Below are 127,528 nucleotides of genomic sequence, written 5' to 3' on the forward strand. Positions count from 1 at the left end.
CTGACCACTGGGGATGCGGTCAGTCCTTCTTTCGTCCTGTCCCTTGCTCCCTTGCCCCTCTGCTTCTGACTTAGCAATTTGTCACACTAATTAGCTGCTGTTGCTGCTGCGGTTGTCCGCTAGATGGCGTGGCGTCGGCCCTTGTCAAAATATTACGCATACGACACGTTAGCCAGAATCCTGTTTGGGATGTCAACCAAGGCAATTATTCGGTCCACAAGTCAATCAAACGATTGGCAAAATATTTGATATTTGACAGTTGGAATCCTAGTTCATCACTAGTTACTAGGCATCTTCGAGTCGCCAGAGACTCTCCTTCCACCAGTTTTGGCTCCACTTTAGCCGCAATAATTTTACACAAAATATTTCCGCAACATATCGTCGATGGCAGGTCCTTTCCTATTCCTTGCCAGCCCGAGGAAGTCTGGGGAGCTGTCCTCGGGCAATCTGCTTCAGCTTTTACTGCTACTGCATTTCACTTGACTTCACGTCCTCATCCAGCTGCAACTTATCATTTTATAAGCGTTTGTTTTTCTTCTTGCTTCTGTTTTTGTTTTCTGCTCGAAATGTTTTTGCTTGGCCCGAGTGTTTTTTTTGTGTGCGCAGTATAACAAAATATTTTGTTGCATTTTGTTTGCTCACCCCGCTCCGCACCGCACCAAGTCCGAGACTCCTGCTCGCTGCCAAGGAGCACTTGAGGCGACAGATACTTTAAAGTGTTCCCAACTATCTCAAGACGCATTCGTTTCTCCAAGAGCCAGCACACACAGAATGGAATTAATGCAAAATTATGTGCCACGTATACTAATTTTTATACCACACCAAGGGGTGTGCCATTCCAGTCCAACTGGCCTGGCCCTTTCTGGCCTACGATTTACGAGCACTTGCACTTGGTCGCAATCCTTTCATAACATTTGGCGACCGTTTTATTGCCCTGTTTGGGGCGACAAAAAAAAACCCCAAATGCCGCGTGGCGCATTAAAATGTTGCCAAGCCTCCGCCCACGGAAGCCACTAGCCAAAAATAGGCAGGGTGTTTTGACCAAATTTGGGGAAAAGTGTATAATTATTGCATTAATAAAATGCAAAATGGAGGTCTATATTTTTGTAATAATATTATCTCCATGGGTAAGCAGGTGCGGAATAATTCAGAGCCAGAATATCCAATTAAATAGTATATTTTTTCACATATTTTTTCTAGTGCAGCTGTTGTTATTCAAGCTGAAATTTATATTAGGCCAACAAAGTCGTCCTGCGAAAAAGGGCGGGCTGCGGTGGTGATAGGGGCGGACTGCCTTTGGCGATGGCGCCTGCTCTCAAGTGCTCATAAATTCACGAAAATTTCACAGCCGCCGACGGACGAACAAAATAAAAAGCGACGACAAGGGTCGAAGGTGGGGGTAGCGTCAGCTGTTGCAGTCCCTGGGCAGTCTATTGGCCCTCCGTGCCACCCATCTCCACCACCCACACCCTAGCCACCGGCCCCTCCTTTTCAAAACCAGACACACTCGACTTTGGTTTGGCAACATAAATTGTTAAAGAATTGCCACTTTACAGTCGTAAGGAGCACATAAGCCGGACAAATAAAAACCCTTTCCATCGCCAGACCCTTGAGGTTGCTCCGTCCATTGCCAGCCAGAGGTTCCGCTGGCCTGAAGCGCCGGAGCGGAGCAATCAGTCGCAGGCAGACCCCGGATTGGATGTCATAAAAATGGATGCCAAAAGTGAGCAATGGGGGAGTGCGGCACTTAAAGCGGCGGGAGCAGTGCTCCGTCATCATTACGGCATCCAATTTGTACTCAATAAAAGCGGCAACTCAACCATTATGATGAGAACGATGGAATGTCCTGGCAGTGAGTCCTGGCAATTGTTTTCCGTCAAACTAACATGTAGCGGGTCCAGCAAATCCATCGAAGGACGCTGCAATTTTCAAAACCCAAGGGATTCGCCAGGATCCTTCCTCTGCGATGGCGGTCATGTCCGTCCTGGACTGTCCAGTTCGGAGGTCCTGTGCATGTGAAGTGCCGTGATTTATAAGCGCTTTGCCAGCGATAGCAGAAGTGGGCGGTTGGGTCACGCCCACAGCCAAACAATGGCAAAAAGGATGCAGCACACATGCAAATTCCACTGGCCGCTGTCCCAATACCGAGCCCCTCTGGCATCGCCTCGTCGTGTGTCCCTCCCTGTCCCTGTCCTCCAGTCCTGTCCGCCATCTTCTTTCAATTTTCTTTGTACGGTTTTGTGGTCGCTTGGCTTTCCGGCAAATTTTTATCTCAAGTTCGGGGGGCCGTTGACAATAAAAATGGCAATAGGACATGGCGAGGCCATCGCAACCGCACGAATGCCAGGCCTCAGCGTCCACTCCGCTCCTGGCCCATATCATTAATTTTGCACAAAAGGACAAAATGTTCTTTGCCAAGTGCAGAGGAGTCGTAGGAGCGAGCCGGAGATCTGGTCGGACCAGAAAATAAATAAGGCAAGCTGCCGGACTTTGTTGTGCATTGGAAGCTCTGCGGTTGGGATTGTTCTTCTCCTGCACTGCGCGAGAAATTCGAACATTTCCAGTATTTTTAGTGGGCTTGGGCTTAAAACGTAATTTCTCAAGCTTAACTTATCTTTCTTTGTAATTGAAACTAATAGTAAATGTCAGAAAATACAACATGTTTTTAATTACAGTGTATTCGGACTTGGAGATGAGGTTGAATTGAGGTCAACCTAAAAACGGAGGCTGCAACACGTTCGACATTTTGCCGGTCCCATGCTGCGTTGGGTTTTGCCAAATTGAAATTGTTTGGCAAAAACAACAAACCAAAAAACAACAGTCAAAAAGGCTATTGATTCAGTTTTAAAGCAAATAATATACGTAGACTGTACATACAGATTACTAATAAATATACAGAACATTTAGAAAATTAAAACTTCATTATACCTTTATTAGGAAGATTTTGTGTTTAGTTGAAGCATTGCCAGTTTAGTTGAAACCTAGATATTATTTTAGGCAAATACAGTATTGTTTTCACATTTAAGGCAAATATATAGTATTTTTATAAACTTTTTGAATTGAAAACTTTTTTAACGGCCTTGAAAGCTCTTCTGCAGAGTTGCCACCTGGTTGATAAAAAGTCGACATAACGGGAAGAAAGTTTCGACTAGAAGGCTGCCACCTTGTCGGAATTACATCGTCAGGTTGTGGCGAGCACTGAATTCGAATTCAAATTGAATAAAAAACGAGAACATAAAATATATATTTTTTCTAGCATTGAACTTGTAGGAGCCACAAAAGTATTCGACATGTCCATGTTCCGCGATAAATCTTCGGTCACCAAGCACCGAACCTCGAGACCTTCGCGTCGCTCGAGCAAAAGAATATATTGCTGCATCGCAAAAGAGTGTACGATTTCAGAACGGACGGAGTCTTGAGTTTTCTAACTTTCCATCCCTATAGACTACAGTGAATTCTCCAACATGGTGGACACGCTGCACATCACACCTCGGATGATGATTCACAAAAAGTGCTTCAAAGTCAACAACACCTACGGGCTCACCCTCAACATCAGAAACAGTGGATTGGTAAGGATTCTGATTTCTGATTGGAGTTAAAAAATAGTAAATTGCCTTAAGTTCCCCCGGCTTCTCAAACTAACCACTGACAGTCCCGAAGATACGTCCATCAGCATTCCGGAAATGGAGATGCATCGTTACCTGGAAACCGACGAGGTGCTGGAGGTAAAGGTTTGGATTAGGAGCAACACCAAGCGGGACATCAACCGGCGGCGGCACATCCTTATCGAGTCGTTCCACCCAAACATTATCTTCCAAGTGCCCATTATCGGTATCCGCGCTGAACAGCCTTGAAGCCTTTGAAACTTATGCTTCTTTTTTTTGCAGTGTTGGACAAGCTGAAGGATCCTTCGGTCTGCGACTCTATAACCTTCCCCAGCTGTGTGCCCGGAAACAAAACCCACTTCGAACTGATCGTCTACAATCCCACCAAAGATCGCATCCGAGTGCGGTATAGAAAGTAAGTAATTACTTTCCAGGAGGGATTCCAGGATGAACTAAAGATAGAAATCATTCAATACTTTGTTCAGCACTAACCGAGGTCTGGAGATCAGCAGCAACAACAAGGACGTTCTACCGGCAGAGGACTACGTGAAACTGTTGCTGGTAATCGAGCCGAAGAAGCTGCAAGTCTACAAGGGCTTCTTCAACATCAAATTCGGAGTGAGTAGGTATCAAGATGCAGATATTCACCCTGTACGGATTAACCAACAATGTCTTTTAGTGCCGCCCAAACCTGTGATGTTCCAGTTCACGCCAAAATCGATGGGCGTATACCTGAGCCTGGGCAAGCTGGAGTTCGGGCAGGCGAGGTTTTCGAGGGAGGAGATGCGTAATGTCATCGTATGCAACGAAACTCCGCACGAGGTGTACATCAGTGGGGAGTTCTATAAGGATCCCAAGTTGGAGCCAGTCGTGACAGTCGAGTCCTCGAGCAGTGGCGGGGAGGAAGATTCGGGCGGATTATCGAACAAGATCATTGACGACGCCATCAGCATGCACAGCGTGCTCCTCTACGACTTCGAGGAGGACAACAATATCCAGCAGGTGCTCTATCACCCTGGAGCGTCGAAACACTTTGATTATATCGTGCCCAACAGGATCTCGGGTCTGACATCCGGCGAAATCAAGCTCATCTTCCGGCCCCTCTACGATCCACACGATCCATTTCCAGAGGACATGGAGCCACCATACTTCCAGCGGACGCGGATCAACTTTTGTGTAACCGACGCGGAGGACTGCTACGAAAGCCACTTTGTCGTGATGTCCGGCGAAATCGGTGGCATCGAAGTGGAGACACATCCGAAGGTGATCGACTTCCGGAAGGTGTATCTCGGCGAGGAGCATTGCGCCCAAATCAAGATCCTTAACGTGGACGGTAAGTGACACATTTTAAGGAAGTATAACATTCGCCCTTTTCAGCTGTGCCCGCACGGGTGGTATACAAGGACTGCCTGGAGCCTGATCTGGCCGGAATAAGGGTCATGCCCGTGGAGGGCTATCTCCTAGAGCCGTGCACCCGCGGCATCTTCCATTTGTCGTTCTATTCGCTTTTTCCAAACCGATTCTCGATGACGTTGCGCTTTAAGGTGGAGAACGGAGCTCACTACAAGATAGTTTTGAAGTAATCGATAAGGATACCATTGAATCATCAGTCCCACACTCACCAGCCACTTTTCTCTCGCCACAGGGGCACTGGGCAGCAGGTGCAGCTTCGCACCTTCCCGCAGCTGGTGGAGTTCGGCAGTATCCCGGTGGCCGTACCCCAGAAGCGATACATGCTCCTGATGAATCCTCTGGCGGTACCCATCACGCTACAGGTGAAGCCCACTGACGACGGGGAGGAGACGCCGCTGGTGCTCAACATCCGCGATTCCACTGAGATGCTGCCCATCACTATCCGCGATCCCATCCGTCACCTGCAGAGTGTCCACGAGGAACTCCAACGACGCGAAAACGAACCTTACGAGAAGATCACCCTCACGGAACATCTGCCAGACTCTATGTCCGTGAAATCCTTTCAGACGAGCGACTCCATCTACAGCTTGGATTTTGAGGAAGAGGTGATGGGTAAGATCTCATCTACTTTCATATTGATCTTAATTTTAAACACGACTGTTCCTAGAGCCCATTCCCCAGATGGCTGCCCAGTTGCTGACCCACTTGAAAAAGCAAAAGATCTTTGACAAGTCGGAGACTGACCGCCGCGTCATCCAGGAGGCACTAATGGGTCTCATGAACACCAAGTACTTTTCCGTATTCACCAAGCACAATAACTACATTTTCATGGACTGGAACGCGATTCCGAGTGACCCGCGAGAGATATACTGCGATAACGAGATCATCTACCTGCGACCCAACACAGGACGCAGCATCACCATCCTGCTGATTCCGAACAAGGTCGGCTACCACCACCGCTCGCTCTCCGTTCGCATCTGTCCCGCCCTTCCGCCGCCTGGCAATGTGGATTCTAGTGAAGATTATCCCGTGGAAAAGACACTCGTCAAGACAGAGTTCCTTTGCTCCAAACTCTGGTTCGAATACAACTGTTTTTCCCCCGAGATCCTGTGGAACAACACGGTGGACCTTTCGTCACGGACCATCTATGCCGGAGAGGACTACGCCTTTGACATTCTTTTTACCAACCGTTCCATTGTCGGTGGGTTCATCCACTTCGATGTCATTGTAAGTATGTCTTTTTATTATAAACCGCCAGTCTGGTAGAGATATTCCAATCTTAAATCCATGTGCTTATATACCTCCGACTCCGATCAGCCCACTGACATGAGCTTCCGCGACGGCACCTGGAAATTCTACATTGACGCCCAGTCAGAGGTCACGGCCAAGTGCGCGGTCACGTTTCGCTCCCTGGGCACAGCCCGCCTCTCGGGCCTAGTCAAGATCGTGGGGGCATCGCACCCGTACCCCTTCCACCTTTTCGCCAACGTGCTGCCGACGGAGATCCGGATCACGCCGATGTACGTGCACCGCCGGCTCACTGTCTACGAGGAGAACGAGGTGCACTTCTACATCGACAACTACACGCCCACCCATACAAAGCTGAGCATGAGGCTGGTGAGTTGGGCGGCCAAATTCTGACCAAATGATCACCAATTGATTGATGGCTTCTAATTGCAAAACCCATAGAAAGATACATCGTTCCAGTATCTGACCCTGAGAGGAGGGGCGCTGGCACCCACGGGCCAGAGTATGTACACAACGCTGAAGTCTCTGTTCCCCGACCCGGATCTCTACCAAAACACCTTGTACGTCGACCTGCAGTTCGAACACGTCATGATGCTGCCTATAACCTTCCTGGTGGAGGGGGTTCCCCTGTACTTCGAGCCCAACATCCGCGAGGGCTTCGATTTCGGCCAGCTGTACACGGACACTCGGACGCAGTTCCAGGACGGCACTTACAACCATCGTTTTCCGGTGCGGGTGATCAACAAGGGCCTCCGTGCCTACCGCGTGATCATTATCCGGCTGAGCAGTATCGGTCCGGAAACCTCCCACTGTGCCCTGCACGCTCTCACGGCGCGCTTCGACGTGGACCCCAAGAACCTGTACCTACATCCCAATGGCGAGGAAAAACTGGACCTCCTAGCCAGCTCGTACGTTGAGGGGCGCTGCACCGGTGACTTCCTGCTGCAGGTCATCGACCAAAAATACCCACAGCGCAAGCACATCATTCGGATCAGGGTTACGGCCAAGTTCGTCGAAGCCCAGCTCAATTGGAGTCCTAGACAGGTGGGTTTCTAGAGAACGTTTGCAAGGATAACACTAAGTAACCACCTAATTCCAGCTCAACTTCAAATACAAGCATTGCGAGCCGTTGAGGGACCGATCCTACGTTGAAACCCCCCTTCTGATTAATCCGTGTTCCGTGACCATCGACCAGGTTGTTCTTCAGGTGACCGGCCCTTTCAGGATCAAGGAACTGTACGAGGACAGCTTCGAAAAGGAGATTACTATAAAGATGAACGGCAACGAGCGAAAGGAGATCTTCGTAGTCCTCAATCGGGGAGCAATGAGGCAGCTCTTCTGCCGTCAAGTCGAGGGCAGGATCAATGTGTACGCGGTGGGGAAACAGCTTCGACCCCTGTCCTTACGGGTGGCTGTCCTGGTGCCAGATGTGGTCATCCTCCAGCCGGAAATAGTACTTTTCGATAGAGGATCTCCGTACGACAGCAACGTGCATCTCGTCAATCAAGGCTGCCTGCCAGCAGAGTTCAAATGGAAGAGGCTGGAAACCAGCGAGGTCTTCATTGGAGACAAGGACGATCCGGGTGGCATCGTGGCCGATCTTCTTTCGGAGATTCTTCGCATGCTGGAGTACAACTTCAGCTGCTCCGAAGAGTCGAATATGACGAAGAGGTATCAGGAATGCCGCTGCCAGTTCCGCCGCGAAGTGGAAAACGGCGATATGATCCTGGAAATTCTGGACGAGATTGTCAACGATCTTGAGCTGAGACATCGACCTCTTCTCTATCCCGTCGACAAAGAGGTGGAGGAGGACCCAGACCAGAGCTCCTCAAGTATGGTGCGTGAAACCATCAACGACATTCTGGCTAGGTTGCACATCGATTCCAGTGACAAGTGGTCGGAGCCGTCCACCGAGTACTGCTTCGCCAGTCGCTTCATCTACTTCCACGAGAAGTCTGGGACGGTGGAGGTGCCGGATGCCCAAACAACTGACCTGGCATGCAAGCTCCACCTGCCCCACATTCGGCGAAACTTCGAGATGCGTGCCGTCTTTGAGCTGTCGGTGATTGGGGGACGGAGTCAACGATTATCCGTGGCCCTGGTGAATCTGGGACAGAAGGTCAAGTTCTACAAAGACAACACTTACATGGGCATAAAGGTGACAACATTTATCCCACTCTTAATTTTATGAAGATCACTAATAAGATCCTTCATATAGCCCTGGTATGAGACCTTCGATGCGGTGGTCCGAGTCACCAACATTACCAAGTACCCGCTCCAGTTGGTAGTCGTAGAAGTGAAGCCTCCGCCCGCCAAGCCGTTCGCAGCCACCAAAGAGGAAAAGGAAGCGCTCCAAGAGAAGCGCCTGGTGGAGGGCTTTTGCAAGCTCATAACCAGCGACCTGATGAACTTGGACCCCCTCGGAACTGATCAGATCCGGGTGAAGGGCATCCTTGGCTTCAGCGAGAGCTTCCGGCACTCGTACGGGGCGGTGATCAACAACAGCGACTCCAACTACTTCTGGCTGAAGGGGCAGGGGGTGATGCCTATTCTAGACATGACATCGGCGCTCCCTGTCGTTCCCTTGGATGCCTACGAAGTGCAGGAGGAGTACAGACTGCTGCAGCGCATCTACCACTACGAGATTTTCCGCACCATCACCGAGTTGGATGAGGAGCCAAAGTTCATCGGGGAGGAGGAGGACCAGCAGGAGGAGCTCGGTAACTCTGTATCTGAAGACTTCTCTCTGCTCTCCTCCAGTGACGAGGACATGCCCTCCGAGCGGCAGGCCCAGCACGACCTCCAGCTCTTCCGCATGGTTCGCACCTACGTGATGGTGAACAACAACCAGGAACTGCCCCACGCCACGGTCCTGCGGCAGTTGATCCTCGCCGAGCGGTATATGCTGCGTCTGCGCCTCAAGCCCGAGCTATACAGCCTCCACCAGCAGGTGTACCAGAGCTACCAGAAGGTTCACAAAGTTCCGGGCTTCAAGCAGCCAGCGATGGTCAAGCACTTCACCGTGCAGCCCATTCCCTGCGAGCAGCAGAGCTACGTCCTGGAACTGGGTCCGCTCATGTGGAACACCCTGCGAAAGTTCGAGATCAAGCTCCACTTCTTTGGTCCCGGAAAACTGATAGCCGCCGCTCGGACAGCCGTGAGGATTCCAGGACTGTACGTCGACTTTAACGTAGTCGAAGCACAGCAGTGAGTACAATTTTTTACAGGAAACGCTTCCAATATTTATTTTTAAGATTTATGGAGAAGAATTTATAAGATTTGTTTATAAGATCTAGTATAAACTTTTTACTTAAATAACCTTGACAAAAATGATCCTTAAATTTAAAATTTTTATGAAAAACTCATAAAATAAACAAATTTAACTCTTCATAAATTTAAAATAATTTCATAATTGTAACAATTTTTCTAATTATAAACAAAATTCCTTAATTTTAACAGCTTGGACAAGAAGTTTTCGTTTTGGGCGGAGCAGTGCAAGGCCCTGGAGTACTTTAAACAAAAGTATCGCAACATGTTCGAGCGTCTGATGGACGCCGAGGATCCGAAACTGAAGCATTCGCACTCCTTTGACCTGGACAGCTTGGTGATGCACCAACGGGACCTGACGCCGAAGGACCGACGCCTCATCGAGGAGTACTACAACAGCCTGAATCCCTCCGTGTATCCGGACCACAAGCACCACTTCACCCTGGCCAAAGTCTACTCTGGCTGCCTGTCGAACTACTCGGGGGTGGATGTGACCTTGGTGGGATTCTTCAAGCCTGAGGAGCGTTTCTACGCGAAGAATCAGTTGGTGGAGGACTACATTTACATCGATGTAAGCATCCTAGTCCAAGTGGGAGTTCCTGCAAAAATAACTAACTCTTTATGCTCCACAGCTCCATATGGGTCCGACTCTGCCCATCCTAATGAGAGGCGTCCTCGTGTCCTAGACAAATCTGTATCTTTTATGCATTTATTGGGGGTGGTGGGGGAGCTTGGGGTGTTGGGTTTCACTTATGTGCAGTAATAAAGCGTTTTCTTCCTCGGGAGAGGGGAGCCATCAGCAGTACATGTTCAGCTGGCGGAAGAAGTAGTGGAAGATGAGTAGCACCAGGAAAGAACTGGTCACGGGGAGGCCTGCCGCCTTGATCCACCCCCAGATGTTGAAGTCGTCCGGATAGAACTCGAAGGGTTCGATGGGCATCTCGCCGCAGTTGGAAATCACAACCGGTTCCAGTGGGAAGTCATCCGTATCCGTCTTTACCTATAAGAGAGGAAAAGGTTATTAAATATTAAAATAAAATAAAAAAATTTAATAAAACATTATGTACATCCTCGATGGCATAAATGGTATCCATTCCCTCCAGCACTTTGCCAAAGACCGTGTGCTTCCCGTCTAGCCACTTGGCACCTACGGTTGTCACGTAGAACTGGCAGCCATTTGTGTTGGGCCCCCGGTTAGCCATCCCCAGGTACCCCGGCCTGTTGTGCTCCACCGCCAGGCCCTTGTCCTCGTCCGGAAAATAGTCCCCGTAGATGCTGATAGACCCGGTTCCGTCGCCGTTGAGAATATCACCGCCCTGGACGAGGAAGCGGTCGACAATGCGGTGGAAGCGGGCGCCCACGTAGCTAGTTCCATTGATGCCGCGCAGGCAGATGTGCCGGAAGTTGGCCACCGTCTTGGGGGCCAGTTTTCCGAAGAGCCCGAAGGTGATCCTGCCCACCGGCTTCTTGTTGTGTTTCACGTCCATGTAGATCTTCGACGTTACGGTGAAACTCAGCCCACTGGCGGCGGCCAGCAGGCAGGAGGAGATCAGCAGGGTGAGCAACTTCATGGTATCCGGACTCGGCGCGCTGATGAAATACACGAAACTAAATGCGCGACGCCGTGGAAATCGAATTCTGGGTCGCGGTTCCGAAAGGGAAGCCCTGCAAGTACTGGGCTAAGAGCAAGTACCTATGATGGCATACCATGGGGGCGGATGGCATTGATTTCTATGCTCTTCCATTGGATAGATATTTCGGTTTTCTTTAGCAATTGGTAACACGCGTATGGTAATTAATTTGCAGTAGAAAATAGTTTATTATATAATTAATAACATAAACTAAACTAAATCTTTTTAAAATCTTTATTTACAATAATGACATATTTCCTAACTTGGTAGGCTTCGCTTTTGTCGGGTCTTTTCGGGAATACTTGAATGCCTCATATATGTATGAATATGTAAATTGTTCACAATATCCAAAATAATATTCAATAAGTGAGCGACCCACTAAAGGACTCCTCGAACATAAATACATATATGGCCTCATACATATATGCACCAGTTCTTTGTTAAATATTTTGTAGTTTTGAATAGATACTTTTCAAATTATAGCAGATTTGTGTAATGTTTGGTTTTTAATGTTTCGCTTAAGTCTATGAATACAAAACAAATGCAATAAACCGTCGAGTTCATTTTCAAAATATAAACAACAAAAAATTGGTATGGCATTTAAGTTTCGGTCTCTCCAAGCTCACATAGTAAAATTCATTTTATGAATAACCAATAATAGCGAATAGTGAATGGACCCTTTATAAGTACACAGCAAAGCAATCTTGTCCTGAATATAGAGTCTAAATTATAGTAACCTTAGACTAAGCAACTTAACAACTCAGTGGAAAAAGCCCGAATCTACACACTTATCCGATACATATATACATTCATACGAACTAACGCGGCTAACAGCTAGCAACAGTCTTGTGGCGGGATCTGGACTCCTGTACCCAGGACGGGAATCGCAGCTCCTAGGCATTTTGGGGGTTTGAGCGATCGTCTGAGATCTATACAGTTGAATCTTCCGCAGAAGATTCGGCCGAATTCTACATGCGCTTCTTCTGCGGATGCACGTACTTGCAGTTCTTGCCCATGTTGCAGTGGCCGCGCATGAACTGCTTGCAGACGCCCGTGTTGCCACCGCCTCCTCGGTTGGGGCCAGATCCCGCTGAGCGCCAGTTTCCCCCCGAGTTCTCCTGAAAATTGTTTCCTCCGCTGCGCCAGTTTCCTCCGCCGCCGTTGTTCTTGTTTCGGTTGTTATTGATATTATTCCTGGGACCCCCACCGTTCATCATGGGTCCCGGTCCCGGCCCCGGTCCAGGACCATTAGGTCCCATTGGGCCATTGGGTCCGTTCATCATCATTGGCGGGAATCCTTGGTTGAAGCCAGGTGGCCCGCCTCCAAACGGCGGCACGGGACTGCCGAACTGGTTGCCCATGAAATTCTGTGGCGGCATGTTCATATTATTCATATTGTTCATGTTCATGTTGTTCATATTATTCATATTCATGTTCATGTTCATGTTGTTCATGTCCATTCCCGGACCGGGCCCGTTCATCATTGGCGGGCCAGATGGCCCTCCAGGCCCCATTGGATTCTGCCAGATCTGGGGTGGTCCGTTGGGCACCTGGTTGGGCATCATGTTGGGAGCCGGAATGCCCGTCGGCGCAGGCCGATGGATCATGAAGGGGTCAAAGGGATTGGTCATTTGATTGGGCACCGCACCCATGCCGGGCATCATGTTTATGTTATCATTAAACGCCATGCTGGGTCCGGGATTGTTTACTGGATTCTCAGTACTGGGAGCATATCCCTTGGGCTCCGGCCATGGCAACAAGCTGTAGTCATTGACGGCATCGGGGTTTCCGGTGAGGTCGTCCATAGGAATCACAGGAATGTCATGGGCGAAATGCGGTTCCAGCTCCGCCTCTGCGGGGCTATCGGGAATCATATCAGAAGAAAAGTATAGGGCCCGCAGCGTTGTGGCCTCTCGCTCCGCCTGCACCTGCCGCTGCTTGGAGAGATTTCCGTTGGGGTGATCCGGAACGTTGGCCACCTCGATGAGCGGTCGCCACTCCATCTGGGGCTGCATGGAGTCGTCGAATCCGCGCCGCGCAATAGTCAGTGCATCGCGCTCGCTGAACCGCTCCATGTTCTTCATTTCGAGGAAGCTCTGCTTGGTCACGTTTACACGCTCCGAGCGGTCCACTTCAAAGTAGCGAACCTGTGTCAGTTTGTCTTCTGGCTGCCAAGTGAGCTTCTTCTTGGGGCCCTTGCGCCGGTGCAGCATGAGCACTCCAGGCGGGCCATCGGGTCCGCAGCCTGGACCGGGTTTCCGTGGCTCCTCGGGAGTCTCTTCGACCGCCGCTGTGGCACTGTCAGCCTCTGCAGACTCTCCTCCAGCCGCTGCTTTTTCCTTCTGCACCTTCTGCTCGATGTCCTCCTTCACCCGCTTCAGGGGAATATCATCGTCGTCGGCATCCGTGTCCTTGCTGGGGGATCCTGGGAGGTCGTCATTCTCCTTGGCACTGTCATCGGACTTCTCCTCGCCCTTGGACTCGTCCAACGTGTCCTGGTAGAATTTGAGCGGTGCCAGTGGCGCATCCTTGTCTGTGGGCGAAGTTGCAGTCGTTCTCTTGCGCTTCACCACCTTCTTGGGTTCGATCGAAGCGGCAAGGGCGTCCGAGAAGAGATTGGTTTCCACCAGGGTTTGTACTGGAAGAGAAAAATTAACAATTAGTACACAGTACAAAAAAAGGATAGTAGGAAAGGATGTAGTTACTGGATTCAATTTTTATGACCCATTTGGTGGTTTTTGCTTTTAGTGAGAGTCCCTGCGAGAACTTCAAAGGTCGAACTGATAAAATATTTTACCCCACCCTATGCTCCTCGCTTAACCAGGCAATTAGGTTAAGTGGTGTTTACAATAACCCCAACTAAATGTGTACAAACCTATTATACCCCTTGACTACCTATAATACCTCTTTATTAAAATTTGTTTGAATTTGGAATCTTTTATTCTTTTAGAACGTGGAACTGTCCACAACCAGAGTTAACTCGTAGTATTTTTAAAACATTTTTATAAGTAATACTCTATTAGTAATAACAACTAACTAAGCCCAACATTGGAAGTGAAATTAAAACATATTTTTCAAAGCGTAAAAAGAGTGTAAGAAAAAAATGGTTTTGTAATTTAAATCATACAGTTTTTTGTTGCTACTCAATTTTAAAGAAATCTTTCTTTAATAAAAATAAGCGACGTAAAGCCACAGCCACTAGTAAAGCAACGATCTACTAACGATGACCTGGCACTTCGGCGCGCATGACGCATCGTCTGTGCCCTTGTACGCAGGCTACATCCTTATCTAACGAAGCGATAATAGACCCTCTGGCCGGACACCCCGCTATGTCGCGCTGCAGCGATCCGGGCCGGGCAATGCGATCAATCGATCGAGCATCTGGGATTCCTGCCCATCGGGTCATGGTCAGTCTGATACACCGCCCGCTCAGGCAGTGAGCGGCTAACCAAACTTCCAGAACCGCCAGCTCAATTTAAGATGTGTGTTTTGTTTCTTTACGCTCAATGCATTTTTTATTCAATAGAAAAATCGTATTTTTCTAGAGGAAATCGTATTTATTCAAAATGTGCAATGGGCTGCTGGCCAAGTTGTATCTACATACCTTATAGCTAGGCTAAGTAAGCAATTAAAGTTCAGGGTTCGAGTTGGTAGTTGGATACTTAACACCATCGGCAGCCAGCGATTGCCGGCTTTCGTTTTCGGTTTCGCTTTCAGTCTCTCGGCCAGCATCAGCGCATGCGCAGTGCCGGCGCTCCGGGGGCACAATGACGAACGTCGACGTCCGGTATGCAACATCTTGGATGAGATTATCACGCCCACGCACTGGTAATTTACAATTAAATCAATTGATCCCATGACCAGGGTTGGCCACTCGGGATCGGTGCCAATTTATATACAAAAATTTCTACGCAAGCATACAAACGACCCCCACACGATTCATTAAATTTTAGCCCGCCCGAAGCAAAGTAAACACCTTCAGTCTCGAAACGAGTGCGAAAAGATTAACAAATAATACATAACGTGACTTTCAGTCAATTCAACAAAAGCAAAAACCACCAGTCCTGGGCTGTGGAACGAAAAGAAAGAAAAGTATTAGTAGGGATTCTGACAACGGGATGCTTACTCTTTTTGGGCGCTATCAGCTTGGCGGCGCCGGGCCGCTCCACATGACCGGCCACGTTGTTGATGTCGATCTTCGGCTTCTTCTCCGTGGGCGAGTCCCTCGGCGGTGGCGATGGTCGTTTCACGGCTGGCACCACCACCAAAGCCGAAGGCGTGGGAGCTGCCGAAGTGGGCTTTTTCAGACCCTTTCTGGACGGAGGAGGCGGCGCCTCTTCTGTCAAGCCATGCGATCGGAACTTAGACTGGTAGGTCTTAACCGAAGCATTCTTCTCCGTATCTCTCCGGATCTCAATGGAAATGGAGGCCTTTCTTGACATGATAGGTATGGATCTGGGCTTTTGAGCTTCGCTTTCTTTTGTCGAAGAAGCTGGAGCCGCCGCTGGTGGCGGCATCAGCTTATTGTCCTTGTCTTTTTCCTGCTTCGAGGATGACGATAAAGAACTTGAGGACGACTTATCCTTGCGGTCTTTGGAGCTGGAGCTCGACATAGACGAAGAGGAGGAGGACGACGACGAGGATGAAGAGGACTTGGAGGATTTGTGCCTATTTGAGGAGGAACTGCTGCGCTCCTTGTCCTTGCTCGAACTGGAGCTCGAACCGGAGCGAGACTTGTCCTTGTCTCTGTACTTATCGCTGGAACTGCGATGGGATGAGGAGGATGAAGAGGAAGAGCTCTTAGAGGAGCTCTTCGAAGAGGAAGAGGACGACGACGATGACGAAGAAGACTTATGGCTAGAAGAGGAAGACCTGTGGCTGGAGGAGCTCTCCTTCTTTTTATCTTTCCCGCGCTCCTTCTCGGACCGTTTACTCTTGTCGCTCTTGTTCTTCTTATTATCAACCTCTTCCCCAGACTTGGCATCCGCCGCTGAACTACTATCATCTAAATTGGAATTCGACTTCTTCCCCAGGCCAGCACCAGTCTTTGGACTCTGTGCTGCGTCTGATGCATCATAGCTGTCCGTCTTTCCATCCCTCTCGCTGCTGGCGTTAGAATCCTCATCCGGTTTGTCCAGAGATGACCATTTGATGGTTATGCTGTTCGATTTGCTGCTGTTTTGCCCCGAAGTGATGGTGTAGGTGACCGGGGCTCCCGTACTGTCTGTGCTGTCGGAGGAGGACGCCGAGTCGGGAAGGGAGACTGCACTACTGGAGGTGTCCGGAACAGAAGCTGCGCCAGGAGCCGAAGCCATTGCAGATGTGGTTTGGGGCTGAGCCATCGTTAGGGACCCTCCGGTGGCATTCTCCGTAACGATCTTTAGCCACTGCTCGACCAGCCGCTTGGCCAAAATGCGTACACCTGGAACGTGGGTCGAAAATCACATAATTAGTAATCCTCAGTGTCAAAATTGCGGACAAATTTAAGCTGGAAAATAAGGAAAAATATGATGGAACTTACCTTCATTGCCACCATCCTTGCATAGGCCTTTGACCAAAATAGGAGCAGAGTTGATCTTCAGGCGATGCACATCCACCGGGGAAAGGAGCAGCAGCTCCAGAATCTCTTGCACCAGAGGCCAGTTCATCGCTCTGATGGCGTCGTTGAGCCAAGTGTAAACGAGGGACCACCCGCCCACGGCCATGAAATCGCCCAGCAATTCGGTCTTTGTCGACTTCAAAATCTGTACGTAAACGCATTTGGAAACCAACTTTTTTGAATACTTCGCCATCAATCTGAAAAATGGAAATCGTAATTAGTTTCTGACGCCAGGGGGCGCTTTCACCTCCAACCGGAAACTTACCCCGATATCCGTTTGACTTCCTGAGAACTTAAAATTCCGCCATTGTTGTCCAACAGCACCCTAAGGCACCTTAAAAGCTGTAATGGTACTATTCGCGGCTGTTGGGGAAGGAAAAACACAAATTAAAAAAAACTAGTTACAGATTTTTTTACGCTGAAAACTCACCATTTTCCTTTATCGTTTCTTGCCACAAAAATATCTGGCAACGCTTCTCACTCCCACACGCGTCGTTTTCACCATGCACGTGCGTACATGTGTGTGTGTGCGTTACAAGTAGATACCAAACATCCACCGATTACGTAATTCCAATGAAATCAGCCTTGAAAGCCTTGTGAAATTCCTAAAACAGCAAAAATCACCAAACTAAGTACTATTTCAACTAGTGTAAGCAGTATTTAGACCCTACAATATACTTCAGATGCCAACTATACTGTTGCAATGCCAATTACAGCGAGAAAATGCTAAACGCAACGCTCCAGAAGTAGATAACAACTTTATTGTGAAATATCTGGCTAAAAACGTGTTTTGGTCGCGCAGCGAACTATTTTTTCAGACACTAGAAATGCGGAATGCGGACGTGTGATCGAAAAATCGATAGGCGAATCTTCAATGTGCGGCAGCCCTGTGCAGCAGCTCTAGCCACTCTCCACAAAATATTCAATATTCGATCGCAGAAGAAATCTTATTTAAATACATTTATCCGTACGTTTTCAATTCACAAATGCGACTCTCAGCTCTGCTTTGGGCCAACTTGACATTTGACATCTGGCCCAAATCAAACCTACTTTGTTTCTCTTTTTCGTTTACACCCAAGCGAGTTGGCAGCTCCGTGCCACGAACACAAAGAGAAGTGCGTATGATGACGCCATCTTCTTTTCACATTTTTGTCACTGCGTAATTGCGAAATGTACCCAAAAAGAAATCTATAAAACTAGTTTTTTTCTTAGTAAAAACGGTATTTCTACCCTTTGCCACTTTCAACTGCTTTCTTTTTCAGCAAGCACCTCCGCAAGTAACTTTCTGCTAATTTCGAAAACGTCCACGCCCCAAAAAGCGAGACTGAAGACTTTCTTCTTTGTTGTTTCTTTGACACTGCAGTCCAGTATTTATTTATTTGCCTACCAAATGATTCGGGAGAAATTGTTCTTGAATCGGCCTTACTTTTGTTTTCTTGCGACGTTTTCCTTTTTCCGAGAAAATTCCTGCCGTACTCGTACTACGTCTGTACATGTATCAAAAAAATCTCAGACAAAGTCCCGATAGAAGTACATTTACAGGGAACAATTTTTTTGTTATCGATGTTTTGGACTTGTATTTTACAGCACTAAAATTAAAATACATTTATGCAACACTAAAATTTAAAAAAAAAATTTGTTAACACTGAGTATTTCTTAAAACGTGCAAAACAATTCAACCTGTAGAGATATCAGAGTAGGCTTATCAATCGTAAATCTCAAAGGACACGTTAAATATGAGCGACAGCGAGACGGAGGAAACCAAGATCAGCACGGAGCCGGTGGAAAATGCGTGGGCCATGAAAATCCCTTCCTTTAAGCCGGAGGACAACCCGCACGGCATGGTGGAGGAGAGCTCGTTCGCCACACTCTTTCCCAAGTACCGTGAGAGGTACCTGAAGGAAGTTTGGCCTTTGGTGGAGCAGTGCGTGGCCGAGCACCATCTTAAGGCAGAGCTGGACTTGGTGGAGGGCAGCATGGTGGTGAAGACTAGCCGCAAGACATGGGACCCCTACATTATAATCAAGGCCCGCGACATGATCAAGTTGATGGCCAGGAGTGTTCCCTTTGAACAGGCGAAACGGGTGCTTCAGGACGACATTGGATGTGACATTATTAAAATAGGCAACCTGGTGCACAAGAAGGAGAAGTTCGTGAAGCGGCGCCAGCGTTTAATCGGACCCAACGGAGCCACTTTGAAGTCCATTGAACTTCTCACAGACTGCTATGTCCTGGTCCAGGGAAATACAGTTGCGGCCCTGGGGCCCTACAAGGGCCTTCAGCAGGTAAGGGACATCGTGGTGGAGACCATGAACAACGTACACCCCATCTACAACATCAAGGCGCTCATGATCAAGCGAGAGCTGATGAAGGACCCGCGCTTAGCCAACGAAGACTGGTCACGATTCCTGCCAAAGTTCAAGAACAAGAACATCAGCAAACGCAAGCAACCGAAGGTCAAGAAGGCCAAGAAGGAGTACACACCGTTCCCGCCAGCACAACCCGAAAGCAAGGTGGGCAAGCAACTGGCCTCAGGAGAGTACTTCCTCAACAAAGAGCAGAAGCAGGCCAAGCGCCAGCAGGAGCGTAGCGCCAAGCAGGCGGACGCTGCCAAGAGGCAGGATGAGCGCCGCAACAAAGACTTTGTTCCGCCGACTGAAGAGGCTTCTTCAAGCAGAAAGCGTTCATCGGCAGAAAACGCATCCTCCAAAGTTGACGTGAAGGCGTTGAAGGCGAAACTTCTGAAGGCAAACAAAAAAAAGGTTTAAAGTTATCGAGGTAGTCTTTAAATAGTTACATTTAATTTTACTAGATCCTATAAGTAACGAAACTTTTTTAATTATTTTACGCAAACGTATAAAGATAAATAAAAAAGACCAGAAATAATTCCTGCAGTTATAAAATGCTTTTATTTTAATCAAAGGACTAAAAGATTTTCACGTCGTTTATTTCCATTTCAAAAATAAGTTTTCGTGTAATCAGGTGTTCTCTTCAATGCCATATTTAAGTTTCTTTGAAACTTTTTCAATAGCTTTCAACAAAAGGCTTCATAATCTGGCATTGATCACGTTATCCTACGATTGGCTTTTGATTTTTCGTTGTGGTATTGATTCAGCAGATTCTCTTAGTTGTTCAGGGGATGGAGCGCGGGAGTGGGAATTTCGGTGGCACTTTGGGCGTCGTCCTTACTGCCGGTCTGCGATAAATGCTTCACTATATCTACCCAGTCCCAGCCGCGGGCTCTGTCGCCCTTGTGATCACTTCGCTCCCACTGTCTGCGCTTCTGGGCCTTGGTCAGCTGCTCCTTTTTGGGCTCCTTTTTCCTGGCATCTGCATCAGCGTCCGCATCAGAGATTTTCAGAGCCCCCACTCCTTCATCTACGACTGCAACCGTGGGTGCGGATTCGGGCTGGGCGGCGGTTAGTTGTTCTAGGTTATCTTTGAGACACTCGAAAAGGGTGTAGGTCATGCCGCACCCTAGCCACTGCTCTGCCTCCGTGCTCAGTGCTGCCTGAATTCCTTCCTTGACAGCCGGGAGCCTAAGGAATACAGCAAGCGCGATTAAGACAACTCAGCAGACATTTTCCGGCTTTTCACTTACAGACTTCTATTGTAAAATGTGTTCATGTTAATAGTAGGGGCTTCATCCGGGTATTTCTCGCCCCACTTAAGCTCCACGAGAAAAGACTTGTAGTCATCCTCCTCTCCATACTTGAATAATTAAAATAAGTAAAATTGTTAGGCTGATTCCGGTCTTAATTTCATCCATGTGGCTCACTTTGTACTGAAATGTGGTTGCGTCAATCTCCTTGAATTGCGGGTCGCCTTCATAAATAGACTGCAACGCCTCGCGCTCGTCGGTCTGTTGCTCTAGCGGTGTGGACATGTTGACTTGTGTTATTTCTTATTAATATTTACGCATTTTTTTCGTAAATTAAATCAAAAATCTAAAGTGGAAAAGCATTAATTTGAGAAATATAAACAGATTGCTGTTAAAAACATCATATCGATGTTTAGTATTGATATCGATCGAAATATCGATGTATCGTCAAGGTACTACCGTCACGGTAATACTGTGCAGTATTTTCTTGACGATACCGTTTGTTCTGAGAACAACAAACCAGAACGCAAACAATAACAACATAAAAACACATAAAAGATGCTATTGCGCGGGTGAATCATCGCTAAATAAGCAACAATCACATCCTAAAGTTGAACTCGGCGGGGGCAGCTCCAGGGGCACGCAATCGACCCCGGAAACATGTCATCGGATCCAATTGCTGCGGAATGTGCGCACCTTGTGGCGCTTAAACAGTTCTTGGCTGCTACGGCGGAAAAGGCGGCCGCCGTAAGCGAAGAGGCTACAAGTCGCAATTGTGTAACCCGTACGAATAATGACACCTACAAAGTCTCCAGTGATGAACGCCACGCCGAATTGGTTTCGTCCATTTGGCAGCAATTGGTGCTGCGTGGGTGTCCGGAAGTGTTCCGGGTAAAGCTGCTTCACAAATCTGTGCTTCAGGTGGAGCATGATCTATGCTACGCCAAGGAATGCGAGGTCTCTGGAGAGGGTCCGCTCCACTATGATCTTCTCAGGCTACAAAAGTTTGCTGCAAGCGAGTTGGAAAAGTTTCTCATCAAGTTGACCGACAACTCGGAGATGGAGCACCTGAAGGATTATGCCGACGAGGGCACTATTTGTCGGACGGCCTCAGAGTGTGTGGGCCACGTGGAGGTGGCTCCTTGTCACACGTCAGCCGCTGTGAAGAACAAGCCCCGGAAAATGGAGGATCGCCACGTTTGCCTGGAGAGATTTGGAGCAATATTTGGTCTAGAAGACAGGGATGCTCGGTTCTTTGGTGTATTCGATGGCCATTCCGGCTCCCTCTCGGCTAGCTATGCGACCAGTCAGCTTCCCCAGCTGTTGGCGGATCAGCTTAAAGCAAATCCCGAATCCTCTACCTCCCCCTCCAGTGACTTATATCGCGATGCCTTCGAGTCGGCCTTTCTGCTGGCAGATGATCGCTTCTCGCAGAAGAAAATCACCAGCGGCACCACCAGTGTTTGTGCCCTAATCACAAAGGCTCAACTCTGCATAGCCTGGGTTGGGGACTCCAAGGCCCTCTTGGTGGGCAAGCGAACGCAACTGCAGGTGGTGAAACCGCACAAGCCAGAACATCCGGATGAGAGAAGGCGAATAGAAGCGGCGGGCGGCACAGTTCTCCACGCCCAGGGCCAGTGGAGGGTGAACGGCATCCTGAACGTGGCTCGCTCCATTGGCGATTACAGTTTGGAAGCAGTGATTGCGGAGCCCGATTTTGTCGATGTGCAGCTGAATGAGGCTCATGATTTCCTGGTCCTCGGCACCGACGGCCTATGGGACCATGTGTCGGAGTCCTTTGTCATTGACACCGTTTACGAGTCCCTGGCCGATCCCACAACGAAGCTGGACGACATTCCGAAGCTACTGATTGAGGCCGCCAAGGAGAATGACTCGCAGGACAATATCACGGCGGTGGTGGTGCTACTGAAGCCGCGAATACAAATCGGCAATGATTAGGATGCGGAGAGAAGCCTTAATAGACTGCAGCTGGAGCTACGGAAATCCAAACATCGAAATTTCTCAATTGTTACCCGCGCTGGGTGGGTACGGGAAATCAAATCTTAATATTTTCTTTATTCGGACACGTTTTTGGTTTATTATTTTGTTAAAACGTAAATAACTCAAAGCGTTCGACATTCTCACGTGCCTAGCGTGGTCCTTGGACCGGGGATTGTCCGGCCAGGCCACTTGTTTGGTTGCTCTTGAACAAGCTCAATCAAAATAAGTTAAGAGAAGATCCAAGTTTTTGAGGCAGCTGTTGTTAACCGACACAAAATTATCACACAAAACGCACACAAATGTTTATATATAATATTTTAAATTAGCATTAGCCTGGAAGCACATTTATATTTATACAAGTTCACGTTGTTCACGGCCTCCAGTGCTTCCCGCTGTACGATAAAAAGCAAAGCCAAGTACACATAGACATAGCCACGTACATATATACACCTGCAACGATATTCAAGGATCCCACGCAGATTAAGTACCTTTTTATACATTGAAAGTTAGGAAACCATGCATTTTATCGAGCAAGCCAATCACCTTTTTAATGATACGCACCAAAATTGTTTAAGAAAATTATTTAATATAGTAAAAATAAAATGTCACACAAAGGCCTATGTTTAACTTGGAGGAGGATGTCCGTTCTGAGGTGTCGGTGGTGGACCGAACGGGGGCGGCGGCGGGTACATGTGGTGGGGTGGGGGATGAGGATGGGGCTGCCCAGACATGGGCATCATTGGCGGAACAGCATAGGGCATTCCGTAGCCGTAGTTGGGCACTGGAAAATGCATGCCTGGGTGGGGTGGCATATTGAAATTGGTCGGCGGCTGGTGGTAGTTGTGGTAATAGTTGGAATGCCAGCTGCCAGGATTGTAGCTGGGGTGGTAGTTGTACTGCTGATCCCTTTGCTGATTCGGGTTCTGGTTATTCTGGGGCATCGAGTTCCTCTGGTTCTGCCGGAAGCTCTCTCGCTGGCCGCGGCGCCCGCGCTGGCGGGGTGGTGGAGCTGCCACGGAAGCTTCTGTGGCGGTGGTGGCAACCGACGTAACCGTATCGACAGAGTCTGTGGAATTCGTACGATCTCGTTGTCTACGCTTCCGTTGCTCGTGTTTGGCTTCGCGTTGGGCCTCATCATCCGAGTAATCGATATAGCGCTCAGGCGGCTCCACATCATGCTCCCAGGACGCATCTGATCCTCGAATTTTCATCAGCTTTGACAAAATCACAAACTGGGTGTGCTCCGTTTTTGGGGCGCAGTACACCACATCGCCAATGTTTATGCCTTTGTCTTTAATCTGCTGGTTGCTGTTGAAACGGACGCAGTACAACGGATCCGCCACCTGGCCGAGCACATCGAAAACCTCACCCAGAACCTTTCGGCCCTTTTCCAAAAACAGTACCGTGTCCAGATCAAACAACAAGGAATTCGGAATGACGGAAACCAAAACCAGTTGGTCGACAATTGAATGAACTTTTCCCAGCTCGACGCACTCATCTTCGGGCACCGTGATCTCTAGCTGATGTATAGGGGGAAGATCATCGAGCAGCATTTCTCCTCGAACTTTAGGCGGCTGTCGGCGTTTGGGGCGGTCTCCGGAAGCGCCATCCTCATCGAAATCGTCGTCATCCTCGTCACACTCCTCCGTGTTGATTCTTTTGTCGATTTTCTTTCGAAGAACGGTCAGGTATTCCCCTTCTGAATCAGAATCGGAGTCACTGCTGCTGCTGCTGGCTGAAGCATCACTACTGGAGCTCACATCCACCACCGGTCGTCGGTAGGTGGTGGTGTCCGTAACAGGGACTTCAATCACTTCGTTGTCACTGTCCGGATTTCGATGTACTTCTTCCACATCCGAGTCCTCGGCGCCCGAACCATACGCTGCAAGCAGACCGAGTCCAGAGGTGGTTTTTGCCGCAGAGTCTTGCGGAGCAGAAGGTCCTGGTGGTACTTTGGGTATTGCACCCTCCTGAGATTGACAATCCATTTCGTGAGAGGAATCCTGTTGCTGAGAGAAGTTTGAGGGTGTTACTACAGCTGGGGCTGGTTCACAATCCATCTTGGCCGTGTCCTGGTCCTCTACCAAGTCATTTCCAGGTCCTGTTGCGCTTGGTACTACGCCTTTGGCCGCCTCGTTCTCTGCCTCTGCCTGGGTTGGCGCAGATTTTTCAACAGGAGCTGCGACTGCAATTGTAGTTTCTGCAATGGACAGTATTTAAGTACTTTGATAACAAAAGACTTTTCGTAGAGCTTACCTGAGTTGTTTATGGGCGTTGTTTCCTCCTTATCTGCTGGGGTTTCAATCGAATCACTTTGTTTTGCTGCCTCGATTGGTGATTCCATGATTTTGGGCTCTGAACTAGAGGAGGGAGTTTCTACAGCCGTTGGCTGTTCAGTTTCCATTTTTAATAATAAATATCCACAGATTTATGGATAGATTTTTTAACAGAAACCTGCCGAAACCAAAAACACGTTGAATACGCGCACGTGTTGGCTTCTTCTTCCAGAAACAAACATTCTCAATAAATTCCTACCTTCCTTCCCTGTGAATGGCCCAAACATGATGAGATTTGAAAACTAATTTTAGAGTAAAAATTTTTAATTTCTTTAAAATTCTCATTTTTTGTTTATTAATCTTCTTCATTAAAATCATTTTCTTTGTGAGCGCACAAGTTAAATATGTATTATATTGATTGAAAAGCAATATTATAAGCTTAATGGACGCCAACTTATTCCGTATTTATGTAAATATTCGAAGCTAATAATTAACTTAGTATTGCACGTTCAGCATAAAAAAAGCATTAAATGTTTGTACATTTTGTTTTCGAGAAGCGGGTTTCTGTAGTTCGTTGTGCGGTTTCTGGCGTGGATTATTGAAAAACGTATAGCAAGTTCTCGAAATATCGAAATACGTACGTACAATAAGTCCTTACAAAATAGATTCATGCATTCTTTTTCGATTTCCACACTAGTGAGCACTAGTAGCGTCTAGCGATTAAAATAATATCATTTGGTAAATTCATGGTTAAAAGCCGGAGATAAAATATCCTATCAAATATGGGGGTTACAAACGTTACTTTGTGCTAAGGCAGAGTTAGTTGGAAGATGTTCACGTGCGAACGAGTTTCACAAAGCTAAATCTAATTAAATATCAATAGCACTTAGTCAATATCAATTTTTCATTTCCGCTCTTTGCAATGTGAGATATGTGATAATGATAATGAAGTCCGTATGAATCCGAAATCAACATTTCAGGTCAAAGCAAGCAACTCAGATCAAAGTCGGGAGAAGCCACCAAACTAAATCTTCTTACATCTTCCAGTCCAAACGGAACTCGTCCACCAGCAGCAAATGATGATGGATGATCCAACCTGAGAATGAATAAATTATCCTTATATCCTCCTATAGTATTGTATATTCCTTACCTTCTTTCTGTGCCAGTGCCATGAATTCCTGCCACTTGCTCTGAATGTCCCAGTAATTATCCTTGATCTGACTCCTGTCCTGCAGATAGGACACTGCGAAGAAGTACGCCTTGAGCACGTCCAGGGGCCGCGTGTCAAAGTGCAGATAGACCCCCAGGCATTTCTTGCCCTCCGCTATGATAAAGTGCTCGTGGGGATCGAAGGACGACACAATGTTGTCGATGACGCTGCTGCTCTTGTACTCGTCGATCAGATTTTTCACGCTTAGGCCCAGCTTTATGTTCAGCGACACAGACACCGTCTGTCCAATTGTGACCCGCTCCATGGCGTTAACCTAGAATAGGCTATTTATTCAAGATGTCAAAGAATATATTTTATTCAAAATTCACCTGCTGGGGACTAAGCATCCTCGACGATCGGAAGAACTCCTCCAAGGCAATTAGATAGCGCGATTCGTTGAAGGTCCGCAGACAAACAGCTCGCACTGCCTTGAGATTTGAGTAGAGATGCAGGCTGACCACGACATAGAAGATGGTATAGAGCACTGCTTGGCTTTTGATGAGCGATAGCAGATACAGGCCCACGAACGAGGCCACCAGGTTGACACACGTCTCCTGCGAGCTATCCTTGGAGGCCACGTCCGCCAGGTTTCCCCTCACTGCATGGTGTTGCGTCAGGGCCGCTCTTGTGGCTCCTCCTGCCACACCGACAATCGCCTTAAGCAGCGTAGATCCGCATAGGATTTGGGTACTCAAATGGGGGTACTTGGGAAGCACATAGATTTCGATGCCCATGGCTAGGTCATTCAGAAAATCTGCTCTCAGGCGCCACTTTTTCGAGTCCACGTCCAGCTGGGAGCCCTGCCACCAGGCAAAGAATATTCGCCCTACATGTCCGCTCCCTTCCTTCAAAATCCAGGTGACCGTGGCTGAGTAGGCATTAATGTTCTCACTGCCCACTCCAATCCCTTTCAGAATGGCATGGGTGCACAAGGTGCCGCAGATCGTGCTGCAGAAGGCCTGAGCCGTGTCCCAGATCTGGTAGGCGGCATAGTCATCGCTCACGCTATCCGGGTACCCTTTAGGGAGGAAGATCTTTTGAAGAACGCGAAATAGCAGGAATTTCTCCTGGATGACCAACTTTTCGCCACGTAGCGGAACTCTCACAATGTTGGTCTGATCTGTAAAGTAAACGAATGAGGTAAATTTTTAAATCCCATAAATTTGTACCCTGCTGCAAAGGCACTGTATTATTTAATCGATTTGCTCACCTGCTGGTGTCACATAAAGGATTTCCTCACCCTTGGTGCCGTATTGTTCACGAAAATGGATTTTCATCTTGTCAGAGCCTTGTTTATTGCTTTTTCGACGTCGGCGGGTCTAGCGTTTTCCCTCCAAGTTTTTCAGGAGAGCAGAGCACCCAGCTCCAAGCACCACCCACCTGGCCACCCACAAATGTGGCTATTTTCGTCCGACGTCGGGCTGTCTGATTCAGTCGATAGGTGAGAGCCCATGCAAATCCATGAAATATCCAATCCAATCCGATCCGTTCCAGAACCAAAACTTCAAACAATCAATTAACGCGGCAATGCGAAGCAAAATCTAGGACATTATACAAATAAGATTGTGGGGCTATTTTAATTAAAAACTGGTAACTAATCGTTGCTAAACAAACAGCTTATCAAACAAGCCTTGAGAAGCATTGGAGACGGTTCCCTGGGCTGAGCTGCGTTCTGGTTTGGGGGTGTTTCAGCTATCGAAAGCAACCGATTACTACAGAGGCATAGAAACAGGGGTTTGCAATGGAAAATTGATAATAATTTTTCTTTATTTCTCCTTTAGCGCAATAAATATTAATTAAATAAGAGTGAGTTCTACCTATAAAAAATATAATTAATTTATAATTTTCAAATCTCCGCCCCTGGAGCTTATCACCCCACGAGCCTTATCAATCAGCTGATGCGTTGCCGCTTCGCGCTGAATGGCCTCTTAACCAACTGTATTTCCAGGCCTCCGCCCAACGGTCACACTGAGAGAGCCAAAATAATAAAAGGGGGCCGAGAGAAAGGTTTGCCAGCAATATCAGCTCGATAATCAAACCACAACAAACAACAAAGCAAAACAAGCTCTATAAACTATTTTAAGTGACAAGGGACGTCCCAGTAATACAATTTCCAAGGGACTGTGAAGTGTGATACAATTGTCTAAATTTAACGTGCGAGAAAAAACTGAGTAAACTTTTGGCAGCCGATTGAACAACAAAAAATATATAGTACATAGTAACAGGCGATGTCATTGGAGGATCTCAAGAGCAAGTTGCGCCGTCATCCGAAGATTTTGGGCGGAATTGGCCTGCTGACTGCGTAAGTAATCAGACCACCTTTTCACTGATTTGGTCAAAACAAATCCACCCCCCAACTGGAGCACCTGCCACAGGTCCCACACAGCGAAAAAAGAACTCGAAAATTCCGTCATTTGACACACTTACAGCCATTACATGGGCTACCAAGGTTTTGGGGGCTCGTCCCCACACGTTTTACTATTTTTATTTTATGGCGCCACACTGCCCTCTATACATCGTACGATCGCGATATAGTATAATTATAGAGAAAACTAAAAACAAAAACATCAGATCTTGTTTTCCGCATTCCTTGTGGTCTAACAGGCGTTGTCACACCTGTGACGTCATTTGTTTACATCAAGCCTATGAATCAGAGTGTAAGTGCACCTAAGGGAAAGTAATTTAAAATTAAGCAAACATCTTATTGAAAAATAATCCAATTAAAAATAAAGGTTTTCTTATCAAAAATTCAAAAGAGTATCAAACACGTCACTTCATAAGGTCAACTCCTTTGTGGCCTCTTGAAAACACGATCAAAACAAAACGTACGATTTTGTAAAAGTGAGATAGCAAGCGTAGTGGAGTTGTTTTTGTTTTTGCGGATTGCTTACTCTTCCGCTTCTTCTCATTCAGCAAAGCAAAACAAGTGCGTTCACAGCTGTTCAAGGCCCCCACCACTCTCACACCCACACAGATACGCAGATACACAATACATAGTTGCGAATAGTGGCGCCATAGTGCGCAGTTTTTAATTCCTTCGGGCCCCCCGCGAATTTCGAATAGTTCTCTCCTTATCGGAGGTGATTTAATTCTTGTTTTTCTGGTTTATATGGCTTGTTGTTGTTTGTTGGGGAATATTGGCGCGTGTGTGGATCTCTTGGGGCTGACGTGCCCTCTTTTTAAATAAACTATTTGTTTTTGTTGTTGTTTTTGTTTTTGTTTACCTCACGTTTATCTCAATAACAAAATACTTGGCAGCTATAGTTGTTGTTTCTCATTAAGGTCAATTAATAAGGGGAAAAGTAAAAATAATAGGGCAATAGGTAATCCTCTTGCAAGAGAAGATCTTTAATATTAATTAAACTTCAAAATTCATTCAACTTCATTGCAGTGCTGGATTCTTACTTTACGAGGCGCCTCAGGTCCGCCGCTTCCTTGCTCAGTATGTGGACAAGAAGTCTCCGGAGCCGGACAAGCGCCGCGCCGAGTACATCTACATCAAGTACCACATCTACCGGGAGTCCATGCGCAAGCTGAAGCAGAAGCAGGAGGACGACAAGAAGTGGATCAGCGTGATCATCAATCCGATCGGAAAGTGGTGGAAAGCAGCCAAGCACTCGGTGGCGTGGCGGCTGCTCAACATCGCCCAAAACGGCAGTCAACCGGAGCGCCTCAAGGCAGTTCAACAGCTTATCTGCATGGACCACCTCAAGGACTGGGACTTTCGGCACCTGGCGCAGATCTGCGACGCCCGCACGGCTATTTCGTTGGCGCGCTGCGGAGCGGACACCCGCTGGTTCATGCCTGTCCACCGACGCGGATGCATCAAGAATCCAAAACTGCTCCTCTCCGAGCTGCACGTGATGCTGGCCCGACTTCGTCCCATGTCCTGTGTAGACCATTTCTTCAGTAAATACTTCCCCGAACAGGATCCCATTGTAAGAAAATATTATAATTAACCGAAATGAGAAAATCCCTAACGTGCATACATTTTCCAATTAGGAGGACATACACGAATACTTGAGCCAGGAACAGACTATCGTCCTTTCTACAGCTGACACAGACCTTCTTAAGGAAATCATCTCATTCCTACATCACATTAGCAAGGATCCCCAGGTTTCCGCCAATATCATTAAAGACGGTGGCCTTGTACACCTTATGGAACTGCGAAAGATTTTCAGCGATGACAACGAGACTCTATCCACCTTGTGCAAGGTGCTGGCCAATATGTCCGTAGTGCCCGATGCTGTGGAGCATTTCTTCTCATCCGGGTGGGTTGGTGCCTTGGCCGAATGGCAGCAATGCCCAGATCTTCGCCTGCAAGTGATCTCAGCGAAGACGATGGCTAACTTGGACCATGACGATCCAAACCAGTGCACATATCCGCCAAATGTTTATCCGTTGCATCCGAGAATACGCACTCGCAGGAAGCCCAAGGCGGACATAGTGTTTGTCCATGGACTCTTGGGCGGGGTGTTCATTACATGGCGTCAGCGAGATAGAAAACCAACGGAGCTGGGTCTTTACGGGAAGAACGCTTTCTACACCAGCGAAACGGACGATGTTTTCCTAGTGGGTGAGCAGAAACGTGTCAACGGAAACAAACAGCGGAAGGAGCAAGCCGCCGAGGGAGCGAAAACCACTAATGGAAAGTCCAAGACTGAAACAATAAAAGGTAATTATCCATTTTTATTCACAATCGTTTTTACTAAAATTGTATTTCTTTTCAATCAGATCAAGTTTTAAAAACCAGCAAAAAAGTGGAGGAGCAACGCCTGAGCATTAGCGATACAGCTACTATGGAGTTTGTGGAGACACTTCGAAACGAGGCGGAACTGGATTCGGACTGGGAAGTGGTTCATCCCGATATTCCGCTGACAGCGAATGAGAATTGCATTGGAAAGTTCAGTGTGTCGGGAAACGAGTGGCGAAACCAGGACTCCAGTGACGAGTACACTAACTGCTGGCCCATGGAGTGGCTTCCAGATGATTACCCCGATTCCAGAATCATTGGAATAGATTACACTTCCGCTGTGACCGAGTGGTCGGCCAACTTTACGAAGTACTGTCCTTGTGAGAAGGGACAGGGCCACATTGATGTTCGAGCCGGAACATTAATGGAACGCATCGCTGCCGCAGATGTGGGTAATCAGCGGCCTATCGTCTGGATAGGACATTCCATGGGCGGCCTACTCACAAAGCTGATCCTACTGAAATCCCTGGACTCGCAGGACGAAAAGACCCAACAGCTGGCCAAGAACACAAAAGGAATTGTATTTCTCGGTACTCCGCACCGGGGATCACCGATTGCCAAGTGGAAACAGCACATGCAGATGATTCTTTCGCCCTCCATTGAAGTTAAGGAGATGGAGGAGAACTCGCCAAAACTGCTCGAGATGCACCGCCGCTTCATGGGGTGCCTGCACACGTTCCTGAAACATGTAAAGGTTGTGAGCGTGGCCGAGGGGTCACCTACAATGCTAACCTCCTTTAAATTCCCGCTGCGCATCGTTACGGAGGAGTCCTCTAGGATAGATTTCGGGGACTTCTATCTGCTGAAGGACGACCACTTAAGCCTATCGAAACCGATCTACAGACAATCCTTCCTGTATCAGAGACTACTGCACGTTATCCGCGATGCGGTGAGGGAGAGATCGGAGCCCAAGGATCAGGATGGACAGTCACAGACTAGTCCGAACCAGGAAGTAGTCATCACGAAAATAGTAGCCGCTCTATTGAACGGAGCGAAGGGTTTGTTCGAGTCGCTGCCAAGAGTAACACTAAGATTTAGTTCTTAAGGGGGTCCACATAATAGAACCCTGTTTTTGCACGCCTGTACCTTAATAGTATCCCATACCACTTAGGTTATAAAGAATTTGTAAAGTATTTTCCACGCCGAAACCCATCTCAAATCATTACCTGATTCTTGTAAATACTCTCGCACACCATATAGTTACATAAACAGAAATTCTAACTTATTTCCGTCAACAAAGGACGATAAAATAAATGTTTTACAATCGAAATGTGCCTGTGATTTATGACTTTTTATAATTTATGAGAAATACCTAATAATATCTAGGGTTAATATACGATTTGGATTCAGAAAGAAAGGAAAAAACTGGCTTTCGGGTAATTTTCTATCAAAAATACAAAGAACAATTTTATTTTGAACTTAAATAGGCAATAACATACTTTTGAATTATTTATTTTTACTTGCCGAATGGCTATGGTGTTTCGTAGTTGCTAACTGGGGGTGTCTTGCTGCGAAGCCTGCTTGGCTTTGAGTCTCTCCTGCGCTAATCTCCGGTTCTCGGCGATGCGCGCCATTTGATCCGTGGAGAGCTTCTTGGCTGCCGGTGTAGGTGGCTGTGATGGCGGTAGTGGTTGCCCGTAATCGCTCATGTCTAATGGACCGCCATTCCGGTCATAAGAAGCAGCTATGGGTGCTCCATTTCTATCAAAAGCAGGGGCGTTTACAGTGGAATACGGTGTCGACACCACAGCACCACGGGAAAACGATGGGGTGACCAAAGTGCTGCTACCAGCGGAGGCAGTGGACATGCTCCTTTGGTGGGGCGTTCTTGGTGCCAACTTGGAAATAGCTATCTGTTCGCCTAGAAGTGCATCGAACTCATCAAAGGGTTCCTCCTCAGCGTCATCCTGCTGATCATCCTGGCCCTCCTCCAAGGCATTCGCATCGTGAGTCGGGAAATCTTCCAGTTGACCCAAACGGTAGCGGGTCATGTGTACCTGAAGCGGCTTCTTCTTGCCTAGCCGCTCAATATTGTTCAGCACATCGTCAAAAGTGTAGGTGGGGTACATCCGGTGACCCCAGTGCTGCAGCCGACGAAGAACCTCATCCAGATCGCTTTTCTCGTAGCCCTTTCCCTTAAACTTGATGTCCTTAAAATAACCCTCGATGGTCTGAATTCCCCTTGGGCCACGCAAGGTATCAACTGTCAGGCGGGGTCGAGGATTCCGAACTGCCCGCTTCTTGGGCTCCACCGTTATGGCATCCTGACTTCCGGGTTCTCCGCTTTCCTTGTTGTCCTCGTCGTCGGCAAACAATTTCTCCCCCTCATTGTCGCTGGGCAATTGGTCTAGGTGCTCGGGAACATTGTCGTTAAACAGGTCATCCACCCCGTCGTCACCAAAAAGAGAAGCCATCGACACCAAAGGAATTTCCAATTTTCTCTATACACAACAAAATTTTCCCGCCATTTTCTTCTTCTATTTGCCCGGAGTTCACAGGGGACGTTTACATAATACGGTGCTGCCAACTAGGATGAGTGTAAAAACCTTAATTCTTGCTCTTCTTCTATTACATAACTATTGATTGGATAATTGCACAGGGCCATGAAACACAAATTGTAGATCTAAACGACATTATTTTTTGGTAAATTGAGAAAAACCCGGCATTTGCATTTGTGGCAGTCTATACCAGAGATGAGCATATTATGTGACTACTGCTCGGGTCACGAGGGACAAAAACACGAAACAAATTTTATCATTTAAAATGTAAATTTGTTTATATTAACTTTACGTAAATACTACCTAAGAATAAATGCAGAATCACAATAGAATTTTAAAAACAAATTATTATATTATATTTACTGCTTAGAGTTATGTAGCTCACGACACAGGCACATCGCTAACACGAAATACAGCCCTGTGCGACCGACCTGGCAACGCCAGGTAAACGCCATACTTCTAAGAGCATTTTTCGGGCGAGTTTACAATTTGCAGATAATTTTGGAGAAAACGCGTAAAGAACGTGCATTCGCGGCTTAAAAAAACGAATCGCCAACTCGGGGGCTTAATGTGATTACCACGTGCAATATCATCTACACGTACATCAAAGTAAATTGCCTGTTTTCCGGAAAAAGCCATGCACATTTAGTGGCGAGAAAAAAATTGCCAAGTGTGGTGGAAATCGTGTTCTACGCATTGTACGCCGTATCAGCTGAAGAAGAACACGTAAAGAGAAGGCGCGCAAACAAAACAAAGCGATCATAAACTATGAGATTATAGAATCCCTGGCCGGATTCTGTTGATTCTCCTGAATCTATCAACTCCGACAGCAATGGACAAGCGATTCAAGAGGCCGCTAAACCAAAAGGCCAACTACTCGGATCCGCCCTACCACCATAACGCGTCGCGTGGCTACCAAAAACACTCTCATCCACACGGCGGCCATCCGCACTCCCATCCCCACTCCCATCCTCACTTGCATCACCATCCAAACAAACATTCGCGCCTGCAGCATGGTTATAGCTATCAGAAGGGTGCCACCGCCGTGGGACCCAATAGCTACTATAAGCCGCCTCCTCCACAGCATGTGCAAGCCAGAAACGTGGACGGGGGGGCTATGGCGCCGCCGTCGTCGGGCGGAAACACTAGTTCCGATGTAGTCACCTTGATTGTGGAAAACAATAACCTGAAGCGGATGATTGTCCTTCACCTGAACCTGATGCAGGAGCAGACAGAGGGGTTGGCGGCCAAAGATAAGGAGTTGGATGACCAGAACGCCAAGCTGGAAGTCATTCTCTCACAGAATCAGGAATTGAAGCTGGCGAATGCCAAGTTGGAGGCGACTGTCGAAGATTTGCGTAGACAGCTTCGGAGAAAGAACAAGCGGCCGCATGACGACGACGATGACGATGATCACTCACTGCCCCCAACTGCATCCCAGCGCCAGCAGATTCTCTGCAATGCGGGAACCCAAACTGAGATGCAGGAGGTCTACAATCGGATACATCCTGTCGAACCATTCCCCGCGCAGCAGACCCAGGCGAAGATGCAACCCAGGATGCAGATTCAGAAGGAGCAGCTACACGAAGAGCGGCTGTCCCACATAAAAGCGGGCCACAAGGCACCCGCAGCTGTGACAGCGGCCCGACCATTGGAAAGCAAGGTTCGAGGCGAGTTCAATGGCAAAAAGGTTAGCACCATGTTCCTGAATCGCGTAAATCAAGACTCCAGCTTGACGTCTGCCGAGCACCGCACTCAGGAGGAGAGTGATTCCAAAGAGGAGGAGGAAACTCAGCAGCATAAGTTGGAAGATATCCGATTACAGCAGCAGGAGGAAGAGGAGCAGCAAAAGCTTGTGGAGGAGCTGCCGCAGGATCACGAAGTGATCCTAGAAGAAGTAGTCGAGGACGATATATTCCACGACGCTTTGGAGCCCAACGAAATCGAAGTGGCCACAGAGACCATTGTGGGCGTGGATGAGGAAGTCATTACAGATGCCAACGGCCATATGGATGAGGAGAATGAGGATGATTCCGAGGATGACTCTTCGGATGAAGACGAGGAAGATGATAACGAAGATGGTGATACAGATGATTCTGACGAGTCTGAGGAGGAGGAGGAGGAAGAACACCAGTTGGAAAATAATTTAGACGATTTCTGGAACAATCAGGTAAGCTGCATTGGTTTATTCTGTAAAAGATTCAGTTAAATGAACTCAATCTGTTTATAGATGAACTCTATGGATCTGGAGGAAGCAGAGGAAAAGACGATAGCACCGTCCGGCCATTCCACACCAAATCATCAGCCGACATTGGCGGAAGAGGAGCTCGAAAGAAGTACAGGATCGGATAAGAGTCAAGAGCCGGTTGAGGAAGAACAAGTCGATCAGGAAATAGTGGTTGAACAAATGGAGGTGGACACGGTTGAGGATGTAACGGAAGAAGTCGTCGTCGATAGTCAAACCACTATGGAAATCGAAGTTCACACCGAGCAGAGGGTCTCGATTAGTAGACACGTTAAACTGCGCGAGCAGGACACATCGGAGGATGAAAAGAATGACTGTAATATACTTAAGGATGAACGGGAGCCTGCTAAGACGTCTGTGGAGGACAAGCAGAGTCCACTAAAGGAGGAAAAGAAATTGCGGGACGTATCCACGGAGGAAAAACATCATCGGAGTCCATTGAAGGAGGAAAAGAAAATTCGGGAAACATCCACGGATGAAAAGCAGCATCGGAGTCCATTGAAGGAGGAAAAGAAAATTAGGGAAATATCCACGGATGAAAAGCAGCACCGGAGTCCATTGAAGGAGGAAAAGAAAATGCGGGACGTATCCACGGATGAAAAGCAGCGCCCGAGTCCATTAAAGGATGAAAAGAAAGTACGAGAAATATCCACGGATGAAAAACAGAGAGTCCCTAAGACGACAAAAGAGATTCGAGTGTTACGAGATTCATCTCAGGATGAGGAAATGGTTACCCCGAATGATGAAGGGAACATTTTGAGGACAGCAAAGACGGAAAAGCCGAGTCTCCCGATGTCTACGAGTGAGTGTCAAAATCGGGATAAGAAACTGAATCAATCAAGCGATGTTCCGAGGAATGAGAAAGTGAATCAATCGCGGGAAACCTCTACGGATGAGAAGCTTAAGCGGGTATCCAAAGATCAAAAGTCTCAGCTTGCAGCTCAGAGCACTGAAGAGAAAGTGGACGTGGTCACGGAACCGAAGAAGGATACTGCGGCCCCTAAGGACATACCCAAGGCCGTAGCACCCAAGGCGGAAATCCATCCTAATCCACCCTCCAGTGAGACAAACCTGCCCAAGGCAAACTCCGTTGCTGTATCTCCCACACCCAAGGTTATTGGAGCATCTGTGCAACAGAGGGCTCCTCCAGCTAAAACGGTGGCCAATCACCAGTCCAATAAACTAGTAAAAGGTGAACCAGTGAAGAAGCAACGGTTGCAGGTTAAAATCCGGCAGCACGACATGTTTAATGACAAGAAAGTAGGCGCAACCGCTTCATCCATTTCAACACGGGATCAGAAAAAGGAGAAGGAACCCGAGATAACTGTCAATTCCACGACAAAGAATTCTCGCGATCAAGATAGCTCTCCGATGCCGAAGTCGGAACCGGAAGATGATGAAACGCTGGAAGAACGAATGCGTCGGAAGCTGCAAGAACACCTTCAGAAGGAACAGCGTCGCCAGAGTCAGCAGCCGCAAGTGCTTCTGAAAAAACCCAGCAAGGAAAGCCCAACCACTCATCTGATCTATCCACCCATTGGACCCACATCATCAGCTGGGTCAGCAGCTACTATAACTCCAGCGACTACGCCAACTACGACGCCCTCCTCTACGCCAGTTTCCACGCCCCACCCCACTTCCGCATCCTCTCAGGAAAGTTCAGGGAGCAGTACGAGATCCAAGCAAGACAAGATATCCCTGCCACTGACACCCCAGTCAATGAGCAGTGTTAGCAGCAGCAGTAGTGGTTCCATCCCCAAACCAACAAAAGTCGTTAACAACTGCGCACCACACACGTACAGTAAAGCTCCTTCGAGATCGAAGAAGTCCAAATCCCTGTATCGCACTGCCGCATATCCCTATACGACACGATCGTGGGAGGATCAGGAGTTCCATTGCGATAACGAGTTCTTCCTGGAGGAGGCTGACGAACTGCTTGCGGACAATCCCAGCTTAGAAATACCCAAATGGCGCGATGATCCCGTACCACCCAGCTCTGATAAGAAGGGTATTGAACCTTTGAGCGATGCGGATTTCATCCGGCGGCATGAACCGTATGTTAAGGATGAAATCAAGAGGAAGCGACTTGATGCCCGAAATCTGAAGGACATGTTAAGAAGCGAGGCGATGCGAAGTCGAAAGATCCAGGAAGAGGTTTCGCTTCCTACATCCACATTTTATCCCCTGCCCCACGATATCGAAGCCATCCAGTTTGTCGACGAAGTGCCGGTTCAGGCGTTCGGTGAAAATATGGTCAACATGGAGGCGCGCGACGACTTTAGCTTACCCTGGCTGGATGCGGTTCATGCCCAGACCTCCATCGGCAAGGCCAAGGCGCTGGCAGTGCCTGTGGCCACGTTAGCGAGCAAAAAACTACCTACCAATGCAAAGGAGGCCAGACATCAGGAGATGAACTCCTCATATGTCTACCTTAAGAGGCGCAAGCGCCCGAGACAACGTTAGCCAGGATCCATAGTCAAATCCATTTCCAGGGGGAAAAGCTACGGGAGCTGAGACGGAGACCATGCTGATAATTGTCTATTATTTTTTTTGTATTTTAGTTCTCATTTAAGCATCTTTTTTGCTTAATTATTTTGTAAGATAAAAGTTAAAAGTAACCAACTCTAAAGTCCTGTAATCCAGACCAGACCAGACCAGATTTTTAATGTAAATAGAGTGCCACAATTGTCCATAATTCAGTGTCGTTATTTAGGAGTAAAGAACTCCTTTTTAATTGTTTGGATTTCGTATCCTTTTATTCGAAAGCTGGTAAACTGTTATTCAATTGTGAAAATTAATTATTTTAAAATTTCCTAGGTGTTATTTCGTTTCTGTAAACCAGTTGAAATCGTGTAATGAATTGTAATCCCCACTTGACGTCTGGCCTGGATCTCTTTAGATTAAGTTGCCAGCTTGCAATCCGTTGAAATTCTAAAGAGTTTCCTTCTAGCATGTACGTAGTCTCACAAAAGATCTATTCTCTACCTAGTACTAAACCAGTCGCTAAGTTCAGACAACACATCTCAGCTTTATCACCTTTAAGATCACACGCACTGAAGTGATAAACAAACGCAAAGGATGAAAGTTCTATGGGCTGTTTTATTTTTGGCCAAAACAAAAAGAAATTCTGAGACTTTCAAAATTTATAATCTTTTTTTTTTACTAGATCGTACTGCAATTTTTTTTTCTATTTATACCCTATGTTATGGAAGACGATGATCTCTAGGGCAGACCCCGAGGAGTGTGTTGCGAAGAGTTACTCAGGTATATCTCTGATAATTTTTTTTTCCATGGTTTGATTGTGTGTAAATTGTGTGTGAGTTGTTAGCGTCTGCATAGAGTCATCGGGTCTACACTTATGTATGTATTGTTTAATTTTATTAACTTTCTTTAATTGTTTCATTTTGTACCAAAAACCGAAAAGTCGAAAAAACACAAACACATGATATAAACAAAATAAATAAACTTGATTTCCAAGCCGTAAAACATGTTTTACGTGTATAAATATTTTGCTCAGCACGTCTTCTGTTTGAACTTCTGGCTCGATGATATGATAAGAAGGAGCACTCAGTCCCTCACGGATCACACCCAAGTGGGCCTTTGTAAATTTCTGTAGGTGTTAAGCGACTTATATGTAACTTTAGTCGTAAGTAGACCTGTGACCACATTGAGCCGCTATATCGGAAATGTACATTTATTGTATATTTGCCAGGACGAAAGATCCTTCGCCCAATGGCTTTTTTTACACCATCAATGTAATTAGCATAATTAGTTCAATTTAATGAAGATTCAACTGAGTATCAATTCGGAATTAATTGCCACCACAGTAGAGCCCATAAGAAAATGGAAATACGATACACCTACTCTAAGCAAAAATGTACTACATACAATGTATTTGTATTTGTTTAACAAGTTTTATTGTAAAGAATATGATAATAATATACCGGATAAAGTAATATTTAAAGCAAAAAATGCAATCAATACTCTGACCCGCACGGTTCTGGTGCAAAGGTGATATGTTTGTGAAATTCTAATAATTGACAATTGGATGCAGAATCTACATACATATATTGCAGGCCACTTCAGGACTGATTGTGATCTTTAAAACGTTCATCAAAATTTCATGTACACACTTTAATATCTACTTATTGCTTTGCGTCAAGTACTGATGTCCTGTGGTGGCCCACAGCTCGTCCACTTCCTTCAAGCTATCGCGCCAGAGCGTCTGCAGCAGGGTCCATCCTTGTTCCTGGGTGACCAACAGATAGTCATTGGTGGGATGCAGGGTGTGGGTGTAGAGACCCATCACCAGGCTCTGAACCAGGCGGGCGGCCACGCAGTATTTGAGGTGACCCAGGTCCGAATTGCTTATGGGATTTATACTGTTGTAACCGGCCAGAAAGACTCCGCCGGTGGCCAGGTCGTTGGCCTGCAGGACCATGTAGGTGAGGGCGATTCCAACCTCGAAAAGCAACGGCGACTTGCTCGTGTCTCCGAAATCGATCACCCCCTTGATGTGGTAATCATTTTGGTTTGGCGCCTTCTCCACAAGTATGTTTTGCTCGTTATAGTCTCCATGGATGATCTGGTGCTCGAGGGTGGGCAGCAAACTCAAGATTTTGGACTCAAAATAATCGATGACCTCCTCGCATATCAATCGGCGCTCCTGATCCTTCACCACATATAGGAATTGCCTTAGTTCCGGGACGCTCTGCAGCATCCACAACGTTTTATGGGTCTCGTAGGCTTCGTGGGTGAAATTCTTCAAGGCTCGATCCAACCTAGCCAAGTACTCTCCGCTACGGAAGAGTAGGTGCTTCGTCGCCGGTACCTGGTGGAAGACCTCCGCAGGAATAAACTCGAGAAGGCGCACAACGTTTGAGTTTCCGTTGAGTCGCTCCACAGAATAATACTTTCCACTGGCATTTGGAATCGGCCTGGGGCACTTGACACTGTGTTTTCCTAAAAGATTAAAAATGTTTTTTGGGTCTGCCAATTAGATGATTAATATTTACCCAAGTACAGCAGCAGTTGATTCTGTGCGTCTACAAAGCTCTCCTTTTTGGAATCCAAGGAATTCAGGATCTTCAGCACGTAGCCATTTTGACAGTGCGTCACAATCAGAGGGTTTTTTACATTGCTGGAATAGGGTTTAAATTATAAAATGAATTATAATCCATTGCTCTGGGACGTCTAGCCAGTTTTTTATTACAATTCTCCCCAATATAAAATTCAAATTTAGATTTAATTCGGGCTGTTGACCCTAAATGGTGTGACCATATGATGGAAAATTGGGAACTTCCCAATGGGAAGTTTTCTATCGCGCGCATTGGTCACACTGATATGTTGCGGAAATTTTGGCGGTAAAAAGTTGCGACTTTGTTGATTGGCCGTCTTATTTATGTTGTTTTGCAATTGTACCCAACCATGGGCATCACCGGCTTGATCCCCTTCGTGGAGAAGGCGTCCTCCAAGCTACAGCTCAAAGATATTCGAGGCACCACAGTCGCAGTGGACACCTACTGCTGGCTGCACAAGGGAGTTTTTGGCTGCGCAGAGAAGCTAGCCAGAGGCGAGGACACCGATGTCTACATCCAATACTGCCTGAAGTACGTGCAGATGCTGCTGTCGTACGACATTAAGCCAATACTGGTCTTCGATGGCCAGCACCTGCCAGCGAAAGCCCTGACTGAGAAGCGGCGCCGGGAGTCCCGGAAGCAGAGCAAAGAAAAAGCTGCGGAGCTGTTGCGACGCGGACGCATCGAGGAGGCACGGTCTCACATGCGGCGATGTGTGGACGTGACCCACGATATGGCCCTGCGCCTGATAAAGGAGTGCCGGATGCGAAACATCGACTGCATCGTGGCGCCCTACGAGGCGGACGCCCAAATGGCCTGGCTGAACAAGGCGGACATTGCCGAGTTCATCATCACCGAGGACTCGGATCTCACGCTCTTCGGCGCCAAGAAGATCATTTTCAAGCTGGACCTCAATGGCAATGGCCTGCTGGTGGAGGCGCACAAGCTACACTTGGCCATGGGCTGCCGGGAGGAGAACTACCACTTCGATAAGTTCCGTCGCATGTGCATTTTGTCTGGCTGCGATTATCTGGATTCATTACCCGGAATCGGTTTGGCCAAGGCCTGTAAATTTATACTCAAAACGGAGCAGGAGGATATGCACATTGCTCTAAAAAAGATACCCAGTACCCTCAACATGCGAAATCTGGAGGTGAGTCAATTCCCAAAAAATGGGTAATCCATCACGTTAAGCCGTCTATAAATCACTGTGACTTAGGCGTTAATTTTCCATTTTGTCACAGGTAGCCGACGAATACATTGAGAACTTTCTGAAAGCAGAAGCCACCTTCAAGCACATGTACATCTACAATCCCCTCGAACGCCGCATGGAACGGCTCTGTGCCTTGGAGGACTTTGAAACTGACGAGCGCTATTGCAGCAATGCTGGAACCTTGCTGGAAGACAAAGATCAGGCCCTCCACCTCGCTCTAGGCAATATAAATCCCTTTTCCCTGAAGCGCTTGGACAGCTGGACACCGGAGAAGCCCGTGCCAACTCCAAAGAACATAAAACGGGCGAAACACAAAAGTATTTGGCAAGGGGAGTTTCTTAAGGAGAACCTCAATGTCGAAAAGAAGCAGACATCCTGTGCCTTGTTCTTCAAGAAAGTGGATTTCGTGAGCAAGACCATTGACGAGGATATCGAGGCTAACCAGCGTTTGGAGGAGGCAAAGCAGACGGAGGCTCAGGTCTTTACAATGTACAATTTTAGAGGGAAAAGGAGGAGGAGTCCCAGTCGGGAGGAGTCTTTAGATACGCAGCGCACTCCTCCCCAATCGCCAGTGCAGAAAAGTCGCCATAATCCCTTTGCCAAGGACCGATTGGGACCAGATGCCCTTCAGAAGTCCCCAGCAGTGTGTGAGAATGGGTCTTTACTGCGATTATTGAGTCCGAACAAGGTAAGTCCGTTGCATGGGGGAGCAGACGAAACGAGGGTCAATTCCCTCAAGAGAAGCATTTTCGCCAAGGAGCAGGTGGAGGTGCGCAGTCGATTCTTTGGCTCCAAACAGTCCAAGCAGTCAGAGGAGCAACCGATCCAGGAACAGGATTCCAACATTAGCCAAAAAAGGTTGAAGTTACAAAAGCAAGAAGCTACAGAATTGGATGAGGACAGGCCTTCAAGCAGAAACTCACATGCGAGTGAGGCCGACTCAGAGCCGGCCTTAATGGAGTGCGAAGAAACAACTTCCGATTCACCCGCACCTGAAAGTATTCCAGACAGGGACAGGGATGAAGGCAAAATACGCATCAAATCGCTGGACTTGCTAATTGAGCAGCGAAAGCCTTCCACCGATTCCGAGAGCCACGAAAGTGATGCTGTTATTCTGCTTTCCGACGACAGCTGTAGTTCCCAGCTGACCCCAGCAACCTCCACCAATTCGTCCTCCAGCACCACCACTCAGCGGCAAGACTCTTTTCCGTCCGTTGGAAAAAAACGAATCGGACTGAGTAGACAGACTTCCACTGCCAAAAAAGGAACGCCCAAGACGCCCAAAAAGACGAACAGCAAACTGGGCGCCGTGAGCCAGAATCAAACTAAGTTAAGCATGTTCGGATTCCAGAGGCGGCCCGCCCTCAAATAGTTTCCTATTCACACAGACTGTAACATTTTTGTTTATTAGCGTAATCTAATTTATTAAATTGAAGAACCATGAACCTATCAAGTTATCTTACAGTCAAGGTGTACAGTCAAGGTGATCTCAGAGCGGGCAACTGCGTCACACTCAGCTGCGCCAACTAACAACTTCAATTAAACAGGGTATAAATAGATGCCACAGCTCCCTGCGAAAGCACTTATCATTTGTTTTTGAGATGCTGCAAGACTGACATATTTAAACAAGAAGTGCAGTGTATTTTTCCTCTTGCCTTCTTGAAGATAATTCTCCGGATGTGATGCGAATAATTTAAATAAGGGTCAATGGAATACTCCCTGCTTCGGCTTACCTATCCTCCTTGACGAAGAAGTTTCGGTCATCGTAGGCGATGATTTCCTTCACTTCGCTGATTGTGATCCCGTAGAGTCGTCGCAGCAGGCTCTCCACATCGTCGGCCTCCACCTTAGGACGGACATCTGAGCCTGGCTGGAGGAGATCACTGTCGCCCGTGTCGGGTTGTGGCTCTGGGGTTGGATCGTTGCCATTGGAGGATGCCTGGCTGTTCTCCTTGTTTAGCTTCTCGGCTCCGTCATAGGTGTGATTCAGGGTGTACGACTTTTTGGACATGTTCGTCAGCTCCACATTGTTCCACTGCTCCATTTTTGGGGGCTCTATCGGAGACGCAAAAAACCGAATTAAAAAAATCCGAGTGTAAACAAAACTTAATTAGAAGGCGAAGGAATTTGAGGCGACGCGTAAAATGTTTTCGGTTGCGCGTTCTCCGGCGGAATGAATTGTGTTTCAGCTCAGAGTCTCAATTGAAACGAGTTCGTCGACGTCTTCTCCATATCTTATGCGCCAGTGTGTGTGCATTACGGTACAGTGGAGCCTCTTCAGGTTCTACTAGCAGCTAGGTTCCATAAAGTTAGTTGATAATTTGCAATAGTTCGCTTTACGAATAATATTTTCGTTTCGATAGAAAAGCTTCTATAAGTTCGTCTTAACGACAGTCTACTGTTTGATTTGGTCGCGTGAGACTTGTGGGTGTGTGGGTGACTGTGTGAGCCTCTGGCGTTACTTGCAGTGTTAATTTGGTTATTTGTTCAATTTCTTAAAGCCCTGTTTGTATTTTGATTGCGACTAGAGTGCTGCACCGGTGGGCTAAAATTCATATTTCATTTTACTCCACCGGGCCTTATCAGGGGGCCGCGGTGGTGGTTGCCCAACCACCTGGCTGGCGGTCGTGACGGGCTTCTATTAACGCTCCACCGCTTTGGAGCTCATCAATTATAAGAGCACATAAATCGGACAGATCGCTGCCGATCATTTTGGATTACTAAAACTGATACTGACGACACACCGCAAGGCAGGGCAAAAAACCGTTCGAGGCGGATAGGGTGGGCCGTAAATCCACCTGTCAGTGGAAAGATTTGAAAAAAATAAGGGTAAACGCCTTAGCGGAATAGATAACCATCTACCAGTTGACGGGAGAAATGTGATAATTAGTGGGCGTAAATAACTGAGAAGTCTCTCAATCAAACACCGATAGTTGGCCTTGACTCAATTGCAGTTTATTGCTCATACGCAGCGGTGTACGTAACTACGGCTTTCCACTGGGCTGGCTCACCCACACCACCCCACCACCATCCGCACACACGCACGGGGGGCAATTAAAATCCAAATGAGACACGCAAATATGTTCAGCTGACTGCTAATAAAGCACTTAAACAAGCCGCATCCAAATCGGTACACATAAAATACAGAAGCCCGTCTTATTTACCTTTTGCACCTGTGGATGCACCTGTATTGGAGTACAACTGAACCAGGTAAACGAAACGCTTTTGAACCGAAAACTGGAAAACTCTAACCGCCTTTAATCACCTTTTCAGAATGCTATCACATAAGTTGGGCGGTCGGTTATGTAAACGGTGTAAACTTAGTAACTAACTTGGCTATAATCGCAGCAACGCTATGAAAACAATAAGACGAGTGGACACATTCAAAAATTCAAAGCAGGGGGCAGGTGCGCCGACACGTGAATGGAATTTGGAAACAGCTGATACCTTTTTAAGTTTCCAGGTGAATGGATTTCTGCGTTTTCCAGCACCGGCAGGTAGCGGAGGGCTATTTGAATGTTCCACCTTTACAACAGGTGTTTTGGATACCTATTTACTTTACTACTTTACTTAATAAAGATCCTTTGGAGGGTTGAACTTTTGAGATCCACTGGATCTATGGCCTCCCATCTAGGAGAATTCTCTCAAACAAACAACACCTTTGAGTTCGATCAAATGTAAAAAAATTAACAAAAAAAAAAATACAAAGCTAAACACTGATTAAAAAGAAAATAAAGAATAACTTTAGAGGAATCATGGAGTTGGTAGTTCGAAATCGAATGGAGGACATACAAAAACGCAACAATACGACCTTCGGCGGTGTTTCGTTTGACGTAGTCCACGTTCCTGATGCCTCTGAAGTTGAGCCATCACCCATACCCGGGGAGAGCTTAGAGCAGTTTCCCATAGAATTCCCGCTGGCGGATCACACGGACCCGTCACTGTGTCGTGATGCGTTTATGAAGGATCTCCTGAAGGAGCACGATAGAAAGAGTGCTTTCCTGCGTCTCTCCACCCGAAAAACGACGGGGATCGAGGAGGTCGAGGATATGCAGACTATGATTGCTCGCCCCACGATGGCCGCTTTGAATCCTATCGAGATTCTGGCCATGCAGCAGTTGGCAAGGAAATTCCGGGGAAGTACCAAGCGCAAGACCGTAGAAGAGATCATCGAAAGGATCCGGGAACGGCAGTCGGCGCTGTTGCATCTCAGATTGGACTGCCAAATGGCGTCGATCGACTATCTTACGAAGATCCTGACCAAGCAGCTGAGCCTCTTCTCGGATCCTCTGCCAGGCAACGTCGAGGACATACCCTTCAATCTGTTTCGTTGGTCGTTGGAGTACTTCGAGGCACGCCTGAACGTCAAGCAGATATATCTCGACGTAATCCAACGGGAGCGGACAAAGGACGAACTTAACTGCATAAAGTTCCGCACTGATCTCAGTGAGATTACCAGCTTCGCAAACGCGATCCTGAAGCAATTTCACGAAAAAGAAGATCTCTGTGGTGGTGTTACAGCAACCCTCCGGTAAGTGTTTCATTTCATTAATGAGATCCATATTAATAATACTATTTCGTCTTCACGTAGCAATGCTTTTTTCTATAATCAGGCTCCTTGGGTTGCTAGTCTGAGATTTCTAGAAAGCTCTATAACGTCCATGAGGTCAGTCAGTCACATTAATTATGTTGGAAGCCAAATGCGAATGCAGAGTCTCCAAAGGGGAACAATGGAGCAATACGATAATAATAGTGGTAAGAGCATCTAAACTGAAAGATATTTAAAGGTATAATGGCCTTATTTCTGCCTTCCACAGCACTTGACCCCATCGAGGAGCGCTACCAAGTGAATTGGATCAGGAGCTGTGCTGACCAGCGAGTCCTGCGCATGGACCACCAGGAGGATGAGCTATGTGAAGAACTATCCAGCCTGCAGGAGACATGTGACGTTGACAATGCCGTGCACCTCCACTCCGAGGCGGTGTATTTGTACGAGATTCAGAGGCTGCAGCAGATGATCGGAGATTGGCAGACGCGCTACGATGTCGATCTGGAGCAGGCAGAACTCAACTGCGTTATTTCCAAGAACAAGCTGCAAAAGTGGAGGGGCGACCTTGCCTTCCTTAAGGAGCGGGAGGAGTTTTATAAGACACGTATTGAGGAGGAGCTTGTTAAGATGGACGTGGAGGTAAATGGTTTTTAGATTCTAAAAGCTACCTGGAACTCACTTATATTATTCTCTCTAATAGAAGAGGACGTCTGATATTTCTTCTAAAAGGTCCTCAAAGTCATCTCGCAAGAAGGACACCAAGAAGACCAAAAACTCAAAGGCAGCGCGATAAGTTTGTAGAATTGGTAGAAATTCGTAAATGTTTCCAATGGATATATGAAATAAACAAAGAACTGATAATAAGCTGTCCTTCCTTTCTTTAATAATATGTAATATTTATAATAATTTATAATCAATGTAAGTCTCACGCTTAAATTCTCGTTTTGAAAAGTTCTTATGTTTCAAACAGAGGTGATTTAAGCTTCAAAATTTAAACGATCAACAAATACGACAAATACAAAAAAAAATTAAATAAATAAAAAACAAAAAATTCGAACTCTTAGTTAAAGGATGGACTTTTCGAAGCTGCAAGAAGAGTTCTACAAGGATGTGGCTGCTAAGAGGGATACGTTGGATAAGAAGGACCAAGGGCCTGATAGGGAGAAGCGGTTCTCCGAAAAGATTATGGGAAAGCCAGTCGTGAAGAAGGTGCAAAGGGTTGAGGAAGTAAAAGAGGAAAATGAAGAAGAAAAGGAAGAAAAAGAAGAAGTAAAGGAAGAAAGAGGTTCAGAAACAGATGAAGAAATGGAGGAAAAGGATGAAAGAAGGTTATCAAGGGAAGCCTCTCCTACTGGATCTGAAAAGATCGATCTGGGGGAAGAGGAGGAGGCTGATGGCGCCGCCAGTGTGGAATCCCCCGACTATATGGGAATCAAGTTCCCATTCCCTGAGCAGACAGACCCATCCATGTGCCGAGACGAGTTCATCCAGAGTATTCTCATGGAACAGGAACAAAAATACTCGGAAATGAAGCGCAGGACGACAGCGTCCAAAAAGGGAGCTTCCCTCGAGATGCCAAAATCGGTTTATACCGTTTCTGGCGATGAAAACCCTGAGGCTCTGATTCTGACGGTACTGAGAAAGTTCCGGTCCTCCCTCTTCCATACTGGCTTGTCCCTTAAGCGCTCCACCAGCTTCAGGAGGAAGTCCTCCGTGTGGCCCCGGAGCACTCTGCTAATGAATCTGAACCGTGACGTCCAGAAGGCGGCCATTGAGTTCCTGTCGGTGCGAGTCCTTAAGCAGCTGCGCCTCTTCACGAGTCCTTGGCCGGGCGAGGTTAAGGACATACCGTACTTTTTGTTCCACTGGTCTTTGGAATACTTCGAGTCACGACTGTACATGAACCAGCTCTACCTCGACGTAATCCAACGGGAGCGGACAAAGGAGGACCTCGACTGCGTCAAGTTCCGCACGGATCTCGTCGAGATTGCGAATATCATCTATGATATCCGGGACGAGTTTGCCCATGATAAGAATTTGTGCGATCACGTATACCTAATTTTACGGTGAGTGAGTGAGTTACCCAAAGGAGCCAGTTAAGTCACTCTCCTTGCTCCTTAAGGAACGCAATGTACCATCAGAATGCGCCCTGGATACAAGGACTAAAAGAGAAGCAGAAGGAGCGGGATCAGCTGAGTCGTCATAAGATGGTGCAAAGTTCGAGTAGCGCTTACTTCATGGTGGCCCGAGAAACAACAATTCTAGATCGATTCGAAAATTCTGCAGGCAAGGATTCAATTTCTGGATCAAGGATTCTAGCTAATAAGTTATACTTTTCACAGCTTACGATCCCATCGAGCTGCGCTACCGGGTTAACTGGCTCAACAGCTGCGCGGATCAGCGGCTATATCGCTTCCAAATGCGCGAGGAAGCCCTAAAGACGGAACTGGAAGAGCTCACCAACCAAATGAACTTGGACACCATGGTACAGAACAACATGGAGTTCATGTATGGCCACGAGATCGACAAGGCTAAGCGCAAGATCCAGGAGTGGACGGTGCGCTACGACAACGATCTGGAGAACGCGGAAGTGGCCGTGCAGATGACTAGACTAGCCCTCCAGAAGTACAAGGACGACTTCAAGTTCTACCAGGAGCAGGAGGAAATGTATAAGCGGAGGATAGCGGAGGAGAGGGCGCTTATGGCGACGGAGGCGAAGATTCGACAGGATAAGCAGGTGGGCATATCTAAGATATTAAGACTCCTCCATCATAAGCACATCTTGTATTCCATTTCAGGCAAAGGCTACCCAGCAAGTTGTGGATGTGGCGGAGACCGTGAAGGCTATCGAGGCTGTCTACAAGCCACCTCCACCAAAGAAGGCCAAAAAGAAAGCAGCCAAGTCCTAGGACTCATCAATATTCGGCAAACTTATTTATGTTGGCAACCCAAACAACGAAATAATCAACCGAACAGTTTGGGGCATGAACTTAGCCCCGAAAGGGTTGTTCTCCAGGCCTTCAAAGTCACTGTCGATGGGATCGGGATCAGGGAACCGGGGCATTTATTGAATTGGAGTGGTTGGAGAGTGGGTGGCGTGGGAGTTGCGCCAAAACTTAGGTCAAACATTTACCATATTCATTATTTTTGCTGGCGGAGACAAATGAAATTACGGGAAAACGATTCCGGGGTAGGTCCCCCTTTTGGGAAATTGCAGTTTTAGGAAATCGAATTATGTGCAGTTTAGTAACCCGTGGTAACCTTCGCCCACACCCCACCAGGGAATTAAAATACGTAGTTATAAGGATGGCCATGCATAGTTATTTTATGCGCCGTGGCAACATAGCTTCGCCCGCGTTTGTTACCCGGTTGCTTGTGGGCCTCTATTTACGCTTAGAAAATAAGGAATAGAAATTTTTCATCGGCAGCCAGAGGCGGTTCGGGCGAATCCCTGCGGAATGCCGGCAAATCTTCGACCCGCGACAAATGGCAGTACCCTCGAGGACTGGAAGGTGTTCGAAGTGTTGTGTGGCCCCGAAAAGGGCTTCAAAGCCCGCCCAGATCCGTCGCCAGCTCGTAAGCCTACGTTTCCATCTTGCCAGGTGAGTACCAGGCTTCGTCCGTCGCCAAGGAGGCAGTAGCCATCCGTCCAAAATTAGTCTGGCGGAATCGTGTGCCAAATTGCCATATAAAAACCGGGGGGGCAGACATCATATCAGGCCAGATTTATGTGAATTCGCAATTGAATAACGACTTTTGTTCGCTGCCTTTTATGTTTTTCAAATTTATGCGGTTGTTAGGGGAACTAATGGTTATTTTCGGGGGGATTTGCATAAAATTTAATGAGTTCCAGTGGTTGTGATTGCAGTCTGGATCTGAAAAGGGTGCATAATTAGTGGGCCCGATTGGCGGAAGAATGGGGTATTCCACATGTAAGAGTATTCATCGTACCATCACACTAAAAGAAGTTTAATTTTTGTACTTATTGGTAAGCTATCTCATCGTCCTGTTAGCCCACATATCCGGCCGACTGCACAATTAACTTGGCCAAGCTTATCGAATGCTTAGCACATTTCTGTTCCCAATCGACCCTCTCCAAAGTGCAGACAATTGGCCAAAACTTGCACACCTCATTTTCCGTTTCCGGCCAAAGCAAGCCTTTTCCACCGTAAGGTACAAAGCCCATTAACCACCCGGAACCTAAAACCCATCCCTCCTAGAATCCGCAGTCGCGTGTGCGTGAGTCCGTTGTGGATATTGCATTGGATATATTCCGCACTTGGCGCCATGTGAATGACCCAAATAATCCAAACAAACTGAAAAGTTTTCCGAATGTGTAAACGTGGCTGAAATGGTGTAACTTGCCAGTCCCTGTACCCAGTTCCCTGTCTCTGTCCTGCCCCTGCCATTGAGCTCGTTTTCACTTGGAGCATAAATTGTAGCATTGTGTGATGTTATGTTGAGGTAAATTCCTCGGTGCCATGCATCGGTCTTCCCCATCCCCCCTGTTTTTCCAGTTGTTAGGCAGAGGTTGTTTGGTGGGCTCCCAGGCCAGGCGCTTCTCCGAACTCTATGCTTAGTCCTTCGAAGGCTCTGACTGAGCACGGTTGCTTCGGTCCGGTGGAGTTTCTGGAGTGCTTGGCTTGAACAATGCCCAGTGACAATCATTTGCATCACCACCACTTGGGACACAGTGGTGGGCTGTCGCCCCATCATCATCATTTGGTAGGGTCTTCCACTCCCATCCTCAAGGAATAAAGTAATTCTTCTGGAAAACATAGTGTGCTATGGAATACCATAACTTTGGTGTTTTTGGATTCTGTCTTGGACCAACTTATCCGTTCTACTTATCCGAAGCTAATTTTCCTTTCTTGTTATTTTACCTTCAGTTGGATACATCCTGTGGCACTGCGGGTATCTCAGTAACCGAGCACCATCATGGTCTGGACATAACCACCACTTTGCGCAGTGAACTGGCTGCTCTGTCCTACAAGAAGGAACGGTTAACTGGAGAGGTACATATTATTATACACCCAAATATTAAGTTTAATATATATATTTTTAAAACAGCTTGCTGAAACGAGAACTGCTTTGTGCAGCAAGGATGCGGACATCGAGAATCTACGTTCGCAGGCTGCCAGACAAACGGCCCTCATCGGATCCCTCCAGAGCCGCCTCCAAAATGCGGAGAGTCGAGAGCAGGCGGTACAGGCCAGGTGCGATTCCACTATCCAGACAGTGCAGCGAGAGAAGCGAAGCTCCGACGAGAGAAACAAGGAGCTCATCTGCAAGATCCAGCATCTGGAGTCGCATGTGGCCAGCGAGGAGTCCCACAAGGAACAGGCTCAGGCCCAGTTGCATGACCTCCTCCGGCGCCTGAGCATAAGCCTTGGATTGGGGGTGGAGGTGTGCGAGGGCGGCCCGAAGAACGCCCATGCTACGCCCGAGTGCATCGTATCGCGGGCCGAAGAGGTGATGGTGGAGCTGCAGCGAGCCAAGGCCAAGATCAGCTCCACCTGCGACACCCTCAGCTCCTGCGAGAACGAGCTGCTCAACCTCAAGTCATTGGCTAACATCGAGAAGCAACGTCTGACGGCACAGTTGGATGGGGCTGGAAACCACAATCACGAGCTCGAAGGACGTTGCCGGCAGTATGAAAGGGATCTGCAGATCCAGAGGGATCGCCTCACGGAGTCGGAGATCAACGGAGAGAAGCTCAAGGAGGAGCTACGGGGCTTTGAGTCGCGCTGTCACAGACTCCAGAACAACCTGGACAGGATTCAGGGCGATCGACTCCAGTTCTTGAGGGGACTAAGCAACATGCTCAATGTTCCCGAGCCCTGCGAGACTCTCATAAAGGAGAAACTTAGGGAAACTCTGGCGGAGAACCAGGCCATGCATGCGGTAAGTTTTGATTTTGGTTATTGTAGCTATTTTTTATATATTTTTTTTTTTTATTTCTGGCTCTTAGCAAATGCATTCTCTCCGAGATCAGCTTACTTCGGAGCACGAGAAGCTAAAGGAGACCCAACAGACGACCGAGTGCCGCCTCCGCTCTGGGGAGGCACAAAAATGCGAGCTTTCCGAGCGACTGGAGAAGTGTCACGCCGAGATTCATACGCTACGGAAGGATCACATGGGCCTGTCGGAGTTCCTACAGCGCCTGGCCACCGCTATGAACTGGAGCGAATGCTCCGCCCCGCCTGCTTTGGGCGCGGACACCAATCTGATGGCCGAGAGTCTGCTGGAGCGGGCCGAGCGTCTGACAGCCCATTGCGAGCACGAGGTGTCCCACCACCACCATCATCACCACTCGCCGGAGAAGGGCGGCTGCTGTGATCACGCACACCATGGCCAGGGGAAGCTGCGGCGGGAGAGGTCGTGCCACGACATTCCTCTAAAGGAGAGCAGCAGTGTCTACAATCTGCAGCGCAGGGTGCGCGTGCTCAGAGAGCAAGTGCAGCGACGGGATCTACATCTGGAGCTCCTGCGCCGCAAGTTGGCCATCATCGAGGACGGAGCCCGTGGAAAGTGCATGCTCCAGGGCGAGCGGGATGACGCGGTGTGCCGCGCCAAGAAGGCTGCCAAGCAGGTGGACAAGTTGAGCGCCCAGCTGGCGGACGCCCGATCCCAAATCGCGGAGGTGAAGGCTCAGCTGGCTGAGGCCGTGGAGTACAAGATCACCTCGCTGGAGAGGGCCCGCAAGATCGACGAGCTGTCTACCCAAATGTGCGACCTGGAGGATGAGAAGACTCGGCTCCTTTCCCAGCTGAATGCAATGAAGGAGCGCTTGAAGTCCTCCTGTGAGTCCAACCAGAATCGCCGGTGCCGCGATGAAGCGTTGATTAATGTGAGTTTGTGGTCCGCATCTTTGGAAAATTTTAATATTTATTTATTCCTAAATACAGTCCATGCGCGACGATGTAAACCGCCTGAGCTCGCAGCTCTCGGATGCCAACCAGCGCCTGTCCCACCTGCAGTCCTTCCGCACCTCGGTGGCAAGGACCCTGCATCTGAGAGACCTACCGGAAACCGATCTGTTGCATCGCCTCCAGGCCCTGTGCTCCGCCCATCAGGAGTTTACGCTATTGTCAAAACGGTACGAGGCCGCTTCCCCCGTTGGGGATCATCCGTGTCCGCGGTATGACGACCCGATACCCCCCACCGCCCACTGCCGACCTCCCAGGGACCTCAGTCCGCCGGGCTTCCACCACAAGACCCCCACTCATCATCCGTCAGAGCACCATCATGGGTCGAACAGCCACATCCACAACCACAGTGGTCACGGGCATGGACACGGACACGGACATGGATCTGTATCCGGATCCCATGCCAGACGGCAGCGCAGTAAGAGCAGGGACAAGCGGCTCCACGACGAGTGCTTCGACTCGGATGTGCATCGTCTGCACCATGGCTGCAAGGAGGAGCTTCTGGCCACCGGATCCGAGGACGACTTCGACTTCAAGAGCAAGTACTGCTGAGAGGACTCTGAGAACTAAACCCATCCGCTATGCATTTATATATTTTCTGAATAAATTGCTAATCAAAATTTATGGGACTCCTCCGCGTTCTTATTGGGTGGGTAGGGATATGAGGGGAAGGACTCTTCCGCGGTGCACTCCCGGCTAGTTCCGCAGGTCCAGCAGCACTCTGGGAACTTGAGCAACGTATCCATGGCCTGGTCGACCAGGCAGCCACTGCTCGGAAGAGTGCTAGGGCAGCTGCAGGATAGTTTAGTTGTAGAACGTAGAAGGACATCTAGGGACTATCCTTACTAGTATACATAGGCGAGTCCTTCGGCGTTCATGCAAACGGTGGTGCCGCAAGTGTTGGGGTCGTTGACCTCCTCCCCAGGCTGGAGGGCGAAGATGTCGTACTTTTTCTTTTTGCCCACACGGACATGAATCGGGTAGCACTGACCGGGATATTCTGGAAGAATCTATTTAGATTTAATACTAAATAATTTATTAAACTAAACTTACTAGTATCATGTAAATTTTTAACAAATATCATAGACTCTAAGAGGCCCACAAAAACCAACGAAACAAATATAAAAACTATGAACTTCATTGCGGAGTTAACTGAAGAAAACTGATGGAAAGGCGTTAAAGAAACGTCTCCAGTTTATAGGCTTAAAAAATAAATAAATAATGTCTTGAATTTCTTTTCCAACAAGCAACCTTTTCTATTAGTGCTTACATTGTAAAAACTTGTAATTTTCTCACTTTTTAAATCACATGAACCAGTAAAGGTATCAAAATTCTGTTCCTCATAATTTTAACTGTTGCTATTGTCGCTGTTTTCTGGTACATGATATACCATTATTTTATCAGAAAAGATTAAACATTTATTTCAAAAATGGCCCAATTTCATGTAAGTAAAATGATGTAAGTCGTGTAATGTAATGTAATATGTAAAATTCGCAGGTTCCGCAAACTGCCACGCTGCGAAGGGGCGCTGTTAAAGTGTAACCTCAGATAGGGCCACGACCTTAGTACACTGCAACAAAAATATTATACTTTCTACACTTTTCGAGATACTTTCATATAATACACATACAAAGTGACGCCTTGATGGACGATACTTTCCATCCAAAGAAATTATGCAAATAGGAAATGTGCGAAAAGCAGCGCATCGGAAAACTGTCAAATAAATCAAAAATGGACGACCACTTGCCACTGCAACCCGTTTTTCCGGTCAAGTTCGAGCCCAGGGCGACGGTGGCGCCTGGAAACGTGCAATTAATCAAGAGTTCAGTAAACGCTTTTAATGCGAATCCCGGAGAGCAGTCCACGTCAATCAAGATGCGTATTTTTGCATGTTCAAAATTACACAACACGTGAGACCCGGGACAGACTCGGCACAGACGACACCCGGAGCAATGAACTTGGACTGCCGCGATCGCCGTCTCGCCCGGCCACCCTCTGAACTTGGAGCTGGAATCACGGGAAACAGTTCCTTTGCTCCAACTACACTGAGATACAAGTATTCAGACAGCTATTAAATGGGTAGATGTGTTCTTGCCTATTAAAGATTGGCATTATTCTTGCAGTGTCTGTATTATGCGGAAAACACGTTCCAGGTGGGTGAAGGGGGGTGGTGATGATTGGCATATGTGTGCACGGGTCGTCCCCTCCAGTTCTGGAAGATCTTGCCACATGAGCCGGGCATGTGAGCTGCTGGCAGCGGGAAGCCCATTTCGTTTTGGCTTGCAACAGGTTTGGCTCTTTGATCTGCACATCCCCCCCTATCTCTTGGCGACTTTTGATCTTTCTGAGGAGTCCCAGGGAGTAGGAGGAGTCCCACCGCACAGCCGGAGGAGATGCGGCCATTAGAGCCGCAGTCCCTCAGGTGTGGAAGAAGCCAGACTGGGGGAAGACAGGGCCCAGCCCAGCCCATAATTAATATCGTTGAGAATTTGATTTAACACTTGCGCTCCAAGCAAATTGCTTGGCAAGCAAGTTTTGAATAGGAAATTCACTTAAATTTATACCAAAATGGTGGATTTCCTTAAGGACCTTTATCCACAAAAGGGCCACCCCACGGGAATGCTCTCTTTTGACCAAAAACTAGAACACAGACTATGGAAATGGGAACAAGTTTAAGCCAGAAAAGCCAACACGATGCGTGGAGGGGCCAGAATAAATATATGCTCAGGCCAAGGGGCTAGGAAAGCGGAAAGTAAGGTCACAAGTGCCTTTGGTGTCACACGAAATTGTTTACAAATACAGAACACGCGTTGAAAAGCTGCCTTAGGAACCAAAAAAAATAGGAACCAACGCCTTACCTTGGAGCTCCTCTTTCAGACTTAATGGTTTTTTCTTTTTGGAGCACAAAAGATCCGGTGGCAGCAGCATCATCATCATCATCATCATCTGGTGGGTGCCTGACTGGCATCTGAGATGATTTTAATGCTGTTGATTGTGGGCTTGCATTGACATTTTTGCCAACTTGCCACATTCCTACTCTAGTCCCCTAGCCTCCACTGAGTTCTGTCGAGATTTGTTGAAGCCACAAGCTTCCGCTTATTGTTTGTTGGCAACAATTAAGCCGCACTTCTGCGCCAGTCGACTAAAATAATCAAAATGTTTGTGGCTCGCCCAGGCACCCACAGTCCTCCAGAGATTTCCAATATATCTTTTAGAGAAAAATATAAATTCAATCTTTTTTTGCAGTGCATGGTGTGTGTGGGGGTAATCTGTGTGTTTGAAACCGAAAGCAATGCAATTTTTGAATTTTCCACAAAGTTGAAAGCTGAGCCGGAGTCTGAAATGAATTTGCATGTTGTGCCAGGGATCAGTAATCCGGTTCACAGGAATGGCAGCTGCGGAATCATGGGGATTGCTTCCCCATTAGCCCGTTTACGGAGAGCACAGAGTACGGACAATGGAATCCCCCATCAAAAATGCAACCATTCGATGTTACACACACGGAATTCTGGAATGCCAAACAGCATTTTTGGGGCTTAGCTAGTTTTTGATTAAAACGCTATGCTTTTCAATTCGAATGATGATGAGTTTTGGGTGAGTTTGGGGAAATGAATTGGATAAATTGAGTGAATACTTATTGGAATCTCACAATCCATACATTAACTCAATAAGCACTTAAAAATTGCAACAAATATTAGCATTTAAATGGAGCAACTAACGCTGGAGCCACTCCATCGCCAGACACTCCACCCACTAGACCCCATTAGACCCATTTTGGAGCTTAACCCACTTCCTGCGACGTAATTCCCTTCCATTGTTTCGGCTTTTCTGCGATTAATCAAGGTCGTGAGTTAATTAGACTTTCTGCAATGGGAAGCCGAGTGAAAACAATTGCGATGGCATTGCATCAGGCGGTTAGGGCCACTCGGGCCGCCTGCAGGGAGCTGGGAGCTCGAGTGTTGATGGGTGGCCAAGTCAACATAACTGCACATTATTCAACGCGACGGGCAAAAATGGTTGATTTTAATGGTCGAGGATGAAATAATAAATGCGCCCCATAATATCATTAAACGCAAAACAATAAAACAAAGAGCGACCATAAAACGCAAGCCAGGCGGCAGAAAGAGATTGTCGCACGGACGCTACTGCCACTGCCACTCGATGTGTCTTAATTAGCATAAATGTGCATCGTGTGGCAGCCACTAGCAACTGGCCACTAGCCACTAGCCACTAGCCACTTGCCACTGCCGGTTGTGCAACTGGCCGAAAGTGGAATGAATAAAGAGAGATCCAGTGTCAGGCGAGTGCACCGCAATAACATTTATTGCTGGCAGCGGTCAATCAGAATCAGAATCAGAGTCGGAGTCGGAATGTGCTCCCGTTTCGCTCCATATCTTCAGTATCCCAGTATCGTATATATATTTATATCCCCTCAGATCCAGACACATTATTATGCGGGCACATACTCTCCTCTCTCCAAAGTGATGGCTTTAATTGTCATTGTAATTGGTGGTGCACTCGATGGTAAATAATTGAGTCGATGGGGGCCTGATTGAAGTTTGATGGGCCAGATTATGTCATTGAGCTTGGGGACTTTGGAATTTAAGCCATATCGTGATGAGTATTACTCAATACTGATTAATTATCTAAAAGAACTAGGATTGTTTTCTCTCAGCTTTATTTGATTTTTGCGTTTGGCTCAGACAAAATAAAAGTTCAGAGATATACAGATACAGGTTATGCAATGCTTAGAGCTACACATATAATATATAGATAGGTTTAATATATAGCGTATATATTCATTATGTAATATGATAGATTTTAAAAAACAGTTTCCACTTTCAAAACAAGACTGCAGCTTGCACTCGATCGATATCGGGACTATATGGTATATACCTTTATTCATATATAATTATGGTTAAGTGTTCGATACTAGAAAAGGGTTTACAAAAACGTTAATAGTTATATGTTTATTTGTTAATAGCTATGAAGGGTTCTCTCCGTAATTCATCTAATTTTTGTGTTCCTTACAAAATGTAATTTTTTATCAAATCTTGTGTCAGTTACTCGTTTTTCTTCATCTAAAAATTAAAGACGTCTAAATCGTATCACAGATAAATGTGCCACTCCCGCACACATAACGGCCTATAACAGAACTATAACCTATGGGTGATTTGCTGGATTTTTCTTTTTCAGTGGTGCAGTGGGTCAGAGGTCGAGGGTGGAGGGGCCGGCTCAGTTCTGCCACCAAAGGGCGCTCGTGTTCCAGATCCACGCGCCCGACCCTACTCAACGATGCTGCTGGGGATTCGGCGGCCCGAAGGCCTGCATGCTGTAGTACCGCTCGGAGTCCTCCTTCACCACACTGGTCACGTGATGGAATTGGCACGGGTGCGATATCTGCGACTTAGGCGGCAGGGGGGCCGGCTTGGCGCGCTTCTGCTTCTTTGGCTTCCGGCCGCCCCCGGACACGGTCAGGGCTATGTTCTCCGGGTCGCTGACCAGCCTCTCCACGTGCTGCCACAGCTCGCGGGCAGCGTCCGTCGAGTCGAAACTGAAGCCGATCATCTGCTGGTGGTTGCTAGACAGGCACATGGTGTGGAACGAGGGTCCGGCGATCCGGTAGTTGGACAGATTATCGATCTTGTCCGACCAGAGGGCGAAGCACGAACCCCGCTCGGCCAGCACCAAGGTCACCCGGGGCATGGCACGGGCCCGGGAGTTGCCCTTGTCGTGGAGGATCACCGGGATACCGGTGAAGACGAGACGCCAGTCGCCGTCGTTACCGGTGCCTTCGTAGAGATTGGCCAGAGCGCCGCTCACGAAGATCTCGGTGCCCAGGCCGCCGAAGAAGCTCTCCACCTGACCGCGCTCGTAGTCCGAGAGGTTTGTGTTGCTGGTGGTGTCCGTGCTGATGGTGTCCGCGTCGATGTCCGAGGCGTTGTACAGCGAGGTGGTGCCGTGGGCGCTGCTCCTCTGGGCCGAGGAGTGTGAGTGGGCGGACCAGTCCGCGTGTAGAATCAGCTCCTCCCGGGGCTCCGAGGACGAGCCGGTGCCCTCGCTGGACTCTGACGGCGGCGCCGAGTCACTCACGGATCCCAGCCGGCGACGTGTCTGCTGCAGTTGGTGCGACATCTGAAAATGCAAAAAAAAAAAAAGCAGAGTGCCAAATTAGATTTCTGTGGCAGAAGCTTTTCGGCTGCGGTTTCGCTCCCAGCAGAGTTAATGCAATTCCCTTTGCCACTCGTCGGCACCTCGCAAAAGTTGGCAACCGAAAACAACAAAAAACGATAGAAAGCAGTTTAAAACAAGCTGACGACTAGAAGATATCCATTAGAACACTTCATTTCAAGAGACTATAAAAATAATATTAAAGATTTCAATCCTTTTGGGGGTTCTATATGAGAATCCTGCACCTTGTGGGGGAACTCCATCAGAAAAGATTTTGAGATGCAAAAGAAGAATTGATTTAGAAATTGTTTAAGGTATTTTGCTGAAGAATCGGATGAAAATTGGCGGAGTTATGGTCATGGCTGGAGGAAATTTAAGAAATAAGAAATTTTTGAAAAAAATTGATCAAAAAATTCATTCCCAGATATTTATGCAGATTTATGGAGAATTGTTTAAGAAATCTTTTAAGGTATTCCACATAAGGATCGGTTTACATTTAGCAGAGTTATGAAAAATCTGGGGCCAGTAAGTGAGAGGGTCGTATTTCCAGATTCATATTCTTTCAAAGTGCGAATAGTCTCCAAAGTCGGCCAGTCGAGGGTAAACAATTGGCAGTCCCAACACCAGTTTCGTTTTCGGTTCGGGCTCCCGCTCCACGCTTCCCCTAATTTGTTATTTACTTTGTTGCATTGCTGCAATTGCTGCCAAATAAAAAAGGCTGAGGCTGAGGAACGGGTATTCGAGCTCTGTGGTCGCTCTGCTGGAAATTAAACACAATCAATTTCCGCTCTAGAAACGCAAATCGTAAACAGAGAATAATTCGCATATTTATGCTCACTGAACAATTTGCCGAAATTAATTCAGCTATTGTTGGTCGATTCGGAATGGCTTAAATAATTATTGACAAGGCGGGTTCATCCAGTAATCGATTAGGAGTCAAGTGAGTGTTTATTGGGGTTTTGAGTGGCAGGTTAAAAGGGCATTTACCTGGAAGTTTGGCCTGGAAGTTTAAACACGGCAGGAAAAGTCCTGCGAGTTGTGAGTAAATAAACAAAATAGTCTCTAACTAATCCAACTAAACCAATTAGGATTCCGGCAGAGTGATACATTTGCATGGAAACTCCTCGGAAATCTACATATCAAAGACCGCACGTCCTATGCAAATACCCCAAAAATGTATCACTGGCAGGGCTAACACTACGTGTACTTACGGCCAAAGCGAATACCTAATGAATATGAATCGTTTTGAAGCAAATTTGCTACTCAAATACTAAGAGTCGACTAGCTCTGGTAGGAAAGTTTGGCGAGGCACGTGGACATTGGCACGTTTTAATTAGCGCCGCAAATTGCAGGTCACGGCGTAATTAAATTATTTAAATTGCTAATTTTCCGAGCCCCCAGGTAAGGGTGGAAGTGAAACTCGAAGCCCGAAAGTGGAAAGTGCTAAACATTCGAACGTGTTCTCGAAGTTGTCACCGCCAATAAATAATAATCAGCAACTATGTGAGGGCCTTTTGACATGTATCAGCGGGAAGGAAACTTGTCCAGGACACGCTCCTTTGGCACACTTTCAGGAGCCACAAACTTTTCTGTTTTGGCAACTTTGTTTGCCTTTCCGGAAGACACTCAGATTGTGGGGAATGTGGCGGAGGATGCTGCAACATTAACACGGTTATCTATAATTTACACGCACAGGGGAGCCAGCGGAAGGACGAAGGAGGAAGGACGACGACTCCTTAACTGCGGTGATTTCTGGCTGCTGGCAGATGCACATTTATTGTGCTATTACTTTTGCGGTCCTGGATGTCCTCTGCCCATCCCAGAAGGCATCCGGCCTGCCTCCCCTGAGTGTTTTTTTACGTGTCTCGGGCTTGGCAGCCGAAAAAGTTTATCGCCACAGTTGCGGTGGAAATGGTAGGACCTTTTATCCTATCATCCTTTTCAGCTTGAATGTGTGCTGTTTGTGTGGCCTGTTCTGTTTGAAAACTCGCATATATATCCCGGCAAAGATTAATTGCCTCTCACTCTGCCTTCCCTGGGTTCCCCGGCTCTAAAAACTTGGCAAATATATTTAGTGCCGAGATTTATGTAGCTTCATTACGAGCCTCCATCACCGCCCCCAATCTCACCCCCTGGGGAGGTCCTCCTCCACGCTCCCGCCTTGTCTATGTTTATCGAACGTTTTGGTCAAACAATTAAAAATATTGTCCCTCTTTCGCTATCTCAGGGCCTCTGTGGGGGCCGCTTTTTATTGTTGTCATGGCAGCCGACGACCAAACGAATATTTAATGTCCTCCCCCCAGGTCCTCTCCCAGCAGACCTTGGGACTATCGAAGTTCAATGTCAGGCCCGGCCGTACCATGCGGCGTATGCGTAATTTCTTGCTTTTATTTACGACCTCGTGTGTGTTTTGAGCTAATAATCGGAAAAAATCAACACTGGCTAAAACAACCAGCAAAGGCTGGCCATTATTTATGGCTATTATATTTACCCATTCGAAGCTGGCCAATTAATTGGAAATTGTGGTGTCTGTGCGTGCAAGTTCTTCAGGGTTCTATGGTAGTTTAAATATTTAGAGTGGAGGAAATTAAAGTATGCCTTTTAAGCTGTGATTGTTTAAAGGCAAAAAAAGCATTTGCAGGTCAGGCGTACGGCGTACGGCGCACGCCTCTGCCGACCGCCCTGGGGGCTTTGCGAAAAAAACATGTCACAAAATTTCATATTTCACTTTATTTGTGACAGTTGACAAATGTTTGAAATTGACAGCTCCGAGCCTGATGGGGGTGGGTGGGTTTTAACCAAAAACGAGGCTTGTGGGCTCTCAAAAGAAAGGTAGCTGGCCAACACAGGTAAGCCGAAGCGAATTTCTCTGCCTGAAAGAAGGCCAGGAAATCCCACACACAAAACACTCGATTGTGGGGCAGGTCAGGGGTCACAAGGGGGGGCGGGTCAAATCAAACAAATTGCTTTGCATGTTCAACAATTGAAACCGTTAGGCTGGGGGCGGATCGGGCGTGGTCAGCTAACAATGCCTAGTGGGAAAGTAAAGCAACAGATACAGCTACAGATACAGATACAGTTGGTTGGTTGACTTTGAGGCCTTTATGTTAATTTCTGATTCATTTCCAGCTGGTATTTGTCTTTTTTTTCGTTCGCCGCTTTATGAAAAGCCACTCAAGTGCATCGGAAAATGGTGCGGACTAAGAGCAAACGTGCTGTGATTTAATTTTTTCTGTGACGGAGTCGGTCGAGAGCAACAAGGGGCAAAAATTCAATTAAAATGCACAAAGCCTCTCGTCTCGCCTGACCTCGGCCTGCCCCTGCCCCTGCCCCTGCCCATGTTGCCACTCCTTTCCGCCCCCTTTCTTCCCGGGGACAAGCAATTATAGTTGTTGCTGCCACTCACGTACATATGTGGGCCCAGAAGAGAGATCCCGGGTTAAATTGAATTTGTTATTAAAACCCAATTTTCATACAAGCATATTTGCACGCTGCATTTTGATGACAGATATGGAACTCTGCCAGCTTCACTTCCAGGGCCAAAACTTCAATCTATTTCAGCCCCCAGATCGCGAAATTCCATCAAGCTCCTCTAACACTCGACAAGCGAGAAATTTTCATAACAACAACCGAATATTTTTTCGCATAAACATGCAAATTTGTCGCTCAAGCCCCAGGACCCCCCTTTTGTTAGATGCACTCATCTTCCCAATGACTAATTTGCATGTAAATATATATTTTTCCTGCTTTTTGCTTTTTAGCATTTGCTCATGAACTTGGCAGTACATCGTAGTGTTCAGTTCCCAGTTCCCAGTCGAGGAGAACAACAAACTGTCGTACAAAGCTTCGTATTGTTCATGGAAAAATCCTCAGAACGGACCAGACTATTGCCTGTCTAGTGGCTGACTAACAATATACACTTACAAAAAATATTAATCTATAAGAATAATTTATAAAAACCGTGTATGGACTGTTTTTCACTCAAATTTCATTTGGCTCCGGGGACCACGTTTTGATTTATGAACAAATTGAAATGGCAACAAAATATTTACGTAACAATTCCGTGGAAAATGAATAAGCCCTCCCCCGGCTTCATACCCCTCTGTATTAGCAGTGTATCCCAGTCGTGGAATAATTAAAATTATATGTGGGAACCAAACAGCACATCAAAATAAATAGACACGTGTCTGAACAAAAAATAATTCAAAACAAATGTTCCAAGCCCCAGTACGATATGACTTCATATTCCCATTTCGAATGAATCACTAACGTTAAAAGTTGTACATTTTGGTGACAAATCGGCCATAAAATTAAGTAACAAACAATGTTCATTAAAAAATATTTAATAAATGAATTGCCAGATAAGACTCTTTACGCAAAAAAGCATTTAAATAAATCATGACTCTGCGGTTCTGGGCAGTTTCTGAACAATTTCTAAATTATTTTTTGACAATACTTTCTGCTCCTTCAGGATCTGTCGAGTCACGGGCAGGCCACAAAAAAGGGGGGGCCCCACCCTTATACTTTTGCTGACTTTATTCAATTTCAGGCATGACTTGTGCGATTCTTGGCAAGAGAGTGTGGCAACAAGCTGTTGCTGCCATGAGTTGGCAGCATCCACTATTGGCAGATATCAGCCAGAAGTGACTTTCGGCCTCCTAACCCATAGTGCAACATAGTTGTGGCAAATTGTGTGGAATAACTCGACGCAAGATGCATAAATATGTGGGTTCGGATGCGGGTTCATTTAAATCAAATTCCCACAGGCTATGGCAATTATGTGGGGCAGCAACAAGTGGTTTCCCCAGAGAAGGGTGGAGAGCTGACCCTCCTCCTTCCTCCGGGAAACTGCCTCCGGTGCAACAACGATTGGAGTGCATTTTCAGCGGCTTTGTGATGTTTTTTGTCGCTACCTTTTTACACAATTTGCATTTTTTGCAACTTGCAATGGGCGTGATTAACAAGTTTAGCTTTTTTTTGTGCCAACTTGGTCTGGAGTGGACTGGAGTGGAGTGGAGTGGCCGGAGAGGACTGCCTTTATTCACCTGGCTAGGCATTGAAATTGACACTTTCGAAGCAGCCTGGCTAAAACGATAATTGCCTGGCATCAGCAGAAAAAAAATGAGAGACCAATGCGTAGTGGAAATCGTAATTGGCAAGGAGATTGTTATGAAAGTTTGCACCTAACATGGAACTGGGGGCTCCAATTACGAAACTATGAACGGCAGGAAGTCAATAAACTTGGAGGGCTTCTTGCGGCAGTTGCCAAGACGCACCCGGAGATGCTAGACCTCGGCTAGTCCAGGTCTCATTGATTAAACTCCCAGATTATTAAGTTCTATTGAGGCTTGTCTGCTGACGCTGCGTTTTCTGAAGAGATTAGGTGGCTTATCGCCCTGGAAGATGCAGTCTTATCAGGGGCTTCTGGGAGCTGGAGAGTGTAAACAAAGTGATAAGGAAACACCAGAGAGAGGGCTGCTCTGAGCCCCAGAGAGGTGGAATACCTCAACTAAATTTATATGGGTTGTCAGGTAGCTTGTAACCCCTATATAGACTGAAGAACCTGTTCTACCCCTTTCGGCAGACATAAAAACTGGCACAGACTCTGATAATAACATGGTACAGCCCCTCCCGAATAAATTACTATCAGGACGACTACAAAGAGAGGATCGAGAGATAACCATATAAGACCCTACTTATATGTGTATGTGGAGTGATAGCAATGCCCGGTATTTGGGTTTTTGTTGCCGCGATTTCTGCTTGGGTTTCAGTTTGTTCGGTTTGGGACAAGATTGACTTGCAATGTCAGTTGCCAGACGGGCGGCGAGTCGATCGCGACTTTCGATTTCGTTCGGCACCCGCGGCATAGCCATTATCATTCTGGCTGTTTCACGGAGAATTTGTGCATGGCTGTTTCACGGAGAAAAATTTGATTCATTTAATTAATTGGGTGATTAGCTATCGATTATAAAAGCTATATTAGGTTTTGATTTTTGGGCAGACAGTGGAAGAAAGTTGCTTGACAGTTTCCTGACAGTTGAAGTTTACTGAAAGTTGAGTCTCTCTTTTGCGTAAAAGTGATTAGTAACTTTTCTTTCTGTGCACTCTGCTGGCCCTGCCAACTCAGAGTAATTATCTCCTCGAGTTCCGAGTTCCGCGTCCAGACGTCCTCAGAATCGTCTTCAGCATCAGTCTGTCAAGGCAAGTCGAATACTCAACATGTGGCTGCTCCTACCCATCCTACTCTACTCGGCGGTGTTCCTGTCCGTGCGGCACATCTACAGCCACTGGAAGCGGCGGGGATTTCCCTCGGAGCGGGCTGGCATCACATGGACTTTCCTGCGGCAGGCCTACCGGCGGGAATTCCGGCACGTGGAGGCCATCTGCGAGGCCTACCAGGCGGGTAGGGACCGGCTCCTGGGAATCTACTGCTTCTTCAGGCCCGTGCTGCTCGTGCGGAGCGTGGAGTTGGCCCAGACGATCCTCCAGCAGTCGAACGGTCATTTCAACGAGCTGAAGTGGGATTACGTGAGGGGATACCGTAGATTCAACCTGCTGGAAAGGCTGGCCCCAGCGTTCGGGGCCAAAAGACTGGCGGATATGTTCGGGCTGGTCCAGAAAGTGAGTGATCATCTAATCAGCCACCTCCTGGACAAGGATCAGGCCAAGGAGGGAGTCCTCGAAGTGGACATGCAACAGATCTTGAGAATGTAAGTTATGAACAGAGTTGGTTTTCCCAGTTTTATAATCTTCTCCTTTAGTTATTCCATCAACATCATCGGCAACCTCATCTACGGCTTGGATGTCAACAATTTCGAGCAGAAGGATCATATTTTCACAAGCTTCTTGAGTCGGGGACACTCCACCATCCAATCCTTGTAGGTATTTCAGGACGTAGTACAATTTAGGGATTAAATAAGGAATATTTCCAGCACTCTAAGCCGTCTGCCCCAGAAATCCTCCTTCACCTACCGGCTCAGGGATCTCATAAAACAAAGCGTCGAGTTGCGCGAGGATCATGGTCTCATACGCAAGGACATACTACAACTTCTAGTGAGATTCAGGAATGGCAACGAAGTCAGTGGCGAAAAGTGGCAGATAGAAAAAAGTAATGGTGGGTTCTTAATTTAAATAATAATTTCATTCATAATACTTCTACTTTTTTGATGTTTTTCAGATCAAGAAAAGTGTCTCTCCATAAAGCGCCTGGCAAAGGTGGCTGAGGACTTGCTAAAGGTGTCCTTAGACTCTGTAGCATCCACGGCCACCCTCTCCCTCTTTGAGATCCTGCAGGAACCCCTGATTGTGGAGAAACTCCAGGCGGAAGTCAGCGATTTGAGTAATGAGAATGGTCAGCTCAAGTTTGAGGAGCTCGACGGCCTTAAGTACATGGATATGTGCTTGAAAGGTATGGGGAATTCTATTTTCTATAAATTAGCATATTATTGATAGAGATTCCTTCACAGAGACTGTCCGGAAGTACCCGCCAGTGCCCATTATTGAGAGGATCTGCCGGAAGACGTATTCCCTGCCCAATTCCAAGCTCACTATAGACGAGGGCAAGACCCTGATGGTGCCTCTGCTGGCCATCCACAGGGACGAAAGGTACTTCAGTGAGCCTATGAAGTACAAGCCCCTCAGATTCCTGGCGGAGAATGGAGCAGGTCCCTGCCAGAAGGAGAGCAAAAACAACGCCTTCATAGGCTTCGGCATTGGCGGCGCCCACTGCGTCGGTAAGGATCTTCAAATTTGGCCACAAAAACAGTCTCTAAACATAATTATTTTCCAAATTATAGGCCAAAACTTTGCCAAGCTGGTAATCAAGGTGGCGCTCGTCAAGCTCCTTCAGAACTTCCGCCTGGAACTTAACCCCAACCTGGCCGAGACGATGGAGGTCACCCACCAGCCGGCGCCCTTCATCCGGACTCGGGACGGACTCAAAGTAAAGTTGAGGAGACGCGAAATAAAGCCCTCATTTTATCGCTAAACTAAGTTAGACTCTAAGGGAACCCTTTAAGCTGCCAGGTCCTTTAATTTGTGCATCCTTTTCAACACTTTGTTGGCACGACACCTGAAATTATGCTATAAATAAAATCCAGTATATTATGGTCGCTGAGTTCCGCCATTGTTGTCCTTGCCGTCCTTGTCTGCCTGATCCTGTTTGCCTCTCGCTCGCTTCGTTAACTTTGCAAAATGCCAAAAGGTCCTCGGGCACACCGTGCGTATACGTAACGTCACCCTGACGCCCGAGCTCCCGACGCATTAAATTAGTCATTCCGATGTGTCTGTTGTTGTTTACGTCTTGTATGTAGGTATAGTATACCCGATTTGGGGGCGATAGCATCTCGGGCGGAAAAGACATGTGCTTCCATTCGAGTTTATCATTAAATTTGATTTGTTTTGTTGCCAATCCGACCTGACAGGACCCCCTCTCTGCCCCAAAAAATAAGCAAGAGTCACATCCGTGTGTCCGTTTGAAGCACTCATCTTCCTCCAAACACTCCACAAATACATCTCTATTGATTTTGTGAAGCTTTCTCCCAGTGCCTCTTGAAGGCTGAGCCGTCGACGGGGGTGCGGCAATCAGGCCTGAGAGGCGCCTCTAATGATGCCGCAATTAGGCTGCATTATGGACACATTTATCATCCACAGACCGAGATAGAGATGTCGCAAACAAATGACTCTAATGAGTGCGTAAAGTGTTTTACATTAATGAAAACTTTTGGCCAGCCCCGAACCCCTTGGTGCCTCCACAAAAAAGCCATCAAATTAATTGTGGCCGAGTCGGAGCTAAGCTTTTGGGGATAAATGACCTGGAAAGTGTCGGAAATCGTGTCGGAAAAGAAAACTTTTCGACTTCTGGCCTGTCCTGGCCAGGCATTAAAATTGAAATTCAATCAAATGAACAGGGTTCTGGGAATAGGGTTGCAGGACCCTAACAACTCCAATCCCCCTGACCTGCGGATGGGGAAGCGGAGCTCTTCACGTGTTTGTGACCCAGTTTATACGCCGGGTGTGGCAAGCGAGGCAAGTGTCGAATATAAATTGCACGGAGATGGCACGGAGGAGCAGAAACTCCGGATGCGGCAACTCCCTTTGGCACAATCTTGGCTGCCATTGTCCTGGTTACATTTAAACATTACTCATTCCCCATTAAGCGGTCAAATGGCAGCCACCCAGCCCCGAAAACTCCTCGCAACTCAAGTTTAAAAAGAGAGTACAAAGTTGCTTTCATCGTCGTGTTCGGATGGAGCATAAATTATGTGAATTATGCCACGCAGAAGCATACAATTTTCGTTTCTCCGCGAATAAATTATGAAATATTTGCCCCAGGGGACTCTGCCGGGGAAGAACACATCCAATCCTCCTGCTAATTTTCGTGTAAAGTTGTTCTCCAATTAGGCCTGTTAACTTACCATGATTTCTGGATCTGTGGTCGAGGTTAACTGCAAGGAGACAAAAAGTAGAATCCATTAGTCAGATGCCCGAATACGGAGCTCAATCGTAAACTTGAAACTGAGGCACTGAAATCGAAATAAAGCTCTCCTCGAGTCTGACACGAAAGGTTATCGGTGCAGTCGCTTTTAATTAGCCAATTGACATATGACTTTTCGGTTTGGCTCTCATTGTTTCTATTTTTTTCTGTTTTTTGTTTGTCTAACAAGTCTGTGCGAAGTCTATGCCTAAGTTGGGCAACATTTTCAAGAGCCTGAATAAATTCAGTGGCTTAACTAGAGGCGGTATTTGTTTATTTTCATTTCAGACCTCAAAATATGAGGCCCATTTGCATAAGAAAAAGCAAAATTTCTTCCATTTCTTAGCATGACAAAGATGTTTGAATAAATTGAGCGACTTACGGCATTTCTCTGCCATTTCTCAGTTCACGTAATCACCAAATATTTGGCAGCAAACCTCAGACCTCTTAGACAAGTCATTTGAAGCCTCAAATTGCTGAACTTATAATTAAATTTTTGTGTCTACAGTGAGCTTGCTAATTGGATGAGAACTCTTCTCTTCCCAACACATTTTCGACCAACTCAAGTGGCCATCACATGTGTTTAATGTCGGGCCCCAGTTCCCAGTCCCCCCTGGAGGCAGAACTCTCCCAACTGTGCTCCAAAAACCCGAGAAAACTCAACTCGAGAATAAGTAACCGGCGACCTCCGAGGTCAGCTGTAATAAAACTAAACAAATGTCTGGCCTTTAATGGGGCTCCCCTTACTCTCTTTTTTTTTTTTTTAATATTTGCTTAACAATTAAAGTGTACGAAGATTATAAACATGAGTGCTTGGAGAGTGGGTAGATCTGTGGGAGGGGGATTACCTCAGACCCATTTTCAGCTACAAAGTATATACAGACTATGGTACAAGTCTGAATATCTTCTTAGTGAGGCCTCACTGTCTCCAGTGCGACTTAAATTGGGTGTCGCAGTTGGTTTACTTTTTCAATTTGTGTGCGTTGCATCCTCATGATTGCCGCATGGAGTTGCATGCCGCCGCCCTTCAAACTGCATATGACGAGCGAAGAAGCCGCCTGTTTTATTTCTGTATTTTTACACTGGGTGTTGTGGGAGGAGGAGACCGCCTTGCCGCTGGTTGCATGCAGCTGTTTATTGTTGTTGCTGCCGCCTGTGTGCAGTTGCTTTAATTATTGTCAGCCCAACTGTAATTTGTTTGTGTCTGCGCCACTTTCCGACTTCCACCGTCCCCGTCCCGGGCCTCAGCCGCCTTTCTTTGCATTATATTTTTATCTGTTTCCGACTTTTAATTAATTTATGTGCCAGTCGTAAGGCTTAAATAGTGCGTTGAATTCAGAGTCAAATCCATGAGAGGGGTATTCCATTATATCACCTCGAAAGGCAGACTGACCCCATTTTCTCTCAGTGCCTGACTTCGCAAATCCCTCCCCTAATCAGACCGACTAATCCGAATCTATTGAACTCGAATGCAACCTCCCCAAGGGCCAAAATAACTCAGCCTTGATTTCAATTACCCGGCGTATCAAAATGCCGAAACTAGATAACTTAATTAAAGGCCCGAAATCAATCTGCATGTAAATGTGGGCCTGTGGATGTGGGGCCTGACAAAATCGGAATCGGAATAGGAGGCACCACCCATGCCCCACCCTGCCCCAAACAAAGCCGCCTCGCCAGCAACAACATCCGCTTATCGCGATAAATCAAAGCCACGAGTGCTGTTAATTTTCCAAGAAAATTTCGGGGGGAAACATGCCCCAAAACGTGAGTGAATGTGCGTGGCAATAACAACAACTGGAATTTATGTTTTCACGGCAAAAAATTATCTTAGGAGGCTCTTACTCCCAAAAACTTCAACCTCCGGGCTGCCGGGCGGCAGTCATGTGTGAGTACATCTCATTTTTGCGGCAAAGACGAGCCAACTCTTGCGGATTCTAATTAAAAGCAACAGAGTGAGTCTGCAACACACTCGAGCGGAAAATTATCAACTCCGCGGAGAGATCTTCGGATGGGAGTTGCCCAAACTTCTGCCTGGCTAGACCACAAGATGTTTCTTAAAGGCCCTCCTCCCGGAAAAAATAATGGGAGGAAGCCCATCCCGCCACACCGCTGGCCAAAATTAAATTGTGCACATTTCCGTGGAGCGGAAATTGCCCGAGTTTGTCACTCGGAATGGATACACAAAGAGCCTCTAAGGGTTCTCTATATGCCATGTGGTAGATACACAGGACCTGCTTTAAATTGTGATATTACACGCACCCGCACCCGCACAGGTGTAAATTATGATTATTCATTTATGGAATTTCTGGTGCGCATATCAAAGCCCCGCCTCGGCCACGTTTTGTAATCGTTTCCACTGCATTTAACCCGAAATTAGTGCAAAAAGGCATTTCAGGTCCGTGACATGACCTCTGGGCAATTTGCTAATTCAATTAAATGCCTAATTAATTACCTGTGGGGTCGTGCATCACCTGGAAACTGCAAATTTGCAAAATGTAATCCGCCCTACACCGTTTGGAGTTTGAAAGTTATTTAATTTATGATCGATTATAAATCAAATTTCAGCTCCATTTACAGTCGCATCTGTGCCCTGGTTCAGGTCTATGTAGTTACTATCTTGAAATCATTATCCTTGAATCAACAGCTCCTTCATTTACTCGCCAAATTTACTCTCCCGTAGAGCCAGACATCTTGGGTGTTCTCTTGGCCATCAAATTGGCTGCTCCATGAGCCGGATCCGGGCCTTTGACTATCCAATTCCGGGCCAGAATATTCGCATATATCCTTTGCCAGAGCAGCCTGTGCATCTGATCCTTTTCCGCCTGCAAATATGCACAGCTCCTCCTGCTCCTTACCTCCTCTAATTTACTTCAATGACGGGCTAGATGGCTGGATAGCTGGCTGGGTGGCTGACGCTCATAACTCAATCCCCTTTCCGGCCAGCTCTTCCCAGCCACATTGACAAAAATTTCACTTTGTCGCAAGTGAAGCTGGAGAAGCTGCTGTGGCAAATGGGTTGCATGTTGCAGCTGCAGAAGCTGCTGGGCGGTGAACTCTACTCTGTCCTGTCAGATGCCACATTTGGGCCACTCTTTCTAAGACTGGGTAGTTGGCTATTAACATGGTTAGTTGGAGAGACAAACCCTGATGCTAAGGAGAAAATTTAATAAGAAAAGTTGAACTTTAAAAGTCGGCAAAGATGATGTCAGTGGGGTTTAGTTTATGTCCATTATTTAAACCGTACAATACAACTAGGTACTCTAGGTACTAGGTATCTCCTAGTCGACTTGGGCATAAAGTACAATTTTTTCTTGGCGGCATGATTTTCGCAATCAGTGGAAAGCAGCTTGATGTTGCATTTGCTGCATTTGTTAGTGGCGCTGGTTTGGCGTGACATTTGGCTTTTCCGCGATTTTCGGCGACTGATTCCCAGTCTCCTGCTATGGCCCAGACCGGGCTCTGTGTCCTGGGCTCCATCTGCCAAATGATGTGCAATTCACAAGCGAAACAAATTCCGCCAACAACAGAGCCCATTTTCCAATCCAATTCGAAAGAAAGGGGCGAGTGTTTATGGTTCTTTTGGCCCAAACTGTGTCAAAAGCCGTTCAATTAAGTTTTCGCTTGCACAGTGATAAGGAACACTAGTCGATGCCTCCATTTCAGACCACGCAGCACACACTCGCTCATAACGGTGACGCCAGAGGGTATTAACACGACTTTAGGGCGGGGATTGGCATGGGCGGGGCGGGGCACGGGGACAATTGGGGCAAGTGGGGCATGTGGGGACATCAGATTGATAGCGTCGCTAAATAACACGAAACAGAAAATACCCCTACGGCTTCCCTACTTCTAATCAAGCACGTAAATAAAGTTAAGGTTTATGCACAGCCCGGGGCCCGGGGCGGAGAGACAAGAAACACAAAGGGAGCCAATTTATTGGGGTATAATGGACTAGGGATATACCCCTTTTAAGAGAGGTTAGAGAAGGGATATCGTAGTAAGGGATGTCCAGTCAAAAATGATTCAACTATCTACCCTGAGAGTCTATATTTCCTCTTAATTTAAAATAAATTCCTGCACCTTAATCTTGTTAAATTGTCTGTTTAATAGCGTATACCCTGACCTGGCTCTGGGCGGGATTAGGATTGCCTCGGGGCCAGTCATCATCGGATCAATGGGGTAAGACACACACTCACACATTCCGGCCCCAACAAAGGGTCCTCCCAGGTCCATTCCCTCCCTATGCATGGATATAGAAAGTATATATAGATATGAGCTTGTGACAGGGGCGGACGGACTACTGCCCGGCGGCAAGTACAATAAAAACTGCTCCAACGTTGCATGTAGCATTTGATTAGCCTCTGGAATGGGGCACTGCGGTTTGCTGGAAAACTCACAGGGAAAAAATGAGCAGCATATTGCTGCTCAGTGCACTTGGGGCGATGGCAATTAGAGGTTAACTTGAAGCACTCTGACCCACCCCCTTGAGTTGTAGGACAGTCCTCCCTCCCAAGACCCAACCAGGCAAGGCTGTCCTCCTATTCAGAGCCCATGCTCCAGTGGCTCCCCTGTCTCCTGCGTACATCGTTGGCTTGGTTAATATACGACATGTACGGTTCTGGCCCTTTTACAAGCCAAGCACAATGTTAACTTGGTAATACACTCTCTTGCCAATCCCCCCCAGTCCCCAGCCTTCTGGGCCAAAAACTCCACCTCAAGTGCAGCGATGTGTGCCGGCAAGTGGGGCTGGGTGGGTGGGAGAGTGTAGTTTCTGCGGTCACAAGTGAAAACTTGGCAACTTTCCTTAAATATATTTGCTGGCCAAGTTTGCTTGCCTAAAGTTTGTCTTCAGCTGACGGAGTTGTTAACTTAATCAAAAGATAAATGCCACCAAATGGTTAAATTGTTAGAGACCTGCGAGGTAAATACAAATACAATAGTGAGTGGGAGAGAATCCTGTAGAAAGCTTTAAAGCCAAATCCATTCTCCAAAATCAATAGACCAGGAAATGGCTCGGGATTTATCCCCAAAATAGACTCCCATCTGCCGCAATTTCTCACGGCAGACGGCTCAAGTATCAACGTGAAAAATGGCATCATAGGAGGAGTTATTGTCTCTGCTGTTGCCTAACTACAGTGGAGCCTCCGAGTACCACAGTTAACCCTTCAGCAGCAGCACCACCACCACCAGGGAAGCTGCATCATCAGCTCCAAAATCGAGGGTTTATTATGCAATCGCAGAAACTTAGTGCCGTTTGTTGTCAACGCGTTGAATGCAACAAACAGCCCCGAAAATAGCGGCTGCAATGGTGGCACGAGGGGGTGGCACGTCTGGGAGCTGACTGTTCACATTTGTGCAGCCATTGTAATGAGTTTCTGAGCCAAGTCGAGCCAAGAAGCGACAATCCAGAGGCAAGTCAACGTCAAATGTTGCAATATCTTGAAATTAACATGGTCTGCACTGGGAGAAACCCAGTTGGCACCAGAAGTACTGGTACTAGAAGGGTAGGTCCTCTTTTCTCAGTGCACCCAAGATGAGTCAACAAAGTTTGGCCCGAAACTTCGGAAGCCCCAAAGTGTCTTCTGCAGGGATGAGTGTGGCATGCAACAGCGCTTACTCCCGCCTCGGAGTTGCACACACACAAAACTGGTTGCAAATTTTCCGCTAATTGCCGGAGGAGGAGGTCGGGGAGGACTGATAAAAAAACACTCATAAATATCATACACGAAACGGAAACCAATTTTATTTGACAATGATGATGACGTGTGTGCCGTGATTGATGGACTGATTGATGAACTGACCAAATTGCTGGACGTGTCGCTGTACGATGTCCAATTAAAGACCGAATCAAAGTCGAACGGAATGTATGTTAATCAAAATCGAATTTGATTTGTGTGACTTGCCACCAAAAGTAAAAAAAAAAGAAACAAAAGTGAAATTCCAGCGAGCTGTGATCTTTGCGGTTTTGCCTTCTGAGAGATCAATGCTCGGGGTAGAGTGAAAGTCCGGTCCAAACATTATGCTTTATGGCCAGCTTGGGACGGCTCTTTCTCTGATTTGTTGACTTTGACAAAATTACTCAAGCTGTGCCGCAAAAAACCGGCCCTCCCACGCCTCGGACTTGGATTATGTCAGGGGCAGAGCTCCCTTAAGTGGGTTTTATTAACAATATTTGAAGTAATCTAAAGTTAAACCACAACTATGGCTCCCAAATAACTTTCTTTCGCCCCCAAGAGAAGCCCTCCCATCGTCACGGCCCTGTACTGTCGCCGACAATAAAAGTAACATAAAAAATTATAACACAATATAAACTATATAAGCCAGACAATGGCCCGGCCAAGTACAATTACCTTAACTTTTTCTGCCTCTTCAGCGTGGACCTTCAAAACACTGAAAGCGAAACTAAAAATGCCGAATGCCGATGCCGGCCATCAGCAAGACACCTCCAAGTGTCTCAGTGGGTGTGCGTCGAAGTTGGCCAAAATGTTTGTAAGCCGTTTTGGCCAAACAGACATCCATCAATCACTCCCTCAATGGCTAATTAGCATGCAATTCATGGGAACAATTGAATAGTGTCGGTCAGATTTTAAATGTCATGCCAGCACTTGTTTTGGGGGATTATTTGGACGTTATATCGGATTGTGTTCAAGGGCCTCGAAGCCCCGCGACGTGAGTCGAATTTCGAATGCGAAATCGCATTTTTCTAAGGTCGATCAATGTTTGTTTTTTGTTTTTTGCCAAAGCTGAATTAGCATTAAATATAATATAATTTGATAAACGTTGAACTTTCCTTTTAGCGGGCTTGTGTGAACTGTAGAACAAGTTCTCACTCACCTGCCGGCAAAAAAAACGAAAAACAAAACCTGATTTCCTGTTCGCAGGCCTAAAACAAGTTTATTTTCACGGGCATAACTCAACTCAAGAGGCAGGAAGCATTCCTTTCCTTTTCGAGGCCTTTCGAACACTCACCAAAATAATTAAAAACTCTTGTTCGGCGCGCGATGGATCACAAAAAAGCAATCAGACCGCATTCCAATCAGATACGCCCAGTAACTTGACTTGATAAGAAGCAACTTTTGGGGATATCGGAAAAGTTTCAATTTACTTGCCAATCGATGTTGCCAGGATATTGGGGATTTATATGTGAATTGTGTTTGAGTGGGTGGGTCGGAAATATATTTCGTGTCAACTGCACATGAGGCGGGCGAAAAATTGAGTTTGACTTTCATCAAATCACGTGACATGTCCTGAATATAGAACACCCGAATTTATTTGGCCACATCAGCTCGCAATCTATGCAAACAAGTGGAGCAAATACAAACACATTTTTGAGGGCTGAGGTCCTCCTGGGCCCAGCCCAAAAGATTTATGCGTTTTTCATATTGACGTCGCTTAAACAATAGACTGGGAGTCAGTCGGGATGTTTGGTTTTTGCCATGGCAACTGTCGTTCATTACGCCCTGACTTTGACCATAAAAAGCGGCGGAAAAGCCAATAAATTTCCATTCACCAAAACTATCCTTAATGAATGAATAAATTCGCTGTTTAAAGTGACATCTATAAAGTAAGCACTTCCTGTTTGAAACTTTTTACTGTCAACATTGGCAGGACCTCTTACAGTTTTTATTAATAAAGTTAGGAAAACTTGCACGACAAAGTTTTTTATTTGCATTTTGTAACTTGTAATTTGTGATATTTTTAATCACAAACTTGCCCTGCTTCGATAAGAGGAACGAGTCCAGTAATTTGGGCAATAATCTCAACAATTATGGCCCAGACCCGCCCAAATACAATGCGATCCAGTTTCGTGGAAAATCGCGGCAGCAGTGGTTGCTTGGCTTTAATTAAGGTTCCACTCCAGCTCCAGCTGCTCCAGCCAAAGACTGAAATGGGCATAGAAATGCTCACATATACCCCTGCCTAGACCCGGCATATCCAACATAAAAGCCCACTTTCGCCTTGTTCGTGCAATTTGTATAAACTGTAAATGATTATTGCCAATAAATCTGCAACAAAAAATCTGAGAAAACCGAAAAACAGAGACCAAACTGGTTGGGGTAGAAAGCCAGATAAAAAAAAAAACCAGGGACACCGCCCAAGCTGACCACCATCTCGGTATCTTGCGGATGATATGTAACCCACCGAGCTGGCCAAAGAGCCAGCAACTAGCCACCAAGTGGCAGACGACAGTCACAAACAGGTAAAAGTGATTTGTCTCTCCCCAAATAATCCAATCGTGTTTTGGGGCATGTTGCGTGAATTCAACGCCCGGCTTCCGACAGCTTGTCATGCAAATGAGCTTGTCGATCCTTCGGGAGGGGGGAACTAGCCTCCATATCGGCCCCCAAACCACAGTGGTTCACTTTCTTTTCGGGCCCAGTGGTTCTCCCACGTTGGCGCCGCAAATAAACAAATTAGTGGTAATGAGAGGGCGACTACAAAAAGTAAGTGCGACTTGGCCGGAAAAGCATTTCCCAGCTCACAGTTTTCAGTTTTCACTTGAAGCGAAAATCTTCGACCTAGTTGGCATTCTCGATTACTGGGGGACGACCAGGCCTGCTTTCGTTTTCATTGAGCAAAAAGTGAAACACAAAGTAGTGGATCTGGTGACAGATACACCTGGCCAGGTGTGTGCAGGTTGTTTAACCCAATTTTCGATATCTGGCTTGTGGGCTTAGCCCGCTCCGGCTACGCAACTTCATTTTTTTTAGCGTTTTTTGCGCGCCCGATTGCGGCCTAAACGCATTTTTGCGGCTAGCTTTTCATAAGGCCAAAAAAACCAGACTTAACTGAACTAAAGCATTGCAATGCGGTATGGATTGCACCTGTCCGCTGGGTAGCTGAAAAACTGAATGGGGTATTGCAATATAAATCAGAAATAATGGCAAGTATGATGGGAATTGCATACCCATTAAATCGTGTTGAAAAAACCGATTGCTTGGATTATCTGAAAGCAGCTCTGGTTCTCTAAGAAGTTCTTTATTTGTTTTCTAAAGGAAAGCTAAAATTATCTTTTAAACCTGGCTTTAAAGAAAAGAATTTTTGAATTTCGATAACGATACAAAACTAATCGGGCACCTTGCACGAGGACTTTGAGGACTTACCAACACTAAGAAGGCTGTTCAAAATGGCCGTCGATCGCAACACCATCGTTGGTGTTTTTTTTTCTTGCCATTTTTTTTTCTTCGCATCCTTTCTTCGTAATAAAAGTTTTTACTAATTAAAGTGGTGTCACGATAAGCTAGAGGGTTTCCTACTAATAAAATAATGGTCGTCAGGGTCATACGAAATCCTAATAAGTGTAAATCAACCAAAAACCGGGTACATTCGGTCTGTTGTCAAATGGCGCCGTGCTTGAATTGGCTAATTATCATCATAATTGCTAAAATTCCTGTTGGATAATCCCAAAAACTGGATAAGTGTAGGTATTGCTACTAAAATGGTAAATGGTTATTACTAATGAAATCCCAAATTTCAACAGGAAATAGTGAATATGCGACGAAATACCTTGGATTTGGTGGCTCTTCAAATACGAGTTTGGAAAAAATATTAACAAAATCTGTAAATCTGTAAAATCCAATAGGCTTTTTTACTACGCGTATTAAGAGAGGATGTTAGGTTTTAATTCCGTGTTTCACGTTACAATTCCGACAAATTCATTCACGTATTTGAAGATACAAATGTATCTACGAAATTGCACTGGGTAAGTTTCTTTTTTCAGTAACTTTTTAAACTGATGTAATTATTAATTAAATTAAATGAATTAAGAACTGCCCGGCTGCTTTGTTTATTTTAGCTTCTATAATATTCCGTTTGCTGTCATTATTGACTTTATTTAAACTTCTATTATCCTCGTAAAGGACATGTGGGGAATCCCTATTTGGAATATATCCCCAAAACCATCATACCCCGAAAATAAATAGAAACGTTTTGTGGTCGCCTCACAGACACGCGACATAAAATGGAATTTAAGGCCTGTCTGACTGCCACATTAAGCTTGAATAAATTGCTTTTCGCTGAAAAACTGACACAAAATTTATAAAACGCTTGAATTTGCTAACCTACGGAGCTGGCCCTGTTTATAATTTTGTGTAAACACAAATTGAAACTAAATATAATATTTAACGAAAACCCTTCTCCGCATACCACGGCCGTTGGCAAACACGACCACCCAGTTTAAAATACATTGAAGCTTCATAAATCAAAGATTAAACGCTTAATTAATCTGGCTCGCTCCCAAAGCACCGAGTTTTATAAATGATGAGCAAAATAAATAAGCCAAATTGCTAAAAATAACAAAGGAAGTCTCTGAAATTCGACGGGGTGATGTCATGGGGCAAGAAAAACAAATTAAAAATATATACTTTTTTGTAAAAAATAAGTAAAAAAAAACTAACAAGCATAACGTCATCATCGTCGTCATAATTATTTCTAATTTTCTCATATCAATGCGGTTTCTTTCCCACCATCAGTCAGTCAGTCAGTCAGTCGCTTATGTATCTCCGGCTGGAGGTCAGATGTATCTAAGTATCTGAGTGGCTCTGAGTTCTCGGATGCATGATTAACTTCCACAGAGTCAGTCTCCCAAGCCAGAGTTCCACGTGACACTCATTTACAGTTATTTGCAAGCCATTACTGTGTATCTATTGTGTGTGTGGGGGGCAAGTATCTCTCGGATCTGAGTTGTATAAGCGAGTCAGGATCGGCACGACACGGGGATTACGTAAAGGGAAGGTTTGCAAATGAGAATCGCATGTGCAGTCATCGGAAAGCGGCAAACAAAATATGAAAATATTGACAAGGAAAGCGGCAGAGTGCTGGGCGAAGGTGACACTACCCGACAATATCAGTTTAAGGGGCGTTGAGTAATCAGAAATCATTGAATGAATAATTCCGAGGTGGATGAACGGCTATGGGAGTCTATCGCTTGAAGGCACAGCACTTCCTTTCGCACACTTTTCCCAACAAACCGCTTAGCCATTCATAAATCAACCTGCCCCTTTTAGCTTTTTGCCACTCAATATGCAATTTGAAGTTCTCAGAATTTTCCAACACGACCCGACTGCCAGGTAGAAACTGCCACAAACTCAAAAACAAAGAGCTACAAAAACTTGCAAGCATCGTAAATTATGTCGGAGCGTTAAACTACAATTAGAACCCCCGCAGATGGCGGCACTCGCAGAGATACCGAGCTTCCAACTAAATGCTATTAGAGAGCCGTTAAAAAGGTCCAAGATCATGCGACTAGCTCGCAGAATTACGCAATAAACCCCGAAAACTGTCAAGAATGATTACCTGAATTCGGAATTGGGTTAATGCCAATGGAAGATGGGCAAGTCACGTTTCCGGTCGAGAACTGCAAAGAGAGAAGGCAGGAAATATTAATATGATTTGAAAATAGTTTGCTGAAATTGGGATGAATCTCGAATGCGACTGGGATTTATCATGGGAGAAATTGCGCATTGTGCGAATGGCGGAAGCCACTCATTCCGAGATACGAGATACGCGTTGAACTCTGAGTGCTTTTGTTAGAAAAGTTCCAATCTCTGGACAAGTTCAAGGTGGCTGTTCACTTATTTTCAATTTCAATTAAAAGCCATGAGAAATTTAAGAGTTCGCCGGCAACTGGGAATTAAATTGAATCGTTTGCGCTCCACTGGCCGGGCCGGGCCGGGCCTGGGCCTGGGCTGACCTACCGCAGTCACGGCCCCCTTCGGTTGGCAATCTTCTCTGGATATTAAATTTCCAACTCATTAAAATTTTGCACACTGTCTGTGATGTCTGGCTGCTGGCTGTTGGGCGGCTGGCTGCTGGAGTGAGTGACGGTTAAGGGTTGCCCCGCAGTCCCAGGCTGTTATGCTACTCCACTTTTTCCAGCCATCCTGCCAGAGCTGGAGGAAGCTGGAGGCCTGTCATTCATAAATGAAGTGCATAAAAATGCCTTCAACTGATGTGAGAAACGTGCAGCTCCGCCTGACAACTTTTTTAAGGGCTTTCTTTCGAGTCTTTAACATTTTTTCCATCACTTTCCGCCGTTCATTCATGGCACGGTTTAATGGAAGCCTTTTGACTTATCAATTAGGAATTCTAGAGTGATTCACTGGAGGCGACTAATTGCTATCAATTGGTCAGGTTGCGGAAGGTCGCCCCTCTGGGAGCGGAAGTAGGAATTATTTCCCGAATACCAAATACCGAATCTTATCTTATCCGCTCGCGTCATATATATTCGCAGTCTAATATAATTTTAGAACGGAGTAGAATACAGAAAACTTGCGTCAGCCCGGATCAGCCCACGCGGCGTAAACAATAAACAATGAATCGAATTTGGCAACAACAAGACACTGCGAACCTAAACCCAAATTGCGGTGAGTTGACCGTCAAGTGAGAGACACACAACTGGCGAGCAGCAACCAGAAACCTCATAATTGGAGAGGTTCCTACAAAAGGTCAGCCCAGCAATTGGCGAACCACTCGAACAACACTGTGGGGGGACTGGGGACTGAGACTTGAAACTGGGGGCAGAAACGAAAACAAACTGTTGAAAAATAAAAACAAAACCCAATGACAAAGCAAAGCAATAAAAATCAGAAGTTTGTGGCAAGATTAAACGTTTTCTTCAATGCCCTTTTGGGAAAGGAAGTCGCTCTGTTTTCTGAGGAACTTTGTAATGAAAAATATGAAAATATTGTGGGGAGTTGAAGCTCCATCTTAGAGAGACTATTCCCCATTAGAGTATTTGACTAACTCCAAGTTTTCCATCGAGTTCTTGGCTTTTCCGAGTGACGTTTCACTTGTTTTCCTTTATTTTAGGAGCCACGACAACGACGACAAGCCCTTTTTTGTGCTGTTGTGCGTTCTTACGCTTGTTTTTCTGGGGCGGGAAGCATTTAACTTGGCTAAAAGCGGCATTAGTCCGATGTATGGGGCGTGGCACGGCCCGAAGGGAAGGCAGCCAATTAATTTTTTAATGGCTCAGACAAAATGAGTGACTTTGGGTTATTACACAAAACCCGAAACGACAAAAGAATGGCGGCAACCGGAAAGTTTTTCCTTTCGGTTGGAAATTGTCAATTAGCAAAGTGCCTGCCAAGAATTGGCAATTTTTGAAACTCCTTCGGGCCACGCCCCCGCCCCAGCTACTCCCGTTTGAAGAGCCAAGTATTTCGAATAGAATCTAATTGTCTCGGACCTGCATTTTTATGATGTTTAATCTAATTTTGAGTTTTACGAGCTGGGCATTTTTTACGGTCGTTTGCCTAACGAGCTGGGCGCCGAAATCCGCTGAGCCGCTGGGCCTGCTCTTTTTTAAACTTTGGACTTCTTTGCGGTCTGTTTGTATTTATTTAAGAGCTCCGGACCTGGACGCTGTGGCCGAAACCAAAGCAATTTGTTTTGATTGAATGAAATATCAAAAACGTGACCCGGCCGTGCACTTTCAGCAATCTAGCTGGCCGGAGAGAAACAAATGTATAATTCAGGCAATGAATATTTGCCTTCCAGACTTGGCAAGCTGGAGCCGAGGCACATTCATCTAAATCCAAATGAAATGTATGCAAATTGAGCGTGAACAAGCGCCTCAGACCCGGAGCACGTGCAAGTGATTGGGCTGATAGCTGCCGGAGAGCTCTCCGGAGATAATGCCTCCTATCTGCGGGAGACTGATGTTCGCTCTTCGTTAAGTACTCCATGATTAGTAATCGACGAGCGTTGGTCCAGCTTCCACTCAATAACTCATTCACACTCCCCCCTCCTCTTAAGCGTGTTCAAGTGGCCAGTTAATCCTGGCAGCTTCCTGCCCCGGCCAAGGAGTTGCCCGTCGTCTGGAGGAGCATGTGAACAGACACGCACTGGAGATTGGGCTTGAATGCTTCATCATATTCATGACTTTTACATGGATTGCACTTCCGTGAGAGGTTGCTGCTTAGCAGCGAGGGTAGATTGTGTATTTGTGGCTAGCTCTCCATAGAAGTTGTACATCTTCTAGTTCAAGCATCTCCCCCTTCAGAAGCCTTCATCATTCCGCGTGTTTATCGACGATAATCTACATCCTGCTCTGCCAACACCATCGCCTGGCAAAATTTATTCATCTACGCCGAGTTGATAACTTCATCGAACCTCCCACGCGGCCCAGAGATCCCTAGCTTTCCCAGCGTTCTGTGGAATGCTTTTTGCAACGCCATAACTTTGCCACAAACCTCCAACCCCCAACCCCCACTCACCACTTGCCACTCCAATCTGGCTTAAGCCTGACCCATCTGTGTTGGCCACATTGTTTGGTTCTCTGGCGTGGTTTTTATGCTTCTCCTACACGGCCGAAAAAGTGACGGCCCCCGAAAAGGACTTGTTTTTAAAGTAGACTAATTTGGAAGGTTTTTTTTGCTGTGCATATCCGCGGGTCCCCATCTGCGGTCACACACTCGAAATCTTTGCGGCCGGAGGTCCGGGAGGGTGGCATTTCTGGAGGCGGTGGCAGTCGGAGGAGGAGAAGGCCACTTGGCCGCGACCATAGAAGTGACTTAACTCGTTTGAGCCTCGCCATAAGCTGGGGCTCTTTCAGCGGAGTTGCCTGCATCTATTTCATTTCAAACTCCACCAGACGGGCCCCGACGATGACACTTGACTGAATATTTATGACCACAAATGGAGCGAAAACAAAATCGCCAAGTCACGGGGCGGACCGGGCTGGGGAGCAAAAAAAAAAGACACACATGGCGATGGTTTCGAGATGCGGATGGAATGACCATGCCCTTATTGGGCGCAACTGTAACCGTTAGTCTAACTGACTTGGCCAGCGAGTACTAGGATATAGAGGTTCTAGCGGCTTCTCTCCAGGCCAGTCTTATTCGAGAGACCTCCAACCGATCTGTATCTTTATCTGCTCTTATGTGTGGGCACATGAATGCCTGTTCTTGTCTGGCAGCCTCAAATATTTGCGCCTATTTATGTGGCTTTTGTTTTATCAGCTTGTTTATTCAATGATTATGGGTTTGCTGCCTGATTCCGTGAGCTGAGTCGGCAAAAGCGGCTCTCGCGACTACCGTGTTTGGATAGGTTTTCGGGCTGGCTCCTCTCCTCCACCCATCCTAAGCCCATCGGTACGGTCGCCCTCTAGTACTCTCCGGCAAGCATGTAATGAACCATAAGCAATTATGATAATGTCGTTTGAGTTTGTGTTCCGCTTTCGTCGCTGTTTCCTCGCTTATCAGCCTCAAGCCCAGAGGAAGGGGTGGCTCCGCCTCGAAAATCTTGACAGAAAAGTGGAAAATAAAAGCAAGAAAACCCGAAAATATCACGATGAAACTCCACCAAAAAGCTCCTCAAGGGAGTTGTGTTAAAGGTTTGTGAAATGAGGCATATTTTCAATAAAGAGTATAGATCCATAAACAAAGCCATAGATTGCTGGAACTGCCTGACTCACAGAAACTGCGCTTTCGTTTGTGTTTATCAAATTTTATTCACATTTCTTTAGAAATTTGTGCTCGCCGAACGTTTTCCCATGAATGTCACGTTCGCAATTGAAATACAAAAATTTTGTGTTGATATTTGCGTTTATTTTTTTCGAGACTTTGAGGTTCGAAGGGGCGATTGGAGCCCACAGGTTGAAGCAATTTGCGGCAAAGTTTGTGCCGAGCTGGAAAAGTTGTAGCCGCCGGGCAATTTATGCAAATCAAAATGGATCTGTCCAAAGCAGTCGAGCCTCCGTCGACGGTCTCTCCAAGAAGCCCCCGGGCGGGGCTAAATTAAAACTCTCGCTTTGTAGCACTTTTCACCCATTGAACCTCAAAGAGGTGTACAGAGGGAGAAATGCCAGCCCGTAATAGTATTATGACTTCCATGACTTCTTGGCCATTTCTCTCTCTGCACTGATAGTTTGACACTCGACACCCGACACCCGACTGGAATAAACGTTTATCTAAAGTTCAACAACTTATGCAAATAGTGCTTCCAGACGGGATTGTCTCGGTGCATATGAAAGCACTTTATGTTCAGGAATTTCATTCCTCTATCGTGATTGCCAGGCGCAATTGTAGTTCCCTCTCGGAGATATCTTCAATCATTATTTCTTTGTGCCTGGCACCCGTTCTTCTGGTGATTAATACTTTTCTGTAGACTCTGTACCTCCTTCCCGAGGGGTACAGTCTAAGTCCAAACTATTGTTGTCCTAACTATTGTCCAAATATTTGACTTGGCTTGTTTGGTGGAAAAAAAAAGGTAAACGATTGTCCAGTTAAATAGAAAAACAGTCTGTTCTTAAAGAAACATATGCTGAGAATAAAATAGACCAGACCAGAGCAGATAGTACTCCATTGGAAAGATTCGTCCCCAAAACAGATACTGTGTCCTCTAGCCACTTAACTGCCAAAAGCCAGTTCGCATTAACCCCACAACAGGCTCATTAAAAATAGAAAAACACTTGTTTAAATACAGGCGAACAGGCAAATAATTAAACTATAAATAAACAACAGAAACAGACGTCAACGAGTGCAATTGCGGGTATAATTTACAGAGAATTACTTGGCGAGTAATGATAATGAAAACATCGAGGAAACCCCACTTTAGTAATTAGAATAAAAAGGGGAAAATGTTGAGCTTCCAGGCAATTATTTAACGTTTAGGTTTAGAATCAAGCTACTAAAAATTATAATTCTGCGAGATTATATTCCATGGAAGCTACTAATAGTTGTTATTAGCGATAGAGAGTTGATGAGAGTTTTCCTTTTTAAATCAAGGAGAGTTCACTTCCGAATCAGAACAAGCTTAGAACCCAATGGCCTGAACATGATCCACTGCAATCGGCCACTCTTGTGTCACAATTGAACATCATTAGCATTGCTGGGCAGACAATACTTAAAACGAGTGGCAGCTTTTAAGCCGCTTACCCCTGACACGCTCTCAATTGCCTTCGATTCTGGCCGCTCGCGGTCTCGTGCCACCACACAGCGACCCAATTTCCTTTGGGGCACGTTTCTGGGTTGTGCAACCCGGCTACGGAACCCCCTTTCTGCCTCGTCTTGCCTTGGTTCTATTACAACTACTAATTGGATTAATAATGACAGACAAACAATGGGGCAGCCAGCAGCGCCATGTGCGAGAAATGCTGAATGGCCGAATGGCCGGCGGGATTATGTAAGGCCGGCTCGGCTCGGCTCATTGGGTTGCCTTTTATGGCTCTCGTAGAGAGAAAGAGCTGTCAAAATCTAGTCTTTGTAAGTTGTTGGCCAGAAATTAGACAAGCCGAGAGACAAGACAAGCCATTTAGCTGCCCAGGCGATCGGCTTTCGATGGGGGTCTTTGGCCTTATAGGGGGATTGTGGCTTTCGAGGAATGCGGAGTGGGCGGCGGAGATTTCTGGCCAAGATCTGATTGTGTTCTGAATGACTGGGCAGAATAGTTTACCTTATGAAAGATTGCCTACCTCTTGCCAAAAAGACAGCCGCCCTCTGAGCTCCTGTGGCCCACAGCTGGCGGCAGGGCACTTTGTCGCAAATATAATGCATCCTGCAAGCACTTTCGCTGGGACGCAAAGGAGGGCAATGCGGATTCTTCTTCACAATTAGCCGAAGCGCCTGAAAGCCGGCTAAAGTGGCAGCGGCTTTGTCACCCTAATGAGCAAAGACAGAGCCAGGCCCTCGAGGGCCAACTCGGATGAAAGTACGAAGCTAACTCGCTGCAAAATGCCGTTCCATTATGTGATACTATATATTATACAAACTACAAAATGCATATATACATATATATGTAGCTGGGCCTCTTGGAGGGGCTGACCCAATTCGCGGGGACAAAACCGCGCCCCAAAAACTAAAGCCAAATGAATGGCAGCCAACCCCCTGCCTGCCCCAAGTCTTGCCACCCAGCACGTGCTGCCAAATATATTATTTTGAAACGGCACTGCCTCGCCATGTGGGCTCGTCTGCCTGTCTCTCCGGCTGATTCAAGGGTGTTTTCTGGTGTGGCTTAAAAAATTTGGGTCAACGGTGCGTATGATAATTCCTGCATTTGTCTGTGGCAGCCGCAGGCATGGAAACGACAAAAAACAAAGCAATTTGATTGAAATGTTGCACGAACAGGCAGCGGGAAGTGTAGTGTGGCGAGTGCCGAGTGGGGTAGCAGGAATTGTGAATATAATTTGCCATTCTCCGTTTTTCAATCCCAAAAAATACAATTTAAAGGGGAAATAGTTTCTACCTTGAATACTAAACCCCGATTTGGCCATAAAATCCGAATAATTAGGACATCTAATGCACAACAGTGTTCAGTAATTCCTGGCATCCGCCGGAAGTGTCCTCTCATAATTGCAAACTAATTTTGTGCGCCCCATTGTAAGGACATCGGAGGGCGGTTGGGACGCGTATCCACCTCATGTGCAGCATGTTGACAACGCCAGCGAAGCCTGACAGGATAACAAAAGCTCAACAACAACCGCACAGTGACGTGCGACAAGCACGTGCGTCAAATTCATCATACGCCGTGGTGACGCACCCGGCACGGAGCCACCCCCAGGAACGAGGGCGGGCGAGTTAACCTGGGAGGGTCCACCTTCTGGCAATTACGGAGTTTTGTGTGCGTTTGTCTATGTAAATGTGGCAGAGTGTCGGGCTTCCCAGAAACAACAATAACAAGATAAAGATACTAGATACTATATACTAGATAAACTGCAACTGCAAACTGTTCCCATTCCGGGTGGCAGTCGCTATCTTGCAGATACTTTCGCTCGACTTGGACGCTTTCAATTTGTTCCTGCCACTGCGAGGGAGTGCGAAAGTTTTCCAAACTTTGCCGAGATCCGAAAAACACCCAGCAGACATTTTGGCACGTGTTGACACCCGACACCCTCCCGGGCCACCTTTCCTGGCCCGCCTTTGATCTATCCCCCAGTCCCTCCTCCCGGCCGTGTTTTACCAATCTGCCCGGGATTTTAAGCGATTTTTAATTAAAATTATAGCCCGACCAGCTGGCGCTCCAACTAACTCCGGCCCGGCCAGCTAACGAAAACAAAAACGGATTATTAAAAAAGGGGAAAGGCAGAAAGGTTTCCAGAGAGAAGAAAAAACACCGTAAGATGATTTTTTACGAGCACAAGAACCCGCTCGATGACATCAAAATGATAAAAGTCGAACAGTCGCACAAAGGCGGCGGAACGAGCTGGAGAACATTAAGGAACTGACTCAGCCAACTGCCCCAACAAATTGCGGAAAAAAGGCAAACATGTAATATATACAGAGCTCAGAACCCGATGATAAATCCGTATAAATAATAAAAAGGGGGGGAATTATTCAAATGGCTAGAGTCAACCTGTCCGAGCCATTGATGAGCTGATAATTTGCGGCGAAAATAAATATGAGGGAACTGTTGGCTCCAATCGACAGCCACTTCTTTGTGTGGCTGGTGGCTCAAAGGGGATTGCCGTTTTTCGGGGGGCGATAGCTTATCTAAGGCAAACATAGACCACCTCCATCGGTATTGGTACTACGATTCTTTTCGGTTCTAACTATTCTCCGCTTTTTACGCTGATAAAGCAATTTTGTGGTTGGCAAGGCATGTTTAGTAATCATTTTTGGGGTCAGTAGTTTGGTAATTGAAAATCATTCCGCCCATGAGCACTGTACACCGAGCCAAATGGGTCAAATAATAATAATTCAAGCCAGTGGAGCTTCGTGGAGAAAAGAACTCGAACGGAGCTGAAACTGTTTATTGGAATTCCAGTGACTGGGAATGACAAACTGAGAGATATGATAAAGCAAAGTGGTGGAGACACAGCAGTCAGACACAAAGATAGAACAGTTGGCCTACGAATAGCCTGTTAACCATCTGAAGACAGGGCCAAAATGGCAAAAAGTAGAAAAATCTACGAGCTAAGATTGAAGAAATAGAAGTTAGAGAAGTAGTCTGACGGAGTCATGAATAAGATGCTATCTACAAGGTATCAAGAAGATCAAGTAGAAGTCAGAGAAAACTTCGATCCAAACCAGTCTGATTCATAAACCAGGCTGATAACCTTTTCAACTTTCTTTCGCCCATTTAGATGACAGTCTAAACCGCAATCTACCATGCATAATCATAACTTTTATTAATGATTTTCACAATTACTTTACAAAGGTCTTTACATCTTGGCGCCTTGCTTCCCATTTGAATAATCAATCTCATTGACAACCCGAACAGTTTCCGCCTCTGTGGCGTTGATGGTCCAATGATAACTTCATCGCTTCCAACACATTTCATTTCATTTCACTTTTCGCTGCGGAGAGACTCTTGCCATGTAAATGATATTTTCGGTTGTAAGCTGTGATAAATGGTATACAGTGCCTGTCGGGGAGGGGAGGTGTTTTCCCAAACAAGAGATGTTTACAAAAGTTATCGCCGAGCTGATGGGTGTGTGTTTTGGCTCGGGAAAGTTGTTGAGCAGCCCCTGCCTTCTAGCATCGTCTTCAGATCCCATGGGATTATGCTGATGAGAAAGAGAGACCCGGCCACCCGTCCACCCGACCACCCGGGTCAACCGAAAAGGTTAACGAAAAAAGTTTGGCCCGACAATCGAGAGATGTGTTATGCTTTTTGTTTGCCAAACTTTCCATGGGCTATCGGTGTCTGATGTGGATCTGAATTGGCATTTAATAAACTGTCATTATTGCTGGGGAAAAGGGATACTCAACCCACTCACAGCCAACGAGTTTTGACAGCAGTCAGCATAGCATATGAATGTGCTTCGTAGACAGCCGGAATTATTTGCAATTTGTCAGCGATAGGCGGCTAGGCGACACTGTAACCCGATGCCCCCGCCCGACACTACTGCTTGTTTATTTATTCCTCTGGAGCCTGGAGTCTGGAGACCGAACTTCTGGGACAGCTGAAATGGCCATAAAAGCGGAAAGTAACTCACAATCTCGGCCGAAAATCAATTTCAGCATCTTCTGTTTTAACACTTGAACGAGCAGCTAGAACCGAACCAGAGCCAGACCGAGGGAATCTAAAACTAATTTAAATAAAAACCAATCTGGCATAATTCGCTGCCTGTGTGCCTGCCGAACGACAAACTTTGAACGATTTTCATTTTTATGGTGACCTCCATCCATGTTTTCGCTTTCGCTGAACTTGGCTACAAATTGTAGAAGTAGGAGGCGCTCCAGCCACCTCCATCCACAGCCATGTGGCTCTCGAGGATGAGGTCTGTCTCTGCATGCTGATGACTATCCGAAAATCCAGGGAGCGGATCCTTAAGCCCCAACACCCGTCATCCGAGCGTGGAAACAAAGCACAACACACATAAAAATGTGTAGGCACAGAGATAAGCAAACATTTCCTTGCCTTTCCTTTATTTTCTTTGGGCCGCACAATGGAAAGCGAAAGTGGCAGAGTGCCGACTGTGGCAGAGTGCTTCGGCTCTTGGGCCTTGGCTGGGAAATGTCCGCAGCACAATAGAATCATCTATATATAGAGAGTGAAGTCGCCAGTCGCTAGTTATGAGGTTAAATAAAAAAAACTTGCTTCGGACCATAAAAAATAACAATAAAGAGCAGTGGCAGCAGTAGAACAGACCGCAAATTGCAAATGCGAATAAAAATGGCTGGAAGAACTCGAGGAATTGTAGGGTATACAGTGGGAGTTCAATAAATTGGGTCAGGAAATGGGTAAACCCCACAATATGTGTTTAATTTATAGGCTAACCTGACAGATATTCTAGAGGACTAACATGTATCTATAGAGTCTTAATATTTTTCCTTCGAATGTCGAAGTGACTCTCTGATGGCCCACCATTGCTCTGTCCTTCTGGCTTTCTCCGGCTCGTTCTGTCTGGAAATTAATTTGCGGCATTCCATGGTTTACGCATTTTCATTTCCTTGAATGGAAATTAATTAGCCACGCAGGGCTCTCGATGTGGTTCGCCAGCTAATAACCTCAGATGCTGCTGGTCGGGCCAAGAAATTGGATTCTTCTCGCTGCCAATGAATCTCAATACTCGGTAGAGGTTGCAATCAAGTTTCGGGGGGAAATTGGACTCTGTCTTGTTTAATTAGTGAGGAGTTTGGTCACTTAATGGAAGGTCTTCCAGACAGACTATACATTATATATTATATATCTATTGTTGTTCCCAGTGCATCGACCCTGCCTGGATTCGAATTTGCATAAAACTCTTATCAGCTCGTGACTAAAGCCCCATACAGAATTGATAAACTGGTCGTTACTCCGCCGAACTCAATAAAGCCTTTCGCCAATTTGCAGAAACCGCACAATCCAACCCCTTCCCAGCCTCCGCCCACTCACGCCCCAGACATATGTGGCAAGTGTGTGTGTGGCAAGTCCCACTCGTTTTATGGGCTGATAAAAGGACTTGGCAGCAATCAAAAACCGCAAAACATGTTAACCGTTAATGCCCCCAGACACCTATAGAAGAGGTCCCTTTCCGGGTCCCGGCCATAAATGCGCCAAATATAAATTATATTTAAACAAAATAAAAAGGCAACACCCGAAAGGGACCATCCGGTTACAGGCCGTGTCCTTCCTCCGATCTCAATAATTCAAAACAATTTCGTTTTATTGCCGAAAAGTTTTCAGGCGGCGGCCTTTCATTGTTTGGCTCTCGCACCGCGTCCGAGGGCGTCCTGTGGGGGTGGAATCCTCCAAGCTCAGTTTAACCTCAACAAAGGCATATTGACCCTCGACCCTCGACCCTCGGCACACGGTCAACCCTTTTAGCTGCTGCCGAGGGTCGCGTGAAAAGCCAACACATAAAATGCAAGTAGCGGAAATGCACAGCGAGAAATGGTTCAAGCTGGTGGGATAAGAGTGCCTGATTGTTTATTTATTTCTCCCACTGTTATGGGGGATATCGTATATGGGGGAATCCCCCGCCACTTACCGTTATTCGGTCCACTGCAGGCCTGATGAAGATGAACGGGTTGGTAATCCTTTTAGCGCCGGTCTAATGAGAAATTCCTCCACAATAACTGCACACACACACTCCACGTGGGCGGAAAGGATGCCCCAGCACACACACTCGGCACACTCGGCGATTTAATTATCCCAAAAAAGGAGAGTGTCCTACTGAATATCCTTCATAAAAAACTGTCGCGGTCTGGACTTGGAACTTGCCAAATTGTATTTTAATTTAATCAAATGTCGTACAGATTCAATTGACACACAGACACTTCAGCATTTAATTAGCAGAAAATGCTGCTGTTGTTGCTCTTGTTGTGGTTACTGCTGTTGCTGTTGCTCTGATAGCGTGATAAACGGCACCAAACACCCGCGAGATACAAGATACGACGAACTCGGATTTCGAGACACGGAGCAGCCGCAACGTCCGCAGAGCGTTGAATTCCAAAACAGAATGCCAGTCGGTCTGAAGGCATGAATAGCTTCTGCCTTGTTCCCAGCAAGCGGTTCACAGTCAGGCCTCGAGTGGCTGGACAAGCCAGTGAAGGGGGTTCCACTGTACGAACCTCGAACCCGAGGCCCAGCACTCGGCTGAGAGCCGAGAGAGTTAATAGCTCTCGGTTGCCAACTACACTGAGAACAACTTGCGTGGCTTTTCAAAGCAGAGATACTGGGAATTAATTAAAAAATTATTTATGATATCATAGACTGTCTAATAATTTAAAATTATTGATACATTTTTTAAAAAAAAATATGTTTTAAATATTATTGAGATACTTGTGTCAGAGAGTATCTGAGAGATACTCAGTACCTGCTTCAAACCCGCAACTCAAACATGTTCGAGCGGAGGTTGGAACCAACCTTAACCCCAGAACGCATGTGGGTTGTTTGATTTGAAAACAAATAAGCTGAGCAAATACAAGGAATATTTATCTTAAAAGGAAATATTGTTTTTAATACGTAATCCTCGATATGAGGATCCGTATCACTACTGGTACATATGGATCTTATCACTCAGAAACCCCCCAAAAATGAATAACTTTCCCGCAACCATCTGGAAACCATAAGTGATGGATTTTCTAGAAAATAGTTATCTGAAGTAGCGCCTTCTGTTAATGAAGTCCTTTTCGGCTAAGCCTTTTATGGACACTCGGAACTGGCACACAATTTCACATCTTCATTAATAAATCGACGCCATAAACAGTAGCTACAAATTATTTAAATGGACCCGGACATGGAGTGATGGAAAATCGGCTCAGAATTGAATGTAATTAAAACCCTGGCCCAGAACAACAAAGGGCCGGCTGTAAATGTTTTCGCAGGCCAAAAACAGAGAAGGCATTAACAATAGCCCCTGGAAACGCAATCCCCTCTCAAGGCACTTCAAGAAAAAGGTTAGAAGATGTAGGATAGTTCTTAGATAAGAACTAAGAAGAGTAATTCATAAATTTTCTCCAGGCCATGTTCATTCATCAGTGCTCTTTCCAAGGAAGTAGTCCTTGAAGAGCTACACCTTTTCTCCCCGTGTAGGGGTTGCGTTGTCAGGGCGACCACCTCGACATCGACACCGGCATTGGCCAAAGCAATTGACAATTTTTCCAGCAGGTAACCGAGAAGGTAGAAGCAGCCCAAACACAACGCGAGACGCTGAAGCCTCGAATATTTCGAAATAAAGTAAAATCCGCACTAAAAAGAAGGGAAAGGAAACAAGGACGAGCACTGCACCTGCGTAAGGAGCGGAAAATTGGAAGACAAGTGCTGTGCTGTGCGGATTTTCGCGGAAAACCAGGAAGTGGGCAGGAAAAGGGAACTCAATAGTTCGAGAGGACTCCCCGGAGCTGGCAAGGCAATTTGAATCCGAAACGCAGATTCCACGCAGCTGGCCATGAACTTCTACGACGAGGAGATCACAATTAGCGGTCCCGATACCAAGCACCTGAGCAGTGTCCAAATGGAGCAGCGAAATGAAGTTGCGGGTGGCAGCCGAGCGGGAGGCAGTGGCGCCAGCGGGGCGGCAGGCAGAGGAACAGGGCCTGGAGGCTCCCAAAGAGCAGCGGCAGCCAGGACTCGTCGACTGGTATGTTATTTATGAAAGTGCACTGAAAAAAATTAGGGCTAACGGGCTTAAAGGATAAAATTATATAAAAATGTATCCGTTATCCTTCCAGGAACTTCATGGAAACTCCACGGATGATGACGGTCTGCTGCAGGACATCATCGACCACGATGACGAGGCGGAAGACAGCGACGATGACGACGACAGCGAGATGCAGCTGCCCCAGGGCATGGCCATGGGCGTGGGGATGACGGGATTGGTGCCCGGGCCAGGGAATCGCAACCAAAAGCGACCGGGGAGTAGCCGGAATCCCCAGCAAGGGCCGCCGCATGAGGATCCCCTGAGTTCGGGAAGCGAGGAGGGGGCCGGAGGCGGTTTCCGAGGATCTGGCGGAGGGGCAGCAAAGCTGCCGCACCAGAAACTAACCCTGCCCATGAGGAGCAGTGCGGGCGGCAGATCCGAGCAACAGGAGGAGATATTCAACATGACTCCCGACAAGTGGGAGGACTTGTCGCTGCCAGGGGAGCTCAAGGAGCTGTTTCCCTACATCCTGAAGTACACGCCCCAGACCATCGACACTCCGTTCCATCTGCAGCCCTTCATTCCGGAGTTCGTGCCCGCCGTGGGAGACGTGGATGCCCTTCTCAAGGTCCAGGCGCCACCTCTTTTGCAGCCCCAGCGGCAACGGGAGCTGGACGACCACCTGGAGAAACTGGGCCTGTGGCTGCTGGACGAGCCTTCGGGCGCCCAGTCCGAACCATCCCTGTTGAATATGAAACTGCGCTCCGTTTTGAGTGGCAGCCGGGGGCGTAACCCGCGCCACGCCTCTTCAGCCTCGCAAATTCCCACTGCCCGATCGGGCAAGGACATAGACAAGTGGATCGCCGAGGTGGAACAGGTGCACATGACCCAGTCCATGTACGATGCTCAGCCCAGGAAGGATATCGACGCCCTGCTCGAGGACTGGCCAAGAGCCTTTGGCGAGGCGGAGACCAAGAGTGCCCTGGATCAGGCCTACAAGTCCTGCCTGCAACAGGACATCTCATTGGCGGACTATGTGCGGGTTCTGTGCGAGAGATTCGGAGTGGAGGGCCCGTTGGAGTCGCAGGCCGACTACATCCACAATGTCCAGACCCTCTTTGCACTTTATTTGGCCGCCAGCCAGGCGTGGGAATAGCTTATCCTGCTTATATCATTAAGGATCTTAAATTATAATATATTTAATCAAATTATGGCATCCTTTTCTGAACAAAAATAAGTCTCAGTGCATGCTTTTGAACCTGCCCCACTAATAACGCTAATGGCTTCGATTAAGTGACAGCCAGACGGCGCTTGTTTGCCCCTCGATGGAGATGTCCTTCCTCCTCCTACTCCCTCGCTCCTTCGACATCGCATTCTGCCTGCGCCAGGTCCTGGCATTAAATCGCTTGGAAAACGGTCAACCCGTAATAACCGGGTTGTTTGATTTGGTGTCGCGGGGTAGATTGAAGAGGCCTCCTGCCAAAGGTGGGCAAAGGTGAAGGACTCTGTTACACTAATGGGACAAATGGGGTAACCAATCAAACCCTTGGCAGAATCGCATCTGTAAATGTCATTTTCAGAAGCTCAAGGGCTCGATTTGGCGAGTTTAATCAATTTATTCCACAATATTTACTCTCCTCCAGAAAAATCATCATTACATCGCAGGGGACATTGTACATCTTTCCCAGAAGTCATACGATTCTGCATCAAAACCCAAAATTAAAAATAGATTTAGATTTTCTGTCCTTCTTGGGACATTTTTGACTCCTTTAAAAATATGGCCCAAAGCGATGTCCATATCTTGGCCATTTTAGCTCCGATCCTTGAGCGGAATATATTAAAAGATTAGTGGATAGCTTCTCCATCAATCTACATCAAACCCCTCAAACGAAAATATTTTTAGATTTTTGGTCCATTTGTCTGGGGCGACTCCTTTAAAAATGGGTCTTTGTATGGGGAGGACACATATGGCCCCCAGCGATGTCCATATCTTTGCCATTTTAAGTCTGATTCTTGAGGGGAATACCTTAAAAGATTAGTGGATCGATTCTCCATTAATCTGCATCAAAACCCTGAAACGAAAATATTTTTAGATTTTTTGTTAATTTTTCTGGGGAAACTCCTTTAAAAATGGGTCTTTGTATGGGGAGGACACATATGGCCCCCAGCGATGTCCATATCTTTGCCATTTTAAGTCCGATCCTTGAGCGAAATACCTTAAAAGATTAATGGATCAATTTTTTATTAATCTGCATCAAAACCCTGCAACGAAAATATTTGTAGATTTTTTGTTCATTTGGACTGAGGTCCAAGAGTCGGTCTTACCTTGGTGCTCCACCCACGGCCTAATTGGGCCTGATTAAGATATTGGCTGGGTCAAAAGCAAGGCCCAAGTTTGATGGTCAACCCCATAACGCCAAATCTGCCGGCAACGGCCTCAATTATGCGAAATTCGAGCGCCACAAGAGCCCATTAATGTCATTTTCGTGGCATCGAAGGGTGGTTGGTATCTCCGCGACTAACCGACAATTTTCAAGTCTATAATTGAACAGCTTATGGCATATGGTGTACGTTCTTTTAAAAACAATAACAAATACATTTACTTGAGAATTGAAATAAAATAATAAATAAAAAAATATTTAACTTAAATTATATCTCTACTCTTTACTAAAGAGTTCTAAAACACCCTGGAATCGTGTGTGATTATCGTAAATTTATAAACAAACAAAAAAAAATATTTTTGATTAAGTGTTAAGTTGAAAAAGTGTTAACTAAATCTGTGAATTATATAGTCTAGAGATCCAAAAATTTCAAATCACCCGCCAAGGTAAAAAGATTTAGAACATCTTTCGATGTCATACACGTGTCGTGTATATCGATCAACTCCCATCTCGAAAGGAAAACCAAAACAAAGTCGCATCTGCCCCAACTTGTTGGAACTGAGAGTTTTCATCACAGAAAACGCTACTCCGCCATGTACGAAGCTAGTTGCCGCTACTGTGAGCTGGGAATTGAGGACGACAACTACCTGGACTGCATAAAGTGTCGCCGCAGTGTACACATCAAGTGTCTGCCCCATGCGAGCACTCCGGGAGACCTTCTGGGCGATGTGTTCTTCGACTTCACGTGCGTCAAGTGTGTGAGGGAGCAGCTCATAAGAGAAGAGAAGGAACACTCTCCAGATACCGTGAAGGAGATCTGTGTGAGACAGAAAATACCCTGGTTACTGGTGATCACGTTGACGATCTACAATCTGTCCATCAAACAAAAGGGACTGGGACACCATGGATTCTTCCACTGGCGGACGCACATCATCAGCTTTGTGGACAAAAACTGGAACTACATCTTTGGCTCTAATATGTAGGTGAAGGAATTTATAATGTACATTGTTTGCTAATACTCCTCTTCATGCAGACGCCGGAGAAAGCAGTGGACTGGGACTGTTTCCGGAGCTCTGTCTCACAACAATCCGGAGTACTTTCAGTCGGGCCTGGATGTCTTCCAAGACCACGGGTGGTGGAAGCTGGCCAAGCCATTTACAACTCCCAGGAGTGTGCTCAGAGAATGTAAGTCAAAAGTAAATAACAAACTAGACACTCAGTTCTGAAGAGTTAACTCTTACCAGATGAGAAGAAGCAACTGCAGCGCCAGCAACTGCGCGTGGAGAAGCGTTTTCCTGCTTTGGATGAAAATAGCTGCAGCAGCGAAATCTCTGTAACGGACCACACCGAGGATAAAGTCCGGATATTGACCAACGAGAATGGTGGCGAAGGATGTGCCCGCTTTATGTAAGGACCTTTAGACTTTCAGGATAAATAGTGGTAATAATCATTGGTATTCATTGCAGTCCCTTTATGGGGCGTCGGCCGAAGGTACAGGGGTTCGCATCACCTGTGTTGCAACAGTCTGTGACTGTTCCTCCGGTTGCAGTTCCCGTTCCAGAAGCTCGCAACGTAGATAGCCAGGGGGAAGAGGTGTCGGAAGAAAACCAGCAGCCCTTGAGCAGCGTCCAAGCCAGCTTGATGGACTTTCTGGCAGAGAGTCTGGGAGGCGATGACCTCAGCATGTTCGGCAGCCTTCCCGGCATAATGCCACCTCCCCTGATTGGAGCAGGAAAGTCGGATTTCTTCATGAATGACGCCCTGCTGGAGGCTCCTTCCACTAGTGACGGCCTATTCGACTTTGGCATGCCCAGCGCGATAGATGAAGCTAAGGGAGGCAAAGTGATCAAGGAGGAGCAAAATGATCAGGAGCCGCAGGATCACGAGGAGGAAAAGATAGAGGAGGATGAGGAGAAGGGCGAAGAGGACGAAGAACCCTCGAGCTATCAGCCGCGCATTGTCCAGGTCACCAATTACCAGGCCCAGCAGCAGAATCAGACGATTAAAGCGGAGCCCCTGGACGAGGAAATGGAGGATGAGACTGAAAAGGAAGAGCTATACTCCATAGAGCCCTGCCAGCCAAGTGGTTTCACCCGCAACCCCCGCAGAAATTGGCCATGGCTGCAGGAGGCCCTGGACTCTGACGACATATCCATCCCCTCCGAAGATCTCAGGCTAATGAGCGTCCACGAGGAGCAGAAACTGCTCGAGAGGCTGCAGAGAATCTTCTCCCTCGAGAAGCAGTCTCAGATATCCATACCCGCCTACGTGCGACGTCTCTACAGAAAACTCTCCCTGCGGAAGTGGAAGAGGGAGCACAATCGGCCCATTTTCAACCTGGACGAGCACATCGATCCGCTGGGCCGGGCCCGGCTGAAGATGCAGACCCACAAAGTACTGGACAGGTACCAGCTTCTCGCCCACTCTCATCAAAGTGCGAGGAGCTCCTTCCACGCCCGCCTGGCTGGCTGCACTCAGTACGAACTCTTCGAGTCCCCCTACTCGCAGCGGGTCCTCCATCCCTTCATCTTTCGCAGCGAGGCGTTGGCGCCTCCGTGGCTGAAGCTCATGTGCGAGCTGCAGCACCGAGTGAACCGGACGCACCCCACGAGGTCCACCATAGACTTTTGCTACGTGAGGCCGCAACACATCCCGGCGGTGAATGCGCTACTGCAAAGCTCCTTTTGGCCCAATATCGATGGTTAGTGCCTAGGACTTCTTTCCTTTCTTACATGAGCTTCTATATCCTCTCCTTTTTGCAGTAAGCGAGTGCCTCACCTATCCGGACTACAGCGTAGTAGCTCTCTACAAGAAACTGGTCGTGGGTTGTGGGTTCCTGGTGCCGGATGTCGGCTACAACGAGGCCTACATCTCCTTCATGGCCGTGCGCCCGAACTGGCAGAGGAGCCGCATCGCCAGCTTCATGCTGTACCACCTCATCCAAACGTGCTCCTCCAAAGATATCACCCTGCACGTCTCCGCCAGCAACTCCGCGGTGATGCTGTACCAGAAGTTTGGCTTCAAAATGGAGGAGATCATCCTGGACTTCTACGACACCTACTTGCCATCGGACTCGAAGCAGAGCAGAAATGCTTTCTTTTTAAGATTACAAAGATGAAGGGAGTTCAAATAAATTCCGTGATCACAGACTAGATTCGTTTCAAGAGGATAATTTTGGATGCCTAGTGCCGATCCAACATTATTTTACTTTATTTTTAACCTAAATACATTTTTTTTCGCATCGCCGGCCCACCTAGGCGAATATTTTCTCCTCCCTGCGCTTTTTGGTGACCACAGTGCCCGGCTTGTGCTGGGCCTCCGGGTGATTCATGAGCTCCGGCGGGCACACCGACACCGGGCTGGCCGTGACGCACTGCTTCAGGTCGTAGAACAGGGCGCTGTCGTCCTTAGTGACGAAGGATATAGCCACACCGTTCTTGCCAGCACGACCCGTACGACCGATACGATGCGTGTAGTCCTCGATGGTCTTGGCCATGTCGTAGTTGATGACCAGGGACACGTCCTTGATGTCGATACCACGACCGGCGACATCGGTGGCCACCAGAATGTCCTTTGCCCCCGATTTGAGGGCGGCCAGAGCGTATTCTCGCTGCTCCTGGCCCTTGCCGCCGTGCAACGTGCAGGAGTTGTAGCCGAGCTTCTCTAATCCCTTGGCCAGGACGTCGGCGCCCTTCTTCTGGTTGACGAAAATGATGACGGGTGGATCGATGGAGCGCGAGAGGATCTCCATGAGCTTCTTGCGCTTGTCGTTCTCGCCCATCATGTACACTATCTGTTCCGTGCGCTCCGTCGGCTTGCCCACGGATCCGATGTAGACCGTGGCCGGTCGCCGGAGATAGGAGCGCGCTAGTCTCTCCACTGCCGGCGGCATAGTGGCCGTGAACATCACCGTTTGGCGGTACTTCTTCTTGGTGTAGAAGTTCTCCATCAGCTTGTTCTCGTCCTCGGCCTCCTCAGTGTCGGGCTTGAGGTTGGAAACGGGCATGTACTCCAGGATTTTCTGGACGTCCGGCTCGAAGCCCATGTCAATCATGCGATCAGCTTCGTCGAGGACGATGTAGGTGCACTGGTTCAGCACGAGATACCGATTCTCCAGCACATCAATGAGACGACCCGGCGTGGCGATGACTATCTCGCAGCCCAACCGGAGGCGGAAGCCCTGTTCCTCTCGGGACAGACCTCCCACGACCACCACAGTTCTGATGCCCAGGGGCTGTCCAAACTTGGTGGTCTCCTCCTCGATTTGCTGCGCCAACTCACGAGTAGGTGCCATAATTATGGCATACGGACCCTGGTCCACATCCTCGAGTCGCTCAATCTTCGGCAGCGATTGGATCCAGGAAAGAAGGGGGATGAGGAAGGCCAGGGTTTTACCCGATCCCGTCTCAGCCACGCCGATGATGTCCCTGTTCTGCAGGCCAATGGGAATAGCCTGCCTCTGAATGGGTGTGGGCTCCTTGTAGCCGACCTTGTCGATGATGTCAATGATCTCCCTGGGGAAACCAGACTCGCTCCAGCTCCTGATCGGATTAGGGATCTTGCCGCCCTTGATGGTGATATTGTAGTCCTCCCGGAAGATACGCCAATCTCGCTCGGTCATCTCGTCGTTGTCCTTCTCGGACCAGTGGCGATCGTCCCACTTCTGCTTGTCCTCCTTGCGCTTCATCTTCTTCAAGCGCACCTTCTCCTGCTCCTTCTCCGCCTCGGTTCGCCTCTTCTCGAGAAGATCCCCGTAGAACTTGCTCTGTGTGCGCTTTTGCTCCTTGATATCGATGCCCGCCACGTTTCCCCGGCCGAAGAACTGGACGTGGTGGCGCTCCTTGTACAGATTGTTGTAGTCGATGGACGTGTCTTCGCCGGCATCCCAGTCGAAAACGAATTTCCGGTCGTTGAGGCGGCGAACTCGCCTCTTCTTCTTCACTATTCCCAGGTACCGCTCTCGAATGGCTTCCAGTTCCTTCTCCTTATCCTTGTGGGTAAGCTCTTCGGAGCGCTTTTCGTCTCCCCTTTCGCCCCTGTCGCCTCTGTCGCCACGATCCCTCCCTCTTTCCCTGCGGTCTGGCTTGGGAGGAGGAGCCATAACGGCCGGAGGAGGGGCTCCCGAGGCCATAGCCGTGCCCATGGAGATGCTCACCTTGTTGGCGTTGGCCATCTGTTCGCGAGCCGCCTCCTGTACAGCCTTCAGCCGCTCCACCTCCTCCTGACGCCGCTTAAGCGCCTCCTGAGCCCTCTGCTCTTTGGTAAGGAAAACTGGCTTGCTCCGGGCCTGCTCTTCCTTTTTCTTTTTGTCCAGCAGTTCCTCCAGGGAGAGGGGCTCCTTTTTCAGCTTCAGGTCCTGTTTATCATCGTTCATATCTTCATCGTTGACAATTAGGGGTTTCGTCGAGGAGTCGCCTATGTCCAATTTGGCTTTCTTATCCTGGGAGCCCCCGCCGCCTGCTCCAGATCCTCGTTCTCTGGAGCGCTCTCGGACATTATCCCTGGGCCTAGGGCGTTCGGGGGAGCGGCGCCTGCCTCGGTCCTCCCTACAATTGATTAGTTAAGTATTTCACAATTATTATAAATATAAAACACTTACCGGGAACGCGAACGCCTCTGGCGTCTGTCCTTCTCCCTCTCCCGTTCGTATTGGCGCTCCCTGACGCGGTCCCTGTCCCAGTCTCGTTCCCGAGCACCCCCAGGTGCCGGACGATCGCGCACCGCTCGCTCCCGCGAACGCGAGCGACGTTTCTTGTCATTTACCATTGTTTTTCGCTAATATGAAAATTGTAAAGGTTTTCGGCTTCCACAAGAAACAGCTGACTAGACAGTGTTGGATAACTCTGCTTAACTGAAATTATAATCGAAATCGATTTTTTTTAAATCGATACCATGTTTGGTATGGCGGAATTTTTAAAATGAATAATAAAAACATCCAGCTATTTCAAATTGTTTACCTAAACTGGGTTCATTAAATATTTACCTCACGGAGCTGTATCAGTTAATTAAATTATGATAAATAAACTATCAAACCCAGACGCGAAAATGATGTCGCAGAAAATTAAGGTTCTTATCTTACAAATTAAGTTATGGGTTTCTGCAATCAAAAAACTTGGCTGTTTCATTGATATTTGTTTTGTATTTAATAACGTTTCTTTTCACTTTCCCATAATAATCATTTTTAATAATATATATGTATATTTGGATACACTTTGACGATTAGTCCGTGTAAAATTGAACGGAAACGTTAGCTCCTTGAGAGTATTGAGTCTTAATGTAAACGGACGCAAAGGTGTATCCTGGGCCGCCAGACCACAAAGTGGAAGTGGGTCCGGAGCTGTTGGTGAACCTGTCAGTCACATTGATGAAGCGGATGATTTTGGTGTTGGTCTGGCCCTGTAAGCAGAATAATAGTTGTTTTAGGCTAATATTTCAGCAATAAATCAGTAGCAGATACTCACGCTCAAGGGGAAGTTAACGGTAACGTCCTGGTAGGCGTTGGTCTTTTTGAAGATTGTCACGTTCTGGGTGGAGGCCAGCTTGCTGCTGGACAACTTTGAGCCAAAAGAGGCATTGGCAGCGAAGGTCAAAGCCACAATGGCCGATAAAACGAGGACGATTTGGAGGGTCTTCATGGCGGACGTTTTCTTCCGTTATGGAAGAATTGGCAATAACGCCGACAGTTATATACCCGGACTTATCTTGGCGAAGGAGGAGTATTTCTTTATCAATTCTGAAGAATAATATATTTAGAGACTATCAGTAGCTATTCGCTTTGTCATTTGTTAGTGGTTCCTCCTATCTATATTTAGGAGAGTTAAATGGCTTTTAAGTACAAGTTATAAAAAAAAGTATACTTCCCAAAGAGATCAACTCTGTTATGAATAGATTATCTACTAACGGAAATGTGTCTCTAGATTATTTACAATGGGCCATTGATTAGTATATATACGGAGGGTTTTACCCAATATTTGAATAGGTTGTACCTAAAATATATACAATTTTAATTGTACTTACGTTAAAGAAAGCGTTAAATGTTATTATTCAGAGATTTTTAGTAAATAGTGGCTGCTTCTTGCTGCTTTTACTCCAGTAACTACAAAAGCATTTAAAGAATAAAAAATTCATTGTAAATACAAATTAATTTTTGAAAATGGGTTTAACCCTTTTAGAAATGGCATTGTAAATACAAATTAATTTTTGAAAATGGGTTTAACCCTTTTAATTCATTGTAAATACAAATTAATTTTTGAAAATGGGTTTAACCCTTTTAGAAATGGCGCTCGATATCGATAGACAAATAGTTGACTCGATAACACTTAATCGAAGTGTGGAATTTTAGTTTTATCGAAGAGTGGTAACACCAGAAGCAGCTGGAGGAAAGCTTTGTTTTCTTTGTGATTAAAGTTTAAAACAGTTTTAAAACCCTGACTGACCGCAACACTCACATCGAGATGAGCGTGGCCACGGACCAGGAGACGGCGCCCATCGCCAACTCGCGGAATGGTCGCACGGGCAGCTTCTTGCTGCTATTGCTCCAGTAACTACAAAAGCATTTAAAGAATAAAAAATTCATTGTAAATACAAATTAATTTTTGAAAATGGGTTTAACCCTTTTAGAAATGGCGCTCGATATCGATAGACAAATAGTTGACTCGATAACACGTAATCGAAGTGTGGAATTTTAGTTTTATCGAAGAGTGGTAACACCAGAAGCAGCTGGAGGAAAGCTTTGTTTTCTTTGTGATTAAAGTTTAAAACAGTTTTAAAACCCTGACTGACCGCAACACTCACATCGAGATGAGCGTGGCCACGGACCAGGAGACGGCGCCCATCGCCAACTCGCGGAATGGTCGCACGGGCAGCGTTTTCCGGAGCTTCGGGTCGCTCTTTGGCGGCAGCCAAAACAGCGGAGATCAACAGCCGGGCGACGGATATGTGGAGTTCGGGATGCAGAATCCTGAGCGGAGCGGCCGGACGCTGGGCACCTTTGCCGGGGTCTTCAGCCCCGTGGCACTGTCCATGTTCAGCGCCCTGGTTTTCATCCGAGTCGGTGGGTTTCTCTTCACCTCGGTGACGTCACGCCGAACACTTGTTGTGCTGGTCCATTGAACTTGCTCTCGTCTATTCTTCCCTTCGTGTTTATCAGGCTACATAGTCGGAAATGCGGGTCTGTACGTCACGCTGCTGCAGTTCGTCATAGCGTACGCAATTCTGCTCTTCACGGTGGCCTCCGTCTGTGCGATTTCGACCAATGGAGCCATCGAAGGAGGAGGCGTCTACTGTGAGTCACTGATAATTTTGGTGTTTGTCAAGACTGGACTAAAATGAGAACCTGTTTTCTATAGTCATGATAAGCCGCACTCTTGGCTTGGAATTTGGCGGCTCAATCGGAACATTGTTCTTCTTCGCCAATGTGGTGGGATCTGCCATGGCCATCTCCGGATGCACTGAAGGCATCCTGGACAACTTTGGGGCAAACGGATACTTTGGTAGCTACTTGAAGGACGGGCCGTGGTGGTGCTTCCTCATCAGCAGCCTGCTGAACACCCTCCAGTTGCTGGTCTGCTTGGTGGGGGCGGCCCTCTTCGCCAAGACGTCAGTAATTATTTTGGCCATTGTGACTGTGTGTCTCTTCGTCACGTATGTCAGTTTCCTGGCCGTAGGCGCCAGCAATGATACGGTAAGATATCCAATCTCTCATGGGGCAACTATTTTCTGATAGTTTAGTAATTATTTGGGTGACTCCCTATGGCGATCGCTCATTGAGGAAAAGCCCTGTCCCACTTATCAGTTTAGATATCTAGACTATCTGCGGCTCAAATAGGATCTTCTTTAAATATTTGCCCAACTTATCGGTAATGATAAAGGCATTCAGTTGGCTGTGGTCAGAAAGGGTGGTTTTTGTGCTTCACTGATCTGAAGCTGAGGCATTAAGAGCTTGCGGGGATTCAGATTTTCTATTCATTATGTCATAAATAGATAGAGTCTGTGAATCACAGTTTCGAAACTCATACTGCCTACTGCCTTGTTTCAAATTAGCTTCATGAGCTTGCCAAAACATTGTTTGCTGGCTTGTTTATCGCCGAATAGTACTGCAAGTCGCAAACACAAACAAAGAAAAATATGGAAAGCGTAGTAAAGTGATAAGATTTGTGAGTCATTTATGTAGAAACTACGGATCAAAATGCATTTAATTAAAGGTTGAGGGTTTCTAACGAGAAAATATCATATTTTAGCCACAAACTTTGCCTTTGTCGTTTCTTATGAACATAGATAGCGGTTCCCTTGAGTAACAACCTTTCCAAAACGGTGCACTTCCTCAACTATACGGGCCTCAACGCCAATACGCTGCGGGACAACCTGGGAGAGCACTACGGAACCGATTACACCTCCAATGGCAAGCAGGTGGACTTCTCAACCACCTTCGGTGTGCTGTTCGCCGGAGTAACGGGCATCATGGCCGGGGCGAACATGTCCGGGGACCTGAAGAACCCGGCGAAGAGCATTCCGTGCGGCACCTTGTCCGCGGTGGCCTTCACGTTCGTCTCCTACGTCATCCTCTCGTTCCTCATGTGCTGCACCACGCCCTACTTCACGATGCAGAACAACTACCTGTTCCTGCTGCCGGTGAACGTCTGGCCGCCATTCACCGCCATCGGAATCCTGACGGCCACCTTCTCCACCAGCCTGAGCAATCTGATCGGCTCCAGTAGGGTCTTGGAGGCCTTGTCGAAGGACCAAGTTTTCGGAAACCTGCTCAACTTTGTGCTGCGCGGGACGTGGAAGGGAAACCCCATTGCCGCCGTGGTGACGAGCTGGTGCCTCGTGGAGTGCATCCTGCTGATAGGATCCTTCAACATCATCGCGCAGATCAACTCGGTGCTGTTCATGCTCGCCTATTTGGCCACCAACCTGGCCTGCCTGGGCATCGAGATGACGGGAGCGCCCAACTTCAGGCCGCTGTTCAAGTACTTCACCTGGCACACGTGCCTCATCGGACTCCTGGGCACGCTGGTGATGATGTTCGTGATCAACCCCATTTACGCCTCCATCTGCATAATCCTGTGCCTCATCCTGGTGATTGCTCTGCATCTGTTCTCGCCCGCCACTCAGGCCGCCCAGTGGGGATCCATTTCCCAGGCCCTGATGTTCCATCAGGTCCGCAAGTACCTTCTGATGCTGGATCCGCGCAAGGACCACGTCAAGTTTTGGCGACCCCAGATCCTGCTGTTGGTCTCCTCGCCGCGATCCTGCTGTCCGCTGGTGGACTTTGTCAACGATTTGAAGAAGAGCGGTCTCTACATCATCGGCCACGTGAAACTGGGCGACTTCAAGGACGTCCAGGACTTCGAAAACAACCAGCAGTGGTGGTCTTTCTTGGACCACATGCGTGTCAAGGCATTCACGGAGGTCACAGTGAGCCGGAGCATCCGCGAGGGAGTCCAGCATTTGATTCGCCTGTCGGGCATTGGAGCCATGAAGCCAAACACGATCATTTTGGGATTCTACGACAGCGAAGCGCCGCGGGATTTCTTCCAAAAGTAAGAAACAGCACTGATAGTAAGTGGCGGAAGCCCTAATCAAATTCCTTATCTGTCGCAGCGGTTCCTCCCCCTATAAAACGGACGACTTCAACAGCGGGGAGATCCAGAACTTTCCCATCCGCCGCGATGGGGATCCCAAGCACTTCCAAGTGGAGGAGTATGTGCAGATTCTCTGCGATACCCTGCGGATGAAGAAGAACCTCTGCCTGTGCAGGAACTTTCAGCGACTGGACAAGAACTTTATTGCCCAGTGGGTGAACAGCTCCCATGCATACTGATATATCCTAACGAATTACTCTTTTTGATGCAGGAGCAACCACGTGAAGTACATCGATGTGTGGCCCATCAATGTTTTCAACCCCACGCTGGGGGATCCCTTCGATATGGTGTCCCTGTTCATGATGCAGCTGGCAGTGATAATGCTGGCCAAGTGGAAGCACTTGCGAGTGAGGATTTTCCTGTGCGAGACGAACGAACAGCGAGCAGTGGGGTATGCCGGAAGCATTATCTATCAAGACCAGCTTCAAAACCCTTCATTCCTTTTCAGCACCTTTGATTCTCAGGCCCCGCAAATGGAGATCTTCTCCAAGCAGAAGCTGGAGCAGTCTCTCAAGGAGCTGCGCATCTCGGCCCACATTGTGGAGATCCAGGAGTGGAGCCACGACACCGACTTCAGCCGCCGCGCCCGCACCCTGAGGCAGTACACTGGCCAGGCGGACAACGTGATGTTGGAAGACGACGACGAGGAGTCCCTGAACCGCTCGCTGCTCTACATGCAGCGTGCCAATCAAATTATCCGGGAGCGCTCAGACCAGACGGCCCTGTCGTTTATCTATTTGGCCGCTCCGCCGAAGCTGGCCACTCCGGACTTCGCTCAGCGCAGCGCCAGCTACATGGAGCTGCTCACCGAGCTGACCGCCGAGTTGCCGCCCACAATTCTCGTGCACGGCGTCAGCACAGTGACCTCCACCACGCTGTAAGCGGGACAAGCCGGCGGGCAAGCGAATATTTTACGAGTGATAGGAATCCAGAGTGCAACCGGATTGAACCAATTGCGAGGGGCGGCTGATAAGTGGATAAATCTTAAGATCGTTGTGTGCGTTTCTGTGTGTGCTTCAAGCTTTATTTATAATCAAGAATAATGCACGAGGGTGAGTCGATTGAATGTTCATTTTCCGCCGTGAGAGTAACCGGAGTATTGTCGACTTGCCCTCCAGTAACTATTGCATCTGTAGGTAACCATTTGTTTTAGATAATTTAATATTTATTCACACACACAAGCACGTTGATGTCACGAGCCCGAATCCCAACCATATTCATATCAGATAAATACAATTTTAAGCGAATCCATGACCATCTCCTGCGATTGCTCCATGATATCATACTTTAAAGTTTCAACTCACCCAACCGAACCCACACCGATATTAACCTATTTGTGATTGAATATCAATATCTGCACTAGAAGACAGGCCGAACGGCGAAAGTATTAGATAACCGCTTAGAAGGCGGTTGTAAAACAAACAACTTCGTGGCGCACTTAGTTTTTAAACCAACTCTTGGCGGCCCACGGTTCCGACGGACGTTGATGGATTGTTTTTAGAGGAATATTGCGTGTGCTACTATCCACGGAACTGTGACTAAGCCGTACAATATAATAGTAATCGTAGCGTTCAATGTAATCAGTTCTTTCCAATAATTTAAATAAAGTTTTAGTGATATTTATACACTCCTACTAACTAGTAACTGGTAATGGATATTGTTTTCAGATCTCTGCTTTAAAACACTATTATGCAGGGCGGGTTCGATTACCGGATCTCCTTATCCGAGCATCCATTAACACTTTCCGTTTCGGAGTCGGGAGCTCTTATCTGGAGGGGACTTTGTTTGTGCATCGTTTACCGCTACCATTAAATGCTTATTAAGATAGGACATCGGGTCACGTGTAAACTGGAGGACACTGAAGGCCTAACGTTTGAAATCGGGAGCCCAGGCAGACGACCCAATAGAGTCATAAATGTCAACGGAATACGCGTCGTGCTGTTGTTGCACTATTTATGTGATGACAATTTATGATACCCAGTTTCGCCCTGATTACCTGGCCGTATCCTAGGGGCATCCTAGGCCAGGATCTTTGTTTCTGTTTCGGTCCCAATCACGGCTCGAGTGTCAATAAATTCCCATAAACGCACGCAATTGCCTGACACTTTCCAGGGCGCTATCATGTGTATCCTAACGGACACTTAAGATAGCAAGGGTTACTGTTTCGTCCTTGTTAGAGCCTTGACGTGTGTCCTGAGTTATGGCATGAGTTTTGGGGAAATTGTCGCATGCCCCGAGGGATCTAAGGAGGATAATATTCATTTAAATATTTATAAATCTCTGATTGGTTCTTGATTTGATGGTGGAGAATTAAACAGCCTTAAAAGGTTTATAGTCTAAGGATTCTAAGAACCCTGACAACTTCTGCCAGCTATCTATAGTTTCTAAGTCCCTGGCAGACATACAGTCTGCAGTTTTTATGCACATCTGTAGCCACAACAAAATTATGTGGAAACCAATAAGTAGTCTCCTTTAATAATTCATAATTCCGGATTATTACATGGCAATTTGGATCGGCACACAGGGACTCTGTTCGAAGTCATTTTGCCTCACAATGGCAACAATAGCCAGAAAAGATCCTTCATTGTTTCCCTTTGTATGTCGAAGAGGGCTCAACAAGTGTCTGGAAAAGGACAATAAAGTTTCCCATGGAATTCCTTTCTGACTCCGGGACAAAGATACGTAATCGTATTTTCGCAATTTAGCGCCAACAACTAATCCGCAAAACGAAAACGATTAATCTGGCCAGGGAAAACCAGAAACACGCAACCACCAGACGGACCCGAAGGATTATCATCAGATGGCCTATTGTTGGGAAAGAGAGGTGCCTACTTTCAACCAGATCCGCCCACCAATCCGGCCTATTGTTGCTATTTTGACAGAGCCCTCTTGAGGCGACTACCTGTGGCCCTGTGATCCGATCTCTCAGGCAGAAATGCTAATTGGAAAACCCCGATCTCTCCTGCGGGGCGTTGCCGATCTTTAGGCTATCCGCGAACCTTTCTCCCGAAAATATTGCAGCATAATGCTTGATCTGGGATCAGGATCAGGATCGACCTGCGGTCGCGTGGCAAAGTCGCTAGCTCTCGACCAAGTCGCTTCTTCAGATCCCCGATTCCGATCATGATCCATCAGCGGTCATCAAACGTCAGGATCGCTTTGTCGGCTCCCGGCTTTGTTCCTTGACAATTTGTGTGAAATATCCTCCGGGGCATCATTTGTACTCTTTAGCCATGGCTGGCGCTTCGGCGATTGTTTTGGCCGTTTTCCTCAGAAACTGGGCCAACTATTCGAATTGATTTTCCATTTGATGCTGCGAGTCTGCCGAGTTAATTAACCTTTCGATTCGGCCACTTGAAAGTGGGCTTGAGCCAGGTCCTGTTTTGGCCAGAAAAATAGAGCGAAGAGAAATATTCAGGGGGTGTGAGGGATAACAGATTGTATTTGCAAGTGGTAAGGGGATAGAGCCTGTACTCTAGAGATTCTATAGCTTGGTATGGGAGTGAAATGCTTTAATCCATCTTGAAGATAAGTGAGCTGCGAATTAATCTCCTTTCGTGAGAAGTTCTGGGAGAAAGCCATCCGAAAAACACTTATTTGCCTTTTGACCCAATAAAGCACAATTGGCTAAAATCGAAAGTTGCAAACTGCCAACCACACAACGGAATTCATTTCTTTTGTTCCTTCAAAAGCCAAAAACCTCAAACCAACAGGACTTGCTAGACCACAGACATGCAACCAAGGTGCTCCAAGGGGGATCGGATATGGATCGGGTCTGGGATGGACTATGGATAAAAATTATGGAAATTATTCTCACAACAGTGCAGAGGCCCTACTCGTGTCTTTTGTTTGATCGCCTCCTGACCTTGGCAGCAATTGTTTGAATATAAAAAGCCAATGTGCGAGCCAAAGCACAAAGGGCTATGATTACAGACGGTAGCCAAATGACAGGTCAGCCAAAAAAGTGGTACTGGTAGCTGGTACAGTGAATACCTGGCAGAAGGAGATCGCAACAGAGTCGAGGGGCAATTAAACGTTTTGACCGCAAGCCAATTTAGGGCACGGGTTTCGGTTGCCGATGCCAGGTAACTGGAGGATGCAAACGGGAGGAGGCAGCCTGATTCGTCAGGTAGCAGGTAAGGCGAGCAGCCAATCACGTTGCAGACACTATACCGTACACAGGTATATAAGCGTCAGTCCTCGGTCAGCCTCTTCAGTTATCCTTCGATCCTCGAGCAGCAAACATGTTGACCAACAACGAAGCCATGGAGCAGTTCTACTACCACGAAGACGCCACAGTTCTACCGCAATTCCTGGACAACATGCAGGGCAACGATGCCTTCCAGCAACTGGAGCAACTGATATACCAACAGGACTTTACCTGCAACGCCGACAGCCTCTCCGAGGGCACCAGCAGCTGCTCCATGGAGCAGTTGTACTACGACACGCCGGCGGTCCTGGAACTGGAGCATATGCTGAGCGCCCAGGAGCAGCAGCAGAATCCCTCCAACTCCCTGGGAAAGAGCCAGACAAGGAGTACGAAATACTGGAACAAGCAGCACCGCAGCAAGCCTTACGACAAGCTATCCATGTCCTCCGCCTCCTCATCGTCCTCCAGCTCCTCCTCCTCTGGTTGCGGCGGTGGCGATGTCCTGCGAAAGCGCCGACTGGCGGCCAACGCCCGGGAGAGGAGGCGGATGAACAGCCTGAACGACGCCTTCGACAAGCTGCGGGACGTGGTGCCGTCTCTGGGTCACGACCGACGGCTCTCCAAGTACGAGACCCTGCAAATGGCGCAGGCCTACATTGGCGACCTGGTCACCCTGCTCTCCAGAGACTACTGATCGGGAAGGCACAGGATTCAAACTCGTTCCTTTCCAGCAACACCATCGACCTAGTGGAAAACTTATAAAGGCTGTTAGTTTTAAGTTATTATTGTAGTTTTAAAAGCATTTAGTTTAAAAATAAGATAAATAAATAAAATTGGAAGATAAAACTGAAAAAAATTGTATTTTATGATTAAGGATTAGTGTGGATGGGGATATTGCAGGACTTTTCATTGAGGAAGTATAAAAGGAAATAATTTAAACCTATTGGAAATAATCTTAAACCTTGAACAATGTTAAAAAAATAACTATTCCAAATAAATCTGAAAATTTTAAAAATCTGTTGTTTTAATTACCTCCTTAGTACGTACCATCCATCAAATCCTGGTTACAGATCCCACATTTGTTTACATTCTCCACACTCTGGCCTCGTTCCCTAAAAGGGTATCCTAGTTATCCTTGAAGGAGGAGCGCGGCATGGCTAAGTAGGAGTGGGTCACGCCCCAGGAACCAGAGACCTAGGTCAAAACATCAGTGCCGGTGCCGGCCCAGAATTAATGAGTTCCGACTTCCGACAAAAGGAACTCCAAACACAGAAGTGATTAAGTGCCGCAAACGTCAACAGGTAAACACTCGGGATAAACAGAGTCGCCGCTTCAGATCCTTAGGACGGCAGGACGAAAATTGATTTAAACATAGTCATTTTTAAATGGTTTGGGAAAGTGTGGGAGGAGTGTCCGAAGCAGACTTCCTTCCCCTTCTAGTGTATCAAAAACAGAAAGAGTTTCGACTTCTTTGGATATCACATTGATGGTTGTATTTTTAAACATAGACTTTACAATCTTAAATACTCTATAGCTAGTGTTTAATTAAGAAGCCCAAAATGAATTAAAAAGAAGTGCTCTTCACCGTAAATCAATTAAAAAATCATGAAAGTGCCACAAAACTCATTAATTGCACAAAACATTTTAATGATATTGGGAGAGACCAGCGATACTAAACCTCTACCACAAAGCAAATAAACTTTATTGCACTTCCTCTTTCAGGATATTTCAACTCTTTTTATTGCTAAAAATTTGTAATAGCTTCAAATTGGAATATGTGTATTTATTTAAGCTTGAAGGTCAGTTAAAAATTACATTTTAGTGAAGAGCGGTCCAAGTAATCAATTCATTTTAGACTTATTTTAAAACTATTTACAATATCGAGTAGGTCTATGATAGGCTTACAACTAGGGGCAATGGCGCACTAACTAAATGAAGCGGATAATGTAGAAGCTAAGGCATCGCCCTACAGTTACGGCTCTCAAAATGATCTGTGAATTAAGTCTTAAAAGCGGTTGGCTCGGGTGCCCCTTGGTGGAAGGCGGCAGGACGTTGACGAACAGGGCGGATGAACCGACACTTGATAGTATTCTTGTATCTATTTTACAAAAGCACACAGAACTAGCTCGCTGCTATTAATCATTTTTATTTTGTTAAGAATTATTTGGGTGAAGGGTTGCAATACGCCTAATACATTTGAATTCTTCGCTAAAAGTACAGATCGAACGAAACCATGTAACACGCTCTGTACACTGTTAGACCAACGTCCACGCCATAGACCAACCGCCCCAAGGGAAACCAATCCAGCTGCTTCGGGCAATGTGATTTGTCTGTTCTGTACAATTAACTTTTGTTTTTCGATTAAAATATCAATAAAATCAAGGTGAGATAGCTGAAGACTAAAACTAAAGCCGAGAGGGTGACTCTCCTGTTTTTTGTTGTTGTCAGTGTGATTGTGAAGATCTATATAATATGTAATTACATCATCCAAGCTTTACCGCGCATCCGTCCGCGACCCCTCATCGGACCTCCGGGACCGCCGCCGCGCGGGAAGAAGGGTCGCGGCCCGGGACCAGGGCCTTCGAATCCGGGACCGGGCATACGCTGAAATGGCGGCCTAAAGGGACCGTTCGGGCCGGGTCCGTTCCAGCCGCCTCGTCCTCTGCCTCGCCCTCGTCCGGGCATTGGTCCGTCCGGACCGTTCATAGGAAATCTCTGAAATGGCTGGAAGGGAGCACCGAAAGGCGGGCGCGGTGGTGGCGGCGCAGGACCACCGCCTCCGCCCATTTGCATCGGAGGCATTTGATTCCATCCCTGCTGTTGGTTCTGCTGCTGGTGTTGAAGCTGCTCCTGATCCTGATCTGGCATGGGAGGCCCCATGAATGGATTGCTGGACTCCCAGGAATTCATGAACTCCGAAGGAGTCTCAAGCAAGACAGGACGGGATGATGAATCCCCATTTGCGTCGCCATCTCCCGTATTATTCTCCTTTGGTTCTGTAGATTACAATTGTTAAGAATAGTTCCTCTGTAAATGCAACCCTTATTACCTCTCAAGGACTCATCAATGTCGTCGTCCGACATGTCCATATCCACCACCATATCCGCAGGATCATACCGGGCAGAGCCATCCACACGATCCGATTCGGATGAAGAGCCTAAAATAGAAGGGGCTTTGTTTTATAAAATGATCTTGTCTTTTAAGAATCTTTATACTTACTGGCATTCGATTTATGGGGAGAGCTGACCTTCGTCTTGGCATAGCTATTTCCTGGGGGAGCCATCATTCCATCCTCACTGGGATGCGGTACGATCCGGTAGTCTACATCCCCACCAGAAAACTCCTGGAAAATAAAGAATTTATATATTTAATCAACCCTACCTCCCTTATATTACAATTCTTAAACTATTTCCATTTATTCTCACATCAAATACCGAAAATGAAGGGTCTACCTTTTCTGCTCCGCCCGGCGAACCAGTGAGGGATATTAGATTCCTGTGGTCTATGTCCACCAGCTGCCTGGACTTGTCCTTGCTCAATCCCAGCTTGGCCCCAAAGTCGAAGGCTGGTGGGAGCTGCAACGTCCGATGGTCCACGTCCTCTGCGCCCAACGCTGCTGAATCAGTGTGCAGGTGCTCATTATATTCGATGGGAGCGGCCCCTGCGTTTCCCTTTCGCTCAAAGTGGGGCGGCGAATGCGGCGTCGATTGGTTCGCGTACGAAGAGGAGCTGGCCCCGCTGCTGTTCAGGCTGGTGTCCAGCGCCGTCCACGACATGCTCATGTTCCATGTGCTGTTAAAGTCGTCCCCTCCTCCCCCTGGTCCGAGCGATGGTGGCAGGGGTGGCGGTGGCATAGACGAGGGAGCGTATTCCTGGCTTCCATTGCCCACTGCGCTTCCGTTTCCTCCATACATATGGGATGGGGGTGGCGGCACATACTGGTCCTGGCTGCTGGATCCGAATAGAGGAGGATTCGGCGTATACTCCGCCGATCCTCCACCGAGACCAGGAATGGAGCTATTATTCGAACTAGAGATCGGCTCCGGCTTGTAGAAGTTGGCATTCGGTGCATAGCCCTCGTCGTCCGACCGAGATCCGATTACCTCTATGGCGCTGCCCTGGTCCTTCGAGTCCCGCTTGAAGTCGTTTATGTCGAACGGCAGCTTTCCGCTGTCCAGGTAACTGGAAAAGCCGTTCAAGCCTCCGCCAAAAAGGTTCTGAAACGTGAAACTAAAGTTAGTAAGCCATAAGATGTAATTTGTGCGACTCCCATACCATTCCCAGGGATGAGTTGTTCTCATCGGGCAACTGGAGATCGGCATCTCGCTCCGGCGAGGGGGCGTTTATGTCCGGGGATGGAATGGGACTGGCCAGGGTAGGGATGGTCTCGTCTAGCTTTCTTTTAACAATTTTAATCCTAGTTCCGAAGCTCTTATAGGCCTGATGGAGATAACCAATTAGTCCAGGAAGAAGCCGAATTATTTTTGAAAAACTTACACTTGCCACCACTTTCACTTCTTTCCCTTGGTGCTCGTAGAACTTCTTGGCAGCCTCCAGGCCGGCCAGAACCGCCTTTCTGCTCTTGATTTCGTTCTGCAGGTTCTTGTTGCATGCGTTTATGTAGGCCACGTACCGCTCCACCTCCTTCTCTATGTCGCCCGAGTGGCTCTTGTCCTTCAGCTGCTGCTTGATGACTTCGATCTCAAAGGTAGGCGGTTTGGGCAGCTTCTTCATGCTCTTGTCGGTGGCTTCGGCCAGCTCCACGCACTCCCTAACCTGGGCTATCAGTGTGGCGTTCTGGAACTCGTCGCTCACGTCGACCTGGGACTTTTTTGGCGGAGCTATGTTGAGGAGCCCGCTCAGGTCGCTGAGGTACTCCTCGTTGTAGATCTCTCTCTGCTCCCAGATCTTGAATATGCGAAGGATTTTGTCCTTGACGCGTTCGTCCCTGAGTAGAAATAGAGATTAAAGAAGTTCAGGAAGTAGAAGAGCTGGAAAGCTTCCATTTTTTTTTTATAAAACACGTGCTTGCAATTGAATAACTCTTTGGTAACTTTATAGTAAGCTTTTTATGGCTCTGTGACATCCTAAGCCTGCAGAATACTCACCTAACCATGGTGGTGGCTCGCTGGAGCGCCGTGGCCCAGCACTCGACAAACTCGTAGCGCTTGCGCTTGCTGTACTGGATGACATCGTTGGCCAGGTAGAAGAGCACGAGGCGGTGATCCACGCGAACTGCACAGGAAAAGTCATGAGCTGGCGAGGATTCGAAAGGGGTGGACGGTTATCAGCACTCACCTCGCTTGAAAACATTAAGCCAGCACTGGATGATCTTTTTGTGGTTGGAGCGATGCTGCAGGCACCAGTTGGACATCTGCTGGATGCCGTCCTGCGTGTCCTTCAGCGCCTCCAGGCGCGTCTCGAACAGCTCCTCGTCGAAGGTCTCCGTCATAGTGAATAGCTGCTATGCCGGCTCAGCACATTACAATTGTTTACGACTGGGTTTGCCGCTGCACTCCGGCCAAGCGATGTATTTTATATACCTCTTTTCCCACACGCGCACTTTTTTCACCCGCCGTTTTCGCGCTCTATTCGCACGCCACGACCAGGGTTTCTTCGCCTGTGGTACACTTTCTAGCAGCCGAACTCTTTTCCGCCGCTTGCTGCACGCTTCAAGCCGATTTTATCTATTTATTCGCGGAAAACTAAACAAATTAGTTGAAACAAACAGATAAATCGAGGCGAGGCTGCCAGACAGTAAGTTTGCAGGGGTGCTGCCACCCGGCGAAGTGGGCTGGTGGCCTTGCCACTACAGCTGAGCAGCCCTTTTTGGGGCTGCCAACCCACCCCAAAGGAGTCTAGTCCGGCAACGTTCAGTTAGTTTGGTGCGTTGTCTGGAGTTTTTAAAAATGATTGTGATTTATTCTACTTAAATAGGAGAAGGCCTGGATAGATAAACTATTAAATATTGTGAAAAATTATGTAATGGCTTTTATTTCAACAGGCTATCCCCAGTAGAAGACTTAAAAAGCAAGATTTTCTAGGACTCTGATCAGAAGCTTGATTCTTGCCGGCTGGTTATGGAAACTAATTGTACTTATTGGAATTCAAAACTACTGACTAAAGGTAAGTCTATGAATATAACTAATTGATTTTTAAGTTTTCACCATACCTGTTCCCTGTTTCCAGTCCTACATACCTGGAACTTGAAGTCGCTCCAGTAATAACCTTACCAATGCGCCATGATCCATAGCTGCCATAGCTGCCATAGATCCATAGACGCCATTTTGGACCTGGTACAGTGTCCTGAATCTTTACATCATGATTTACCGGATAGTTTAGTTGAAGTACAAGGAATATAAAGGATTGTCAGGATACTAAGCTCTGGAGTGCAAAGTCCACCATCATCTCAAGAGATTCCAGGACAATTAGAGCTGCACGTGAAATGTAAATCCTGAGCACTGGTGAGTAGACCAACAACTTAAGACTTTTCACTATCCCAGTACACTTTTTCGATAGAATAACGATATTTTTTAAGGCGCAAAGTTTAAAAAGCTGTTCCTCTGTAGAAACAAAATCAAACTAAACAGAAAATAGAATGAATTTCCAATTATATCCCAAGGATTCCCACTCTTAAGATGCACCTGGTGGTTCAATGGCGTCTTGAACCATACTAAAAACACACATTAATTTACTTTAGATTAATTTATTAATTAAATAAGCTGGACCATGGACCAAATGGACCATGTTCTTCCATGTAAGGCAGATAGTTACTGCGCATGTGCCGGTGTAGGCCTCTTCATCCATGTAAAGGCGTACGGCGAGCCGATCCGGTTCAGTCGGGTGAAATTGGTCAAAAGGAGCGGACGCTCTCCATCCTTGGGCGATTGTTTTGCTTTTTGCTCGAAAAGTTGTTGTAAATCTCGTAAATTTGCCGGTACGGTGAAACTCTGTGCTTATTTCGCTTAAATGATAAGATTTGTCCCCAACTGCGTGGGAGTGTTTGTTTACCTCGCGGTGGCTGTTGTTGCTGTGGATTTAATTTATTAGTTGCCGGCATATGGTGTCCCCAATAGAGATGTCCTAGTGAACAGTACCCAATCTTTTATGTATTTTATGAGAAAAGAATGCAGAAAGTGTTCTCTAACTTGAATATTCGGCCCTCCGCTTGATGCTAAAGTAATTGTTTCCCTTCCGCTCGAGTTAGCAACAAGTGATAATTTTAATCGGGGCTCGTGCGTGAAAGTTCTCTTGATTAATGTCACGTACGCAGCGCTTGTGGTTGTTTTGATTTTGTTGTTTTACTTTATTTCGGTTGGACGAGGGCCACAAAAACTAATCAAAATCCAAGGACAATATTTGGCGATAGGGAAGCAAAAGAAAAACAACCCATATTTTCCTTGCTTTAATATTTTGTTGTGGGTTAAATGGTGAGCTTTATCGGTGTTTGATTCCCGACTAAGCGTTTCAGACAATTGAGTCTCCTTAAACAGTCTAGAAATTCCTCTAGAAATTCAAAACAATTTCAAGGAAGTCTTCTCTTCAAACACAGTCCCTCCACAACTGTAAAGTGAACAACTGTTTGGCGTTTTCCTTTTCGCCGGCGCCTCTTCCTCATTGCCATTAGGGCCATGTAATTATTCTGATTACTTGGCTCAGGCTCACAGACAGGACACCAATCACGGCAGCTACAATACAGCAACAGCAACAACAACAGCCAGCCCGTGCTGCGCCACTGACCCAGTGCCAGTTCCCAGTTACGTCGAATCCATTCCGTTACGCTCCGCTCCGCTTTTCTCCCTTCCGTCCGGCTCCGCTTGGCGTGGTTCTGGGCACTTGACCACTTGACCCGGGCAGGGAAATGCGCCGTAGCAAATAATTACGCTTCAATTGCTGCTCTCCCTTCAAGGACTCTTGATTGTCTCCGGTTCCCATAAACTTGTATGAAAAAAAACGCAATTTCGCGGCGCTTAAAGTTCGCAAAGAAATAAAACAAAATTAAACCAAAACTTATTAAGGTGAGTATTATATGATAAGATTTCCTTGACATTTTTTGGAAAATTAAGGATGCCCATTTATAACCTTAGTCATGTCCATGTTTTATCCAGTCACTGTCCATATATGTCAATTTCCATCCGATCCGTGATCAGAATATCTCAAACGGTTTTTAATTCGAGTCTAAGCCATGATCACAACTCTGCCAATTTTCATCCGATCCTTGAGCGGGATACCTCAAAAGATTTCTAGTTCGATTCTCCACCAATCTGCATCAAAATCTGGGATTCTGTTTTTTATCGATTTTTTTCAAAATTTTCTGAAGGAGTCCTTTAAAAAAAAACAAAATTACAATTACATCAAGGGCATGCTAACACATTTAAGTGGGGTCATTTTGTTCCGCTTCAGACTTTTATTTACTTTCTATCTCATCGCTTAATTACCTAATCAAAAAACATTTTAAATTATGCCTATTAAAATAATTATAACTAATATCGGGAAAATGTACTATAACTTTTGGGTTTCATTGGCTTGAACCCCGTCGGTCAATACATTTCGATTGTTCAGCATGTGGATCGGACTGGTAATTATTTCATCGCTGGGTGCCTGCTTACTCAGTTCTAGCGTAAGTGTGGCATTCGTGACACTTCCAAGGATCTAATCTTAAAATTTCAGGATGCAGTTGTGTTTAAGATGACCAACGCTGTCTGTAAGAGCTACAACCAGTCGTGGGTTGTGTTCGAACTTTGCCGCCTAAAGGCTGTGGGTCGCGATAAGGTAGTTTTTAATATGATTGGGAATATTCTCCATCCGACCAACAGCGTACATGTACACTTGGATGTTTTAAAAAAAGCCAATGGGTTTAAGCCATGGGTTATCAGCACAAAGCTGGATGTCTGTCGGTTTTTGCGAAAGAAGTACGACCCATTCGCCACAATGGTTCACAGCTTCTTTGGAGAGTTTTCCAACTTTAATCACACGTGTCCCTACGTGGTAAGATCCATGTGCGCCCATCACAAAATCCACTATTTTATTCACTAATATTTTCAGGGTCCCCTAATTATTAAGGGGTTTTATCTGAGGCGTGAATTATTAATGCTTCCTTTTCCTTCTGGAGAGTACATGCTGGTGACTAAGTGGTTTTATTATAACAGACATCAACTTGAAGTTAATATTACATTCCTTTACACCGAGGACCTTCGCAGTGGTGCCTATAAACATAATGGCTGACTATTATTCCTATTAGTCTATTGCAAAAATCGCCTTTTATTAACAAAAAGAATGGCATTATTATAAAACCTATTAGTTTAGGTTTTATTTTTTCGCCAATTTTCATCCGATCTTTGAGCGGATTCCCTACATTAAAACAAGCAAATAAATTTTTCGATCGATTTTTTTCAACATTTTCTGATGGAGTCCCTTCGAAAAACGCCACATCCCATATATGGCCCCCATTCATGACTATCATGACCATTCATGATTTCTAAATCAATTCTCCACCAATCTGCATCAAAATCTGAAAATAAATTTTTCGATCGATTTTTTCTAAATTTTCTGATAGAGTTCCTTCGAAAAATGCCGGATCCCCATGTATGGCCCCCTTCCGTGACCATAACTCTGCCAATTTGCATCCGATCCTTGAGCGGAATACCTCAAAACCTTTGCAAATCAATTCTTCACCAAGTTCGATCAAAATGTAATGGAACATTTTTCGATAATTTTTTTTCCCAAATTTTCTGATGGAGTCCCTTCGAAAACTTCAAGATTCGTATATTTGGCTCGTAGCCAAGTCTGAGTCACATTATTTTCTTTGGTTGATGGTTTTTCTTTTTGCGGCAACCCTTTGCCGACAACGTGGGTTCCCATGACTTTAAATTAACTTGTGTGGGGCGGCTTCCTGCGAATCCGCCCAAACGCCCCCACAGTGACACACACACACAGCGATAATCACAATTAGCCCACACCTTTGGCGTTGCGAGAAACAATAAACACTAATTAGGAAGCAATTCCGACGACAGCATCGCGCAATTGAAAAACCCAGTGCCTTCCCCTCGTGTAACCCGGTTTCCCCGGTCCCTGCAGAGACTCGTCCTTTGCACACACACACACTAATGTAGACGAAGAGCTCCAACACACACACACATAGGCACTGGCAGAGGCGTTTGTCAATTAGTTGCTCATTCGCAGGCTAAGCTTTCCTCGGAGTACTCTTTCTAGCTTTCGTGGCGGACTGTGACGCAGTTTCATTTACTCTGCTTCCGGGAAATTTAATCAGGATTCTTCCGCAGTTACTTATGATTGATAGTTGAGTTATCCTTGATTGTACGATGATGTCGATATGCACTTTCCACTCGAGCTGCATTGGCTTTACTTTTCAACTTTTGATTTCCACGTCAATCACTGTCGCAGCCAAAGAAAAGTTTAGCATACAGCAGCGCCAGGGCATGTGGGGCATCTGTTTGTGACCTGTGTGGGTGGCGGGGGTACCCCGGAGGAGGTTACTGAAATAAATTCCAATGGCTCCCCATCAACGTGTGTTGGCAAAGATCGACGTCATCGGTGGCATCCCACGCCCGGTGGCAGGAAAACACATCCTGCCGAGTAAACAACACGCCAGCGTCACTGTTGAATTAGTCCGATGGGTGGGGATTAGGCTCTGGGACTTGAATTTAAATAATCATTAGTAGGTTTCTCCATTTTATTTTAAGAGAACTGATTACTTTTAAGCAAAGGAGACTATGGGGGAATGGTTTAGGAGGAAATCAGAGAATATCCATCATGCTTCGTGTCGTGGGGCTGCATTACCTGGGTGGCCGCGGCGGCCCTAATGGCAAGCTGAGTGCATTCCCCTGCCAGCGGACACATGATGGATGGCCACGAGCCATCTCATCCGAGCAATTGTGTCGCACAACCCACACACACACATACACACACATCCTTGGGGGAGAAAGTCAGAAGCCACTTTGGCGCTTTCTTTTTTCATTTGCATACATTCCATGTGTGAGAACGACAACCCGCAGGGTCGAACACATCTAGTGACAGCTTGACAAAGGACATGCCGGAGCAGGGCCAGGTGAGGGGCGGCCGTTGGAGGGATACGTTCCCTGGGATGATGAGCAAGCTGCCGTGGCTGGCACTTAATAAGTCAACATGGCTTCGCTCATTTATGATATATGACAATTTACTCTTCACCCCTTGGCGGGGAGCCAGCACGAAGGATGGTGTATCCTGGCAATATAATGTATCATATGTCATGTTGATTTGGAACACTTGAAAGCGAGTTGAGATAAGCGATATGGGAGGAGTGATTTCAAGAGTAGGATCCCCAAACGAAAGGAACTTACAATTTTTAATCAGCTTAGCACCCAAGCAGGATCACGGACTCCTGCTAACTGGCTTCTCGAACTAATGAGCCACAGCCCTCACTCATCCTGCCAGTCATCGTCGGCATTGTTCTGGTTATTCATTGCCATGACCACGCCCCCTGGGCGGGACGCTCCACGTGGCACCGCTTGGCTTGCATAATTAGCTAATTGAGCGCTCAGCGTTAATGATTCGCATGACAACGAGAAAAAATTACTCTCTCAATGGCCAAAAATTGTAAACCGTGCCCGCAAATTGAAATTTTGAAAGGCAAACAATCCAAAAAAGCCGAAAAGCGCTTAAAAAGGCATTAGCTGGAAATGGTTCGGGCTCTAGGCTCCAGGCTCCCGGCTCCAGGCTCCTCTAGGATATGTTCCTGGGCCTCAAACCCCTCGTCCTGGCTGGCTAATAAGCGTTATGCTGAATGCTGTATGTTCCTGTCCCACGCGGCGTATACGCAACATGCAACAAAAATGTCTGCTACGTGATTTGAACGCCAGAACGGAGCTACACGTGGCGTCCAAATGTCCCATTTCGGAGCTTACTTTAAAGCACTGAGCCAAACAGTCTGGTATTTCAGAAAATCTTTCAAGGACTATGCTGAAAAGGAGCAAATAATTGGAAGAACAGAAATGTTTCCCAGTGTACCCCTGTCTCGTATCTGTTTGCGATGGTTTTTCCTCATTTCGTGCCATTGTTGTCGCGACGCTTTTTTGCTGTTGACTTTCGAGTGCGTACAATGGCTGCGGCTCCAGATCCTCGGATCCTTGGTTCCTGAACGATACGCGGGAGTCGCCGGGCTCGGCGCCCTGAGCACGTTTTATTTTAATAGCGCTCTTGTGGCGCATTTCCCGCCCCTCCCCAGTCAACAATTGTTTTGGAAAAAGGGCTCTCGAAGCGTTGAAATTTCCACTTTTTCCCATTCTTTCCGTGGCTGCAGTTAGTAGCTCCTTTCCGCCGAGGGAGGAGTGTCAGGTGACGAGTGTTTAGGGCACATGTCGAACAGGGAAAGTTTGGTTAACTGGAAAAGCTGTGGAAAAGTTGTCGGAAACTAGAACTGACTGCCAATCTGCCTTGTGAAGACTGTTGATAGTCGGATGCAGGTAATCAGGACGAGTTTATACAATGAATATAAAGGAAGGACTTTAAAAAGACTCTCTAAAACCACTTTAAATGAAATGCGCTTGAAATCTGTGATTATTTAGCCTCAAGTTGTGGGCTTAAGCCTGTCCAGTCAAGCGTTCAATGCAACACATTAAGTTCATTACATTAAACCCTGATTTATTGTGACCACTGGCAGTGGAATATAGAGGAGACTCTCCGGCAGAGGACGTGTCTCCGGCAGAATGTGGCTTAGTTGATATAACATGAAATATGTGAAGATTCGTTTGATTTGCATACCGACTCAGAGAGGAGGATGCAGGATGTCGGACCGAATGGAGTGGAATGCAATTGTCAAATGCCAGAAGGTTGTGGGGCTGGAATCCCATTGTCACCAGCACAGCTGCCATGTGCTGCATTAATCATAGTTCGTGCTGGCCATTCGACAACAACTATTCGGCCACCTCATATTTCATGCATCAGTTGCAACGTCACCGCAGCAGCGCATTGAACTCGCCCCGCCGTGCCAAGGACAATCAGGACAAACTTGGAGCAGCTCGACCTCTTCGCTTTGTATCCATTTTTCAATGTAGTTGCTCCAAACTTTTCCTTTGTGTTTCCTTTTTCTCTCACTTTGGCAGCCTTGATCCGGCAGATCGATAAAAAATCACTTGAAGCAATTAGTTGCTCGTCTAGTTCTTGTTAGTCCTTTTTAGTTTTGTTCCCTGAAGGACGATAAAAAGGAGAGTGTGACTATCAAAGCAGTGCCTCGGGAAGGAAAACTAAAACCCAGAGTGGCGTTTTACGGTCCACACATGGTCCGGGGAGTCAAGGTGCCGGCCATTATAATTAATCACTCTAGAGAGATCCAACAGACAGGAGCAGCCCGGGGAATGTCGCTCATTTTGATGCATAATTTAACATTATTACAAAAATGTGTCGCCCTACACTCTTAGGTGACAATCTAACGACATGCCCATTTGTCTTCCGAGGGGGGCACGGCGCGTTATCCGGCCCTTTTGTGACTTCAGCTGGCCTAGAGCCGAGGAGGATCTTTCTCTAGAGGATTTAAGAGAAAGTTTCGTTTTCATTATCGTGCCTCCAGTTTGGAGGCCAGAGTGGAAAGTTTGCTGCCGGCCAACCTCAAAGGAGAATCCCATCTTCAGCCACTCAAACTGCAATTAGACAAATGACACATGCCCATAGGAAGGGAGGCTCTTCTTAGGCCGACTCTGGAATATGCTTTTAATTTGCCATTAGACATTAGACAACTTTGTGACATTATCCTTTTCGGCCGAGTTTGTGGCAGAAAGTTTGTGCCACTGCTGCAGCCTCAGACTGTCATGAGATTTGTAATTAGCTGCGACTGGCTTTCAAGTAGAATGTGAATTCTGTATTTTTAATGCTAATTGCTTTTTAATGCGGAGCTGGAAACTTTTTTACCAACAATTAGGCCGCAAGGACTCGGGAAGCGAGAGGAGAGCAAGTCCCTTGCCTTCTTAAAAAGATGATTTCACGCACCAGAACGCAGAAAAACTTTCAGCAAAGCGCTTTCACATGAAATCCTTTGGGATTACTTGTAAATTATGCCCGCAATCCTTTTAAGCCGTCACTTTTATTATACCCTTGCAGAGGGTATTATAATTTTGGTCAAAAGTGTGCAACGCAGTGAAGGAGACATCTCCGACCCTATAAAGTATATATATTCTTGATCAGGATCACCTCCTGAGTCGATATGAGCATGTCCGTCTGTCCGTCTGTCCGTCTGTCCGTCGGTCCGTCTGTCCGACTGTCCGTCTGTCCGTCTGTCCGTTTCTACGCAAACTAGTCTCTCAGTTTTAAAGCTATCGAGTTGAAACTTTGCACACACCCTTCTTTCCTTTGCAGGCAGTATATAAGTCGGAACGGCCGGGATCGGTCGACTATATCCTATAGCTGCCATATAACTGATTGATCGGAAATGCCATAACTTTGGTGTTTTTTAAGTTAGAGGGTTGGGACTTTCCACACATGTTATATTTGACCAAAATATCTTGTGTGCAAAATTTCATAAGGATCGGCCGACTATATCCTATAGCTGTCATAGAACGATCGAAATTGGCATAACTTTGGTGTTTTTTAAGTTAGAAAGATGGGATTTGGTACAGATTACTCTTTTGGCAAAATAATTCGATATGCCAAATTTCATAAGGATCGGCCAACTATATACGATCCGCTACATATCTAATAATATAAGATGCGTGGCGCCACCTAGCGGACTGCGAGTGAACTGCAAGGGTATATAAACTTCGGCTCCGCTCGAAGTTAGCTTTCCTTTCTTGTTGTGAATAATTTTGTGTTAAAATCAGAAGGGTCCACACGCGCTCTGCAGGATATAAGCGTGGGGCAAAGTAATGGGCGACAGCCTGTCGAAAATCGAAAAGAAAAATGCCAGATACAATTGCTTTTGCATAACATTGGCTCTGGATTGGGGCTCCGGATCCTACACTGTTTACAAATGCCACACACGAGTAGCGGGGATTGGCAAGCCCAGGACGAACGACGAGCCATTGATACTCGTATCCTTGACATCTGGCCGTAAGCCAAATAAGGCATTCCTTTCCGTTGTCCTGTATGTGTAGTTTGCCTTCAAACTATGCACCCTCGAGGAAGGTATGAAGGATTTCCCTGTAAGGCAAATATGGTAGTTTCTGACAAGGTAGAGGCACTATCCTACTATCTCGTAGCTATATCCTTTATCAACAATTACTTTTCCAGATAAACCATTAAATTCCAATTGATTATTTCGTTTATATCTTCAACTATCAGCCAATTAGATTAGATTATTGGTGACCTTTTGTTAATGAAGATATCCATTTCATTAGATAGCTGGTGATTTCTTAGAGATTTCTTTATTCGAGAACCACTTTAAAGTAATTCCTCCCACTATCTGAGATTCGGAATGCCCGTTTCCAAACCACATTCTGCAGGTCGTTCCAATTTACCTCAGAAATCGTTTACTTTCATGGCCAGGAGCAGTTTTCAATTCCATTGATGTGCAGCTTTCCGATGTTGTTGTGGTTGCTGTTGTGTGTTGCTGACAAAGGCTATATCCTTTTCCCCGGCATCCTTTCCCCGCCACTCTGCCAAATGAAATTGTTTTGCCTTTTGCCCAAAATTTACAATACTTATCCCCTATTTCGTTTTGCCGGCGCGTGTGTGAATTTATTTATTTGAATTTCATTTTGTGGTTGCCCCTCCTCACTTGCCACTTGCTACTTGCCACGCCCTCAAAAAGGACCTCCCCCGTGGGGGAGTTGTTTTAACACAGTTTTGGACAACTTTGCATTACAAATTCGTTTGGCTCGAAATGACGTGCGAACTGTTTTCCGTCGGCGGCTCTTGATTTTCCTCCTCCTGCTCCGAGTTCCCCCCTTCAAGTGCTAAAAATTAACGTGACTTTTGCGCCATTTTTTCGGCGTCTCCTTTGTTTTCCGGCTTAAATATGGCCGGTTCCGGTGGCCATTTGCATGGAAAAGCCATTTGGGGGTTGGGGTAGAAAGTGAATTGCGTTTTGAGCGCCTTTCCGCGCTGCCAAAGAATAATATTTGGAGCTCACGTGTTGGGTCTTTGAGGCTCACAGGATGTGGGACTTATGGGGCTTAACGCGAGCAGAGCCGCCGAAAGCTTATAATGAACTGAAGAACTTAATACAGCTTAGGCGGATAAGGATGCAGGATTGGATTTTTCCCTCGTTCGTTGATGGGATGATAATCATAGCGTACACATTGTTATTTTGCTATTTATTCGAGTATAAAGTTGCATTTGCCATTTTTCAATCCCCCCAAGTGACAAGTAAACAGTTGGCACATGCCGGCTGTTGCACGGCTCCCAGCTCCCAGGCTCCTCCGTTGATTTATGCACATAGTCATGACTTTTATCAAGTCTTCATTTGCATAATAATGTTTACCGGGGCCTGGTAATTTATTGATAAGCGGCGCGTGTCTCCACTTCAGCCGTCCTGGCTTATTCAATATGTTTGAAATTAACTGGGATTAACCCGCCCCGAAAAAATCATAAAAGAAAGCTCACCCATAACCGACATTTTTCATGGGCCATGATGCCAGGATAATGCGATCCCTCCGCCTCGCACCTGGGCCGCCAGATAACCACAGGGATAATGCGGATGCTGAGAAGGACGA

General features: G+C 46.8%; 27 protein-coding genes and 1 long non-coding RNA gene across 41 annotated transcripts; 16 read left to right on the top strand and 12 right to left on the bottom strand.

Moving 5' to 3' along the window:
• The first annotated feature begins 3,168 nt into the window (after window positions 1–3,168).
• On the top strand, window positions 3,169–10,335 carry LOC6497644. 4 transcript variants are annotated; one of them, XM_001961610.4, is made up of 15 exons: window positions 3,169–3,390; window positions 3,445–3,569; window positions 3,621–3,831; window positions 3,888–4,020; window positions 4,091–4,227; window positions 4,285–4,938; window positions 4,983–5,184; window positions 5,251–5,630; window positions 5,686–6,245; window positions 6,336–6,635; window positions 6,708–7,310; window positions 7,366–8,424; window positions 8,485–9,473; window positions 9,726–10,104; window positions 10,166–10,335. In XM_001961610.4, exons 1-15 carry the CDS (start codon window positions 3,291–3,293, stop codon window positions 10,217–10,219), a joined length of 5,886 nt encoding a protein of 1,961 aa, XP_001961646.2. In that variant the 5' UTR covers window positions 3,169–3,290; the 3' UTR covers window positions 10,220–10,335. The 4 variants fall into 4 exon arrangements, with proteins under 4 accessions (XP_001961646.2, XP_044572069.1, XP_032307554.1 ...); XM_044716134.1 differs by lacking the exon at window positions 3,169–3,390 and having other exon boundaries at window positions 3,461–3,569; window positions 3,653–3,831; XM_032451663.2 differs by lacking the exons at window positions 3,169–3,390; window positions 3,445–3,569; window positions 3,621–3,831; window positions 3,888–4,020 and having other exon boundaries at window positions 4,159–4,223.
• On the bottom strand, window positions 10,229–11,145 carry LOC6497885 (peptidyl-prolyl cis-trans isomerase, rhodopsin-specific isozyme). Its single transcript, XM_032451666.2, has 2 exons — window positions 10,601–11,145; window positions 10,229–10,533 (listed from the first exon to the last, which is right to left on the bottom strand). Exons 1-2 carry the CDS (start codon window positions 11,102–11,104, stop codon window positions 10,330–10,332), a joined length of 708 nt encoding a protein of 235 aa, XP_032307557.1. The 5' UTR covers window positions 11,105–11,145; the 3' UTR covers window positions 10,229–10,329.
• Window positions 11,146–11,328: 183 nt separating this feature from the next.
• On the bottom strand, window positions 11,329–18,324 carry LOC6497884 (serine/threonine-protein phosphatase 1 regulatory subunit 10). 2 transcript variants are annotated; one of them, XM_014906381.3, is made up of 6 exons: window positions 18,190–18,324; window positions 17,194–17,368; window positions 17,029–17,126; window positions 16,686–16,960; window positions 15,291–16,586; window positions 11,329–13,802 (listed from the first exon to the last, which is right to left on the bottom strand). In XM_014906381.3, exons 2-6 carry the CDS (start codon window positions 17,194–17,196, stop codon window positions 12,133–12,135), a joined length of 3,342 nt encoding a protein of 1,113 aa, XP_014761867.1. In that variant the 5' UTR covers window positions 17,197–17,368; window positions 18,190–18,324; the 3' UTR covers window positions 11,329–12,132. The 2 variants fall into 2 exon arrangements, with proteins under 2 accessions (XP_014761867.1, XP_001961644.1); XM_001961608.4 differs by lacking the exon at window positions 18,190–18,324 and adding an exon at window positions 17,435–17,693.
• A 45-nt stretch (window positions 18,325–18,369) lies between these two features.
• On the top strand, window positions 18,370–19,657 carry LOC6497645 (KRR1 small subunit processome component homolog). Its single transcript, XM_001961607.4, has one exon. The coding sequence runs from the start codon at window positions 18,500–18,502 to the stop codon at window positions 19,529–19,531; it is 1,032 nt and encodes a 343-aa protein (XP_001961643.1). The 5' UTR covers window positions 18,370–18,499; the 3' UTR covers window positions 19,532–19,657.
• Window positions 19,658–19,669: 12 nt separating this feature from the next.
• Window positions 19,670–20,799, bottom strand: LOC6497883 (RWD domain-containing protein 4). Its single transcript, XM_001961606.4, has 3 exons — window positions 20,542–20,799; window positions 20,365–20,474; window positions 19,670–20,302 (listed from the first exon to the last, which is right to left on the bottom strand). The coding sequence occupies exons 1-3, from the start codon at window positions 20,647–20,649 to the stop codon at window positions 19,888–19,890; spliced, it is 633 nt and encodes a 210-aa protein (XP_001961642.1). The 5' UTR covers window positions 20,650–20,799; the 3' UTR covers window positions 19,670–19,887.
• Window positions 20,800–20,839: 40 nt separating this feature from the next.
• On the top strand, window positions 20,840–22,979 carry LOC6497646 (protein phosphatase 1F). Its single transcript, XM_001961605.4, has one exon. The coding sequence runs from the start codon at window positions 21,025–21,027 to the stop codon at window positions 22,321–22,323; it is 1,299 nt and encodes a 432-aa protein (XP_001961641.1). The 5' UTR covers window positions 20,840–21,024; the 3' UTR covers window positions 22,324–22,979.
• On the bottom strand, window positions 22,932–24,904 carry LOC6497882 (H/ACA ribonucleoprotein complex non-core subunit NAF1). Its single transcript, XM_001961604.4, has 2 exons — window positions 24,622–24,904; window positions 22,932–24,565 (listed from the first exon to the last, which is right to left on the bottom strand). The coding sequence occupies exons 1-2, from the start codon at window positions 24,767–24,769 to the stop codon at window positions 22,989–22,991; spliced, it is 1,725 nt and encodes a 574-aa protein (XP_001961640.1). The 5' UTR covers window positions 24,770–24,904; the 3' UTR covers window positions 22,932–22,988.
• Window positions 24,905–25,117: 213 nt separating this feature from the next.
• On the bottom strand, window positions 25,118–27,603 carry LOC6497881 (RUS family member 1). Its single transcript, XM_001961603.4, has 4 exons — window positions 27,062–27,603; window positions 26,181–26,971; window positions 25,792–26,125; window positions 25,118–25,737 (listed from the first exon to the last, which is right to left on the bottom strand). Exons 1-4 carry the CDS (start codon window positions 27,126–27,128, stop codon window positions 25,676–25,678), a joined length of 1,254 nt encoding a protein of 417 aa, XP_001961639.1. The 5' UTR covers window positions 27,129–27,603; the 3' UTR covers window positions 25,118–25,675.
• Window positions 27,604–27,793: 190 nt separating this feature from the next.
• On the top strand, window positions 27,794–31,874 carry LOC6497647 (protein SERAC1). The gene is made up of 4 exons (XM_001961602.4): window positions 27,794–28,153; window positions 29,243–29,789; window positions 29,854–30,526; window positions 30,586–31,874. Exons 1-4 carry the CDS (start codon window positions 28,080–28,082, stop codon window positions 31,647–31,649), a joined length of 2,358 nt encoding a protein of 785 aa, XP_001961638.1. The 5' UTR covers window positions 27,794–28,079; the 3' UTR covers window positions 31,650–31,874.
• A 100-nt stretch (window positions 31,875–31,974) lies between these two features.
• On the bottom strand, window positions 31,975–33,164 carry LOC6497880 (protein TIPIN homolog). The gene has a single exon (XM_001961601.4). It carries the CDS (start codon window positions 33,016–33,018, stop codon window positions 32,095–32,097), a length of 924 nt encoding a protein of 307 aa, XP_001961637.1. The 5' UTR covers window positions 33,019–33,164; the 3' UTR covers window positions 31,975–32,094.
• Window positions 33,165–33,306: 142 nt separating this feature from the next.
• Window positions 33,307–38,854, top strand: LOC26514077 (protein male-specific lethal-1). The gene is made up of 2 exons (XM_014906810.3): window positions 33,307–35,272; window positions 35,333–38,854. Exons 1-2 carry the CDS (start codon window positions 33,935–33,937, stop codon window positions 37,808–37,810), a joined length of 3,816 nt encoding a protein of 1,271 aa, XP_014762296.1. The 5' UTR covers window positions 33,307–33,934; the 3' UTR covers window positions 37,811–38,854.
• A 387-nt stretch (window positions 38,855–39,241) lies between these two features.
• On the bottom strand, window positions 39,242–45,039 carry LOC6497879 (hydroxylysine kinase). 3 transcript variants are annotated; one of them, XM_014906380.3, is made up of 4 exons: window positions 44,904–45,039; window positions 43,372–43,693; window positions 40,363–40,487; window positions 39,242–40,309 (listed from the first exon to the last, which is right to left on the bottom strand). In XM_014906380.3, the coding sequence occupies exons 2-4, from the start codon at window positions 43,680–43,682 to the stop codon at window positions 39,489–39,491; spliced, it is 1,257 nt and encodes a 418-aa protein (XP_014761866.1). In that variant the 5' UTR covers window positions 43,683–43,693; window positions 44,904–45,039; the 3' UTR covers window positions 39,242–39,488. The 3 variants fall into 3 exon arrangements, with proteins under 3 accessions (XP_014761866.1, XP_014761865.1, XP_001961634.1); XM_014906379.3 differs by having other exon boundaries at window positions 44,803–44,942; XM_001961598.4 differs by lacking the exon at window positions 44,904–45,039 and having other exon boundaries at window positions 43,372–44,262.
• On the top strand, window positions 40,662–43,220 carry LOC6497649 (exonuclease 1). The gene is made up of 2 exons (XM_001961599.3): window positions 40,662–41,578; window positions 41,670–43,220. Exons 1-2 carry the CDS (start codon window positions 40,775–40,777, stop codon window positions 43,008–43,010), a joined length of 2,145 nt encoding a protein of 714 aa, XP_001961635.1. The 5' UTR covers window positions 40,662–40,774; the 3' UTR covers window positions 43,011–43,220.
• Window positions 44,909–47,203, top strand: LOC6497650. 2 transcript variants are annotated; one of them, XM_044716136.1, is made up of 5 exons: window positions 44,909–45,045; window positions 45,102–46,169; window positions 46,230–46,393; window positions 46,456–46,826; window positions 46,888–47,203. In XM_044716136.1, the coding sequence occupies exons 2-5, from the start codon at window positions 45,394–45,396 to the stop codon at window positions 46,978–46,980; spliced, it is 1,404 nt and encodes a 467-aa protein (XP_044572071.1). In that variant the 5' UTR covers window positions 44,909–45,045; window positions 45,102–45,393; the 3' UTR covers window positions 46,981–47,203. The 2 variants fall into 2 exon arrangements, with proteins under 2 accessions (XP_044572071.1, XP_001961633.1); XM_001961597.4 differs by lacking the exon at window positions 44,909–45,045 and having other exon boundaries at window positions 45,061–46,169.
• Window positions 47,204–47,225: 22 nt separating this feature from the next.
• Window positions 47,226–49,176, top strand: LOC6497651. The gene is made up of 4 exons (XM_001961596.4): window positions 47,226–48,253; window positions 48,310–48,473; window positions 48,530–48,924; window positions 48,986–49,176. Exons 1-4 carry the CDS (start codon window positions 47,259–47,261, stop codon window positions 49,094–49,096), a joined length of 1,665 nt encoding a protein of 554 aa, XP_001961632.2. The 5' UTR covers window positions 47,226–47,258; the 3' UTR covers window positions 49,097–49,176.
• A 167-nt stretch (window positions 49,177–49,343) lies between these two features.
• LOC6497652 (coiled-coil domain-containing protein 170) lies at window positions 49,344–53,745 on the top strand. 3 transcript variants are annotated; one of them, XM_032451665.2, is made up of 5 exons: window positions 49,344–49,377; window positions 51,077–51,202; window positions 51,258–52,091; window positions 52,159–53,037; window positions 53,096–53,745. In XM_032451665.2, exons 1-5 carry the CDS (start codon window positions 49,351–49,353, stop codon window positions 53,666–53,668), a joined length of 2,439 nt encoding a protein of 812 aa, XP_032307556.1. In that variant the 5' UTR covers window positions 49,344–49,350; the 3' UTR covers window positions 53,669–53,745. The 3 variants fall into 3 exon arrangements, with proteins under 3 accessions (XP_032307556.1, XP_014761765.1, XP_001961631.1); XM_014906279.2 differs by having other exon boundaries at window positions 49,350–49,789; XM_001961595.4 differs by lacking the exon at window positions 49,344–49,377 and adding an exon at window positions 50,035–50,912.
• Window positions 53,698–54,296, bottom strand: LOC6497878. Its single transcript, XM_001961594.4, has 3 exons — window positions 54,170–54,296; window positions 53,963–54,116; window positions 53,698–53,908 (listed from the first exon to the last, which is right to left on the bottom strand). Exons 1-3 carry the CDS (start codon window positions 54,255–54,257, stop codon window positions 53,731–53,733), a joined length of 420 nt encoding a protein of 139 aa, XP_001961630.2. The 5' UTR covers window positions 54,258–54,296; the 3' UTR covers window positions 53,698–53,730.
• Window positions 54,297–54,365: 69 nt separating this feature from the next.
• On the top strand, window positions 54,366–55,232 carry LOC26515125. The gene is made up of 2 exons (XR_001408574.3): window positions 54,366–54,560; window positions 54,614–55,232. It is a non-coding gene; the product is annotated as an uncharacterized LOC26515125 (long non-coding RNA).
• Window positions 55,233–57,777: 2,545 nt separating this feature from the next.
• Window positions 57,778–92,126, bottom strand: LOC6497877. 2 transcript variants are annotated; one of them, XM_001961593.4, is made up of 4 exons: window positions 91,618–92,125; window positions 80,058–80,118; window positions 68,704–68,733; window positions 57,778–59,251 (listed from the first exon to the last, which is right to left on the bottom strand). In XM_001961593.4, the coding sequence occupies exons 3-4, from the start codon at window positions 68,704–68,706 to the stop codon at window positions 58,406–58,408; spliced, it is 849 nt and encodes a 282-aa protein (XP_001961629.3). In that variant the 5' UTR covers window positions 68,707–68,733; window positions 80,058–80,118; window positions 91,618–92,125; the 3' UTR covers window positions 57,778–58,405. The 2 variants fall into 2 exon arrangements, with proteins under 2 accessions (XP_001961629.3, XP_032307367.1); XM_032451476.2 differs by lacking the exon at window positions 68,704–68,733 and having other exon boundaries at window positions 91,618–92,126.
• Window positions 65,056–67,403, top strand: LOC6497653 (probable cytochrome P450 310a1). Of its 2 annotated transcripts, none has more exons than XM_044716618.1 (6): window positions 65,056–65,997; window positions 66,049–66,165; window positions 66,220–66,395; window positions 66,465–66,695; window positions 66,754–67,020; window positions 67,084–67,403. In XM_044716618.1, the coding sequence occupies exons 1-6, from the start codon at window positions 65,507–65,509 to the stop codon at window positions 67,272–67,274; spliced, it is 1,473 nt and encodes a 490-aa protein (XP_044572553.1). In that variant the 5' UTR covers window positions 65,056–65,506; the 3' UTR covers window positions 67,275–67,403. The 2 variants fall into 2 exon arrangements, with proteins under 2 accessions (XP_044572553.1, XP_001961628.1); XM_001961592.4 differs by having other exon boundaries at window positions 65,064–65,997; window positions 66,220–66,401.
• A 1,001-nt stretch (window positions 92,127–93,127) lies between the features above and the next one.
• LOC6497654 (intraflagellar transport protein 46 homolog) lies at window positions 93,128–94,948 on the top strand. Its single transcript, XM_001961591.3, has 2 exons — window positions 93,128–93,711; window positions 93,803–94,948. Exons 1-2 carry the CDS (start codon window positions 93,520–93,522, stop codon window positions 94,865–94,867), a joined length of 1,257 nt encoding a protein of 418 aa, XP_001961627.1. The 5' UTR covers window positions 93,128–93,519; the 3' UTR covers window positions 94,868–94,948.
• A 1,633-nt stretch (window positions 94,949–96,581) lies between these two features.
• Window positions 96,582–99,244, top strand: LOC6497655 (cysteine-rich protein 2-binding protein). Its single transcript, XM_001961590.4, has 5 exons — window positions 96,582–97,071; window positions 97,126–97,277; window positions 97,337–97,499; window positions 97,559–98,793; window positions 98,855–99,244. Exons 1-5 carry the CDS (start codon window positions 96,686–96,688, stop codon window positions 99,208–99,210), a joined length of 2,292 nt encoding a protein of 763 aa, XP_001961626.1. The 5' UTR covers window positions 96,582–96,685; the 3' UTR covers window positions 99,211–99,244.
• Window positions 99,245–99,246: 2 nt separating this feature from the next.
• On the bottom strand, window positions 99,247–101,946 carry LOC6497876 (probable ATP-dependent RNA helicase DDX23). Its single transcript, XM_001961589.4, has 2 exons — window positions 101,692–101,946; window positions 99,247–101,638 (listed from the first exon to the last, which is right to left on the bottom strand). The coding sequence occupies exons 1-2, from the start codon at window positions 101,856–101,858 to the stop codon at window positions 99,346–99,348; spliced, it is 2,460 nt and encodes an 819-aa protein (XP_001961625.1). The 5' UTR covers window positions 101,859–101,946; the 3' UTR covers window positions 99,247–99,345.
• A 265-nt stretch (window positions 101,947–102,211) lies between these two features.
• LOC6497875 lies at window positions 102,212–102,769 on the bottom strand. The gene is made up of 2 exons (XM_001961588.4): window positions 102,554–102,769; window positions 102,212–102,488 (listed from the first exon to the last, which is right to left on the bottom strand). The coding sequence occupies exons 1-2, from the start codon at window positions 102,725–102,727 to the stop codon at window positions 102,312–102,314; spliced, it is 351 nt and encodes a 116-aa protein (XP_001961624.1). The 5' UTR covers window positions 102,728–102,769; the 3' UTR covers window positions 102,212–102,311.
• Window positions 102,770–103,437: 668 nt separating this feature from the next.
• LOC6497656 (solute carrier family 12 member 9) lies at window positions 103,438–108,375 on the top strand. Of its 2 annotated transcripts, XM_044715962.1 has the most exons (8): window positions 103,438–103,598; window positions 103,945–104,145; window positions 104,242–104,376; window positions 104,441–104,775; window positions 105,369–106,636; window positions 106,698–106,889; window positions 106,950–107,129; window positions 107,187–108,375. In XM_044715962.1, exons 1-8 carry the CDS (start codon window positions 103,547–103,549, stop codon window positions 107,617–107,619), a joined length of 2,796 nt encoding a protein of 931 aa, XP_044571897.1. In that variant the 5' UTR covers window positions 103,438–103,546; the 3' UTR covers window positions 107,620–108,375. The 2 variants fall into 2 exon arrangements, with proteins under 2 accessions (XP_044571897.1, XP_001961623.1); XM_001961587.4 differs by lacking the exon at window positions 103,438–103,598 and having other exon boundaries at window positions 103,782–104,145.
• A 2,320-nt stretch (window positions 108,376–110,695) lies between these two features.
• On the top strand, window positions 110,696–111,826 carry LOC6497657 (basic helix-loop-helix transcription factor amos). Its single transcript, XM_001961586.4, has one exon. The coding sequence runs from the start codon at window positions 110,983–110,985 to the stop codon at window positions 111,580–111,582; it is 600 nt and encodes a 199-aa protein (XP_001961622.1). The 5' UTR covers window positions 110,696–110,982; the 3' UTR covers window positions 111,583–111,826.
• Window positions 111,827–112,355: 529 nt separating this feature from the next.
• LOC6497874 lies at window positions 112,356–116,690 on the bottom strand. Of its 2 annotated transcripts, none has more exons than XM_014906378.3 (8): window positions 116,187–116,690; window positions 115,997–116,123; window positions 115,386–115,836; window positions 115,164–115,328; window positions 114,314–115,105; window positions 114,108–114,231; window positions 113,938–114,045; window positions 112,356–113,884 (listed from the first exon to the last, which is right to left on the bottom strand). In XM_014906378.3, the coding sequence occupies exons 1-8, from the start codon at window positions 116,338–116,340 to the stop codon at window positions 113,367–113,369; spliced, it is 2,439 nt and encodes an 812-aa protein (XP_014761864.1). In that variant the 5' UTR covers window positions 116,341–116,690; the 3' UTR covers window positions 112,356–113,366. The 2 variants fall into 2 exon arrangements, with proteins under 2 accessions (XP_014761864.1, XP_001961621.1); XM_001961585.4 differs by having other exon boundaries at window positions 114,341–115,105; window positions 116,187–116,689.
• A 2,666-nt stretch (window positions 116,691–119,356) lies between these two features.
• LOC123257416 lies at window positions 119,357–120,289 on the top strand. The gene is made up of 2 exons (XM_044716401.1): window positions 119,357–119,508; window positions 119,559–120,289. Exons 1-2 carry the CDS (start codon window positions 119,452–119,454, stop codon window positions 119,922–119,924), a joined length of 423 nt encoding a protein of 140 aa, XP_044572336.1. The 5' UTR covers window positions 119,357–119,451; the 3' UTR covers window positions 119,925–120,289.
• The last annotated feature ends 7,239 nt before the right edge of the window (window positions 120,290–127,528 follow it).

Source organism: Drosophila ananassae, chromosome 3R (assembly GCF_017639315.1).
Source record: "Drosophila ananassae strain 14024-0371.13 chromosome 3R, ASM1763931v2, whole genome shotgun sequence".
Lineage (NCBI taxonomy): Eukaryota > Metazoa > Arthropoda > Insecta > Diptera > Drosophilidae > Drosophila > Drosophila ananassae.

Coding starts and splice junctions, on each gene's coding strand:
- LOC6497644 (XM_001961610.4), top strand. CDS start 3,291: ATGTCCATGTTCCGCGATAAATCTTCGGTCACCAAGCACCGAACCTCG. Junction 3,570..3,620: donor ACATCAGAAACAGTGGATTG/GTAAGGATTCTG, acceptor AATTGCCTTAAG/TTCCCCCGGCTTCTCAAACT. Junction 4,021..4,090: donor ATCCGAGTGCGGTATAGAAA/GTAAGTAATTAC, acceptor TACTTTGTTCAG/CACTAACCGAGGTCTGGAGA.
- LOC6497885 (XM_032451666.2), bottom strand. CDS start 11,104: ATGAAGTTGCTCACCCTGCTGATCTCCTCCTGCCTGCTGGCCGCCGCC. Junction 10,534..10,600: donor CCATTTATGCCATCGAGGAT/GTACATAATGTT, acceptor CCTCTCTTATAG/GTAAAGACGGATACGGATGA.
- LOC6497884 (XM_014906381.3), bottom strand. Junction 16,587..16,685: donor CAAGGATGGTGGCAATGAAG/GTAAGTTCCATC, acceptor CCCACGTTCCAG/GTGTACGCATTTTGGCCAAG. Junction 13,803..15,290: donor GCTGATAGCGCCCAAAAAGA/GTAAGCATCCCG, acceptor TTTCTCTTCCAG/TACAAACCCTGGTGGAAACC.
- LOC6497645 (XM_001961607.4), top strand. CDS start 18,500: ATGAGCGACAGCGAGACGGAGGAAACCAAGATCAGCACGGAGCCGGTG.
- LOC6497883 (XM_001961606.4), bottom strand. CDS start 20,649: ATGTCCACACCGCTAGAGCAACAGACCGACGAGCGCGAGGCGTTGCAG. Junction 20,475..20,541: donor CAACCACATTTCAGTACAAA/GTGAGCCACATG, acceptor TAATTATTCAAG/TATGGAGAGGAGGATGACTA. Junction 20,303..20,364: donor ACATTTTACAATAGAAGTCT/GTAAGTGAAAAG, acceptor TGTATTCCTTAG/GCTCCCGGCTGTCAAGGAAG.
- LOC6497646 (XM_001961605.4), top strand. CDS start 21,025: ATGTCATCGGATCCAATTGCTGCGGAATGTGCGCACCTTGTGGCGCTT.
- LOC6497882 (XM_001961604.4), bottom strand. CDS start 24,769: ATGGAAACTGAACAGCCAACGGCTGTAGAAACTCCCTCCTCTAGTTCA. Junction 24,566..24,621: donor AACGCCCATAAACAACTCAG/GTAAGCTCTACG, acceptor TGTCCATTGCAG/AAACTACAATTGCAGTCGCA.
- LOC6497881 (XM_001961603.4), bottom strand. CDS start 27,128: ATGAAAATCCATTTTCGTGAACAATACGGCACCAAGGGTGAGGAAATC. Junction 26,972..27,061: donor CCTTTATGTGACACCAGCAG/GTGAGCAAATCG, acceptor TTTACTTTACAG/ATCAGACCAACATTGTGAGA. Junction 26,126..26,180: donor GGATGCTTAGTCCCCAGCAG/GTGAATTTTGAA, acceptor AGCCTATTCTAG/GTTAACGCCATGGAGCGGGT.
- LOC6497647 (XM_001961602.4), top strand. CDS start 28,080: ATGTCATTGGAGGATCTCAAGAGCAAGTTGCGCCGTCATCCGAAGATT. Junction 28,154..29,242: donor GGAATTGGCCTGCTGACTGC/GTAAGTAATCAG, acceptor ACTTCATTGCAG/TGCTGGATTCTTACTTTACG. Junction 30,527..30,585: donor CAAGACTGAAACAATAAAAG/GTAATTATCCAT, acceptor CTTTTCAATCAG/ATCAAGTTTTAAAAACCAGC.
- LOC6497880 (XM_001961601.4), bottom strand. CDS start 33,018: ATGGCTTCTCTTTTTGGTGACGACGGGGTGGATGACCTGTTTAACGAC.
- LOC26514077 (XM_014906810.3), top strand. CDS start 33,935: ATGGACAAGCGATTCAAGAGGCCGCTAAACCAAAAGGCCAACTACTCG. Junction 35,273..35,332: donor ACGATTTCTGGAACAATCAG/GTAAGCTGCATT, acceptor ATCTGTTTATAG/ATGAACTCTATGGATCTGGA.
- LOC6497649 (XM_001961599.3), top strand. CDS start 40,775: ATGGGCATCACCGGCTTGATCCCCTTCGTGGAGAAGGCGTCCTCCAAG. Junction 41,579..41,669: donor TCAACATGCGAAATCTGGAG/GTGAGTCAATTC, acceptor ATTTTGTCACAG/GTAGCCGACGAATACATTGA.
- LOC6497879 (XM_014906380.3), bottom strand. CDS start 43,682: ATGGAGCAGTGGAACAATGTGGAGCTGACGAACATGTCCAAAAAGTCG. Junction 40,488..43,371: donor TTCTTCGTCAAGGAGGATAG/GTAAGCCGAAGC, acceptor ACCCTATTCCAG/CAATGTAAAAAACCCTCTGA. Junction 40,310..40,362: donor TCAACTGCTGCTGTACTTGG/GTAAATATTAAT, acceptor TTAATCTTTTAG/GAAAACACAGTGTCAAGTGC.
- LOC6497650 (XM_044716136.1), top strand. CDS start 45,394: ATGGAGTTGGTAGTTCGAAATCGAATGGAGGACATACAAAAACGCAAC. Junction 46,170..46,229: donor GGTGTTACAGCAACCCTCCG/GTAAGTGTTTCA, acceptor GTCTTCACGTAG/CAATGCTTTTTTCTATAATC. Junction 46,827..46,887: donor TTGTTAAGATGGACGTGGAG/GTAAATGGTTTT, acceptor TCTCTCTAATAG/AAGAGGACGTCTGATATTTC.
- LOC6497651 (XM_001961596.4), top strand. CDS start 47,259: ATGGACTTTTCGAAGCTGCAAGAAGAGTTCTACAAGGATGTGGCTGCT. Junction 48,254..48,309: donor CACGTATACCTAATTTTACG/GTGAGTGAGTGA, acceptor TTGCTCCTTAAG/GAACGCAATGTACCATCAGA. Junction 48,474..48,529: donor TCGATTCGAAAATTCTGCAG/GCAAGGATTCAA, acceptor TACTTTTCACAG/CTTACGATCCCATCGAGCTG.
- LOC6497652 (XM_014906279.2), top strand. CDS start 49,646: ATGCCGGCAAATCTTCGACCCGCGACAAATGGCAGTACCCTCGAGGAC. Junction 49,790..51,076: donor CTACGTTTCCATCTTGCCAG/GTGAGTACCAGG, acceptor TTTTACCTTCAG/TTGGATACATCCTGTGGCAC. Junction 53,038..53,095: donor GCGATGAAGCGTTGATTAAT/GTGAGTTTGTGG, acceptor TCCTAAATACAG/TCCATGCGCGACGATGTAAA.
- LOC6497878 (XM_001961594.4), bottom strand. CDS start 54,257: ATGAAGTTCATAGTTTTTATATTTGTTTCGTTGGTTTTTGTGGGCCTC. Junction 54,117..54,169: donor TAAAAATTTACATGATACTA/GTAAGTTTAGTT, acceptor AGATTCTTCCAG/AATATCCCGGTCAGTGCTAC. Junction 53,909..53,962: donor GGACTCGCCTATGTATACTA/GTAAGGATAGTC, acceptor ACTATCCTGCAG/CTGCCCTAGCACTCTTCCGA.
- LOC6497653 (XM_001961592.4), top strand. CDS start 65,507: ATGTGGCTGCTCCTACCCATCCTACTCTACTCGGCGGTGTTCCTGTCC. Junction 66,402..66,464: donor GCAGATAGAAAAAAGTAATG/GTGGGTTCTTAA, acceptor GATGTTTTTCAG/ATCAAGAAAAGTGTCTCTCC. Junction 67,021..67,083: donor TGGCGGCGCCCACTGCGTCG/GTAAGGATCTTC, acceptor TCCAAATTATAG/GCCAAAACTTTGCCAAGCTG.
- LOC6497654 (XM_001961591.3), top strand. CDS start 93,520: ATGAACTTCTACGACGAGGAGATCACAATTAGCGGTCCCGATACCAAG. Junction 93,712..93,802: donor CAGCCAGGACTCGTCGACTG/GTATGTTATTTA, acceptor TTATCCTTCCAG/GAACTTCATGGAAACTCCAC.
- LOC6497655 (XM_001961590.4), top strand. CDS start 96,686: ATGTACGAAGCTAGTTGCCGCTACTGTGAGCTGGGAATTGAGGACGAC. Junction 97,500..97,558: donor GAAGGATGTGCCCGCTTTAT/GTAAGGACCTTT, acceptor TATTCATTGCAG/TCCCTTTATGGGGCGTCGGC. Junction 98,794..98,854: donor CTTTTGGCCCAATATCGATG/GTTAGTGCCTAG, acceptor TCCTTTTTGCAG/TAAGCGAGTGCCTCACCTAT.
- LOC6497876 (XM_001961589.4), bottom strand. CDS start 101,858: ATGGTAAATGACAAGAAACGTCGCTCGCGTTCGCGGGAGCGAGCGGTG. Junction 101,639..101,691: donor CAGAGGCGTTCGCGTTCCCG/GTAAGTGTTTTA, acceptor AATCAATTGTAG/GGAGGACCGAGGCAGGCGCC.
- LOC6497875 (XM_001961588.4), bottom strand. CDS start 102,727: ATGAAGACCCTCCAAATCGTCCTCGTTTTATCGGCCATTGTGGCTTTG. Junction 102,489..102,553: donor CCGTTAACTTCCCCTTGAGC/GTGAGTATCTGC, acceptor TTCTGCTTACAG/GGCCAGACCAACACCAAAAT.
- LOC6497656 (XM_044715962.1), top strand. CDS start 103,547: ATGAGCGTGGCCACGGACCAGGAGACGGCGCCCATCGCCAACTCGCGG. Junction 104,776..105,368: donor TAGGCGCCAGCAATGATACG/GTAAGATATCCA, acceptor TTATGAACATAG/ATAGCGGTTCCCTTGAGTAA. Junction 106,890..106,949: donor GACAAGAACTTTATTGCCCA/GTGGGTGAACAG, acceptor TTTTTGATGCAG/GAGCAACCACGTGAAGTACA.
- LOC6497657 (XM_001961586.4), top strand. CDS start 110,983: ATGTTGACCAACAACGAAGCCATGGAGCAGTTCTACTACCACGAAGAC.
- LOC6497874 (XM_014906378.3), bottom strand. CDS start 116,340: ATGACGGAGACCTTCGACGAGGAGCTGTTCGAGACGCGCCTGGAGGCG. Junction 115,106..115,163: donor ACAACTCATCCCTGGGAATG/GTATGGGAGTCG, acceptor TTCACGTTTCAG/AACCTTTTTGGCGGAGGCTT. Junction 113,885..113,937: donor CATTGATGAGTCCTTGAGAG/GTAATAAGGGTT, acceptor TGTAATCTACAG/AACCAAAGGAGAATAATACG.
- LOC123257416 (XM_044716401.1), top strand. CDS start 119,452: ATGTGGATCGGACTGGTAATTATTTCATCGCTGGGTGCCTGCTTACTC. Junction 119,509..119,558: donor CCTGCTTACTCAGTTCTAGC/GTAAGTGTGGCA, acceptor TTAAAATTTCAG/GATGCAGTTGTGTTTAAGAT.